Source organism: Furipterus horrens, unplaced genomic scaffold (genome assembly GCF_987537825.1).
Source record: "Furipterus horrens unplaced genomic scaffold, mFurHor1.1.pri manual_scaffold_11, whole genome shotgun sequence".
Lineage (NCBI taxonomy): Eukaryota > Metazoa > Chordata > Mammalia > Chiroptera > Furipteridae > Furipterus > Furipterus horrens.
Window position 1 is genome coordinate 24,375,178 of NW_028327181.1, and position 144,179 is coordinate 24,519,356.

A 144,179-nucleotide genomic window follows, 5' to 3' on the forward strand; every position below is an offset into this window, starting at 1 on the left:
GATTGTTCTCTTTACTAGTGATATGACCTGGGGCAAGTTGGTTTACTTCTCTGGGATTCAGGTCTTTATCTATAAAACTAGGAAAAATTAAATCTTGTTTCATGTCAGGGAGCTGGATTAGATTGAGATCCCCCTTGGTAAAGATTTATGACTCAATGACATGAGGCCCATCTGCTTGTACAAAGGCATAGCTGGACCCCCTGGATGTTTAAAAGAGGTCTACAGACTGTCTCCCAAATAGTTGGACAGAGCATCAATGATGTCCCTGAGGACAATGACCCTCTGCAACCTGGGAAAGAACCAGGAGCACCAACCCAGCTGCTCATTATGGAAAAAGGAATTCTCACTGTGTGGTATCCATGGTCTCTGAAGCAAAGCTCTCTATGCATCCTTCTTTGGGAAGAGGAAAACCTCTCAGGAATTCATTCCAAGGTCCTAGGAATGTCAGAGTATTACCTCTCCTTCCCTCCAGTATTTCCATTATCAAAGAAAATGAGAGAGAGAGAGAGAGAGAGAGAGAGAGAGAGAGAGAGAGAGAGAGAGAGAGAGAGAGAGAGAGAGAGAGAGTAATAAGCTGTGTGGTGCTGAACAAGCCACAGAATCTCTCTGGGCCCAGTGTCCTCACATGAAAAATTAGAATGTTTGGTTACATGAGCTCCAAGTTCTGGTTTTATGGATTCTCAAATGGTGATTTTCAGGCACCAACAGGGGGTTCTTTGGGGGCAGAGAGAATTCCTTTCTTCTTCAGATCACGAGCAGGCAACCGTGCAACCAACTGTTCCTCCCACTGCCCTTCTAAGGTGTCAGTGGGGTGGGGTTTCTGAGAGTCGGGTTTTGATGTTCATACCTTTATCCGTGTCTCCATCCATTGTATCTAATCCTAGCCCTGAGTTTGGTGCACAGTATATATCTCCTGGTAATTTAGATTTCTATTGAAAAAGAAAAGTAATAATGGGATGCTTTGTAAATATTCCAAGTTGATTCTTCATTGGTAAAGACAGGCTGTCGTCCGCAGTGTGCAGAATAGAAATCAGGTTGAAGAACTGGTTCCAGGAGGCGGCTGTACCAACCAGTCCCTGCACAAAGCAGCGAGAGCTGGGAGTGGCACCCGATCTACTAACCCGAACACGGGGGCTGAGTCCCGGTTCTTCTTTCTCCCTTATTCCTCACACCTCTTCCAACAACAGTCCCTGTGGAGTCCCCGTCCTGGATGGTTCTCAAATGTGGCCACTTGTCTGCACCTGCCTGCGTTCCATCGCGAAGGCTCCCCCAAGTGGCTCACCTGCGGCTGCCTCCTCACAGGTTCACTGCGTCAAGTCTGCCCCCTTCTGGTCCAAACAAAGACAGTTCTCGACAATTTTGAGCACAGAGAAAAGTTGACAGAACAGTATCAAAATGCTCAGGAAAGGTAGTAAGGATCACTTTGGAAATATTAAGAAAGAATCACTTTAGAAATAAACAATTTCAGCTCAAATCTTGGTGCTACCACTTTCTTGCCAGGTATCATTAGCAAGTGCCTTGATCTCTCTGAACCTCAGTTTCCTCATCTATAAAATGGGTGATGAGAGCAGTACACTGACTTTACAGGGTTGTGAGAATTAAATTAATTCTTTCATTTACGTGCTATATGTGTTAGCCTTAACCCCTATCTATCTCTGATGTTGTCAAACTTAACTCAATCTATATTGTGCTCTTTCTCTAGAGACAGCTCAGATCAACAGCACAGATCGAATCCCATCAGACACCTTCCTAAATCCTCTGGTGGTTCCCAGTTGCCGCCAGGACACAGTCCAAACTCCTTCACATAGTTTACTTAAGCCCGGAGGTCTGATCCAGTCTTCCCACACTCACATTGGAAGGAGGCAGGGGAGAGAGGACATGCCAGGCTGGGAGCACTTCATGCAAAAGTAGAAATGAGACAGACAGGCAGATTGCAGAGGCCGGCAGAGTGGTGGCTATGAGAACGTCTTGGTCAGCAGCTGGACTGCAGAAGCACATACCGTCAACAAAGGTTTGCTGCCACCATCTGATGTCAACAGAAACCCCAATTTGGAGTGCAGAAAGGGGAGAAACTTGATTCAGGTGAACAGTTTGCAAAATGGGGAAACGCAGTCTTTGGACTAAAAGTACGTTCTTTGGAAACAAAGTGTTGAATTGGGTAAGGGTCTCAAGGTCTGGGCAGTTCTTACTAAATGCTATTCTTGTTAAAATAGCACAGCATTTTGTAGGCGCAGCTGTAAACAGGATGAGCTTGACAGGGACCCAACAGATAAGTGTAGCCAACTGCAAACACAAAAAATCAACATGTAATTAACCAAATATTGTATACAAACAATGGCTAGGCCTCCCTTCAGGGAGACAGAGCTTTGGATGTGAATCACATCTCCTTTACTTGCTGCAGGTAAATAAAACAACCTAAAGACAACCACGGCTCTTCTTGGATAGAACACCTCTCTGCAAGCAGCAAACCTCTTGAGATCAATAACAAAAAGGGAGGCCCATTTCTATGCAAATGAGGAATGCAAATTTACACAGTCTGATTGGTTCAAATAGCATTGTCCTGATTGGCCAGAATCGCACATTCTGATTGCCCTTATGGAGTTGCTCTGATTGTTCAGCAAAGATGCAAATGAAGATATAGCTGTACTGTTCCAATTGGATGAGGCAGGTCTAAGCCCATTGGTTGAAAGATGATTCCAGGAAGTCCTTTATAAGGGTTGGCTCAGAGAGCAGCAACACAGTGCAGGAGGTGGGCTATTCAATCTGTGGCTTTTCCCTGAAATGCAGAGCCTGTGAGAAGTTTCTATTGGCAATGACTGCTAGACTCTGATTATGAATTTGAGCCCAATTAGCCACAAGGAGTCCTTTTGGCCAGGTATATTACTTCTCAGGGTCAATAATACTGTAGTCCCACTGCTTAGTAGCTATATTACCTTGGGCTAGTTACTAAACTTCTATCTTGGTTTACCCATTTGACAGATCTTAAAAGAATGCTCCTACTTCACAAGGTCATGGGAGGATTGAATGAGCTAATATATGAAGTTCTTTGAACTATTCTATGCACGTAATGAGAACTCAAGAAATGTTCATTCTTACTTGGGGTAAGAGTAACGGTGTATGGTGCAGATTGTGTAAGTTCTCAAAGGCTGATGGAGGAGTTAGACTGGCCTTGGTGAAGGTAAGGCAGTCAGTAGTGAACAGAATAGAACTCAGCTCGAAGAACCTGACCTGGGCAGCCCAGCCAGGAAGCTGCTGCTAGGTTTGGGGTAGTGGGGGTGGCAAGGGAAGGAATAGAAACATCTGAGAGATCTCAGGACTGAATGCCAGGTCAGATACATGGGTAAAATACTGCTTTTGAAAAGGTTTATGGCAGCAGTCTTTAGAACAGGAGGACCAGAAAGCACTCCACGAGTAGTATCTGTTCATCTAAATTTAAGAAATGCCACCGATTTCCCAGTTTGGAAAGTCCCAGTGTCCATTAGCAGCTTACAGCAGCCCAGAAATCCTGCAGGAAACCAACATTTAGAATATTGATAAATCCAGTGTTTCTGGAATAGTTTGATCACAGGACATCCCTTCCGCTTGTCCCCGGCAATAGCATAGATTAACATCTTGAAGAAGAACTAGCGGTTGGACCCCGTTTGGAACACACCACCCTGAGGCGAACTGGATAAACAGTGCTGGAGCGAGAACACACACAGTCACAGCAGCACAATGCCACTATTTTCCTCTGTTCTCTGGTGGGCTCACGTAGTGGGGAGCCCAGGAGGACAGTTTAAAATTAAATGCAGACTTCCCTTCCCTTGCCTGGTGTGAATGTTGTTGTCTCTCTCACCCTCCCTGCTACCCACTTCTTTGTCCAATAACGTTTGTCTGTCCTAGAGAGAGCCATCTGGATATTAATGTTGCAATATTGACTGATTCAAGGGACTCCTTTTGGCATTCATTCTGCTTGGCAGCGCTTTGCTTGAGCATCTCTGTGTCAGAAAATCATCTGACTTCTCTAAGTGGTTTCTTTGGGGGTGGAATCGTTATTACAATTTCGCCTTTTCTCCCAGAATTAAGGTTCTTTTTCTCCCTCAAGGACTTCTTGGCATTTCCGTGAGGTTTATTATTCTGCTGTGCATGAAGTCTGTGTCATCCTGTTTGCAGTGCAAACAGTAAAATAAAACCCCACCTCCAGATCACTAAGGAGCCTCAGGGTCACTTCTGCTGCAGGAATCCCATCTGTTCTGGGTCAGCATCTGGACCCAGGAGACATGCCGGGACTGGAAAGGGAAATCAGAGGCGATGCTGGCCTTTAGGCTCATGTTTGAGCTGTGAAAGTGAGTAAATGCCAGTAGGAAAAATGCAGACAGGGCCCAAGGCAGTGAGGTTGTGTTAATTAACCATTGAGTTTCATGAACTTGGGAAGGATAGCTTGTCCCACTTCTCATCAACTCATGTGACTCAGCAGCCAGGAGCAACCTCCAACAGCAGACTCTGGGACGTGGCCTCTGGTAGGGCGTTCTCTGGTGAGATTGGTTCTCATTAGCCTTGGACTTTCAGACATGGTCTTTCTCTTCATCTTCTCCTATAGCCACCCTTAGCAGGACGGCACCATCAACGCACTTCTGTTAAGAACTACACAAGCCCTGGAAGGCTGCTCAGTTGGTTAGGGTGTCATCACAACACCCCAAGATTGTGAGTTTGATCCCCGGTGAGGGCACATACAAGAATCAACAAATGAATGCATAAATAAATGGAACAATGAATTCATGTTTCTCTCTCTCTCTCTCTACCTTCATTTCTCTCTCTCCAAAATCAATAAATAGAAAAATTTTTAAGTACACGGAGAAAAAAATGAGAAGAATTTCAGGGTGTACAGAAAGATCGATGATTGTCCCTGGCTTTGGAGACAGTCTGCTATATACAGCTTACATCACACAGGTACCCTTCTCACTTCCAAACTCTTCTCCGGCAGTGCTGACAACATTCTTGGTCCATTTTGGGGGCAAATTGGGCCCTTTCCTGTTGGGATCCAGGTAACAAACCCAATTCCAGGTCAAAACTGCATCTACTCAGCCACTAATTTCTGAAATGTTTCGCCACCTTCCAAGTCTCCCAGTGAGCCTCACCCAGTAGCACCCAGTCTGTCCAATTTCACACCAAGTTCCAAAACAGGCTTCCCCTCCAGCTGGGATGGTAGGTGCTTCTAGAGCTTGCTCTGTAGTGATTGACTGGTTTTCTGTTTTTCAGCCTTTCCTTTCCCTTCTTGGCCAGATAAGAAGGCTTTACTCTAGGAGACTGAGAAATAACTGGAGAGACACTTTAAAGGAGGCTGTTTCTGGAATTTAGGTGGGTGAGGTGGGTGCTGAAATAATTTTGGTATATAAAAAATAAGTTAGGTTTTATTTTGTTATCACAGGCTGATGAAGCCAGTGACCTATGGGTTACGTGTAACGCTGTTCCTTGTTGATATCTTTTCCCTGTCCAATGGCGACAATACAGTGGTCCCACTCTATATTCGGTTCACTTATCATGGCCTCACTGTATTGCGGGATTTTAAAAAATATCATGGTAACTGATTAGCTTTACATCCCAAAAGCTAGCCCAGTGCTTGACAATAGATGGTGTTTGGTGTTTTGTGTTTTAAAAAAATCTTCACCCAAGTATATGTTTATTGATTTTGAAAGAGAGAGAGAGAGAGGGAGGGGTCTGGGAGAGAGAGAGAGAGAGAGAGATCAATGTGAGAGAAACACCATTTGGTTGCCTCCTGTACGCACCCCAAACAAGGATCGAACCTGCAACCTAAATATGTGCCCTGACTGGGGATTGAACCCACAACCTTTTGGTTCATGGAACAACAATCCAACCAACCAAGCCACCTGGTCATTGCAATAGATGGGGTTGGATGGATGGTTATTGAACAAAGTTCAAAAATTTCTCAGTGTGATTCATTAGTCTCTACTTGATTATCCACAGCAAAAGGCAAGCGTCTGCCCTCATAGATCAGCCCATTCCACCAACAGATGCTTCTAACTTTTTAAGAGATTTTTGTCCCATGAAGTTGAAATCTGCCTTTCTATAACTTCCAAGTATTTTTCCTATTTCACCCTCTGGGGTCACAACTACAAGTCCAATACCTCTTCCTCTATTGATATTTGGTTTCCTAAGTCTCTTCTTTCCCATGGTAAACATTTCTAACTCCTAGAATTTTCTTTTAGATGGTAAGTTTTTCTAATGCTCATTGCCCTGGTGACTCTCTTTAACTATTTCTTCATATTAACCAGTATATGTGAGAGATCTCTCCTCTGAAACCACCCCTGTTCATTAATAATCCCAACAAGGGGAGCTCCAGGAATTGCCCACCAGTCTCTGCAGGACAGAGTAGCCTGTGGATCCCCCTCCCTTGCCACCTGCTGTCTTTTTCTAGTGATGCACCCTCATGGCACGTGGATTTTTCAGATGCTGCCACAATAGACTGCAGATTTCCAAGAATGTAGCCCTGGGAAAGCAGAGGATGGGGCAGCCTAGGTTGATGTCAATGAAAGTACAAAGAGCAGCATCTGGAAAATGGGAGGTTTGGGGGAAAGGCCAAGCCATGTTGGGAGGTTTAATTAGGTAGAAAAATAGGGAAAGAGGAGGGATCCTGGAAAGCCCAAGGGCGCAATGAGAGCACAAGGGCCAGAGCAATCATTAAAGTGAGGTTGTTGAAGGACCGGCATGGGGCGGCAGGGGCAGGAGGGAAGAAGGCCTTCCCCACCCAGCTCACGATTCTTCCTCCATCGACCCAGAGTCCTGGGCTTAAAAATTCTTTGCTATGGCAGATCCTGAACTGAATCTAAGACTAATGTTATTGAGTTACTGTATTTCTTTTCCTAGTCAGTTGGTAGGATAATGTGTTGTGAATTGGGTCTCTTTCCTTCAAGAGAAAGTGGTTAAGCTGTAGTTCTCTCCATAAAATACACTTTCTCCTTCTTTCTCTGGAAAATGTCTCTTTCCTCAGTAAAACCTCCCTGGGATTGAGGAGCAGAATCAGCTTTCCATAACTGGATGCCCAACTTGGTCCTGTTAACTAACCTCTTTTTAACTCAGTTTCTTCATCTGTTAAATGAGGATAATAACAGTATCATTCCTGCTCATAGGGTAGGTGTGAGGATTGAATGCGCTGTTATACATAAAGTTTGTAGACCTCTGCCTGGCATAGAGTAAGTGCTGTACGCATGCTGGTAGCTATTATTATTAACACAGCTAAGGTCACCATGTGCTGTGTGGGCACAGAGGGAAGAGCAGGTAATGCCCCCTGAGAAGGCCTGGGAGGTTTTTGGAAGAGGTAACGTTTGAATCGAGTCTCGATGTAGTTGTTGGCCAGGAAGAAATAGGGCAGGGGTAGGTGCCCGAGAGAAGAACCCACACAGAGACAGTGTCATGTGCATGGGCCAGGACTCCTGGCAGAGAATGGGATGACTGAAAACCTACCAATGGACTGACTGCTTGTGGGATCTTTAAGTACTTTTTTTTTTCAAAGATGCAATAAAAGGGGAATTACCCATGTACATGGAGAAAATGCATTCTTATTGTGTTTTGTTCTGATATTGTCCTAAAAGCCCGAGAGCCTGTGTAGGTGTGGCAGGTGGCATCCATAAGCTGAAGAAGGCTGTTTTCATGTATACAAGAGTATAATAGAAACACCCATGTGGCACTGAGACAATTGTCCTTTGTGGCTGGTTTGTAAATCATCCTGCTCCTGGTCTTGCAAAATTCACACTTGTACTGATCATAGTGATCATAGACCTGTAGACCACAGAGATGACATAATCCAACAACCTTATTTTATAGCCAATAAGCCTGAGGTCCAGAGAATGACTTGCTTTGTTAGTCAGTGGGACAACCAGGATGAGAATTTGGGTGTTGTTACAGGCTGAGTGTGTATCCCCAAAACTCATATGTTGAAATCCTAATCCCCAGTACCTCAAATGTGACTATATTTGGAGATAAGGTCATTAAAGAGGTAATTAAGTTAAAATAAAGTCATTAGAATGAACCCTCGTCCAATTGGACTGATGCCTTTATAAGAAAAAGAGGTTGGACACAGAGACCTATAGAGGGAAGACCATGTAAAAACAAGGGAGAAGGTGGTCATCTGTGAACCATGCACAGATGTCCTGGAAGAAATCAACCTTCTGATACCTTAATCTTGAATAAATTTTTGTTGCTTAAGTCACCCAGCCTGTGGAAGGTTGCTATAGTAACCGTAGCCAACCTGCCAGTGCGATGAGCCAGGCAGGAGTTCTCTGCAAGTCCTCAGCTGCCGACGGAAGGCTGGGCCCTGTGCTTGGTGCAGGGCAAGGCCTCTAACACCACAGCCTGTCTCCACCTCTCGCTACTTCTGGAATGAATGTTATCCCAGGCTGCACCCACACAATTTACAGCTTCATCCAATGAATCAGGTTCCATCCAGAAGACTCAGGAGTTTCACCAAGGTCAACTCAATGAAAAGTCGATACCAATGGTATTTTGTAATTTCTGACGATGATGATGATTCAATTTGGGTGTGGTGACTGTCAATAAACATCACTATTTTATTTGCATGTCTTGACTGCAGTCTTATAGTAGGCAAAAACCATCATAATGCACTCAGTTTTGTATTCTTGGCTCTTGATTAAAAAAAGAAACCTCATTAAATAATGAGAGGAACAATTATCATCAATAATCCAAACAAACAGTGCTCTGTTCTGGAATCAGAACAGTCGTTAATTGTCAGCTCCCCGGGGACATACTGCCATCTGGTGGGTGAGGCCTGTGGCACCCCCATCACAGTCTGATGCTGCCTGGGCCTTGACATATGCCTGTTCTCGAGTCCTGCTGATTTTCCTGACGGCTGTCCAAGTCCGGGGGCAAGAACCACTCAAGTCCAGGTCTTCGTAAAATCTTGCAAGGAGCAAACATTGTCTTTGATTTTCTCTTGCTTTGCCTTTAAATGATGCCAGCGGGCTGGCATTTTCCCTCCTCTGGAGGAAAGTTTGAATGCCATTCCCCAAGTGAACATCTCCCTCCCCTCCCCAAAGCCATTGTATTAGTATAGAACTCACAGTTTAGAAATTGCTTCTGAAACTGCTCTCTCATTTGGTTCTCAAACAACATTTTGGAGTGGGCCAGTCTAGAATATTAATCTTATTCAACAAAAATGTATTGAGTATTGGTTGGGCTCATACTGGGAAGTAGAGACACAAAGACGAAAAGACCAAGGCTAACTTGATCCACTTGGTACAGAAGGCCCAGTGCTTAGAGTTCACGGTATTTTTAGGGACTATCCAAAGTTCAGAAATAACAGAAGTAAAACCAATGAATCACTAAGTAGTCATTAGTAAAACTTGGTGCACACATCAAAAAAAGACAGTTTGCAAACCAGAGCACCCAAATCAAAACATGGAATGAGGCTCTGGGGTACAGTGTTATAAAGTAGCTCACCTAGTGAGAAAGCAGTGACGGCTTATTCTTAAAGCAGTGATTGGTTACAGGATTATAATTTCCCTAAAAGACAGGGAATCGGCTGGTGCTTATCTCACGTCCACCGTGGGAAACAGTGTAAGTGTTGCTTCTGACTTTCAAAGGCATAAGCGAGAAAGGACCCAGGTCAGGCTGGCCTTGAAAAATTAGCTAAATTAAGCTTTGCTTGTGTGATTAAACTGGTTTTGTCTGCTCAGGGAATTTTCAAGGTTGGTCTCTGTTTTTTATTTTAACAGGGCTCAAGAAAGTACTTTATTTTAAAATCAGAAGACGACATGAGCTGTTCAGGGGAGGAAAATGTTTTACTCTGTCATAATTAATATATTCATTTTTATGCCAATGCATTTGTACAACACAGCAAAGGCAGTTCTAAGAAGGAAGTCCGTAGAAATAACTGCTTACCTCAGTAAACAAGAAAGCTCTAGAATAAACAATCTAACTTTATACCTCAAGGAACTAGAAACAGAACAACAAAGCCCAAAGTTTTCAGAAGGAAGGAAATAACAAAGATTAGAGCAGAAATAAATGAAATAGATACTATAAAGACAATAGAGGGCTGATTCTTTGAAAAGATAAATGATATTGACATTACAACTGATACCACAGAAATACCAAGTATCATAAAAGACTACAATGAACAATTATATGTCAATAAATTGGACAACCTAGAGGAAACGAGTAAATGTCTAGACAGATACAATCTGCAAAGACAGAATCATGATGAAATAAAAAATCTGAACAGACTGATCACTAGTGAAGAGATTACCTCTCAACACACAAAAATCCAGACCAGGCGGCTTTGCTGGTGAGTGCTACCAAACATCTGAGGAAGAACTAATACCAATCTTTCTCAAATTCTCCTGAAAAGTTAGAAGAGGAAGAAAAACTTCCAAATTCATTTTGCGAAGCTAGAATTACTAATACCAAAACCAGACAAAGATAGCACAAAAAAAGAACATTAGGCCAATACTCTTGCTGAACATAGATGCAAAAATCCTCAATAAAACATTAGCAAGCCTAAATGAAACAATCATACACCATGATCAAGGGGATTTATTCCAGGAATGAAAGGATGGTTCAATATTCACAAATCAGTCAATGTGATGCACTAAATTAACAAAATGAAGGATAAATATTATATAATAATCTTAATAGATGTAGAAAAAGCATTCAACAAAATTTATTATCAAATATGGGTATAGAGGGAACATACTCAACATAATAGAGGTCATGTATGACAAGCCCACAGCTAACATTATGCTCAATGGTGGCTCAGTTTTGACACTTATTTTCAACAAAATAATGGCAATCCTGGCCAGAGCAATTCGGCAGGAAAAAAGAAAAGGCACCCAGTTTGGAAAGGAAGAAGAAAAACTGTCACTGCTTGTAGATGGCATCATAATACACACACACATACACACACACACATTTTAATATATACATATATTTTGTAATATACATTTAAATTGTAGCAAATATATGTAATAATAAATTTGCCATTTAAACTATTGTAAGTGTACAATTCAGTGCCATTTCTACATTCATAATGTTGTGCAACCATTACCACTGTCTTTTTCCAAAATTTTCATCAACCCAGGTGGAAACTGCATTTGTGAAACTATAGCTTTCCATTTTTCCCTCCTCCCAACCTCTGGTAACCTTGAAACTACTTCCTGTCTGTTTGAGTTTGCCTATTCTAGACATTTTATATAAGTACTCATACAATATTTGGCCTTTTGTGTCTTGCTTATTTCACTTATATTTTCAAGGTTCATCCATGTTGTAGGTACATCAGAACTTCATTCAAATTTATGGCTGAATAATATTTGAATTATATGCATATACTATATTTTATTTATCCAGTTTTCTGTTGATGGACAGATATTTGGTTTGCTACCATTTTGCTATTGCATAGAATGTTGCAATGAACATTTTCATACAAATAACTGCTTTGATCCCTATTTTAAATTATTTTGGGTATATTCCCAAGAACTGTATTGCTGGACCATATGGTAACTCTATGTGAGCTCTTTAAAGGGCTGTTTCCCAGCAGCCGTACCGTTTTACATTCCCAACACATTGTCTTCCACGTTTTTCTTTGATTGTAGCCATTCTAGTAGTTAAGAAGTGATTTGTCATCATTGTTTTGATTTTCATTTTCCTCATGACTAAAGATATTGGGTATCTTTTTATGTGCCTATTAGCCATTTGTATAACTTCTTTGGAGAAATATCCCAAGTTCTTTGCCCATTTTTAATTGGGTCACTTGTATTTTTGTTATTGTAGGAGTTCTTTTCATGCTGGGTATTAAATAGATCATATCAAAATAATCCGAGTTTCATGGACTCTGTTTTCTTTTCTTTAAATTCAAGAATGTAAATCTCTTTTTAATTATAGTTAACACACAACTATTATATTATTTTCAGGTGTAAGGAATCATGATTTGACATTTATATAACTTACAATGTGATCACCCTGATAAGTCTAGTAACCATCTATCACCGTACAAAGTTACTGTGGTAATTTGACTATATTCCCCATGCTCTACTTTATATCCCTGTTACTTATTCATGTTATAAGTGTGTGTGTACCCTTAATCCCCTTCACCTTTGTGCCCATCCCCTCACTGCCCAACCCTCTAGCCACTATCAGGTTGTTTTCTATATCTATGAGTCTGTTTGTTTTGTTTGTTCATTAGTTTCATTTTTCAGATTCCACACATAAGTGAAATGATAGAGTATTTGTCTTTCTCTGACTTAGTTCACTTAGCATAATGTCCTCTAGGTCTATCCATGTTGTCACAAATGGAAGCTTTTACTATTTTTCATACTGAATAATATTCCACTGTGTGCATGCGTGTGTGTGTGTATAACTCCTTCTTTATCCATTCATCTACTGATGGACACCTAGGTTGCTTTTATAATGGCTATTATTAATAACGCTGCACTGAGTATAAGCATGCATGTATCTTTTTGTATTTGTGTTTTGTTTTCTTCAGATAACTGCTGGATCCTTCTGTGTCTCTTGTTATAGCCTTTGTTTTAAAGTCTATCTTGTCTGGTATAAATATTGCTTTCCCAGATTTTTTGTATGTTTGTTTTCATTTTCACAAAGTGTATTTTCCATCTCTTTTAGTCTGTGTCTTTTGATGTGAAGTGAGTCTCATGTAAGCAGCATATGTAAGGGTCTTGTTTTCCTTTTTTTTAAATTTTAAGGACACATTTACTCAGCATCATTAAACTATTACATTCAGCAATCAATAGCATGGGTCGTCGGCAGCCGTCCGTCTCGAGAGACGATGGCGTAGCTTCTTGAGAGTCTATCTGCACCGCCGAGAATGGCTGTGCAGTCCGATTCGGGAGTGACAATCCCTGCCGCACTTGGTACAGGTGAAGGCAGATGGCTGTTGTTGCTGCTGCTGACGCTGCTTCCGCCTCGATCTTTTCTGGGCCGCCTCCTCGTTGCGCGCAGCCTCTGCACGTGACGTACCTTGCCTGACCGCAAGCCTCCAGGCTAGGCGGTCGTCTGCTTGAACTTCCCATGTGTTGAGATTGATGGAGCATTGTGTCATGTCCTTTTTGCAGATGTCTTTGAACCGCAGTTTTGGGCGCCCTGTCATCCTCTTGCCTTCTGCTAGCTCGCCGTAGAGGAGGTCTTTGGGGATACGGCCTGCATCCATCCATTCTTTTGACATGGCCGAGCCACCTGAGGCGTCTCTCGCTAAGAACTGCATGCAAACTGCTCATATTGGCTCGCTTCAGCACCTCGGTGTTGGGGACCTTATCCTGCCAGGCGACATGCAGGACGCGTCGCAGGCACCTCATGTGGAAGCTGTTGAGTTTCCTTTCGTGCCTTGCGTAGGTGGTCCACGTCTCACTGCCATAGAGGAGAGTGCTGAGTACGCAGGCTTGGTAGATGCGCAGTCTGGTTTTCTCAGTGAGGCTGGAATTGTTCCATGCTCGCCGGTTCAGTCTGGCCATAACTGTGGCTGCCCTGGCGATTCTCCGGTTGACCTCCAAGTCGACTGACAGAGAGCTCGAGATGGTGGACCCGAGGTAAGTGAAGTCGTTGACAACCTCCAGGGTGTATCCGTCGATGGTGATGCATGGGGGAGTCCCCGTGCCTTGAGCCATAACATTCGTCTTCGTCAGGCTGATGGCTAGTCCAAACTCCTTGCATGCGTGGGAAAGGCAAGTGACTAGCTGCTGGAGTCCCTCTTCGGAGTGTGATGTCAAAGCTGCGTCGTCGGCGAAGAGCATCTCACGGATGAGCACCTCTTTGACTTTGGTCTTGGCTCGTAGACGGGCCAGGTTGTAGAGCTTGCCATCGGATCTGGTGTGAATGAAGACACCCTCGCTGCAGTCCTTAAAGGCATATTGGAGGAGCATGGAGAAGAAGATTCCGAACAGTGTAGGCGCGAGGACGCAGCCCTGCTTTACTCCGCTGCTGACTGGGAAGGCCTCAGAGGTTGCGCCGTTGTAGGACACCGTGCTGTGCATGTTGTCGTGAAAGGACATGACCACAGCAAGCAGATGTGGTGGACAGCCAATCTTCCGTAGCAAGCTGAAGAGTCCGCTTCGACTGACCAGATCAAACGCCTTCGTGAGGTCAATAAAGGCGAGGTAGAGTGGTTTATGCTGCTCGTGACACTTCTCCTGCAGCTGGCGTAGGGAGAAGATCATGTCCACTGTTGATCGGCCAGCTCTGAAGCCACACTGGGACTCTGGGTAGACGCGGGAAGCAAGGGTCTGCAGGCGGGCAAGAGCGACCCGGGCGAATACTTTGCCGATGACGCTGAGGAGAGAGATGCCCCGGTAGTTGTTGCAGTCGCTGCGGTCTCCTTTGTTCTTGTACATGGTGATAATGTTGGCGTCTCTCATATCCTGGGGGATGTAACCCTCCTTCCAGCAGAGACAGAGTAGATGGTGGAGCGGCTGTAGCAGGACTGGTTTCCCGCTCTTTAGGATTTCTGGAGGGATTCCGTCGCTTCCTGGTGCTTTCCCGCAAGCAAGGCGGTCGATGGCTTTGCCGAGCTCTGCCGCAGTAGGTGGGGTGTCTAGCTCCTCCATGACTGGTAGGTCTGGGATGGCTTTAAGAGCAGTGTCTGTTACGGTGTTCTTCGTTGCGTACAGCTCGAGGTAGTGCTCGGTCCACCGCCGCATTTGCTGTTCCTGGTCAGTGATGACCTCACCTGTCTTGGACTTAAGGGGGGCGATCTTGGAGGGGATTGGGCCTGTTGCCTTCTTGATACCCTCATACATTCCTCGTGCGTTGCCTATATCGGCGGCTTCCTGAATGGTTCTGCACAGGTTTAGCCAATAGGTGTTGGCACAGTGGCGGGCGGTCTTCTGGACTTTGTTCCTGGCAGCCTGTAGAGCTTGAAGTGTACTGGGAGTGGGCGTGACCTTGTAAGCCAGTAGGGCCTTCCTCTTAGCCTCGATCACGGGTTCCATTTCTTCCCAGTGAGCCTCGTACCAGTCAGCGTTCTTCCGCTCTTTCTTCCCGTAAGCAATAATGGTGGAGTTGTATATGGCGTCGCGGAGACGTGGCCAATTGGATTCGATAATGTCATCTGCCGCCACTCCCTCGCCGAGTGCATCTTCCATCTTGTTGATGAATTGCTGGGTCTTAACTGGGTTGCTGGCACAACTGGTGTTGATGCGTGGGCGACCCTTCATCTTGGAGTGGTGCAACCTCTTCGGCATTATGCGCACCTTGCTTACCACGAGGGCATGGTCCGTGTCGCAGTCTGCACTGTGGTAGCTGCGGGTGAGGAGGGTGCTGCCAATATCCGTTCTTCTGGTGATGACGAGGTCAAGCTGGTGCCAATGGCGGGAGCGGGGGTGCCTCCATGACACCTGGTGGATCTCTTTGCACTTGAAGAATGTGTTTGTCACGCACAGGCCGTGGTGACACAAAAGCTCAAGCAGTCGCTGACCATTCTCATTGATCTTTCCTCTCCCAAAGTTTCCAAGGCAGGTGGGCCAGGCCATGTGGTCGGCTCCTACTCTTGCGTTGAAGTCTCCAAGGAGATAGAGAGCGTTACTTCTGGGAATCTTGGATAACGCTTCGTCCAGTGCATGGTAGAACTGTTCTTTCTCTTCGGTGGTGGCGCAGAGGGTTGGGGCATACGCGCTAAGAATGCTGACTGGGCCGAAAGTTGTTGACAATCGGAGGGTAAGTAATCTCTCTGTGCCTCCTGTGGGTGGCTCTATGGAGTTAACAAGCGTGTTCTTCACAGCGAACCCAACACCGTGCTGTCTTGGTTGGTCCGGAGACTTCCCTTGCCAGTAGAAGGTGTAGTTGGTTTCTCTGATAGTTCCGTTGTCGGCCAACCGGGTCTCCTGTAGAGCCACAATGTCGATGTTTAGTCGTGCCAGTTCCCTATCGATGACAGCGGTTTTCCTGGCACCCTTGATCCACGGAAGGTCTGCAGTAAGTCCGGGGCACATGGTCCTGATGTTCCAGCTAGCGAGGCGAAGAGCCGGAGGCTTCTTTCTTGTTGTTTGCTTGGAATTAACTGGTGCGGGTGTTTTGTGGCCCACTTTTCGAGAGGCGCCTCTCTGATCCCCACGCACCCAGTGGGGCAGGCGAGCCATGGCGAGACGGTAGCTGTCCAGTGAGGTGCGATGACCTCTCCCACCGTTAGAGGAGACCCCTGGCGCTCGTTTCCTTCGCCAATCGGATGAGCTTATAACCGGTATCTGTCTCCTCCCGTGTTGAGTCGACATCTTGCGATGACGCTGGAGTGTCCTCTCAAGTGAAACTGAAGCTACAGAGCCTGGGCAGGTGATATGGAGGGTCTGCTGTTGCCCATGCAGCAGACCCCCCCTCTCTTCGCAGCTGAAGGGTCCAAGGGAAAGACAAAGTCAATACAGCTTGGCTTCAGGTGCGCCGCAGGAGTTGCCGGTGTTGACTACAATGTCAAACCGCCTTAGGGACTCCGGCTCCGGATTTTCTGTCGGGGTTTACTCCCTTAGCCTTTCCCCTGAAGAGGTATGCCGCAAGGCAGCGGAGGTTTTTTGGAGTCAGAGTTTTCCTTCTCTGATTTTAGAGATGTCCTTCCTCTTTCCTCCTTTACAGTCTTGAGGGCAGCATTTACAGGCTAAAATAGAAAACTGGCAGTGTAACCTTCTAAGCAGATACTACCAATACCCTGCTTGGGTATACTCACCCAACAATAAACATCTCTTAAATGTCCTCCAAGTGCCATGCCTCGAATTAGTAAATGGCAGTGCAATGGCAGCCAAACATTTGGATCAGTTTCACTAAGTAAACCACCAACACAAGTAGGTTTTTAAAACAATAGAATAGTGTCTCATTTTATTAAAAATAATAACTATTTTTAAGCAACTTACCAGCAACACTGAATAAAAACCTGGCTGTGTTTCCCACTGTTTCAACTGCTCCTCAGCTGGCTTTAACACAGCAGTATCCTGACTGGTGGCCTGAGTTAAGACTTGAAGAACAACAGTGCTGGCACTATTGAGATCCATGGAAACCAATTGGCTCAGTCCGAATAGCCCGGCTCTCCAGCTTCCACTGTCCAACACGAAGTGGCATCGGTTGGTCCCGTGCCCCACGCTTGTAAGTCCACGCGCCGCCGCCCACTGATGCCGAAAGCGGCTTCTAGGAACGCGCCATGTTCTGAGTCGCAGCTCTAAACGATGCGGACGCTAGAATATCGCGTCACAGACATCCACAGCAATAAAAAAGATCAAAATACTGATACACAAAACAACACAAATGAATCTCAAAAAGCATTACGCTAAGTGAAAGAAGCAAAGCATAAAAGTCTACATGAAGTTCTAGAAAATGCAAAATTATAGAGACAGAAAGTAGATCACTGGTTGCCTTGGGCTATGGGGCTAGAGGAAAGGATGATACAACAAGACACAGGATAATTTTTAGGGAGATGGAAATGCTTTAATCTTGATTCAATAGTAGTTATGCTACCAAAAAGCAATTTGGGGTCCTGCTGCCTGCCGCCACCCTCTAGGCAAAATTCCAGAAGCAAAGGTTTGGTGATAAAGAAAGTCTATCCAGTCACAGCTTCAATTACTTAAGCCTATCAATTAAGGCTAAACTCTAACACCTGGGCCCTGCTAACATTTCCCCCTGTTTTAATCACCTTATTTCTATAGGGCTAGTTACAAACTAAAACAGCATAAAATACAAAAACTACACAACTTTGGAAGAATGACAGGCTTCTGCCTCATAGCCTGTTCCCTCTAGAACACCCAAAGAATAAACCAGGGACCCTCTGGTCCAACTGATGGGGAGAAAAGTCACATAACAGGACCAGTTTCTCCCTTGGACAGGAAGACGGACCAAGGCTAGAGAGTTGGAAGAGCTAAGCGCGGCTCACAGATCGGTTTACCTAATGTCATTAGTCACTAGTGATCAACTGATGGTCATGCTTTGTTATTTTAATACCAATTTTAATTTTGTAGGAAAAAACAAGTGCTTCAAATCCCCCCTCTGTTCTGTGAGAATAAGCTTATTCTCACAATAGCATGGGTACAAAAAATCTAATTAAAACTCTGCTGGAATGCTTTCACTTTCCACAGAAGTGAAACTAAAATGACCTGTTACATGATTAGTCACAAATACAGTCTTCAAGCTTTTTTGCTCACTCACAACAGTATTGTTGAAAACATGCCTTCTTTGTAGCAGCTAAGCCCTGCCGCCACTGGGCTTGGCTGAGTCACAAATTTGCTGTAACCTGTAGCTTCCCTGTCATTTCTCAGGCTCTCCTCTCCTGCTAAGCTTTGTTCCCTGGCAGCAATTAAAACCTTCTGCCACAGCCATAGCTGCTGCCGTTGCTGGAAGTGCTGCAGCCACCGGGGTTCCGTGGTTTGGTGAAGTATTGGCCTCCACCACCACAGGGGCCAGAGCGTCTGCCTCCAAGGTCTCCTTTCATTGGTCCAAAATATGAAGATTGATTGTTGTAATTGTCAAAATCATTGTAGTTTCTGCCACCTCCAGAATTGCTTCCATCACTACCAAATCCATTCTAGGCACCCCCATTGCGACCATATCCACCATCACCATGGCTGCCACCAAAGCCACCTTGCCACTGAAGTTTCCTCCACGACCAGAGTTATCATTCCCACCAAAACCGCCTCCACGACCACCTCCAAAGTTTCCAGAACCACTTTGGCCTTTTTGGCTGGATGAAGCACTAGCCATCTCTTGCTTAGATAGGGCTTTCCTTACATCACAGTTGTGGCCATTTGCAGGACGGAGTTTCTGAATGACAGTCTTGTCTACAGAGTCATGGTCATCAGAAGTTACAAAAGCAAAGCCTCTCTTTCTGCCACTGCCTCGGTCAGTCATGATTTCAATCACTTCCATTTTCCCATACTGTTCAAAATAATCTCTTAGGTGATATTCTTCCAGTGTCTTCTTTAATACCACCGACAAAAATCTTTTTCACAGTGAAATTGGCAAAAGGTCTTTGAGAATTGTTTCTTGAGACAGCCTTCTTTGGTTCCATATCTCTTCTACCCACCTGTGTGGCCTTGCATTTGTGGCTGCATCTACATCCTCCACAGTGACATACGAGACAAACCCAAAGCCTCTGGAGCACTGGGTGTTTGGATGTCTCATCACCAAAGAGTCTGTGAGTGTTGTCCATTGTTCAAAATGGCTCCTCAGACTCTCACTGGTTGTTTCAAAGCTAAAACCTCCAATAAAGAGCTTCCACAGCTGTTCCGTCTCTTCGGGACTCTGACGTAGAGGTGACGACTATGGGACAGATTTCAAAGATGCTTACTTAGTGGTGTCCACTGGCGGAAAGACGTGATCTCACAAATATATCTCAAGGGTCTTGTCTTATCCATTCAGCCACCCTATGTTTTTTTGAAATGGAGCATTTAGTCCATTAATATTTAAAGTAATTATTGGTAGGTATGTACTTATTGTCATTTTAATTGTTTTCAAACCAGCTTTATGAGTGACTGGTCTACTACCTTTACTATGTTTGCCTTTACTAATGAGTAATTTTTCTTTCATATATCTTCTTATTTCTAGTTTTGACCTTTTCTTTTACACTTAAAGAATTCCCTTTAACATTTCTTGTCATGCTGGTTTGCTTAGTGGTGATGAACTCCTTTAGCTTTTGTTTGTCTGGGAAAATCTTGATCTCTCCAATTCTGAATAATAATGTTGCTGGGAAGAGTATTCTTAGTTGTAAGTTTTTGCCTTTCATCATATTAAATATATTGTGCCACTCCCTTCTGTCCTGCAAAGTTCCTATTGAAAAACCAACTGATAATCTTATTGGCATTCTCTTGTATGTAGTTAGTTGTTTTTCTCTTGCTGCTCTTACTATTCTCTCTTTAACTTTTAACATTTTAATTATTATGTGCCTCAGTGTGGGTCTTTTTGGGTTCCTCTTAATTGGAACTCTCTGTGCTTCCTGAACTTGGATGTCTGTTTCCTTCACCAGGTAAGGGAAGTTTTCAGCCCTTATTTCTTCAAATAGGTTTTCTCTTTCTCTCTCTCTTCTACTTCTAGGACCACTATGATGAGGATGTTGTTATGCTTCATGTTATCCCAAATGTCCTTTCAACTATCCTTATTCTTTTTAATTCTTTTTTCTTTGTGATCTTTCAATTGGGTAATGTCCCCTATCCTGTCTTTCTGATTGCTGAGCCATTCTTCTGCCTCTGATCTATTGTTGATTTCCTTTAGTGAATTACTTTTCATTTCAGTTGTTATATTCTTCAGTTCTGATAGGTTCTCTTTTATAATTTTTATCTCTTGGTTGAAGTTCTCACTGGGTTTATCCACTTGTCTGAAGAATTAGATGAGCATCTTAATGACTATTACTTTGAACTTTTAATCATGTATACAGCTTGTCTATATTTTGTTTAGTTCTTTTTCTGGGGTTTTATATTTTTTTGTTTTTTGTTTGTTTGGAGCATATTCTTTTGTCTCTTAATTTTTGCCTCTTTGCATCCATGTATTAGGTATGTCAACTATGTTTCCTGGTCTTGAAAAAGTGGCTTTATTTCTAAGGTGTCTGCTGGGCCCGGTGGTAGAATCCGGCTTGTTATCAGAGTCAGGTGCTCCAGAGGGATTCCCTGTGTAGACTAGTATGGCCTCCTGTTCTGATTTGGCCTCAACTTCTGCGGACACACTGGCAGGCTAGGCTGGTCCCTGACCCAGCTGGCTAAGGCCTGGCCACACTGTGTCAGGTGTGCCAGTGTGCAGGGCAGGCCTTCGGTGTGCCAGGCTGTGAAGCACCGTGTCTACTGTTGCAGACACACTGCTGTGTACTGGTGCCGACTGAGGTCACCCACCATGTTTCGCAGGACAAAAGCCACTTTGGAAGGGTGCCAGCCTGGGTGGATATTCAGGGAAATGCCAGGCTGAACAGTGTTAGCAATGTTAATGCAGAATGTCACAAATGGCTCCTGTGTCAGACCAGCGAGGTGGAAGAAGAATAAAGAAAGGGTAAAAAAAAAAAAAAAAAAAAAAAAGACACCCACAAACACTTCTGATTCTGGAGAAAATGCGAACAGGTCCCTGTCCCTCCAGCACACAGCCTAAAATTAGTCAATGTATCAGTTTCACTTACTACCCAGGTACTTTTCTAACTGTTGCTTCTATGTAGGCACTCAGAAAGAGTACGAGCTTGGTTTCCTACAGTCCGCTGGTTTTCAAATTCAAATGTTATGGGGGCTCCTCTTCCTGGTTCAGATCCCCTCGCCCTTCAAGGGGGCACCTCCGCAGCTGTGATATCCCTTCCACTTGTGGGTCACCACATGGGGAGTGGGGAGTAGAGTGGGTCCTGACTAGATTGAGTCTCTGCCCCTCTACCTGTCTCAATGTGGCTCTTTCTTCATATCTACAGGTATAGGAAATCTGTCCTGCTAGTCTTCAGGTCATTCTAAGAGATAGCTGTTCAATACGTAGTTATAGTTTTGCTGTGAACAAGATGAAGTAAGCTTAGAATCTTTCTACTTTGCCATTGTGAACCCAAAGCCAGGAAGCTTGCTCTTGAAGGCCAATTTAGCTTGTCTGTGAAATGCCGTTCTTTATGGTTGGCACACTGGCCCCACGCCAAATGTGTTTCCAGATCTCCCTGTCACTGCCCCCTCATGGGTTCTGTTTTCTTAAAAGCACTTCAGTGTCTCCTTAAAAAATATCCCCATGACTTCAGAAGACCACTGCCTCTCACTTGGGTTCATATATTAATATCTTCACTTGTTGCCCTGTGTTCGTGCCTGCTCTCCTCTAATCGGTGCCCTACAAACATGTGGCCAAGCCTTTCCTGAGCACAAATCTGATCGTCATTCACCTGCTATAAATCTTTCAGTGCCTCTCATTGTTCAGAATAAAATGTGAATTGATAACATAACTTGGGAAATGCTTTCTGATTTGACCCTGCTGACGTTCCCCTGACACTCTCCTCTTCCAACCCACGCTTCAGCCACACTCAACGCCCACAGGTCCCAGAACAGAAGATGCTTTCACTGGGCTCTAGGCCTTGGATGGTTTTCCCATCGGCCTTAAATGCTCTTCCTGTTTCTTTAATGCTTGCTAACTCATATCCTTCCTTAAGGTCTTAGCTTAGGTAACAGTTTCTTCTGAAATTCTTCCTGATCTCTCTTAAAACTGAGGCCCCCCCTTTTGTGCTCCCATTGTTCTCAGTACATGATCTTGGGTACAGCTGCCCGTTGACTTGTCTGTCTCCACTGCAGGTCTGTTCCTCCGAGGACTGGGAGTGTATATTGTGCACCAGTATATTTCTTTGAACCAGCACAGTTCCTGGGCAAAGTGGATGCTCAATAAATATTTGTAGTATTAATTATCTCTATATTCAATTTGTATGTATATTTCTATAACACAGAATTGCAATGCATGACCACAATCAAAGCAATGCAATGCAAAGCAATGCTTAGAAGAAAATGGTGCCTTTCAAGAACATGGTATGAAATGCCCAAAGCTTTAACACTATCCTATCCCCACACTCAGTTACCTGATTGGCTAAACCAGTGGTTCTCAACCTACCTAATGCCGCGACCCTTTAATACAGTTCCTCATGTTGTGGTGACCCCCAACCATAAAATTATTTTCGTTGCTACCTCATAACTGTAATTTTGCTACTATTATGAATCGTAATGTAAATATCTGATATGCAGGATGGATTTTCATTGTTACAAATTGAACATAATTAAAGCATAATGATTAATCACAAAAATAATATGTAATTATATATGTGTTTTCTGATGGTCTTAGGTGGCCCCTGTGAAAGGGTCGTTTGACCCCCAAAGGGGTCACGACCCACAGGTTGAGAACCGCTGGGCTAAACAGTCATTAGGAATGCAGTACCTCTGCCAGCTTCTCAATCATTGGCCATAGTTTTGTGGTAGTTGTAGCAACTCACATGAGTTCGAGTTTTGTTTTGGAAATTTCTTGGTGGGGGGGAGGGGTTGCTGTAGTCATATACAAACTTGTTTTTCATACCTGGCGAGACCGATTTGCTCTGGCTGATCCATTGCAAAAAAGAGGGAGAATGAGAAAATAAGTTATGGGACAGTAGCACTGTTGATAGTATTTAAAATTTTTAAATTTACTGTGTTAGGGCTTTCTCTCCTGGCAGGAAAAACCGTGTTCTTCCTATTTCACTTCTCTTATGTTCGTCCTGTTATTAATGTTTTACCTCGTACAGTTTCCTTTTTCAGTCAGACTCTCAACTCTCTGCTTTCAGACCCTCAACTTTAACCTAAGTTAGGGGAGACCAGGTGGCAGTTATAAATTCAGAGCACCATGAGTGCACCTAGTTCATAAAAACTGGATAGATTAAATTTGGTGTAAAGTAGACAAACATGTATAATGAAAATGTACATGTATGTACCTGGGGCCGAACACATGAGATATGTCGCACCAGACACTAATTAGCTCTCTGAGACAAACTACCTTGGGAAAGTAGGTCTTTCACTTGCGGCTGAGACCCCCCAACCTAGGATGCTCTAAAGCTGCATTCTCTCCAGCTGTGGAGTGGGGCACGGTCCTGGGTCTTGTAACAGCGGGGTGCAGACTTTCTACTTGTATTACGTGCTGTTTCCATGTCCTCCCTTGTTAAAGGCCCTTATTCCAGAGTTTTTCAGCCTTTTTCATCTCATGGCACACATAAACTAATTACTAAAGTTCTACGGCCCACCAAAAAATCTATTGTATTGTCTGCAATCTGACAAAGAAATAGATATAATTTTGATTCATTCACACTGGACAGCTGTTGTGTTGGTTGTTGTCACTGCTTTATTTGACAATTTAAGGGAAAATATAGGTCAGTTATCACATGTTTTAAAAATTCTTGTGCCCTGGCCAGGTGACTCAGCTGGTTGGAGTGTTTTCCTGTATACCAGAAGGTGCAGGTTTGATTCCCGGTCAGAGCACAGTCTTAGGTTGCGGGTTCGCTTCCTGGTTGGGCATATATGAAAGGCAATGTTTCTCTCTCTCTCTCCCCTTATCTCTCTCTCTAAAATTAATAAACATATCCTTGAGTGAGGATTAAAAAAGAAATTCTTGCAGAACACTGGTTGGAAATTGCTGCCTTATTCAATAGAAGTAGAATGAAGCTGTATAAATTATTTTAGATGGAGAATTTAAATCCGTGATAGTGAGGATATTAGGACTAAAACTAGAGTTTAGTACCAGCAAAGAGCCTTCTCTTTGAAATCTAAACAGTCTCCCTTAATCTGTTTCACTATTTTAGGAAAGAATAGCAACGAGTGACACCTCTGACACAGAATTGAGGGTAAGGAACCCCCAAGAGGAGACCCTGTTTGCTGCTGGTAGAATTACCTAAATGTCTGTGCTAAAAACCCATGCAATGATAACTGCTGCAGACCACAAGAGCTTGTCAGAGCCGAGATAACCTCTGCGACTAGCGGACAGGCAGGAACGCGGACGCAGCGCCTCACTAGACCGTTTTCCAGGATGTAATGTATTTTTGCCGCTAGAGGGCGTCATGATTCCACAGCACAGACAGCGAACGGCCTTTTCATCCGGCAGAGGGCAGTGACGGCCACACTCTCAACTCAGACTTTTGTTGCGCCCTTAGAATCCTCTCCTGCTTCCAGCCACGGTCAGACGCCACACCTGCTTGGTCCTAAAGCCACGTCAGACGCCCGGGCTGAGTTGCTAGAGCGAAAAAACTTGTGAGAACCCAGATTAGCCTCGTTGTCAGTCCGCGTTCTACATAATTATCAACTCATATTCTTTGCTCATGAAATTTGTTAACATTTAACAGGTGGTTGGGACTGTCTGTATTTAGATTGAATTCTAGTAACCAAAGCTGCAGGACAAAGTTTCTATCAGAGATATAACTTTGATATACCCTGACTTTAATATATTTTTATATCAATCTTCTTAATATTCAGTTATTTCACTTTTATCAAGTGCCTAGCATTTTTTTAAATGGGAGGATAGATAAGTAAAAAGTAGACATTTGTAAAAACTGTAATTATATGTATATAGGATTAGTGGGGAAACATTGTCCAGTAGAAGGTTTGGTGAATCGGGAGTCAAAAGACGGGTTTGAGACTAGTCTGCAAGCTCAGCCATGTGGGGGTGTTTTGGGGGTCCTCAAGTGAACCACTTATACTCAGATTCTTCAAATGTAAAACAGAAATGACAAGACACCTCTTTTTTCATTCACAAGACTGTGTGAGGCTCACATGAAGTAAGGTATTTGGAAATTTTCTGCAAAGTGTTCTCAAGTGTTATGCAAATGTAAGATATTATTGAAGTAGCCTTTATAGTTTTGACTTAAAAACAATATTTTGAGGGAATATGATGCATGTTAATTGTAAAACAATTCAAACAATACTCACAACTATAGAAAGGAAAGTAAGTCCCTCAAAATCCCACTATCAAGAAATTATCACTGTTAATATTTAAACATGCTTTTGGATAGTTTCATGCACGTATCTACATATGTATATAAACAATGTTTCCAAATTAAATTAAATTATATTAAATTGTACATTTATTCTATTATTTAAATTTGCTTTCCCCCGCACTCAGTATTTTAGTAATAATAACTAGCATTTATTGATCTTTAACAATGTGTCAGCTGTTGTCTAAACCATTTATGTGAATTCTCATTTAATCTCACAATTATGGTGTTGAGTATGTATATTTATTGCAAAGATAAAAGAACTGAGGTTCAGAGAGGTGAAATAACAGATTTTCCAGTTTTCTGCAATTATAAGGACTCCTCTTACAAGTAACATCCTTCCTTCTGTTTATAGCTTTCCCCACTTTTGTTTTTATCTTTTTAGCACCCTGTTTGTAAAAAAGTAGTCAAATCAAGAGGGCCACTTGTTTAAAAGTGTCAATTCTCACACCTAAAATACTCTGTTAGGAGAGGCTGAGAAATTGGGAGTTCTTAAACAAGCTCTGCTTGGAGATTGTTACACAGCCATGTTTGAGAACCACAGCTTGGTTTAAATTCCTTGATTGGGATTAGTTGGTTGATTTTGAATTTGAGACATAATGCTAAACTGCCCTCTAAAAATGTCACACAGCTTTACATGACTGCAGACAGTGGGTGACTAATGTAGGCTTTTTCGTTTGGGTCTTTGTATTCTACAATATTACCTTGTAAATCACTCTGTAGTTTGTCATCAGGACAGTAACCTGCTCGTAAGCCATTTAACATAGGCGTGTGTCCTCTGAAGGTTGTGTGTGAGGCTGTGCACTTTTCTTTAAGCTTGTTAATCAGCTGGCGGTTCTCAGAAACCCATCTGCATATTGTGTCCACGGTCACCTTCTTCATCATCTCTTCAGCACGTTCCCTGGTGCCCCGCTGCCTTTCTGTTCTCCAAGCCATTGTCTGCAGTGCTGTGAGAGCTACTTTTCTAAAATTATCCTGCATAAATGAAAACATAAACTTTGCGTAATTAGTCCTTACAGATGGAAAACAAAGTCTAGTTCTTTCCAGAAGAGGTCAACTATGATCTACCCTCCTCCTGCCTCCCACTGCTATTTGATATCACTAGTTTATCCTATTCTTAGTCCAGAGTCCTTCTGCTTAATCTCCAAAATGTCTTGGTCCTCTCAACTTCCCGTCTCAACACCAACATCATCAAAATGAAAATTCTCCTCCTTGACCACATAAACATCATGCTTTTGCTGGACCTCAGATTTTACTCTTAAACCTGTTTCAACTATTAGCTATAACTTCTAGTTTTTTATGAAGTCAGGTTCTCTTTATCCTGAGGTTCTAAATAAAACCCCTTTTCTCTTTCTCAAAAATTATCTTCCTTCTACCTAGAAAACTGGATTTCTTTTAATTTCTTCATCCTTGAGATAAAGAGCTACTTTTCTTCTTAAAGCAGAGAGAAGGACTTTAAAAAACTAACTAATTAACAATTAACCCAACAATTAAGCAATAGACATTTGACAAGTGAAAACAGACATCAACTTAAGAGATTGTGTACTCTGGAATATTCAGTGGGAGGGTGAGTCATCTCAGACTTAATATCATTATTAAATTACATTATTCAGTTATGACAACAATTATTTCTAATTGTCTATGGCTTTAAAAACCTTCAAATCTATGCACAGAGAACAAAGTCATATAAAAATTAGACATGGACAGGTTATAAGTACTTAATGTTACCCCCAAATGAATATGAAAATGTTTTCTTCTTCCAGTACATCTATTCAAGTGAGAGCTGTATTCTAATACATATTTCTAAACCAAGTCTTTTCTTAATCCTCACTTGAGGATTTTTTAAAAATTGATTTTAGAGAGGGAGAGAGAGAGAGAGAGAAAGAGAGAGTGAGAGAGAGAGAGGGAGAGAGAGGGAGAGAGAAAGAGAGAGGGAGAGAGAGGGAGAGAGAGGGAGAGAGAAAGAGAGAGGGAGAGAGAGGGAGAGAGAGAGGGAGAGAGAAAGAGAGAGAGAGAGAAAGAGAGAGAGGGAGGGAGAAAGACATTGATTGGTTGTCCCAACTGGGGATTGAACCTGCAACTTAGGTATGCGCCCTGACTGGGAATCCAACCTGCAACCTCTTGGTGTACCCGACAACATTCCAATCAACTGAGCCACTTGGCCAGGGCTAAACCAAATCATTTTTTAGAATATTTCAGATCAGAGGGTTTTTAGTTCATGAGTGAGAATGTTAATGCAAAAGGAAAATGAGGTAATACGAGCAGAATGTTGGGCTGAGATTCTAAAACTCTCCCTCCCCTTCTTTGTGCATTTGTTTCTCTTCAGGGCTGTCTCTGTGTGACCCATTAAGATAATTATTTGAAATTCCAAATATCTGTAGATGATATTTATATAAGGGACTAAATGAGCGAAATAATTGTATTATTTTGATTTTGTAGAGAATCATTTTGTGCAACAGTAGTTCAGATGAAAGCTGTATTCACTGATATTTGGTAATTCAAATCATTCAAAACATGGACACAGGAATGCCAATAAATTAGAGGGGGATAAACATTATTCTGTGATTCGAAGCACTGTGACTTTTATTTTTCAACGTTTAGCCAACACCAGTCCAGCTTAATTCTGACATAGCCCTAATTTTGAGAACATAAAATTCAAATGAATGCATAATTGTCTCAGAGATGTGGGTAAGTCGTATTCATATCCATGACATTTTGAACTGAGGATCTGTCAGAACACCTTCCAAGCATTAACTGCTAAAAATCACAACCACCTCCAGGAACTATGGACTGTGTTCTGGTTAGAGGAGAAAACCAAAACCTTTTGAGCTATGCTCACTGTCTACCCTGAGAAAACAACCCGTCGTTCTACAAATGACTAAGTTGACTAAATCCCCGCCCTGACTTGGCAGAATTGTTTATTGAACTGATTGAAATGACCAGATGTTTTGGCAGCTTATGTAGACATAATCTAATAGACTCAATAATTGACTTAAGTAAACGTATCAGAATGTGGACTGGCAATAGAACTGCAGATTCTCTGTCTGTGATGACTTCAAATCCCATTTAAAAGGGCAGGCGGCTCATGTAATTGAAATGCGTAGAGATTGGCACCAACTCATTCATTTACTTTGGTAATTTACAGCCTATTTAGATCTGAGCATCCCTGTAACTTGTGAAAGTAAGCGAGGAAAAGCTTCAGCTTTAGAGATCTATAAAAATTGTCTTTGAGGCTGTCTGCTCGAAGTGAAATAAAATATTGCTGTCCATAAAAATCCACAGATGAAAAAATTCAAGCAAAATTTCGTTTCACTCAGGTTATCTAGAAAATGGTACATTTCCAGTTTTCTCAAAATTTTGAGCATTTTATATAAGAATGTTTAATAACAGAATTTTCCATATTATTTTTTGAGTTTTCATTTTGCTCTGAGAATACTTGCTGTGTTATAATCTCTATTGGTGTTAAAAAATATTCATTATAAATAGCTTATGGAGATCAACTTTCTCTTAAAAGCCTATCATCACAAGAAACATTTCAAATTGTGGTTTATTTCTTAGAAAAAGAAATAGTCCCCATGCCTGAGAGTCTGCTAACCGAGGCTGAGAATTTGGGCCAGACAATTCACTCGGCTCCATTTTCTTTCTCCTTCCTCTAAGATTAAGGATTTCTCTTTAATTTGTGTAGTAAAGATTTTCAAGTATCTCTCCTTTCCCTCTTTTCTATTTCTATTTCCTTCTCCTCTCTTCGTTTCTAAAAACAAGCAAAAGCAAACAAACAAGCTACCCCCACCCCCCGCCACCTTACAGACTGTGGGCACAGGCATGAGTAAACTCACTCACCCTCACTCACTACACTTAGACCGAAGTAGGTTAGCACCTGTGGCCAGGAGTTTATACAAACATCCTCTTAGCAACCTGGAGAGCAGACACCATTACATTCTCTGATTGGCATACTACCCTCATAGTTCTCGGTAAAATAGTGTCCTGAATTAGCATACCAACAATCACACCAGCAAATTTCTTTAATCATTTAAAGCTTTCTGTGAGCGTTGTCTTCGCCTTTATGTGTTCTGAAGGCAGACAGGCTCGATGGGTCTCTCTCTGTGCTGGCTGCCTCAGGGCCGTTCTTGTCCTTGCTATCAGGCGACAGGGAATGACCAACCCACCAAGTGCTTGTACTCTTTGAAATCCTACCTCGTTTGGGTGGCTGACGGGCTCTGTGTCAGGAAAGGCAACAGAAAGCCACATGAAACCAGAACGAGGCCTACTTGAGGCAAAGGAAAGAAGAAGAAATGTTTTATGAAATAATTGGGCTGAGGTGTCACCCAGTGGGTGCAGGTTCATGGCATTTTTTTTTTTTTTTAATCCAGACAAAAAACATTGCAACTATAAATGAGTCAGTTTCTTGAGAAGTGCCGGTCAGAATGATTGACGTCTGCAGATGTGCTGAGTCTGTGGTTGTAGGTGCCAGATGTTAAGTAGCACTTAGGGACTCTTGGTGGCCAGGGCCATTTCCTTGACTTAAGGATAGTCGCCACTCTTGTGGCTGCTCCTCCCGCTCTTTATTTCTTGGTTGATCCTGGGTTTTGAACGTGGAGCAGAAACGAACCTCAAGCCCATCAGAAACAGCAGAGGCTCTGATGCTTTTTAAGATGCAGTTTTATTTTGTGAAGGTTTTTGATAACAAATTGCTTTTCTTTTGAACTCAAAGGAAAGGTCGGGGGAGACTGGCATTTCATGAGCTAGTGACATGCACACATCCGTGAAATCCTCCAGCAGACCTCTGAGTTGGCCCTCGTTACCCGCATGTTATGGTTGAAGACGGGTGATCAGGGAAATTACGAAGTGGGAATGGAACCAGATTTGTGTAACTTGAAAGTTCTTTCCACTTACCCACTGCATATTTGTGTCCTTTCCTATCTCGTTGCAGCTTTCTCATTAGTGAAGGGATAGCGTGTGGGGAAAAAAAAGTCACAACCAATGTTACTCCAAACTTCTACATCTATTTTCGCAATGTTATGACGAAGCTAGAAGAGACTGACTTTTATTTTCCTGGCTATATCTTTGGGGTAATTGAGGCACACTATTGGCAGAAACAGGGCTGTTGGATATTAGGAAGGCCCAATTAAAAAGAAAATTAATCAGCAAAAGAAACAATTTTCATCTGTACACCAAGCTTTACATTTTGGAACCATTTGGATGATTTACTGCATTTCATTCATCATATAAATGTTTGGTGCTCTGTGTATACAGCCTTTTTTTTTTTTTTTTTCCAGTTTAAACTTTCCCCCAGAAAGATGTGAAAAAGGATAGAAGGACTTGTTCAGACCTTTCCAAGGCCATTTGTCAAGCAGGCTGCACTTGTGCCCTTTCTTTAGAAAGATGCTTTACAATGTATGAGAGCAGTTTTTGTAAATTAATATCATCATTAAAAATAAGCTGGCCTCCTGTACTCCTCCTCTAACTTCTTGTTATGCAAGGCTGCCGTGCTGGGCTCTGCAGACAGCAGCTTTGGCATGGCCCTGGGGCCCCGGGGAATATTAACTTACAAGGCTTCCCCTATTTTGCTTTTACATGTCTGAAACTATTTCAAAATGTAGCAACTGAAATACAAGTTATTAAGTACCCTTTACTAGAATGTAAGAAATGCTTTTTCGGATCCTCCCTCCCCTGCTTTAGAGAAAAGGTGGTTGGGGATAAATTAGTGTATTTTAAAGACATGTCTTGGCTGCTTCTAAATATCTACATGGACAAATAGCCCAAGATTATAAAGGGACAGTTAAACTAAAAAATCAGGCTGAGTTCTTCTAGGGTTAGATCCTAACTGCAATTTAAATGCTACTCTATGATTTTTAAAAACCATTTTGCTCTACTACATTTCGTGTTCTAGTTGAGAGGGGATACTAGGTGGGGGCTGAAATGGGAAACAGGGATTCTTTGGTTTTTAGTCGTCAGAGCCCCCTAACTTTGCTAAGGTGTTCTTGCCCTCATCTTTCTGGTCTCCAGGAACCAGGTGCCAGTCTGGGGATGGGGGCTTGGTCTCCTGAAGCCTCCTGGACGGTGTGAATTTTTATCATTTTTATTGTCTTCCATGCCTGCCTAAGCAGCTGGGTGCAAATGGGACTGTTTCTGTCTGTGTGTTCCTCCCTGATACAGGGACAGACTCTGCCTGGGTATAGACAGGAGTCTGGGAAGTGTTTATGGGTCTCCAGCAGCTGGAAAGGTTTGAGTCTCTTTGGCAGATGTTTGCTGTTCCAGCCACTTCATTAATGTTGGAAACTAAACCCCTGACTCTTCCTGACCAAAGCCCCAAGTTGTGATTGACAACTGGGGTGTGCTTCCTCCCACAGAAGCCCTTCACAGTCTGAGAGGGGGAGAGAGGGAGTGAAACGAGGGGTGGGAGCAGAATGGGAACTGTGTTAGATGCTATTGCTGAAAACCCAAAAATATCAAGGAAGGGGAGAAGAGACTCATTTAAGGAGAAAGACAAATTAAATAAAGCTAGTTAAGATTTGAAGTCCATTGTGTACTTGGGTCTTTATAATTAAATAATTACCCCAGGTTTCATGCATTTATTAATTCACGACAGATTCCCTGACAACTGCTTTGTGCCAGGTGTGTGCTGGTATTGGTGATAAAAGATGAATAACAACACACAAGGAATTGGCCTGCCAGAAGTTCATTGTCCAGTGGGTGAAATAAACCTGCCAAAGACAGTAAGACAGTCAAGGGGCCACTAAGACAGAGGTGGGAATCGCAGCCTTGGGGAGAGGGGAAACGGTTCACAGCCGAGATGACATTTGAGATGGGTCTTGAACTAGTTTTTCAGGCCCAGAAGGAGGGAGGGGCGGAGGGCATTCCCAGAAAGGGAACTGCTCGTGTAGAGGCACAGATTATGAAAAGCCAGCCTTGTGAAGCATGTATTATGACTACCATTTACAAATGAGAACACTAAGGCTCGGCTTCGATTATAAACGACAGAGGTCGAGGCTCCAGACTCCAGGATCTGGTCTCTCCCCGCAGTACACCTGGGGACTGCCGTCCGCAGACCCCTCTGAGCTCTGTTGCCTCGGTAGTAGAAAATAGAAAAGATGGAAAATACAAGATTTGTTGAAATGAAATATTTTACTTCTTTAGCTATTTATAACACTGCAGATTTCAAATCAAAGGACCAGTCTGCAGGGAAATCTGGACGAATTTTGTCCCTGAGGTCGAGAGGAGGTGGAGGGGGGCGGGGGAGGCGGCTGGAGGGCACCGCCGGCCCTCCGAGGCAAGGCGGATTCCCGCGGGGCCAGGCGCCAAGGGCTTCCCTCCTGTGAGCGGCCTGCAGCCTTCCGTGTGCGCCGCCACGCACGGGCACAGGAGCGCGGCTCCAGATCTGAGTTTGACGGAAGTGAAGGAGGAGAAGGAGTAAGGAAAGGAAAAGAAGGAAAGAAAGAAAAAGAGGAACGGGCATGGAAGATGGGGAGAAGAGAAGCGAGGGCACAAGAGAGAAGAAACAGGGAGGGTTGGATAGAGGAGAGGAGGGCGAAGGTGCTGCAAACAGCGGGAGAAAGGAAGAAATTGGAGGAAAAACTGGAAAGGAGTTAGCGGCGGTGAAAGGAATGGGAAGGACCCGAGAGGGTAAAAAAAAGTCTGGCGTTGAGGAAAAGAGGGGCCATGGAAAGACCGGCCCCGGCCCCAGAGCGCGCGCATTCCGAGAGCGCAACGCAGGGCCCGACAAAAGAGCCCAAACGGGTAACGCTCAGTCCCTTGACGGAGTCGCCAGGTGGAATGAAAAGTCGCTCCGCAGTCTCCGCTGTCTGTGGGGTTGCCCCCGGGCACGCTGCGCGCAAATTCCTCCAGACATTTATTTCTCGGCGGCTGCATACAGCCCCGCACTTCCCAGGGGGCAAATGCACTTCCCCACCTAAGACTGCCCTCGGCGCCAACGCCGCGCCCTTGGGACCCCTCGTGTCCCTGCTCCTCCTGCGTCCAGGAGAGCACCTAAGTCTTGGCGCCAGACAGCGAGGCCAGGCTGATCGGTGAGCTGTCCTGGGCTCCGCGCAGTATGGTGGGCTCGCCGCGGGGACTGCCACCAGAGCCGGGAGCGCGCCCGGGCTCAGCGCGGTAACCTCCCGGCTTTGCTGTGGGAAGCGCTCCGCCGTCGCGACCCCTGGCCACTGTTCTGACGGGCCCCGGGACCTCCCTGCTTTGATTAGGAGAATAAAGTTAAGCGATTGTAAATGGAAAGGAGGGGACCGAGTGGCACATACAGGCACTTCAGGAATGAAGTTCCTCAAAGGAGCCTTGTCTGTTGTTCGGCTCTGATTCGTTTTATCACTATCTATTTGCTCCAAGTGGTTAATGGTTAATTCCCCATTTGTGTCTCATCCCTCAGAGTCAAACCACCCGCCCGCGCGCTAGGGTCGATTTGCTTCCGCGGAGACTTGCTCCCGGGCAAGCAGCTCCTGGGAGGGCCCTCTGAGACTCGGGCTGATCACAGGTTTCAAGGGAAGAAATGTCACCAGCCCCAAACTCGGCCTCGGAGAAGGCTGTCTGCGTCTGAACCCGGCGCTCCGGGGCGGTTCCCGGGGACCACCGGCGCAGTAGCTGGGCGGGGGACCCTTCGCCCAACGACTACAACTGAAGGCAAAAGTTCCTACAGCTATGGTTTGGGACTCACTCGGTTGATAGGCACCCAGGAGGGAGAAGGCCAACCGCAAAATAAGCAAGTGTCTTCGCGGCTCCCCAACCCTGCGCGTGGCCAGGGATGGAGAACCAAAGCCGCCTTGCGGGGAGAGTCCGGTGCTCCGAGATGCCGCGAACGCGCTGCCTGCGAAGGGCACGCCGGCGCTCTGGGATCGCGCGGCTCTGGTCCTTTCCGCGACGGAAAGTATATAAACAGAGTTTAAAAAGGAACACACGCTTTCGTTAGTTACTCTATTTTTACAGTTCATTATTGGGATAACGGACAGGGCAAGGGTCATCCCTGCTTTGGGCTGTCCGTGGGGCAGTCAAGTTTGCTTTCTGCACAAATGCCTGGTGCTTTGCACGCACCGACACCGAGTGTAGAGAGCGGAAGGGCCGCCGCAGTCCTCGGGAGAGGGCCTGCGGGGGTCCATGCAGGGAAGGGGAGAGGCACACTGGTCCCAGGAGGCATCGGCTCTGGGGCCGAAGCCCTCGGGAGACTCGGCGAGGACTCGACTTATTTCTAGTAAGATAACTAGACGCGCCCGTCCGCTCGGTTGCCGGCGGCGGGAGCGGGACCAGGCCGGTGGCAACACGTACTCGAAGGAGGTGCACGGGGACCAGCGTGGGGGCAGCGGCCAGCATAGGCCAGGCCTGCGGCTGGGGTGGTGCGCGCTCCCCGTACTGCGCGCACACTCGAGCGCGCACACAGTCTACACACGTACACACACGCACACACACATACACCTGGAGCACGTTCCTGGAGGGGGGCGGGGAGGAGAGCCCAAGCGAGTCTCTTAAAATAGAAAGGCAGACAGGGGAGCGTGAGACACCAACAGGCGGGAGGAGGCAAGGAGAGCGGCGTGCACGCGGCGCGCAGGCTCCCGCCCGGGTGGCACAGGCTGGCAGGGTGCCTACGCCCCTCGTCGTGTCGTGACTCCACGCCCGGCCCTGCAGGAAGCGCGCGCTGATTGACAGTTGCGGTGTCCCAAAAAGGCGCGGCGAAGATGCTGATCTGCGGGTGGGTCTAGACGCGCGGCCGGCGCGCCGGGTGCCCGCTCCCCTCCGCGCGCGTCCAGGGTTCCGTCACCTCCTGGCTGCCGAGGCGCGGGGCAGAGACCCCGCCGGAGCGTCTGCCCCCGCGGCCCCTGCTCACCATGCACTGCCACGCGGAGCTGAGGCTGAGCTCGCCCGGCCAACTCAAAGCAGCCAGGCGGCGCTACAAGACTTTCATGATCGACGAGATCCTCTCCAAGGAGACCTGCGACTACTTTGAGAAACTTTCCCTCTATTCCGTGTGCCCGTCGCTAGTCGTACGACCCAAGCCCCTGCATTCCTGTACCGGTAAGGCGCCCGCTGGGGGACTGGTGGGGTGCGGTAACTCTCAGGCCCGTGTCGGGCGCTTTACCGCCTCTGTCCTCCCGCCCGGGGGCGAGAGGAAGGGCCCTGGGGAGTCCTCTCTTGTGCCCCTGCGGAGGACTAGACTGTCAGCGGCGGGCATTGCAAAGGCAACTGCAGCCTGGGAAGGGCTTGTCAAGGTGTCGACCACTAGGCTGGAAATGAAGGGATGGCGAGCGCGCCCCAGAAGCGGGCCGCCAGAGCCGGAGGACTCTTCCTCCTTCCCAGCGCTGCCTTGGTTCTCAGTCAGAAAGTTCTAACTCTTGACCTGGTTCAGCGCCTAAATCATTGTTTCAGGAAGTGGTGTTGCTTCTCATCTTGAGTTAACTCCAACCCCCTGTCTTCACTGGGAATTCTACAAGTAAATCTGGAGGCTCTCAACAAAATCCTGTAGTCGCTGAACTTTACTTAAAAGGATCTCCTCTGGGGGAAATAGTTTTGGAATACGTCACAATGTGGTGCGCGCTGAGGAGTTAGTTCTAAGTGCCCGCTAAACTAAACTACACTGAACTAAACTAAAAAAACAACAATGATAACAATAAAAACATCCTCAAATCTGAGTTCCTTTCTCTATAAGAGCCAAGAGTAATAGTGACAATAAAGAACACTTAATAAATACACTAAAAACGGCGCAGCTTTATGTAAAAACAAATCCAAATGTTTCTATAATACACTTGGAGTTCATTAAGAGAGGAGTTAGACTATTTAAACGTAGGTATAGCAAAACAAAACAAAACAGCTAAAAAAGTTGAAGCAATTTTTATCAAAGAAGTTATTGACTCGAGGTAAAAATACGGTGTTTCCAAACCAAAAGGAGCTTTGAGGTTATGTTTGTTGCATGGGTGGCATGAAATTAATTTAATTACACTTACATTGAAGAAGTAAAGTGAAGAGCTAGCAGCATTTTTGAAAAACATTTTTGGAACCTTCAGGCCAAGAGCTACTAGTGCACAATGCTTGGAAGCCTGTGTTTGCTGCCGGTTCCACTGGCAGTCCCTGTAGGGCAATCAGTACATACGTGTGTAAATACATAAAGTTCTTTTCAAACCAAGTTGCTCTTACATGTATTTGGTTATTAAATGACTACCGTGTTCAATTATGCCTTTGTAAAATAAACTTTGCCTGTGAGGTGGAATTAGGCCTAACAGTCCATAACAAGACTTGTAATACTGGATTTAAAAACCAAGAAATACGCAAAAGAAGAAACAAGAAAGAAAATTTAGAAACAAGGTAGATATCCTTGATATTGATGCTTTTACATTTGTATGCCTACCACACGTAAACCCTTGGATGAATAGCCTGCATAGATATTTGGATATTTGGAGGGAGGCTGAATCTCATTTTGAGCATAAATAATCATTTGCTACAATAACTCAAATCCTTTTGAGGCAAAGGAGAGGATCTGTTTTCATCACAAATCTCGATGCACGCTGCTAAGATTGCATACCTGGAGGTTCCTAGGGCAAAACAGAGCAACTTCTGAATACCTAGGTAGAGCACAGTGCCAGCATTTTTTTTTTTTTTTTTTTTTTTTTAGTGACTTTGTGCCATGCATTGATTTGAAGGCAGCTTTTCCTGTCTTTTAGCAGTCACGGAATTGGATCACAGAAGAAAACATGCCAGAAAACGAGTAATAAATAGCCTCCCCAAACAGTGATTCAGTCATCAGTTGAGGCTAAGTTCCGTGTTTTACTGAACCTTGTCTGGGAAATAAATCAGAGGAAAATAAAATGATCCACGTAATGCTTTCTGAGCATTAAAAGTGAACTGCACGTGTATCATGAGCTAAAAGTTTTGCTCAGTTTTGGGCCTTTGATGTTCATGGACGGTCTGTGGGAGAAGGTGGTTTGGGCAGTGGTTTTCTTGCCCTGTCCTTCCAGCACTTGCTTTCTTTACGTTGTTCTTTTGAAAATGTGTTATGATTTTGCTCTAACTGAGATTTAAAAGACAGAAACTGAGATTTGCCGGTGGAATTAAACCCATAAAAACTGGCTACAATAGTTCATACTTTCAGATTCAAAGCTTTCAGCGGGTTTACGATTACAGTTAAAGCCTTACATGTATTAGATCATGGGAATCCCATTAGTGACTTTGCAAAAGTTTTGCAAATACCCTACTTACCCTACTTTCAAAGCATTTTTGTTGCTTTTAACAGTTATGTCAGGATCAAAATCTTAGATTGGATGAACTTAATCTTTTGCAAAAATTAATTTAAAAAAACAACAGCAATAAGTTCCTGGCATCCATCATCCATAATGAAACTACAATTTGTCTGCCCCCCCCACCCCATATATAGATAACTAACACTTTTGGTAGAACCAATGCATAAAAAGTTCAAATCAAATGGAAGACGTAAATTGGAATTAGAGTTACTAAACTTTCTCGTCCTTTGGTTTGCCGTCTTAAGATTTAATTAACTAACAGAAGTGAACTTCGTCAGTTAAAATAATGAAAACTAAGATAAACTAAGTTACCACACTGAACCATAAGTACATAAAGTTGGGGCGGAAAGAAAACCGTAGCATGTAAAAAGCCTCTGCATGGCTAAGCAGTCCATGTTGTTTAGATTTAGTAATTGAAACGTCAGTTTATGATACTGAGTCTCCTCAGGCAGAAGAGCATGAATTCAGGTAAACTGGGGAATGGAAACATTTTACATCAGGCAGCTAATCACATGACACTAATTTATTATCAGACACTAACCTTAATGGAACACTCATCTTTAAAAAAATTTTTTCTTTATTTTAACAGGCCCTTTCTTATTATAAATGCTGTAAGTTTAGTTTTACAAAGCTGTTTCTAAATCACAGTAATCTCCTAAATCACATTATAATCCTTGAGAAAGGGAATCCTTTCCTTCTAAGCCAAAGTAAAGGAACGTTTATTATTACATTTAAAATAAAATTTTAAAAAACTAAGCACAAAGAGAACCTCCTTTTGAACACAAGTTTGTTATTCAGGCCATTGTTGGGATGTGGAATATGTTTAGAATTAATTTAAGATATAACATATTGTTCTTATTTTTAAATTTGATAACAGTAATCCTCATTCAGAATGAAATACACTGCCATTTGGAAATCAGTAATGATCATTCAAACATCAGGACATGGGCAGTAATTGAAGGCCAAAAGCGAGGTGCAAGTTTATGATACCATAAACACTAATGAACTCTAGGGTGCAATATTGATGTTTCTGGTTGTGATTTCCATTCCTTTTCGGAAGAGTCACTTGAAGAAACCCAGCTTCCCAGGATGGAATGGCTTGCAGGAGTATCGGCACCATAGCTTTGGGAGGATTTCTCTTTCACTTTAATCTTTAGAAGCAGGCAGAGTTTCTAAATTTGAGGCGTGTTTGGAAAAAGTGAAGAACTTGCTTCACAGAGACAAGAATGTAAACTTTTGCCCTAAGAGTTTTCATATGAGGATACTGAGAAACCCACCTACTGTGCTAATTACTTACAATTTATTATAATTATTTATATTTTAACCTGGAATTACCGCAGGCTGGCACATACACATTTGGGGGAGGTGAATGGAGATATTTGGATATTTTACAACCCATGACTAGGACATGACTTTTCATTATTCCATTAAAACCATAGTCTAATCCCATTCCCTCCTGTGGCAGAATGGCTCTGTTGACTCTCTCGGTGACCTTCATTGGCCGGTCTGATTATATAGCTGACGAGGGTTATGGAACTGAAAAGGATCCTACACCAGTCTCCCCAAGTAGAAGACACTTTTTTGCAACATGCTAGAGTCACACCAGTGCTTAGACATAGTAGTTTCAGTCCACGCTATACACTCCTGTGCTCCGTGTCAGGAATGCTTTGCCAGCTTGGTTATACACCCGGGGTAAAGTGGTGCAGTCACACCCAGGGGACAGTCAGCCAGCTAATTAAAAGGGGGCATTTGGGGAAGGGTGTTTATCTTAGGAGGTGGCATTGAGAACATTTTATCCTTTGGTGGGTCCAAGAGAAACAAGTTATTTGGGGCGGTGTCCCTGGGTTCATTTTTAATCACAAAGATTGGGTGTCATCGCAGTGAAAAATGAAATGAGGTGCCATGTGTATAATGACACCTTTGGGAGGTAGGGAGCCAACTACTGCTTCATGGACTTGGCTCCAGTGATTCCCTCAACTCAGCTCTGTCTTTTAGTCAGAAACCAAACCCGCAGGATCTTGGGAACTGGGAGCTGAGCACTGGAATGTAAATGGAGAAATGTAAACTAGGGTTGGGGAAAATGATCATTATGAGCAAGCATTTGCATTTCTGCCAGAGGCAGATAGGCTTTTATTAGCAATTACTCATAACTGTTTCTCCTGTTCCCATTGTAAGGGTAAATAAATCGAGGGATAGAGAGGATACAGGACTCATTCCAGGGTCAGACTACATGTGGGGCTGAGTTTTTTTGAGATCGTCAGCTGTGGTTTCATTATTCCTTAAATTTTATAACTCCTTTGTAGAAAAGAGATGCTGAGGGGTTCTTTAAGGAGACATTTTTAACTAGTGAAGAGTTCATGAGCAGTTTCTTCTTGGGTTCTGATTTTTCTATTTAGCAAATAGGAAAATGATTAGAAATTTCATTTACAAGTTAAAATACCTCTCCAAATGCCTGTGATCTTCAGTTTCATTGACTTCAATCATTCAGAAATATTTATACTTGCTTGGTGATGGCACTGTTATGAGTCATTACTTTTGAGAGTATTTTAACTCTTGACTAACAGTTAGGATATTTTTTAAAGTTCTCAAAACTACTTGTGGAACCACTTCCAAGCCCTCCTTAGTTGTCCTCTTGAGTCTATGACGGGCAGTTTGGAACTGGGATAGGGGACCATTATGACAATTTACTACTGTCGGAATTTTCTCTTTGAACTCCACCTAAAGGGTGTTATCGCCAGCAAACTTGTTCACATTAACCTCGTTAAATGCAACTCAAATGAAATTGTATACGTAGCATAGTAACACTTTTGTGAAACCAGCTTCCTACAGATACGCTTGTTAGTGTTTTTTTCAGTTGTGTTCCTGGATTGAAAACAGAATTTGGGTCACAGCGTGGGCAGTACGAAGTTGCTAGTTTTAACATACCTCCGGGATCTAAATGAAAAGATCGTTAGGTTTGCTGCATCCTAGGAATCTATGTGAAAAGCAGTAAGGATTGTAAGCTGTTTACATTGTAAGAGAGATGAAAACAAAACAAAAACTACAAGGAAGAGGGAAAAAGAAAAAGTGATTTTTTATTTTTATTTTTTGAAACTTGAAGCTCCTCAGTTCCGCCTTGCGTGTGGCATGGTGTCCTTCAGAATGGCTGAAGGGGCAGGACAACCGTGGCTTCTGAAACTCTGCGTCTATGCAAAGGACTGGCGCTGGTTTCACTTAGACACATGCAGCCTTTAGCATTCACTGTAGCGCACTGGATCCATGTGCGCACAGGAGCAATTTTGCGTGTTATTGGCACTTTGTTTTGTGGTCAGGGAGGAAGAGGGACAGAGATAAAGCCAGGCTCCCTCCTTTGTATTAAGCCCGTGAACATCCGCTGGCGGCAGGAGGCTGATCCGCTACCCGGGCCGCCTGTCCTGCCCGAGTGCCGTGGATTCGGGTCCTGTAGCTAAGCCTGCTGATGAGCCCTTAACTGGCATACGACTGGAAGGCTGCAAGGATTTGGATGAGTTGCATAGACTGGAGCCTCACTTCACATTCTCTTTTGGGGAACACTGTTCCACGCCTGGACTCTGCGGAGTGGGCCTTTTTAGTGTGGGGAGACAGACCTCACGCTCACAGCCGGGTTAGCCTTCTTCTAAGCGAGAACTCCCACCGAATTGTCACAGAGAACTCTGCCGCAGGGGCCCACTTCCCTCGGAAGCAGTACGACAGAGAGAAAAGGGAGAGAAGGACTGAAAATACTCAGGCAACGACTTTTTACCTGTCGCGGAGCCCCTCTGTCCCCACGGCCGGTGTCTGCCTCTGTTTTAACTGATCCTGAGGTTGGAATGCTTCTGTCTTCCTCCACAGCTCGGGTGACAAGATTCGATTCGGCATTAGAATGTATCAACGACAGGGTTCAGGTCAGGACCTTGTATAAACTTGGTGGCATTAGCAAACTAAATACTCTGTTTAAAAAAAAATTTTTTTTTAAACCAGAAAAACCTTTGCAAACCCTCAGGATTTAAATCATTTTTATTGCAGCTTAATAACAATTAGAGAAAGAAATGTCTTGTTAAAATTAATGCTCTAAATAAAAACACAGTTAATTTTCCATTGCAGCGTCTAATTACTCATCTGCGCCAGGGCATTTTTATATGGCAATTTAACTTCTTGAAAGTGGAAACTTGGCACACATTTAAGGAACAAAGCCGTGCACCTAGATAGATATCAGAAGATGGTCTAATTATATTTGACTCTTACACATGACTGCTCTGGAGAAGACAGGCAGGCTGTGCGCCTCTCTCCTTAGCCTCTGAGGAAAGACTCTGCTTTCTTTAGTGCCAGTTGAGACTGAACATGAAGAGAGAGAATTCTGAACGTCAGATGACATGCAAGTGCATCTGAAAAGGGACCCTGCCAGTCACCAATTGGAGCTGATGTCAGGACTACTTGATAGGCCTGGATGACAGCTATATGTGCTTTCTGACGCCCCTGGCAGAGTTCATAAGGATGAATGAACACAGCCTTTCTCCAAGGAAAGGTCAAGTTGCCACCAAATAGGAGGCAATCTGAGAGGATCTCGACACCAAACCAAGTATGTTAAAAGTACAAGCAGAGAAGCTGACGTGATTCCTTTTTATTGCATCTCTGTAGCTTACCAACCTGTCCTCAGGAACATGTTCTTCTGGACGTTGGGGCTGGATGAATATTTTCACAGTGTGCATTCATAGAACAGGATTGGCTGCCACTGGGGTGATGTTGATGGACTTTTGGTCATTACAGAAAAACTTAATGTAGGTGATAAGTGATGGGATGATTGCCCTTCAGCTTTTCTTACATGAGGATCACGTATAGCTTGTGGGGAAATGGACTGGTCGTGGGCCTGGGGGAATCTCGTGCAGTCACGGCTCGACTTCCCTCTTTGGAGTATCTGGCAGGTGTCTAAAACCACCTGACCTGCCGGCCTCCATATCCCACCTCCCCTTTCCCAGAGTTATTTTCACTCTTGAACATAATGCGTTCAGTCTCATGTCATTTCACAGAGGAGGTCACGGCCACTTGGGGATGGAAGGAAGTGTAACTTCAATGTTTGGCTTAAGCAGTATCACGGGAACTTGACTCCACGTTTCCAGAATGGTAACTTACAAACAACCAAGTACTGGTATTACATCTCTGCATCATGGGGAAGCAGTCTGGACATGGAGAGTTGCTGAGACTGCTCTTCCCAAGCCCTGCAGTGCTTATTCCAAAGGGAGTCACAAAACTGGGAGAAATGCTAGAAATACTTTATATCCTGAACCTTATTCCTATTCATAGCAATAAAAGAAACAGTGACTTTTTTGGAGTCCATGTCATAGGCATGGACTAAGTGCTTTATGATCAGCTTCAAATCATCCCAAAGAGGTAGATATTATTATCTCCACTGCATTAATAGGAAGCTGCGGCGTTCAGCAACATTCTCAGAGTCACAGAATATGGAGAGATCTCTTACAAGCCATAAGAAAAAAGGCAAGTAGAAAAATGGGCAGTTCATAAAAACGAAGATCTAGATGGCCAGTGAATGCTAAAAGATGTCCTGCCTCACTGGCAATCTGGAAAACACAAATAAGATGAGATATCATTTCATACCCACTAAATAGGTGAAAAAGAAAGAATCGGACAGTGTGGATTGATGACAAGGATGTGGAGTGATAGACCTTCTCCTACACTGGGAGTATTATTTGGTACAATTACTTTGGAGAGGTGTGTGGTAACACCCCGTAAAACCACAGATGTACACGTGTGCTCAGCCCTCCCACTTCTGCGTGTATGCCTGGAGAAACGATGCTATGTGTGCCAAAGACATGTGTATAAGAACGCTCATTTCTACATTGCTTGTGATATAAAAAATCTAAAACAATTGAACTGTTTTTCAGAAGGAAAAAAGATAAATCCTGTGTGTTATAGTTTTCATGCAGTGATGAAAATGAATGAATCAGACCTACTTTTGTTAATATGAATAAATTTTAGAAATACAACACCGAGGGGGAAAAGTTGTAGATTAACGCAGTCTGACACCATTTCTATAATGCTTGAAAACATGCAAACTAATACCATATATTGTTAGGGAGGTAAGGGCATGGGATTAGAAAGGGCTACCCACAGGTTTTTATTTTCCTGTGTAAGTATTTATTAAGGAAAGGGCCTAATGTAAATACGGCCAAGCATTAAGATTTGATAGAGCTTGGTCATGGGTACACAGATGTTCATTAAATCATTCTTTGTACTTTTCTGTATGCTTGAAATTTTCTATAATGTAAACATTGAAAAATGATAGTATGGGAGACCCCCATATGCATGAAACCCTTGATCTTGTGGAACTTTTGATGGCTTTCTTAATAGCTTTTCTATCCCGAAACAGAAGCTTTTCGGTCTCACAGAGGGGAAATAAAAAAACTGTTAGACACATGTACAACTCACACTAAAACAGCCACTGTGGCTTCTGAAATTGGTGTTTAGATCTTACTTACGTCCTCTGGCTGCTGGGGACATTATTTATCACCAGGACAGCTACTGTTCCCCAGTAATGCTTTGGCATATGAGTTAATGGCTTCTGAGCTGGGCACTAGGGCTGGAAGGAATTTCTGGCAAAGTGCATGTTTGTTTTTTCCAACTATACATCAATAATTATGCAAGCAATAGTCACTGACACCCCCCCCACTTCTTAATGATGTTTGAAACCACAGTAAATTGCCTTTTATTGCATTTTGCTTCTATAAGTATTTGCTGGTATGCTATAGCACTCCTGAGTTTTGAGAATGATCCCTTGTTATTGGCAATTCAACTTTAAAAATTCATCTAGGAACAGCTGTGAACACCAAAGATCTAAACATGTTAAAATGTAGTTTCTTAACAGAGAAGAATTATATTGATATGAGTTGATGAACTAGCTGAGTTCTCTTTATATTTTGTAACCACGATGGGATTTTAAAACTTTGATGTGTGGTACCAGAGATTGTTAGGAATGGATGGGAACCGTCGCGATGGTAACCACACAGAGAGCTGTCTGTTTGGAATAATAAATGGTCGTCCTGTGGTTTGGACAAGTTAACCAAGACCACAAACAGTGACAACTGGGGTGGCAGATGCTTTGTTCAGCCTATCTTAACAGCCAAGACATTTTTCTCTTCTCTGCAAAACACATAGTGCCAATTTAGAAGTATTACTTGAAGACATTTGGACCAAAATGTGGCCCTTGAGGAGCTCGGCCTTTCTGTGTCACTTCCGAGGGAGAATACGCCTTAGTGTGGATGAAATAGTTTATAAGGTCAAGAATTCGCCAAAGTGTTTCCCCTTTCCAGAATGGCCCTCTTTGCCTCCGTACACTCAGAGCAGAGAAGGTCCTAAATCAAAGCCCTCATGGGCCCTCGTCAGGCCTTTTATAGCCAGTGTCACTGGACCTTGGACCTTGGCAGTGCACCGTGGCCAGCAGGAATTAATGACCACACCCAGAGGACTGTGGCCAAATTGGACGTGACTGAAGGGATGGTGGATCTATCAGATGGGTTGCCAGTGAACAGACTTTCCTGGGTGGCAGGAGCAAGTCCTCTAAGCAAGTCCAGTGGGCTGACACTTCCCTGGTGCCAGTCAGCCTCTTGCACCCCTTCAATGGAATCTTATTCTTCATAAAACAAGGAAGCCAGCCAGACTTGGAGCTGTGAACAGAGGAAGTCTTATAAAGAGAGGCATTCCAAAGGGTCGCTGTGCGGCCACAGAGGGAGGGTAAAATGCAGAAGGACTGCTCCTGCGACCCAGGAAAGTCTGTTCACTGGCAGCAAACCTGACAGACACACCTTGGAGCTTCTCTTTGAACTCCCTGGAGAATGACAAGGGAAGATTTAGGGTGCTTATGGTAGCTTTCAGCAAATTTCACCAAGAAAGCGAGGAATATTTTAATGAGGTTCCAGTCCAAGTCCTTTCTTTTTCACGAGTGAAAATTTTATTGAAATCGTTGATAAATCACCCCAGAGGAGATTTTTTGGGAGGCCGTTGTTAATTTTGTTATCCCTGAATATCATGGTAACTCACTCATGCTCTTAGCATGTTAGACAGTTGTGTATTTTGGAAGTGTGTTTTCAATCAGTTTAGAGTACAGCAGAAAGACACATCCTGTGGGCAGTTAGAACAATTCACTACATAAAGAGAATCTGCTTCAGTTTTTAGGAAACTCAAAAATAGAAATGACAGTAATTATAAACGGCGATGGCGTGTGCCAGGCACTAGGTGCTTGTCGACGTTAAGGTGTTTAGACTAAACAGAGACTCTACGTGAACTGGAGCTCTCCCTGCTCTTCAGGTGAGGAAAGTGAAACCCGGGAAATTAAGAAATAGAAAGCAGGTCACAGAGTAAGTGGCCCCGTTGAGACTGAAACTCAGGTCTGTCTCTTTCAATATAAAGTTCCACACAAACTAGAATCTCTTTGAAAGTATGTAAACTAGCACTCAAGTCCGTCCCTTTCCATGGAGGCTCCCTGCGATATATAGAGCAAGGTCCATAGGAGTTTATTTGAAACCTAGTAACTCCTTTATACATATTTACAATCACTTAATGGGTGCCAGTCAGTCTCTCATGTCCTGTGAAGACTTGGGTTTCTGAGTGATTCCACAAGAATTCGAAGAAGCTGTGCTGTCTTTGGAGAAGTGAGGTAGTTGGGAGATCACGGCCTTGACACTGTCTGGCTGAGTGACACGGAACTCATCTCATAGGCTCTGGATGTCAGTGTCCTTAACTGTGTGACATTCCCAGGGCTCCTTCAGTGATGGTGCTTCCGTGAACTGTGCTTCTCTGAATAAAGCTTTTCTAGCGTAGTCAAAGGTGGAATTTCCATTCATTCATTCATTTACAATTGTGAACCAGAGAGAAAATGCTTAACAACTAACTGCCAGACAAATGCCTTGATAATTAAGACTTAGAATATCTTAAATGAAATTCTAGTTATTAAGTTCAGTGGAAAAAAAACAACAACAAAAAACCATGTCCAAGTGGTTTGTCATCATTTAAACAAAAGAATAAGAGATTAACTTTTCACATTATATCTAGTTGGGCTGGGGTGCTTCTGGGAATCTTTATTTTTAAAAAGCTTTCTCTGTGATTATAATGAAAAGTCAAGTTTGGTCACTCCTATAGTGTAGATAACAGCTGAAAGATGAGATTGATAGAATTTACCTTCATGACTCAAATGTACGAAGCTATTATAGTGGAGCAATTCCTAGTGTATGGGTTTTTGAGTCAGATGGTCCTAGGTTTGTTTGCATATGATGTCTGTGTGACCTTAGGCAAGTCATTTAGTCTCTCTGACATGCAATTTCCTCATCTGTAAAAGGAAGGTAATAATAACTACCTAATAGGGTTAGTCATGTAGGTTAAATGAGATAATGTATATAAAGCTTTTAGTGTAGTTCCTGGCACATATGTGCTCAGTAATTGATGGTTTCCATTAAAAATAATTATCTTATAATAATAACCTCTTGGTTGACTGAAGCACAGCCCTTCAGGGAAAGATCACTATATTGGTGAAGTAAACTTTAGAAAAATGAAATTTCCTGAAAAAAAAAAAAAAAAACCCCGCTTCACTCCAGAGCATTCTTGTGGGTTATGTCATTGCACTAGCTAGCTGCCTTGCAAGGCCTCTTGCAACCTGGGTGGCCTGTGAGCTGTTTGAGTCCCAGTGTTCATGAATAGGTAGGTTCCATCCCCCCCATTTTCTATTTTAAAATGCAAATTCAGAACTTTGTAAATTTATAAATGAATGGCATACACAGGTCAACACTACAGCATCACAAAATGTGCCCAGTTACTTTATTTTTTTATAAGCGTTGCTTAGGATTAATTACCCTGGAGAAAGGTGTCATTGTGCAACTGTGCACCTCAAGAAGTTCTTTAGAGAAGTGGCAGAATTTCTCAACGCGTTTTATTTCTTCTTTGAAGAGGAGAGTTAGGGATAGTCTTTTCTTTTAGAAGAGAGAGTGGTGTGGAAAAGGTAGTAGTTTGGGGCCTCGTTGTTGTCCTAGGAGACTGTTGGGTCCGGGATTCCGAGGGAGCTGCAGATGAGGCCCGTATTTGACGGCTCTAAGGCTGCAGCTGAGGCTGGTTTAGGACCACGTGCTATGTGGTCGTGACAGACAAGGCTTCTGCAAGGACTTTTTCCTGGAATTGTGATTCTCAGGTAGCCGCCCCTGGTGTCTCGGGGAGTCGAGTATCTGCTGATGTATGATAATACTTCAATTGGTGAATCTGCTCTGTAGTGCGAGAAAAATTCTCTTGATGAGGCCTTCTCCCTTTTCAGGTGTGAAGGAAGCCCCAGAGAGTGGAGTGTTACCTGTGCCCAACCATTTGTCGCGAAGATTCCTCTCAGCAATTTCTGGTGACCTTATCCAGGTTCAGTGGTGGGAGGGGGCCAGGTGGAAGCAGGTGGGATAGGACATGTGGCTGTGTCCTCATAGCTGCCATGGAGCTGTATGGACTCGTCAAGGGAGGACTGACTCGGTCCCCAAGCTCCTCAGAACCATTGTTCAAATAGGACTCAGTTGGAGATATGGATCTTTGGCAGCCTGTTGAGAACATTCTGTCAAACCTATGCGTTCAGAGAAGCAGAGTGCACATGTTTGTGTTCCAGTAGGAGGGACGTGGTGGGAGGTGGGAGATGAGAGGAACGCTGGCAAATGGGGAGTGAAGAGTCGAAGTCAGGAAGCAGTTACCCTCCTCAAGCAGGGATCTTTAGATGCTTGTTCAGCATTTGTTGTCCCCAGTAGGAAATCACACTTTAACATGAGAATGGAATTTTTCATTTTGGACAATGCCCTGTGAGTACGTGCTTATTATCAGAGGCGTTCCTCATAACTGACAGCACTCAAGGACTTCTGATTGGGCAACAGCCCGCCCAGCCACACATGTAGCCTCATCACCATTTATATTAATGATACATTAAAGAATTTTGTCATCCCGGGTCACAAAGGATCATTATTATTACATTATAATACAGTAATGGTATTCACATGGCACCACGCAAGCAGTCACGTGTGCTTGATGTCAGGGGGCAGCACAGGAGCAGAGGTCAGAGTGTAGAGCTTGCAGGAAACCTCCCTGCTTGGGCCCCCCGCTGACGCATTCTGTGACATCCCAGTGCCTTGGTTTCTGCTATCGGTACAACAGACCTACTCCCCAGTGTGTTGGGGACGAGTGACTAAGGAGTATTCATTTGATGCTTTGAAAAGCTGAAAGTGTGGTGAACAAGGGCAATGATGTCATGTGAGGGAAGCTGGCAGTCTCAGGGGAGTGACATGTCACTGCGTTTTTCTAGATGGCTAGACCAGAGGGAGGCCCGATTTGGCCTACTGCCTCTTTTTCTCCTGCCATGAGCTAAGAACGGTATGTACATCTGTCAATGGTTGAAAGGAAATCAAAGGCAGAAGAATATTTTGTGAGACAAAAACTATATGAAACCAAACAGTGTCCGTAACATTTTACCGGAGACCAGCCACACCCATCTATTTATGGATCGTCCGAGGTGGCCTTGGTGCTACCACAGCAGGGGTGAGTAGTGTCAACAGAAACAGAGAAATGGGGTTGGGGGGGACCACAAGCCTAAAGCATTTACTACCTGGCCATGTGCAGGAAAAGTCTGCCCACCCTTGAACTAGACTATTGGAAGCAGGGTTCCTCCATTGTGCAATAATGCTATTACTGAGCCACAACAGATGATGTCATTGTAGGTCACAGAAATACCTCCTTTGATTCTTCCCAGACCAGGGTTCTGTTGTCATCCTGTGATGTGTGGAAGGCCTGAAAGTGGGAGTATAGTGGGGAGTGTTGCAACGGCTCTCTTACATTGAGATCAGGTCCTTAGCTCTGAGGATAGATTTCCAAACCTTTCTAGAAATAAACAACATGGCGTTTCTATGCAATGAGAGAGGGGACAACATAGTTACAATAGACTATTTGGGATTCAACTAAATTTTTTTTTTTGTTCCAACTGTCACTGGTTTTCCTATAAAATTTAAGGATGACGCTGGCAGTGTCAAAATTACTGATATTTTTCAGTTTGAAGTTTGGGTGACATTTTATATGCTTCTTATTTCCCTTCAATTTGTTGCCCATCCCTTGAAATAATAGTAGTCATAATAATGGAAGTTATACAATTAGCCCCGGCAGGGTTGGCATAGCTGGGTAAAGCGCTTCATTGAGAGTGTACATCCTGCTATGGAAATGCATGTCTCTATGTGCCGCTGGCATTTTCGGCCATTCAGGTCAGGGGCTACCAGACGTCTCGGGAGGGATGAGGCCTGCTTCTCTAGGGGTCTCGGTGCTGCTCTTATTTTCATTTAAGCACTGGAGTTAGGGGGAGGCTTCAAGCCTCTGAAGCAGCCTTTGAGCTAATGAAACACATTGGGGAGGGGAAGATGTGAAATAAATCTGATTCAGTTGTAATTCCTATCTGCTGCTGGGCTTGTCCAGACATTAGGCTGAGAATCCTTTAGATCAGTGGTTCTCAACCTTCCTATTGCCGCGACCCTTTAATACAGTTCCTCATGTTGTGGTGACCCCCAACCATAACTGAAGCATAGTGATTAATCACAAAAACAATATGTAATTATATATGTGTTTTCCGATGGTCTTAGGTGACCCCTGTGAAAGTGTCGTTTGACCCCCAAAGGGATCGCAACCCACAGGTTGAGAACTGCTGCTTTAGATTAAGCCCATACCCCTAAATGGGGTCGGGGGGAAGTATGCGTGGTACAGGCTACTGTGGATTTTCTTACACCAAATCAGAGATGAAGCTCACAAAATGGCCGTGATAACAATGATAAACAAAATAAATATAATAGCAAACCCTTAGAGTTACTATGCACCAGGAAATTTTCTGAATGCCTTATGTGAATTAACTTGTCTAAGAATCATATGAGGTACTATTACTCTTCTCATTTAATTGATGAGGAAAGAAATAGCAAGAGGTAGAGCTAGAGCTCTTCTTGGGTGAGATAGTGTGGAAGAGGAGAAGAGAAGTAAAGAACATTCCAGGTTGTATAGAGATGAACTACATTAAGGGATAATCTCTGATTTCTATAGTGCTAATTAAAAAAAAAAAAAAAAAAAAACTACTCAAAAAATATGGGTGGAGAAGCAGAAGAGAAATCCAAACTCGTCACACACAGGGGAGCTCAGTTACCTAAGCAGGAGCTTAGATGCCTGACTGTTTTATTTTTAAAAGTGTGGTGCTGAGTACAGGTTAGACCCTCAGTAATTTCTTTTTTCCATCTTCACCTGTGGACATGTTTATTGATTTTAGAGACAGGGGAAGGGAGGGAGAGAGAGAGGGAGAGAAACGTTGACTGGTTGCCTCTTATATGCGCCTCGATCGGGGACTGAACTCATTACCTAGGCCTGTGTCCTGACCGGGAATCGAACCCATGACCTTCTGGTTTACAGGACAATGTTCCAACCAACTGAGTCACACTGGCCAGGGTGTCTTCAGCAAGATTTTTTTTTAATTTCGGATTTTTTAAATTAACTCAATAGCTTTCCCTTACTTAGTGCTTTATTTCCAGGCTATCAAACTACCCCTAGAATGATTAGGACATTTTTTTCCCCAAGGAGCAGTAAACTTCTCACATAGGTGAAATCCTAGGAAATGTATTAGTGTCCAAATTTGCAAAGTGAGTTAATGATGGACACAGTTCAGTATTTTATCCATTATGCTTCACCGTCTTAGGTACTATTCCAGTATTCCAGAATGGATATGATTTAAGTAGTTTTATCTCATTATTAGTATTAAAACATTAAATGCCGAATGGCTAAAAACATTTATAACATCTATGTAGGATATAAAGAATAATAATACAATGAACACAGGTGTTTCTTCTGAGGCTGCCCTGTGCCCTTCTCTGACATGGCCTCCTTCATTTCCCCGTTAGAGGTAACCAGTGTCTCAGTTCTGGGTTCAGATCCTGCTTTTTCTCTATAGTTTTACCAGGTTTGTATTCCTGCCTCACATATTGTTGAGCTTTGCTGGTTTTTGAACTTTATCTAGATGTTTTCACACTGCATGTATTTTTTGTGACTTGTGTGTTCACATAGCACTGCATTTCCCAGAGTCCTCTGTGTTAGGTGTAGCTGCAGTTCATACATTCTCATTGCTGTAATAGTACCCTGTGTGTAAATCATACCATTGTATATTGACCCATTTCACTGATGAACTCTTGGGTTGTTTCCAGTTCTTATTATAGATATTGCTGCTTTGAAGATTCTTGAGAAATTCCTTTTGTAAAAACCAATGGTCAGACTTCTTTAATTAATTTTTCTATGGAAAAGACATTCTTACAGTTTAATGAAAATTATAACGTCTACTCCTTGCATAGATAAATGTAGTTTTTATTTTGGAACACATACTGCATATTAAATGGGCTTATTTTTAATTGCTTTATTAGCAAATTTTTTCCAGAACTGACAATAATTTGTGTATTTTGTTTTCTAAGTGAGTTAAGGCATTTATTGTAAAAATCCCTGGAAAACAAGCCTGCCCAATTTACATTAAATGTTTCATAAATATTTTAATAAAATAAACAAATTAGAAAATAATAAATAATTTTCATTAGAATGTGAAGTACTTTCTTTCCTAAGCTGAACATTAACTAAGTTTTTGTCATTTAGAGCAACAAAACAAAAAACGTTGCATTGTATAGTAAGATGGTCTTTGTCCCACTCTTGTTTATTTGCAGAGTAAGGAAGAAACTTAAAAAAATTTTTTTTTCAACTTAAATACCACTTCTCTAAAATAGCTATATGAATCCATAGTTTCATTTCTAAATTAGATGCCACAAGCTTCTTTTCATAATAATATATTTATTTGCTTCAGTCCCTCTGAAATGTAGTATCGTTTAAAAAAAATCATCAATAAAATCTATCCTGACAGTTCAAGGTTTGATTCTGAAGATTGCTTTTCTGCACCCTGCCAGTCGTACTGGTCCTGGGGAGATTTTATTGAGCTCCCACAGCCTGGTTTCTGACGTAGACAATATTTCCATTGTCTTACAAGTGAGCTGTCACCAGCGATGTTGGAGGACAAGCACTGAGAGCAGAGTGTCAATAAGAATAGCTCAGGCATCTCTTCCACAGCTTGTCTGCACACCGCCCTGGGGCTGCCCCGCTAAGGAAGCTGCAGCTTTGCGAGAGAGGTCTTAATGAGGCCATTTGGGTCAGACTGGGTTCGTGGGCAGTGGGTTCTGTGCATTTGGGGTTGGGTGTGAGCCTTTGAGTGTTCTTGGGCTCTCCCCTAGCCCTCCCCTCTCCGCTCTGCAGCCCACATCCAGCTCTCTCCCTCAGCCCCCATCCTGAAATAGCCACGGTTCAGCGTGGAAGAAATTCACTCCCCTAATCCTCAGGAGCTGGTGAGCTCTGCATTTGCCAGGCTGTGGGTCGGGACTTTCTTCCCCCAAAGGAGAATCTCTAAAAGCTTAAAAGTTGTTTTAAAAACCTGGTAGGAACGTGACAGGACTTACGTCACATCGTGTAGCTTGGTTTTCCAGCTCTGCCTCCCGCTTGGTGACGTCGGGTCAGCTGCTGCGCTTTCCTGGGCCTCTCTTTTTCAACCATGACACAGAGGCTGAGTGAGCTAACTCTCCTGAGTCTTATGTAGGCAAGGGTCTCACCTATGAAATAAATTGGAGAATAAATATATATCCTACATGTTCCCTTACGTTTCTGCATCAGAAAGCCAGGGGACACACTTGCAGGAAGCCAGAGTGATAAGGGCTGCTGGATTCACAGCCTGCTTCACACAGGCGGCCCCTCCCCTGGGCTTCCAGCATGCCAGGGTTCTCCCTCGCTCCTCTTTGTGCCTCAGCATCTAGCATATTTTTGGCATATAACAGTATAATATGTACTAACATCAGGATGGTTTTCAAACTTACTGTTGAGAATGGTCTCGTCCCAGTGTCTTTTTTTTTTTTTTTTTTTTTAGTGCTTCTCTTACTATAGTCAACATCTTTTTCTCTTGCTGAACCCTTTCCCGCTTTCTCCACACGGTTGACTTTTTCCTGTCTTCGGACCACCCTGATTCTACACCTACAGTTTTTCGATGTTGCTGGTCCCTCCGCAGCCCCCCTCCTTTTTTTCTTTTGTCTAAGGAGTTATAGTATGTGGCTCATTACACTTTGCTAATGGCTTTATTATCTGACATGGTCTGTTTCAGTGTTATAATCCTTCAATTTAAGTCCTTATTTATCTATAGGAAGCTGTCTGCTGTTTGTTTGTTGTTGTCATTTTAATTCCCTAAGTCATATTGATTGTACGGCACAAGTTAATGGTTCATTTCAAGTTCATCTGTGAGACTGAAGTGTATGTAGCCCATTAGGGCGGCGGATAGGAGTTCAATGGCAGCTGTTGGACAGTGCATAGCAGCTCCTCACAACGGCTTACACATGAAAAAGGAATGGGAGTAATAGAATATGCTGGAATTTGATGAGGACGCAGAGTGCTACAGGACATGGGATTTGAACTTGCAGTTGTAGACAGTGACTACACCTCCCAAGACCAGAGCCCTTGAACCTTTAACCCCACAATGTCCAGAAGAAAGACTGGTTCAATCACCAGCAAGGTTCCAGGGCAGCTTGTGAAACTTTATACTCCTTTGTCACACACCATTCAGTCCTTTCTTCCTTAAACTCCCATATAATAGACACACACAGTCGTGCCACTCTATGAACTGTAAAGTTGATGACCAGAATACTTGCAAGACCTTTAAAAACTTTCAGAGAGGAGAAGTGCTAACAAACTGAAAGAAGTGAGTCACCTAGTACATATAACTGGTGTTAAACATCTTTTCATGAAAGAATCCAGCCTAAGCTAGTGGATATTGAAAAATGTCCCCCAAATGTTTATAGCATCACTTAAGAGTACTGACCCATTGGAAATAAAATTATTAATGACCTCACTAGTCTCTTTTTGCATACAGGAAATTGAACAGATGACTGATATTTTTGATTTTCATACAAAATCAGATTCTGAACAAGTTTATCAAAAACTTACAATGTCTATATTAAAAGCCTTAGTGAATTAAATGTAATCCTACATGATGGAGGAATCCACATTAAACTTTCTGATTAAAACACAGAAGAGCTAACAGCCCTTATTGTTTCAACTAGAATCATTTCAATTAGAGTTCATTGATAAAATATTATCATGCATTTACCCCCCAGGTGTTGTGCTAACACTGGAGGTACAATGGTGGCAGAGGGTTCTGCCCTCATTGTGAGAGATGCAGATGAGTAAATACAAAGTCATCATTCCAGCACCAAGGTCGGTGTGCTGAGGGGTGCCTGACCCTGACTGGGACTGCAGGTGGCAGTTAGGGAAGGCAGCCTCTAACCTGAGACTGCAGCATGAACAGGCAGGCTGAGCAGAAGGTGCTAGCAGAGGCAGAACGTTGCTAAAACGAGTTTCTTTTCCTGAATACTCTAGTGAACATAATGGAACTTTTTTTTTTTTTGGTGATGGCTGAAGAACTCATGACCTTCAAGTAATTATTTTTATCACCAGTCTTTTTATAGTGTTGTAGGTATAGTTATGAAATTAGTAGAAGTTGTGTTTGAAAAGTAAACCTATATATGCTCTGGCTGGTGTGACTCAGTTGGTTGGAGCATCGTCCTGTAACCAAAGGGCTGCAGTTTGATTCCCTGTCAGGCCACATACCTCTGTTGCAGGTGCGATCCCCAGTCTGGTTGGTCATGTACAATTCTGGTCTGGGTGCATGGGAGAATCAACCAATCGATGTTTCTCTCGCATTGGTGGTTCTCTCTCTCCCTTCCTCTTTCTCTAAGAGCAATGAACAAAAAAGTAAATCTGCATACACTCAGCCTAATACTTTTGTAGCAGAAGGGCAATTCAAACCATTACAGTGAATTGTATGTTTTTGAATCATGACTTATTGTCACTTCATAAATCCGTTCCCTTTTCTCCTTCCTTTCATCATTGTTGCTTTGAAGGGTCAGAATAGTATCTACAGCTCTTGGTGAAAGTAGGGCTTTGTGTTTTACCAGGAGTGGAGGCTCACTGGGTATATGGAGTTTACTTTTAATTTTATAATGAGCCCCTAGAGTGACATGTATGAGTTGTTTAATTTCTTTTGAACTTTTTCTTTGAACAGAGATATCATGGTCATAAGTATGTGGAAATTCTTAAATATCAAATAGGAAACGTAGAAAATGCAAATATGATTATGTATGTACAAATGTTTGCCTGTTTCAAGCATATGTTCAATAAATGTTTGGTGACGTAAATTTAATCGAGAGTATAACCATTCACAGTTCATTGTAAAGTGTTAGAATCCTAGTTGCAACAGGAGAATTAAAAAAATACATTATTGCTGTTCCTATTGGAATTTCAGAGCTTCGTGTGTGAGTGTTTTTGATTTTGGTTCAATCCTCTTTTGTTAGTTAAGTTCCCCAGCATCTGCGTGGGAGGTCAGGAAGTGTGTTAGTTCAGAACACAGCACAACACCATTGGCAAAAGCTGAGTTCGATTTCAGTTCTGATAATTGGCTTAAGAAACCTCAAGACTTCTGCTCAAGATAGATGTGTGGATAGACACACTTCACCTCCTTGCACAACCATAGAAAAAATTACAACCAGAACCATCACAAAATTGAGCTATATGGAAGTTTGACAACCAAGGATTTAAAGAAGTCACATTCATTCAGATGAATAGGAGGAACAGAGTTGCATGATGGGGCAGAGAGGTGAAGTGGCTCACATGAGTGGTGGTGGCAGTGGAATGGACAGTCCCACATTCACACGTGGTGGGTAAAAAGTGGGAGGGATACCCTGGGAGCGAGTGATCCCAGCCCCAGGCCAGGCCACACAACCCAGGGTTCCAGCACCAGGAAGATAAACCTCCATTAACTCTGGCTGTAAAAACCAGTAGGGGTTGGGGTGACAGAAGAAACTGCTGTATTTGTACCACTTAAAGGACCTGTACAGGGTGGTGGAAAAAACTGCTGGATTTTTTGCTGCTTAATGGGCCTGCACGATCTTAGAACATTTGGAAACCCCAGGGCAGCACTGAAAGGGTGCCAATTGTGAGTGAAGTGACTGAAAATGGGGCAGGTGTTGGCCAATCGCCAAAATCCAGGCAGTAATATTGTCCCCTCTCTGATCCCCCCACCATAAACAAGGCCACAAAGTGGTGAAGCAGGTCACCCCACCCTGGCAATTACCTAAGGCTGGTCCACCCCACACAATTTACAGATGCCTTTGCTACATAGTCCACTCTACTAAGATAGGGAGTAAAAGCAACTCTACCTAATATACAGAAACAAACACGGGGAGGCTGTCAAATTGAGGAGGCAAAGAAATATGCCCAAAGGAAAGAAAAGGACAAAACACCAGAAAAAGAACTAAACAAAAAGGAGATAGCCAACCTATCAGAAGCAGAGTTCAAAACACTAATGATGCTCAGAGAACTCATAGAGTACGGCAAAAAAATAAAGGAAGGAATGAGAGTTACACAAAGTGAAATAAAGAAAAATCTACAGGGAACCAACAGTTAAGGGAAGGAAGTCAGGATTCAAATCAACAATTTGGAACAAAAGGAAGAAATAAACATTCAACCAGAACAGAAAAAAGAAACAAGAATGAAAACAAAAGAAATTAAGGAGAGGCATAGTAACCTCTGGGACAACTTTAAACATACCAACACCCGAATCATAGAGGTGCCAGAAGAGGAAGAGGAAGAGCAAGAAATTGAAAACTTATTTGAAAAAGTAATGAAAGAAAACCTCCCTAATTTGGTGAAGGAAATAGACATACAAGCCCAGGAAGCACAGAGAGTCCCAAACAAGCTAGACCCAAAGAAGATCACACCAAGACACATCATAATTAAAATGCCAGAGGTTAAAGATAAAGAGAGAATATTAAAATCAGCAAGAGAAAAGCAGATAGTTACCTACAAAGGAGTTCCCAGAAGACTACCAGCTGATTTCTCAAAAGAAACTTTGCAGCTGGAAGGGACTGGCAAGAAGTAGTCAAGGTGATGAAAAGCAAGGACCCACAACCTAGATTACTCTACCCAGCAAAGCTATCATTTAGAATGGAAAGGTAGATAAATTGCTTCCCAGACAAAGTAAAGCTAAAGGAATTCATCATCACCAAGCCATTATGACATGAGATGTTAAAGGGACTTATTTAAGAAAAAGAAGGTCAAAACTATGAACATTAAAATGACAACAAACTCACAACTATCAACAACAGAATCTAAAAAACAAAAACAAATTAAGCAAATAACCAGGACAGGAACAGAATCATAGGTATGGGATCATTTGGAGGATTATCAGCTAGGAAGAGGAAAGGAGAGAAAGGGGAAATACTGCAGGGGTTAAGAAGCATAACTGGTAGGAACAAAACAGACAAGGGGATGTTAAAAATAGTATAAGAAAGGGTGAAGCCAAAGAACTTACACACACACTGTGGACATGAACTAAGGGAGGGACTGCTGGAGTGAAGGAGGGGGGCAAAGGGGGAAGAATTGGGACAACTGTAATGGCATAGTAAAAAATGTATACTTTAAAAAAAGTTACCTCAGGGGAGGAGGGAGGGAAGAAGGACACATTATTTTTAAAAAAGGAAGAAGAGAGAAAAAGGGGAAAAAAGTAACCTCAATAGAGCTAAGTGCCATGACAGGGTTCATGAGAGAAGGTGCCTATGGGGCTATGAGTTTTCTTGTCCTCAAAAGGCTGGGGATTACTGTGTTTTGTGCCTTCCTAATACAGTGGCTCAGAGAAAATTATACCAGAAGGCTTTACCTCTTGATCCTACCATTCTGGGATTTCAGTTCAACTCTAAGGATATTTTGAGAAAAAGAAAAAGCATAACCAGTTTTGTCAATAGCTATTCAAGGAACATGCATGACAGGCTACCTCTATGATGGTCCATGGATCAGCCCATGTCCACCCAGTAGGTTAGCCCATAGTGTTGCATTTGTAGCATCCAGGGCCTCAACTCTGAAGGCTCTCCTAGAGTCTAGTTAGCTTATTATTCTGGTTACTGTTCTCCTGGAAAGACAGTCAGATTGACCTAGAGGGGCAAAGGACAAGTGGTTCTTAAGGACAATAGGACAAGTTCAATTTTAAGCCAGCTGTTGCCTCTCTCAAATCTAGAGAGCTGGTTCTTTAGAGCCATAGACCTGAATAGCACCTTCATTTGGCACAGGAGAAATAGATGGTCAAGTCAGGTTAGAAAACATTCATGGAACACCCACTCTTTGCCATGTTGAGGGAACAGTTACAAAGATGAATTGTCCAAGGGTTTACTGAGTAATAAAGGGATACGAACATAAATCAACTCAAATGCTCCATGGAGAGCACTGTGAAAGGTAAGTGGGGTGGCATTGTAGGGACACAAAGGAAGGGACTTAGCCCTGTCTGTGTGGGAGGTAGCAGGAAAAGGCTGGGGAAGCTTTTAAGGATGAGAAGACCTGAGCTGAATCTTAAAGTATGATGAAGAGTTAGCCATGGGAATGAGACTTGTGGAGGTGAGACGGGAAGAGGGGGAAATACGACCCAAGATAAAGTGTTTGGAGACAGCATAGTATGTGCTGTGAGCTGTGGGCAGGTCAATATTAATAGAACCTGAAGCAGAAGGAGGAAGTGCTGAGAGGTGAGGTTGGAAAGAGGGGCTCTGGGGCTTCTATTCTGTGAGATCTGGAGAATCACTGTGTGCGTTTAGGCAGGGGAATGACTACTGGTTTGGGGCTTGGGGAGAATCATTTTAAAAGATGACTTTGACCGGCACAAAGATGAAGGCTCTTGACATCATCCAGCCAAAAGCTGATGAACTAGAGCAGTGGGAGGAGTGACCAAGGATGGCACCTTAGGGAATCCCAGCGTTTAGTGGGCAGGAGAGAATTAGGACCCTAAGCAAAGCCCCAGTCAGAGAGAGAAAAGAGAAATCAGAAAAGAGTATCAAGAAGAGAATTAAAAAAAGAATAAGTGATCAGCGGTGTTGAAGGCAGCTGCAGGATGCAGCTGATTGAAGACTGAGAAGTGTCCAGAACAGCGCTCTCCAGCGTGGGCTCTGCGGCCAGCAGCAACGGCAGCGTTGGGGGGCCTGTCAGGAACGCAGACTCAGGACCCGCGTTTGGGTGTTTGGAAATAGTTGTGGATGACATGTATGTATTCTCACTGGAATGGTTGAGACAGAATCACAGTTGCAGTAAACTTGGGAGGAAATGAGAAGTGAGAAAGTAGAGATAATATAGTCTCGCCAGAAACTTGGCTAAGCTAGTAGGAAAGAGAGAAATTGTTAGAGATGGATGAAAGTCAAGAAAACATACTTTGAGCAGGGAAGAGACCTCAAGCACCTGTTTTTTTGGCTTAAAGGGAAGCAGAAAGATGGAGGTTTATGATAAGGGAGGTGAATAAAGAAAAAACAAATATGGAGAAGACATCCACGTCCTGACACAGAAGTGTACGAACAGATGTAAATTGTTGTGGTGGCGGATGGAGTGTGGTGATTGCTCTCCTGGAGTCGTGTGGCTTGGCTTTCTGTCCTGGCTCTGTTTTTCAAGGTTTCTTTGAGAGGCATCATTGTGTATTTATTTATAATAGCCTACAGCTTTTTTAAGGCACAGACCTGGTTTTATTCCTCAGTCCCTCACCTGTGTGTAAATTTGGAAAAATGATTTAGATACTCTGAGTATTCATTTCCTGATCTCTGAAAAGAGCATAATAATACCAGGACTATAAATGAGAAAATATGTGTATGTAAACTCTTGGGTGTCCCCCGTTAGTACAGTTGACCCTTGTCCAACGTGGGTTTGAACTGCATGGCTCCACTTATGAGGATTGTTTTCAACACATACCTGTACTATTTTCAATCCATGGTTGGGAGTCTGCGGACGTTGAGGGCTGACTGTATGCACTGATGTGAGCACTGACCTGAGCACCTGTGGATTTGGGTACCAGAGGGGGTCCTGAAACCAGTCCCCTGCAGACACCAACAGACAATTAAGTTTTTGGAAGTTGAAAGTTATAAGCAGATTTTTAACTGCATGAGTGGGAGGTGTTGGTGCTCCTAACCACATGTTCATTGTCCAAGGGTCTACTGTACTGCCACAATTAGCACTCAGCAAATGTTTGAGTGAATGATCGAGTGAGTTGATGTAAAAAGTAGTGCTTGACTGACTAGGTCGGCCAGTTAATATTGGAAAGTTACAATTTCCTCCTCTGTGAGAAGGGGCTATTAACAGTGCCTTTTAATGTTATAATTTTATAAAGACAAATGAGCTATTTATGAGACACTTTTATGAAATTTAATGTTTGAGAAATTAAAGGAGACATTTCAGTATGTTTGTAAATACTGAGACTTTAGCGGTCAGGAGATCAACCAATTGGCTAATGCTTTCTGTGACTTGTTCTTAGTTGATCCTCTAAAGGAGAAATCATCAATTAATTGATCAGTCAGTAGCTGCTAATTGAATGTTTCAAGTATGTAAGAAAACATTTTAGAAACCAAGGGAGATCCAAAACAAACAAACACCCATAAGGAGCTTAAAATCTACCAATAGATTAGATATTCCAGGAAGGAAATGATTCTGGCCAAGTGAGGAGCGCAGACCATATACAAGTTGTTCAGCAGATGAGGCCAGCATTTGCAAATCACTTCCTTATGCAAATGCACAATGTTTGGAGAAATCGGCTTATCCTAAGGCCAGTGGCGGGAGGCTGATGGTGTTCCTGGAATAAGGTATCGCAGTCCTGGAGCTGGAATGCCTCACCTGCGGCTCCACTGCTTTGCTGAGCTCTGTGCACCAGTGACTTTCTCGGCCTCTTCAGGTTTCTTAGTCAGGAGTTTGCTGTTGGGAACGGTAGTCACAGTTGGTTGATGGCTTTGAAGTCATCTCTTCCTCTCCTCTACTTCTTGCCCGTAGAATAGGTGGAAGAAATAGAAGTGGGTATAGCAGGGTAGTGTTGCAAACTTAATTTTTATCATGGAGATTGCAGAAGGAGCCCTGCATTGTCTTCTTGGAAGGAGCAGTAGTTAAAGGCTGTCTGAAACCTGGATCAGCCTCTGGATGCTACTCCTAGTTCATCCACGAGGGTTGCTACTGCTTTCTCAGCTTTCAGCTTTGCAGTGGCAGCCCCCATTCTTAGACCAGTGTTTCCCAGCATGCCCCACTGCCTTTGGCCTCAGTGCTCACTCAGCCTTTGGCCTCAGTGCTCACTCAGCCTCGTGTCCCCCAGGCCAGTGGTGGCTGTGCAAGGTGTATCCCCACTACCACTCGTGACCGTTCATTTTATGCTACCATATAACTGACCAGCATCTCCTGCTGTCATTTTGATGAGTAATTGTGCATGCCTATATGTGAAAGCTGAGACAGTTCTCCATTGCTTCCACTGCAACTGGATTTTGGACCAAATGGTAACTTATGCTTTTCTGAAGGCATGGAAAGGTCAGTAGAGGTAAGGACAGAACCAGAACGGGGGTTAGGGTGCTGACCCAAGAACCCAGTCTAAGTCACAATTTGATCAAAGCTTCCAGGAGAGATCATCTAGTATCCATTTCACCCTGAAATTCTCCAAAGGAGAACTACTGAAACTCATAGCTTCACATGCTGTCATTTTTGTTAGAGTTTTGAATGCTGTTGCCACATCCTTAAGTAAACCCCGGTGAGACTGGAGACACGGGAGGCTGCAGGCTGTGGAGGCGAACAATGCCCCATTCATAGGTTACAAGGGCAGGCCTGTCTCATGGGCCAACCAACATGGGGTTGGGGAGCGAAGTCACTTTTAAATCCTGCTTCAGGTGATTGGAACCAATTAAGAGAGTGACACATCATAGAGATGGGGAAAGAAAACACAGAGGGCGTCAATTTTTCCCACTTGTCCCAAGAAAGAAAGTGAGGGTTTGCCATCTGCTTCCCAAGTTCACTTATAAATTGCTGGGTAACCAGTTTCTCAGTTGACCTTTCCAGGCTCTTCTCCCCCTTGGTTCATAAAACAGCAGTGATGCTACCTGCTCTGTGAGAGGACTATTGCCTTAAGCCTGGTGAGAAATGCTTTTCTCTTTGCAGAGTCTAGCTGTTTCTTCATGTCTCAGTCCCAGGAAAACACAAAGCCTGTCCATTTGGTGTGAGCAGTGAAAGGAGGATTCCGACAGGTGCCGTTGCGAGCTTGCTGGTAGAGGAGCCAGGCGAGGGCACCAGGCTCGTTTTGATCTTTGCTCAGATGGAAGGCTTTAGTGGAATACCCTCTCAGGCTGGGAAGGGGATCCTTTGATCTTCCTTTGCCTAATAGGCAGAACCCTCTTCTCTGTTTCCTCTAAGGACAAAAATAAACAGAGAAGCTGAGTTTGTGAACAGCTGCATAAACAATGCAATTTGGAAGTATGCAAAAAAAAAAATGTGAGTTATATATACATTCATGCATATATATCCTCTTGATTCGTGTTTTGCATCCTTGTGACAGTCACTTGATCTGAGAGATTTCCATCGATGCGAAGAAATGCAGACGCTTAATGCTCTGAAGGGTTTGAGGCCTAAGATCATTTAGATAGAAGTGTTTCTTTCCCCTGCATGTGGAGCAATTCTGAGATGTCCCAACTACGGGATAATAAAACAGCACTTCCACCTCTTAATACGCCAAGAGTAGGCTACTCTCACTCCGAAGGGTATGTAACTCCAGTAGATAGTCTAGTAGAGGCTATCGGTTTACACTCAGATGATAGAGTCTGTTAGTCTGAAACCAAATCCATCTTCTTTCCTCTGCCCCTCTCTCCCATGGAGGTCTTTCTTTTGACATCTCTCATTTATTTAATGGGCTCATCATTTGCCTGCTCACAGGAGTGAAGCTCTGGAGTAGCCTTGATTCATCTTTTTATATTCTCCACCTCCGATCAATCTCCATAAACTGTGTAGTTTCTCTTTTTTGCCTGTCTCTTCATTGATACCCTTAGTGCAGGCCATTATTACCAGGACTAATGTAACAATTTTCTAATTGATAATATAGCTTTGCATTTAAAGATGATAAATAAAAATTGTTTTGGTAATACATATGATAAAGTGGAAAACTCAGACACACAATTTAGGCTCTTGGGAGAACATAGCGGGAACAGTGATTCTCAAAAAGCAACAGAAGTTGACCTTCAGTCTAATGCTCTCCCAAGTTAGCTCTATCGGCAGCTTCTGGCGAGGATGTGGAGAAAGGGGAATGCTTTTGCACTGTTGAGGGGGAAGGCAAATTGGTGCAGCCACTGTGGAAAGCAGTATGGAGATACCGCAAAAAATTCAAAATGGAACTGCCTTTTGACCCAGTGATCCGACTTCTGGGCATATAGCTGAAGAACCCAATACTCTAACTTGGAAGAACATAAGCACTTCTGTATTTATTGCAGCATTATTTACAATTGGCAAGATATGGGAACAGCCCAAGTGCCCATCAGTAGATGAGTGAATTAAACAACTGTGGGACATTTACCCAGTGGAACTTGGCTGTAAAAAAGAAGAAAATTTTACCCTTTACAACAGCATGGTGGGACCTGGAGAGCATTATGCTAAGCGAAATAAGCCAGTGAGAGAAAGGCAAGCACCATATGATTTCACTCATATGTGGAATCTAATGAGCAAACTGAACTAACAAGGAAAATAGAAACAGACTCATAGATAGAGAGCAGGCTGACAGCTCTGGGGGGAGGTGTTAGGGGGTAGAGGGACTGAGAAAAAAGGAAAAAGGACTCGGACACAGACAACGGTGTGGTGAGAGGACACGGAGAGGGATATAAGGGGGACAAATGGTAATGGAAAAAATACAAGAAAAAAAAAAGACAAAGGTTAAAAGTATAGAAAACTATTGTTCACATCTCAAGCTGGCCTGTCATTGTCTTCCATGATGTTTCCCCTCGCCTGTCTCACATGTTTGTCTTCATACCTCTGTCATGACGTTCCTGCTGCCTAGAACACTTGCATTCCTTCCTCCTGCCTCAAAATCTCTCTTACTCAGAGTGCATCTCACTGTCATCTCCTTCCCACCGCATTCCTGGCAGAAGTTCTCATACTTTTGACTGAATTTCTAGAACCCTTATATACTTACCTGTCTCCTTACTAGATTATGAATTCCTGAACAAAAGGGTTTTTAAAAAAATTTTTTTCACAGAGGATAGCATAATGTCTCACAGATGTTAACTCCTAAATAAATACTCAAAAAAAAAAAAAAAAAAAGAAAGGAACCCTGGCCACTGTGGTTCAGTTGGTTGGAGCAGTGCCCATAACTGAAAGGTTGCAGGTTTGATTCCTGGTCAGGGCACATGCCCAGGTTGCGGGTTCCGTCTGCCAACTGGGCACATACAATCCTCAGTCCTGACACATATGGGAGGTAACTATTGATGCTTAGCTCTCCCATTTATGTTTCTCTCTCTCTAAAAGCAATGAAAAAATGTCTTCAGGTGAGGACATATAAAATTTTTAAAAAATTAATGGATGGTACAAAACCACGATAATCATGCATTCATCTAATATCCCCTGTGCCATTATTTTTCCAGCTTTATTGAGGTATAATTGACAAAATTATAAAGTGTTTAAAGTGTAGAATGCAATGATCTTATATACGTATACTACACTGTGAAAGGATTTTCCCCATCGAGTTAATTAACACACTCATCACCTCGCATATTGACCTTTCTGCGCGTGTGAGAACACAAGTTCTGAGTGAGTTTCAATTACACAACACAACGTTATCAGCTAGAGTCACCATGTTTTCCTTTAGATCCTCAGGTCTTACGCATTTTAGCTGAAAGTTGCTCCCCTTTTACCAACCTCTCCCTATTTGCCCCCTTTCCACCAGTCCCTGGCAACCACTTTTCTACTCCCTGTTTCTATGAGTTCTACTTAAAAAAACAAAAACAAAAAATCTTAGATTCCACATATAAATAATACCACATAGTATTTTTCTTTCTCTGTTTTTGTGCTCATTATTTTAAACAACCATTTAAGGAGCTCTTTATTAATAAAAATCACAAAAAAATTCATTTAATCCTCACAATAATCCTACAGCATCGTTACTTTTGTCCTCGTTTCACAGTTTAGAAAAACAGGGCTCAAAGAAATTAAGTAATTCCTTCAGGACTATCCAACTTGTTAGTGGCAGAGTCTGAACTGAAATTCAGGTCCGACTAAAAAACTCACGTATATTGCATATTCCTGGGCTCTATTGTTTGTGAGGTGTCCTACCTGGAGACATGAGGTGAAGAAAGTGCAGTTCCTGCTTCCCAGGAGCTGTCAGGCTGCTGCAGCTATTTTGTGTAAAATGCTATTTGCTAGGATACAAAGGTGAAGAAGGAACAACTTCTTACCCCTCCTCAACCCCTGGGAGCTCATACGCTAGTTCTGTTAGCAATTCACGAGGCAGCATTGTTTCTGCGTACCCTGTTCTCGTCACCCTCTCCTGCAGACTCAAGTGTGACTTTAAGGAGGGTTTTAGTCATTGGACCCAATGCTCTCTGCACAGTCTGTGTTTGGTGCTTCTACTCATGAAGCCTCGGCATGGGTTGGCTCTCTGTGAACTATGATCAACTCAAATCCCACCTTTCTGCCATCCCCGCTCTGCAAACAGCTTTTAAAACAGATGTTTTCCATGCTACTTATTTCACTTATTCATTCAGTAAACTTTGAGTCTCTACTCAATCTTCAGCACTCTGCAGATACTGTTTCTAAGATACAGTTCTGGACTGAGAAGCAGTCCTGGAGCCAAGGTCAGTCTAGTGGGGAGGACATGAGTAAACAGAGATTACCAATATAGTGCGATAGATACAGTGGTAGCAATGTATGTAAGATGTTATCCAATCACAAAGGAAGGGCTTTTAACTCTCTTAGAATCGGGGGAAGGTCAGGAGAGGGTCAGAGAAGAATTCCTGGAGGATTTCTTATCTCCTTTAAAGCTTGGAGCACAAATAAAAATGAAATATGTGAAGAAGGAGAACCAGGCAGACAGACCAACTTGTATAAGAGTATTGGGGGGCCAGGGATGGTGACTAGAAAAGTAGGTTCCTGGATGAGAGAGGAAGGCAGGTGGGCAGAGCTTTGCATGCCACGCTATAGAGACTGGATTTTGTCCTGGAAGCCATCAAAGGATATGCAGTTGTTCCCCCTTATCCACAAGGATATGTTCTAAGACCTCCAGTGGATGCCTGAAACCACAAATACAGTAGACCCTCTATATTGCGGTTCACTTATCACGGCCTCACTGTATCGCGGAATTTTAAAAAATATTATATTTAATTATTTATCACAGATTTTTTGCTATATTGTGGGATTTTGTGGTACTGTATACATATGTTTTAAAGTTACATAGGTTTAAGAGTGTAGAATAAATGTAAGGTCCCCACTTCACGGGAGGGCCTAGAACGTAATACCTGCGATCAGTGAGGGACGACTGTACTCCCAAACCCTGTATATAAAGTTTTTCTTATACATACATACACACTTATGATAAATTTAGTAGGTAGATTAGGCACAGTAAGAGATTAACAACAATAGCTAATAATAAAATGAACAGTTATAACAACATACAATTGACCTTTGAACAACATGGGTTTGAACTGTGTGCATCCACTAAGAAGCAGATTTTTTTCAAAAAATATACAGTTGCCTCTCCATATCCCCAGGTTTCACACATCCATGGATCCAACTAACTGTGGATCAAAACAGTTGTTCTGATCCATGGTGGAGAGTCCAAGGGTGTGAGTGCCAACTGTATACATTGCCCTTCGCCATTTCATGAGCATCAGTGGGTTTTGGTAACCACCAGGGTCCTTGCACCCATTTCCCATGGACACCTAGGGATGGCTGAGTTTGGGGGGAGTCAAAAGCTATACATGGCTTTTTGACTGTGTGGGAGTTGGCACCCTTAACCCCGCATTGTTCAAGGATCAACTGTGTTGTATTAAAAACTCTGTGAATGTGTGTGTCTCTCTCAGCAAACTAGCTCGAATTTCTTTTTCTTCTTCACAATCATGGATAGAAAATTTGTTCTTACTGTAGCAACCTCAGCATACAATGATTTTTCTTTCCTTATTAAATCAAGAACTTTTTAAAAATATTTTTTAAATTTATTTATTTTGAGAGAGAAAGGAAGGAAAGGAGAAAGAGAGGGAGATAAACATCAATGCAAGAACGCTCCATCAATAGGTTGCCTCTCGCACGCCCCCTACTAGGAACCTGTCCCGCAGCCCAGGCATGAGCCCTGACTGGGAATCAAACCGGTGGCCTTTCTCTTTGCAAGATGATGCTCAACCAACTGAGCCACGCTGGCCGAGGCTTAGGTCAAGAACTTCTACTTTTCACTTAAAAGAAACACTTTCTGGCTTCTCTTCGGCATATCTGAATTGCCAGCATCGCTACTCGTGCACTTTGGGGAAGTAAAATAAGGGCGACTTGAACAGAAGCACAGCCATACCGAGAGACAGTCGAGCTGATAACCTGATAACTGAGAGGGCAGTTTGGTGACTAATGGGCAGGGACTGTACACTGCGTGGAGACGCTGAACAAAGACGATTCACATTTCGGTGGGACAGAGTGGAATAATGCAAGATTTCACCACGCTACTGAAAACAGCATGTAATTTAAAACTTACAAATTTTTTTATTTCTGCAATTTCCAATTTAATATAATCAGACCATGGTTCACTGTGAGTGACTGAAACCGTGGAAGGTGAAACTGGAATAGTGGGGGACTCTTGTACTTATAATATGTTGTTTTAGCCCATTCCAAGCTTTAAAGAAATCCTCTTTTATGTCATGCAACATATTACTTTTATGTAACGTAAGAGAATTTGATAAGAACACCTTTACTACTTTCTAGACAAATTTCAGATAACATTTTTGAAAAAGGAATAATAAGACATGGACTGAGGTCTGTAATATGTCCTGAAAGGTAGCCATTCAACAATACCGAACGCAGATGGTCTTTCAAGGCCCCCCCCACCCCTGCCTGACCTGGCCCTTGCCTGTCTCTCCAAACTCCTGCTGTGCTCCCTTCACATCCTCTTTGCTATTCTTGGAACATGTTAAGCCTTTCCCTGTCTCTGGTCCTTTACATATGCTGTTCCACTACCTGGAAAACACTTTCTATGGCTGGTTTTTTTTTTTTTTTTCCTCAACATTCAGATTTCTTCTAAAAAATATCTTCAGGGACTCTATGTATCTCAGCCTTCTCACTCCCCAAACCTCAACCTGTCTTTCATGGTACTTATCACAAGTTGTGATTATGTATTTGTTGACTTGTTTGTTGTATGATTTGTTTGTTATGTTATTTACATTCTCTGTCTCTCTCTAGATTGTAAACTCTCTGAGAGGAGAGACCATGTTGATTTTGTCTACCACAGGTGCTATTAAGGAAGAAGGTTTCTATGTAAATATCCATTGAATATGGTGGAACAGGAGCACTAAGAGATGGTCAATGGTCTCATGGTAATTGAAGGGGCGTCTAATCAGTATCCAGAATTCAGAATGATGGTTACGTTATTGACAAGCCTGCATTATAACAAAATTTTTTCCAAGTGCATTCGTGGATAGGCTTGAAATAGGTCTGTAATACATTTCACAGTCTCTCTGGTTGTGCTGTGGTGACACTCATGCTAAGCCAAGAATTCATAAAGAATAGCAGACGGTGGATATAAATGAGAGTAATATGGACACGATGTAGTTACGCTCAGCAAACAGGCCTTTAGATCACTCGGGGAGCTGTAATTATGTGGGAATTCTGCAACTGGGTTGGGAACTACTGGGCTCAGTGGGATCGGGAGAATAGTGAGGGTCACAATGAGGCTCCTACAGGGCCAAGCTCAGAGGAAATGGGTTTATTCACTTAGAGACAGGAAGACTGCAAGCTTCATTATGGCCCATAAGTGTGTCAATGAGCAAATCAGCAAATCAGCAAGAATTTGGTGACTTGGAGTCTGTACTTGGTTATGAGTTACGTGTCCACCCTGGCTGCACAGGAGAATCACCAGGCCCGCCTTAGGCCAGTCACATGAGAGCTTCAGGGTCTGGGGCTTGGGAATCCATCTATCTTAAGAGCTCCCAAGGTCATTTTATTTTATTTCATTTCATTTTACTTAAATCCTCACCTGAGGTTATACTTATTGATTTTAGAGAGGAAGAGAGAAGTGGGAATGTGAGAGAGAGAGAGAGAAAGAGAGAATGAATTAGTGTGAGAGGGAAACACCAATTCATTGCCTCCCATATGCACCTTGATCTGCAACCAAACCTGTAACCTTTCGGTGCATGGGATGATGCTCCAACCGACTGAGCCAGGGCCCAAAGTCATTTTAGTCTATACCTGGGATTGAGACTTATAGGGATGGAGTGTCTGTGGAAGATAATCAGATATAAAGCAGGACTTTTGTCCTTACGGTGCTTGATTGGAGCTTGAAATTTAATTCTGAAAACTTACGTGATGATATAAGGTAGGCCACATCATTATAAAGTATATGTAGGCGAGCTTGGCACAGGGAGGTGTTTTCATGCTTGAGGTAGTCAGGGACTATTAACTGAGTGCTAATTCTGTGCCCATCCCTGAAGGAGACTTTGAGGACAAAACAATGAACTTCTATTTTAGAGAGAGGGAAACAACATGGCAACCTTGGAAAAAACCCAGTTATTTGCTGCTAAATAATGTTTGGAAATTTAAGTTCACTAAGAGTCTGAAGAGATATTTTTAGATATATTTGGAAAAAGATTTCTAGTTGCAGATGGAATTTAAATTTTGCCTTAAAGAATTATTTTTATAATTTCAAAGGCAAACAGGACATACTTCTTCCAAGGCACCCTGCTAAGCGCTTCACATGGATAATCTCATGTAGTTCTTCCAGTGGATTTATGTATAAGCTATGTGTTATTATTATCTCTGCTTGGCAGGTGGAAACACCAAGGCTTATCGAGGTTAAAGAAATTTGTCAAAGGTCACGTAAATTATTAAGTGGTGGAGCTGAACTCAAAACCAGGGCTGTGTGGCTCTTGAGCTGGGCTTATAACCACCATCAATAGAACCAATGTGAGCAAAGGAGGGAGGCCAGGCAGTGGGGGAGGGGGCAAAGTGTATTCCTTGCACATTCAGTAAGTAGCAGGTTAGGTTGAGTAGGTATTTGACTGGAGAAGTGAGTTATGGCCCCGTTCAGTTTATCAGGGGTTGCGATGGCCGTTTTGTGGAGTTTAACTCTATCTTATAGACACTGAGGAGTCCTTGAAGGTTTTGGAGGCAGGGAGGACAGGACAAAAAGCATTTTTAAGGAAGGCCATAAAGTCTGAAAACATGGAGACCAGTGAAAAAGATGTCTCAGTGGTCAAGGCACGAAGGCTGAATTGCTGAACAAGGTCAGTGACAGCGGAATGGAAAAGATGGGACAGGTGTAGGGCACTGTGGAGGAGAAGGACTGGACTTCACGTCCAGAGATAGCAGGGGGTGTGGGAGTGGCCAGTATATACCTCAGGGGTATTTTGGTTTGACAGTAGTTTGAGTTTCCTTACATTACAGTAAGGTAGGGAGGTTTGGGAGTTGAGGAGGTATATTCTTCTTTTAGGAAAAAGGTAATTGGTGCCCTGGCCAGGTGGCTCAGTTGGTTGGAGTGTCATCCCATATACTTAAAAAAAAAAAAGTTGCGAGGTTGTGGGTTCAGTTCCTGGTCAGGGACATACCTAGTTTGCAGGTTCAATCCCCGTTTGCGGAGCCTACAGAGGGCATCCAATCAATGTTTCTCTCTCACATCAATGTTTCTCTCTCTTGCATTAAAATCAATAAATATATCCTTGGGCGAGGATTTTTTTTAAAAAAGAAAAGGCAATTGGTGATTTTTCTGAAATTAATTCTACATTAGACTTAGGCTTTTAAATATTCTCTGACCTTCAATTCCTTCAGTTCTGGATATTATTTAATTTAGGCCCTGTGACTAAGCCATTTTATATGGCTAATCTAAGTCGTCTGAGAGAAAGGAGTTACATAAGGACGATTTTTGGTTCTAATGTAGGACTCTGGTAGCGCCCGTATTCCTCAGCATACCAGTAAACCTTATTTCTCATAACCCTGCTTTCTTTTCTGTGGTATTGACTGCAGCTGCGAACCTGGGTACAGATCTTTGTTTCTTTAACAACCGGGGATCTTTCTCCGCTGAAGATCTTCTCTAAGTCTCGGACGGGAAACTTCCCCAGATCCTTTCCTAGGCTTCCATATGCTGTGCTGATACCCATGTCTTCCAGTCCCATGGGAGCCCATGGGGAGGACAGCAGTGGGCAGCAGCAGGGAGAGAATCAGCATCTGCTTTTAACTCTACTGTGACTATTGTCACAGGCTCAGTCAAGAGAGACCCTGCACCTGATTACCCTAGGTATGTGAAAATACTACTTGAGCTGAGTGTGAGAAATTCGAATGCATTATTACTAATGATTTGCACAATGGCTAAGGACTTTAGGCCAAAAATAATTAGAGTGAACAACAGAGCTGTCAACGCAGTCCCCAAATAATGACATAGTGATTAATGAATGGGCTTATTGTTTTGTTTTGTTTTTTTTGGCTCCAGGGCATTGAACATTTTTATTTAAGGCATAATAAGTAGGACAAAATTGCTCATTTATACCTTTATTTAACACTGTAATTTTAATTTAATATTAAGTATTTTAATTTTCTTAATTTAAAAATTAGATGATTTCCCCCTCCCCGCCCCCATATAAACCTTACAAATAAAGGTTGTTTTGGTGCCTTGTAACTTGCTCAGTTCACTCCCTGTGATAGGCCCCATAATTGGGCTCTTAATAAATGTTTAATGGTGTTAATGATGATAATGACAAGTTTCAAGTGTGCTAGTATTGCCTAACGAGGCAGACCCTGGTGCTTTCTGTGACTTCATTGTGTGGGGCCAGGCTGGCCATTTGTTCTCCTCACAGTCCCTTTCCTTCCCCTTTGAGACAAAAAAGCATCAGGAAAAGCCTCACCTTATTGATTGATAGACTGACTGATTGATAGCAAAACCTGCAGGATGTCATGGGAAACGCGCTCTCAGAACTATTCCAGGCAGCAAGCAGTCCTTCCCACGGCTGCCCCCAGGTTTCGGATAAACAACAGCGGTCGCTCCGCTGAGCCCATCTGTTGTAACTTGTATACGGAATGCGCCTCCCACCACCTCCATCATATCTTTGTTCTCCTCCGGGAAGACCCGGTGCTTGCAAAGCATCTCCCAGATCACAGAGCACTGGGGTCAGAAGTGTTTTGGCTCTTCCTTAAAATTAAATTGTTTAGAGTCATAAGCCGATGATTGAACATATGATTTATTGCCCAAGATAGGTAGACCAGGCATTCATCAAGACTTGGTTTAATGAACTCCTCTTCCCGTACCCCGACCTTCCTTTGCACCCCTCCTCCTGACCAAAAGAGATGCCAGCATGCCATTTGAAGTTCTCTCTCAACCCGTAGATGACCCTAGATGTTTTTAAAGTGAATGGGTCACTTAAGTCCCACTAATTTCCTTAAATCTTCCCATGATGCTTTTCTTGAGACTACTTATTATGGGGTCTGACGTCACCTGGGCTTTCAGCTCCCATATTAGGCTTCTTAGAATCCATACCCAGAAAGACCCATCCAGTTACCCAGCTTAGAGATGTGGACTTTTGTGGAACGTCCTGCTTCTTGTTTTATCTTTGTCTTTTATGGGTAGGGTGGCCTTAGATGGGCTGGCGGCTCCCCAGGTGAGCACTTAAAGTGCAAGGCTTTCCATTTGGTCTGGAGGAGGAGGCTGAGCGTGCTTTCTAAATCTTAGCACTGTGGTTCTCTGGAATCTGCCACTGCATCTCTGTGTTTGGGAATCATGCCGGTGTTTACCCAGGCCTGTCAGAGAGATGATGCTCAGGGGTGGCTGTGGAGAGAGCAGGGTGTGGTTGGTGGTGGAGGTGGGCATGCTGGTTAAGGAAAACTTTAGTGAGGGGAGAAGTGGGAGGAGTGGTGCTGAAGACAGAGAAGTTGGCTGGACAGCCTCCAACAGAGACTTTTTCAGAAATTACTTGGGAAAAATGAGTTGGCTGTGCTTCGGATTGATTATCTTGTTCTACAATATCCAAAGAATTGTGAAACTGATAATTGCGTAGATCCTTGGCAATCAAGATTAATGAGAGGGGTTGCAGTCAGGATGGTGACATAAGTAAACATAGCACTCAAATCCTCCCACAACCGCATCATAATTACAACTAAAGCACAGAACAACTGTCATTCCGAACGGCCTGAGATCTAGTTGAATGGAAGTCCTACAACTAAGGATTTAAAAACAAAGCCTCATAGGGGCAGGACATGAAACGGGAAGCTTCCTCACCCACGTGTGGCAGATAGAAGTTGGGAGGGATATCTCAGCTGTGACGGTCCCTCTGAGGAGCGAGGGGTCCCAACTCCACACCAAAACCCCCAGCCCAGGGTTCCAGTGCCTGGAAGAAATTTTCCCATAGGTTCTGGCTACAAAAACCAGTGGGGGTTGTGGCTGAATGAGACAGATGCTTCTGGAGGCCCAGGCATTCTTCTTAAAGGGCCTGTGCATGGACTTACTCAGACTCACTCCCTCTGAGGTCCAGCACTGGGGCAGCAGCTTTAAAGGCACCAGAAACATACAGGGAGGAACTGGATTGTCTGGCATCAGGGTGAGAGCTGGAGGGATGGACGGAGCTGGAAGGGGGGTGCCATATATGAGGCTTCATCAACCTGGTCCACACTGTTAGCCCTGTTCTGGTGATTCTCTGAGACTGCCTCACTGAGTGAGCCCACTGAGCCATTTCCAGGGGCTTTTCCATACACACAGCCTGCCTTGTCTCATGCTTCAGACTTTTCCAAAGTCTCTCAAACAAGCAACATCTGGCCTTGGCTTGCTCCATACCTCTCGCTAAGGAGCCCTAGGCCTGGCAATAGAAGCAGCTGACCTTTGTTCACAGCTTGGTCTCTCCTGGGCACCTTCAAGCCCAGCACAATTAGCAGCCATATGCAGATTGCTTTGTAGCTGATGCTGGGTAGCCCCAGGCAAGGCACAGGCAGTGGCTGATCCTGGCCTGCAACCTCCTGGGACAGGTTAAGATCACATCGAAGCACCACCCAACCACCTCCACAAGTGACACACTTAAGGGGTGAACTCAGTGGGCACCAGAGCCCTGCTGAAGTAAGCCCTGCTTCATGGGGCAGGCTCCTGTGTAGCTGATCCTCTATGGTGTTCACAGTCAGTCATCAAAGCCAGTTGGCCTCAGGGTAAATTTCTCCTGTTGAGGTGCCAATGGCAATCAAGGCTCAACTACAATAGAAAGGTGTACGCAGCCCATGTGGGGGGCACACCTGGAGTGCCCAGATTGGGTGATGAAGAGGCTGTGCCATTGGATGCTACAGGACACCTACTACATTAGGCCACCCTATCAAGCCTGGGAGACGTAGCAGCTCTAACTAATACATAGACTCAAACACAGGGGGCTGCCAAAATGAGGAGACAAGGAAACATGTCCCAAATGAAAGAACAGAGCAAGACTCCAGAAAAAGAACCAAACAAAATGGAGATAAACAATCTACCAGATACAGAGTTTGGAGCACTCATTATAAGGACGCTCAATGAACTTGGGAAAAGAGTAGATGAACTCAGTGAGAACTTCAACAAAGAAAGGAAACATAAAAACAAATATAGAAAACACAGAAAGAACTAGTCAGGCATGAAGAATACATTAATTGAAATGAAGACTACGCTACAGGGAATCACCAGTGGAAGAGATGAAGCAGAGGATCAAATTAGAGATTTGGAAGATAAGAAAGCAGAAAATACCCAATGAGAACAGCAAAGAGAAAAAGGAATTCAAGAACTGAGGATAGTATAAGGAGCCTCTGGGACTACTTCAGGCATACCAACATTCACATCATGAGGGTGCCAGAAGGAGAAGAGAGAACAAAACATTGAAAAACGACATGAAAAAAAATAATGATGGAAAACTTTCCTAACCTGGTGAAGGAAATACAAGTTCAGGAAACAAAGAAGGTTCCAAACAAGATGAACCCAAAGAGGACAACACCAAGACACATCATAATTAAAACACAAAGAGAGGATTAAAGACAAAGAGAGGATCTTTTTATTTTTAACATCTTTTTTTGTTTGTTTTTTTAAATAGTTTATTTATTTGTTTGCTTCTTTATTTATTTATTTTTTTATTTTTTGAGAGAGGGGAAAGGAGAAAGAGAGGGAGAGAAACATCACTGTGTGGTTGCCTCTCATTCATGCCCCCAACTGTGGACCTGAAGTGCAATCTAGTAATGTGCCCTGACTGGGAATTGAACTTTTACCATCTTTTTTTATTGTTGTTCTCAAAGAGAGGATCTTAAAAGCAGCAAGAAAAAAGTATTTAGTTACCTACAAAGGAGCTCCCATAATACTCTCAGCTGATTTCTTAACAGAAAGTTTGCAGGTCAGAAGGGATTGGCAGAACATATTTAAAGTGATAAAAAGCAAAGACCTACAACCAAGATTCCTCTAACCAGAGAAACTATCATTTAGAATCTAAGGGGAGACAAAGAGCTTCCCAGACAAGAAAAAACTGAAGTTCATTACCACCAAACAATTATTATAAGAAATGTTAAAGGGTCATCTTTAAGAAGAAGAAGAAAAACAAACCCAAACATACGAATAATAAAGTGACAATAAATACATACCTATAAACAACTACTTTAAATGATGAAATCTTACCATCTGCAACAATATGGATGGACCTATTGTGCTGAGTGAAGTAAGTCAGATAGAGGAAGACAAATGCCATAAGATTTCACTTGTATGTGGACTTTAAAAAACAAAACAAGCAAACAAGCAGAACAAAAACAGGCTCATAGATACAGAGAACATTTTGACAGTTGCCAGGTGCGAAGGAGGTTGGGGAAGTGGGTGAATGAGGTGAAGTGATTAAGAAGTACGAATTGGTAATTACAGAGTAGTCACTGGGATGTAAAGTGTAGCACAGGGAATACAGTCAATACAATTGTAATAACTATGTATGATGTCAGATGGGTACTAGATTTATCGAGTTGATCACTTAGTAAATAATATAATATCTAATCACTGGGTTGAACATTTGAAACTAATTTGATATTGTATGTCAACTGTAATTAAAAAGGAAAAAGTATTTACAGGTCAAAAAAGAGTAATAAGAAATTGTAGAGTCCATCAATTATACATGGAGTTGATATGTTGAGGCTGTTTATTTCCCCTTGAACTCTGACCAGGTAGAAGCCCTTATCAGTAAGTGAGTAGGTTAACAAGGTGTCACCTTTAGCTTATATTTGATTACTACCTTAGAAAAACAACGACCTGACCCTGACTCTAATAACTTCATTATAGGCCTAAAAATGTAAAAAGACCAATTGTGGTTCTTCCTCTGCCCTCTGAATGGATGGTTTCCACTGAGATTTTGATGTGGCTGTTGTTGAGGCTATTTTTGGAGGCTTTCGCAGTGTCCTAGGAGTATATTTATCCAATGCCTTTATTTGTACTTAAAAAGACATTGAACAGTTCCGCCTTCTGCTACTCCTTTGCTGAGCGTGGTGTAGTTACGTGGACAGAGTCTGATCAGAGAGGGACACTGCAGTGCCCTGACTCATTCTCAGCTCCATTCCCCAGGAGGGGGAAGGGGCTGTTCCTGGCAAAGCCTCTTCCCTCCACCTCACACACGTGATGAGAGGCCAGGCAGGATCTGGACTGAAAGGACCCAAGTGGGCAGCAGGGTGGAGAGCCTGCGGGGCTGGACCACGGGAACAGAGGCCTGGCCAGAATGAAGGAGCCCATGCCCACAGTGCAAGGCGCATGCTTAAGCTCTTCCGTTTGGGGATGTAGAAGCTCCTCTTGTCAAAACTCCTTCTTTTTTTTTTTCTCTTTCTGACTCTGAATAGTAGAGATGAATACATGTTGCAGTTGTCAGAGGGATTTGAGCCTATGGCAGAACCACTTTGAGTCTCTGCTGGTAGTTGTATGTGGTGTGGAGATTGGGTCCTGTAATGTTGATGGCAAGAAGGGAGATGTTTTGGGAAAGGCTGCTCTGGTCCAGGGGTCTCCTGTCAGATAATAACAACACCTGAATTTCCATGGCCCTTTTTCAGTTTATAATAGTACATGTAAAGTGAAATGTGTCAATTAATACATGGACAGTTTCGTAATTTTCCATTTTCTAATTAAATTTCAAAACCTTGTTTTGATATCCACCTCATTCAGTAGGCAACAGATCCTAAAATTTTTAAATAAATACTTATTTTAAAAATATGTGCTTTGCAGTAATCTTAGTGACATTTTACACTGCCATTTATTGACATTTTTTTCTGTTGATAGAATGACAATTTTTGAGCCTATAACCCTGAGCTCAGAATCTCATGAGAAGTATTTATTTTTGCAATTCTTTTTCTACAGCACTTGTTAACGTGTTATCAGCTGGGAAAATAAAATAACGAACTAGGGGAAACCCAGAGCAATATTGGTATACACCCCTAGGAATAATGGCTGCAAATTCTATTAAATGCCTCTCTACTTCTCACATGGTCAGTGGAGAAATGGCTCATGGAAAATGAGAAAACGCCTGGGCATCTGGCTACAAATCTAAGTTTTTGCCCATGTGTGTGGCTTGGCTCGGTTCTTAGTTTTTTGTAATAAGGTCATTATTTCTGTGTGAGATGGAGTTCTGCATGTCATATGTTGTTTCAACCCAAGCTGTTCCCCAGGAAACACAATTAGCTGTTCTCTTTTCTTGCTTGGATTAAAACTATAAGGCCATCATTCTTCCAGGCAGAGCAGAGCATCTCCTTCATCTTTCAGAAATCTGTGAAGTTCATTGGTTTTTCTGTGCGTGGGCATATACATACATTATTGGGTGTTTATAGTTCTATAGGTTTAAATTTTCTTCATTCAATCACTTTGCTTCCTACTGGAAAAAGTTATGCAGTTAATGTGATTTAAGAAGAAACATATAAGGCCCTGGCTGCTGTGGCTCAGTGGATTGAGCATCAGCCTGCGAGCCAAGTGTTGCTGGTTCGATTCCCAGTCAGGGCACATGACTGGGTTGCACATCAGGTCCCCAGTTGGGGGCACGGGTGAGAGGCAACCACACAGCAATGTTTCTCTCCTCTCTTTCTCCTTTCCCCTCTCTCTAAAAATAAATAAATAAACAAACAAATAAATTCTTTTTTAAAAAAAGAAAGAACATATATTCTTTACCTGCCTTTTTCTTTTGGGAATTGGATGCTGTGTCATGAATATTATAGGGGCTTTGAGATAAGTATTAACTCTTCTTGTACAATATGAGCCAATACCAGTGCATAACTCACTAGCACACCCTGGGTGAAGCAGAAAGTCCTAACAAGGCATGAATGTACCTCAACTGTCTGGGACACTGGAATATCAAAAAAGGAAGTCCCTGGTAAGGGTGTTTTAATATTGTGGAAGGCAGGATGATCTAAGTAAAAGAACATGTCCACGAATTATACAGAATTCTGTTCAGAATCCAGATACATGCTCTAGTCATTGGATAGTTTTCGTGAGGAGTCAAAAAGATGGTGTGTGTGTGCAAAGTCTAGACAGTGGTGGTGCTCAAAGGTTTTCTTCCTTTGTCCCCTCTGTCTATCCATTGTCTTGAGATTGTGGGTGGAATGTAAGAGACGTGAGATTGATTTAGTGGCTTGTTGAGCCTCTTTTCTTTTGGAGAGATGGATGCTTCCGAAGACCCTCACAACAGGGTGAGTTGTTATTGTTGATATTATTATTGTTATTATTATTTTAATGAGCAAATCAATGCCAATGTTGCAGACTGAGTTTTAATAGAATCAAAAGGTTGACCAATTGGGTCCCATGATCCATATAATTCATGTACAGTGTGTTGCAGAATCTTATTGTTATTATTTATACTATTTTCCCTCATTACCGTTATCCCTTATGACCTACAGGAGCAAGGCTCACACATGAATAAATATTAATGCCTGCTCTATAGTTTTCCCAATATAGTTTGGGGATACACTGTTGCCATTTGCTCTGAATGGCTTGAGCAAAAGAGTAAGGGAGAACTCTTTCATTCTATTTAACAGGATTCTTCCACCAAATACAGAGCTTCTCTTTTCTCCTCTTCGATGGGGCAGATTCCTCCAAAGTTTGAGACCTTCTGGCAGCATAGTTCTGTGTCCCTGATTGCATTAGCTGCATATCTTTTGAGGATAAAGTTTCATCAGAAAATAAGTGGATACCAGGAAGAGGATATTTAACCATAGAAATCATAGGATTGCCTGATACTGAGACATCCTGATAGAAATGCCTGTATTTGCCAATAATCACAGCAAAGGGACATGTTTGATCATTGTGTCTGGGGGCCTTACCAGACACTGGTTTGTTTGCAAGGGCTCCTGTTCAATGACTTGCCTTCCTATTCCAGAAGAGAACTCTCCCCACTGTTCCTGCCCCCACTCAGTGGAACCAGTTTCAGCAGCAGAAGTTCTTTAGGTAGTCTTCGGTAAAGCACAAATGCCTTTTTAAAATCTATTTTCTCTACTCCTATGGATTTTGATGCACTTAAACATATTTTTTAGATTTGGTATTTGACAAATTTGTATACCCTTACCTGTTCCTTATTATTCTCTGTTTCTGCTTGAAATCTCAGCTAAATTCATCCTTCAAAACTCTGCTTAAGTGACACTTTTTCAGGGGGATCCTGACCACCTATACTTGGTTAAGTCCTCTCGCCAAATGCTCTGTAGAACACCCTAAACTGCCTCCTTCTTAACTGTCTGCTATCCTGGTCAGACCGTAAGTCAGGCAAGGACCCAGTTTGTCATATGTATCCCCAGTTCTTGGCATAGTATCTACACTAGATATCCCATAATTTGTTAACTTGAATTGAATTTTTATTATCTTTTATCCCATTTCATTTCTAATTCTTTGCAATGAAAGACATGCTATAGAGACTATATTTCAGCCTGGAGAAGAAGGACATTATATTGGACTTAGAAAATCACATTTTGGCATAAGGTGTTCTGAGGTTGGCAGATGATTCTTCTGGTAGGTAACCAAGAGCTTGCCTGTGGATTCATAGGCCACTAGCAGAAAAGTAATCAAATCTCCTGTGATTTTCTTTCTGGAAACTTTGCCCAGTGCCCTGACGTTATGCACATTTTCCCAGCCTGCCAAGGAGAGAATCCTCTCCCGGGAGGATAGGTCTGGAATGTCAGAGAGGGGGGAAGAAGCTTCCAAAGTTCTGTCAAAGATTTGCTGGTGAGTAACCTTCTTGGAAGTTTACCATTCTTGGAATTCTTTTTGGCTGTTTTCATTGATCCTGTGCTCTTTGGCTTTTGCTACCATGTCTGTCTTGGTTGTAAGTTCTATTTCCTTTTCCATCCCCATGGATGAAGATGTACCCCAAGGCCCAGTCCTTCATCCTCTATTGTTCTTAAGTCTTTCTTCTTTGAACCCATCATCTCTGGTTCTGCGTAAATTGATATCCCCATTTCAGAGCCCTTCTGCTGGGGCACCAGCTTGTGACCCTTCCTGCCTGGGAGGTATCATTCCTTGGGGCTCTGATTGCAGTCTCAAACTAAATATGCCTCTGTAAGCCTTGTCTTTTCCCCTCAACATTCTCTCATGGCAGAGGTGCTCTGATTTCAGCACCGCTAGTCTTAGCATTTTCCTCCGCCTTCTGTATGCCTGCCCCTCCTCTCCTGCCCCAATCTAGTTGTCTGTCACACGCGGGTGGCTCTTGATAATGCCTCTGGAATCCATTCGTTTCTTTCCCCTAATAACCCAGCTCTTCCTCTTTCACAACTGGACTCTCCAGAGCAGCAATTTTCAACCAGTGTGCCACAAGGGTTTTTAAAACATGCAATACCTGACTAGTCAGGGCACTGATCTCTTTTCCCTTAGATGGTCAAATAAAAAAATGACAGTAGTCAGTACAATAGCCATCCAGAGTGAATGAGTCAAAATCATAGCCATTGTTTGTCAGATCAGCAAAACGTATATTTTTTGATGAGCTGCGGAGTTTTAGTAATTAGTTTCCATGTGCTATGAGATGAGGAAGTTGAAAATCACTGCTCTGGAGCACAGCTCTCTGTCCTGGATTCCTCTGGTTTGTATGCTGCTCAGCATTGGCCACATGCTTCTTTGTTTTTCATTTTTACCTTTTATCTTCATATCTCACTTCCCCAATTAGATAATGAGCTTCTTGTGGGCAGAGATGAGGAACTGTTTCACTTCCTGGATCTGGCAGTTAGCACAGAGCTCAGTAGCTGTCTGATGATGATGACCTTGAACCAGGGAATCCCTCCTGGTCAGCCTGGTGCAGACTCTCTCCCTGGGATACCAGGGCCTTCACTCGAAGTTGTAAAGCACAAGATATGAGGCAAAGGGGGGCATTAGGTCAGCGCAAGTGTTTGTGACTTCTCAGTAAATAGAGGCATCTCTAAAATTTGGAAAACTAGTGCTTTTTGAGTGCTTAAAAAAATTCATGCCTATTTGGTCTAGTTCTTCTTGTTTAAAACTATTTTTTCTCGTAATTATTATCCTTTGTTATCCTATAACAAGCTTGTGGAGAAGCTTTATTATTACCATTTTAGAGACGATAAAACAAAGCTGGGAAGCATAGTTTGACCAAAGCCATAGAGCTCAAAGGTGTCCTAACCGTGACTCCAGCCCCCTTCCGATTCCGGGTCAAATCAGTCCAAGTAAGGCATGCAGTTAAACACCAGAAAGATGCCCTTTTTGATTTTTGTCCTAAAGAAGTCTGAAATCCAGTGAGAAGTAGTAAACAAATTAACTCTTGCTACAAGATTCTAGTTAAGCAAAGTTGAGTAAGGACACCGACGAAATGCCGTGGGGACCTGCAGGTAGGAGTGAGTCATCCATTCGGCCTTTGTGCTGGGCAACAGCAGCTGTTCTGGGAAGCTTTCCGTCAGCGAGTGATTACGGGGCGCGGATGAAAGCAGGTGTGGGCGTCTATTCAGCAGCCTGCGCAGGAGGAAGACAATGCCATTTGCGGCGTGTTCTCGGCGGAGGGAGACGTGCGGCGGTGAGGGCTATGGGTGGGTGATGACCGCATTGGGGTGGTATGGCACGCTGGGCAGGACGGGAGAGGCCACAGCTCTCTCATGCCAGGCTGGCTTATTTGATTTCACTCTGCTGCTGGTGTAGCCTGGCGGTTTTGTGGGCGTCTGCTGGTTTGATGACATAGCAGGTTGAACATGATAAGACGGAGCTTGTCTCTTTGCAAAATCAAGACTGAAAAGATAAGGTGATGATGCAATCAGTGTACTGGGTTGCTCTGAGGGCCTCTGCTTATTTTCCAGGCTTTTTTTTTTTTTTTTTTTTTAACTCCCATTTTTCCAAATCCCCCAAATGTTATCTCCCGGCTTCATCTCTTTATTTTTCAACCTTTGTGAACCTTCTTAAGATTTTTATGTAATTAGATGCTTATTCCAGACTCTACATTATGGCAGTCTTGTGGATTTAGGAATAACTTGATTCCATATGTTTCTAATTCATTTATACTGAACTCAACAAAATGTTCACCCCACCTCCTTTGATGAGGCAGTTAATGGCTAAGATGTTTTGTAAGCCTTAGAGTTGGCCTCTTAAAACATTTTTCTTTTTTCTTCAGTCCTACAAAGCCATAAGCTGTGAAGACTGCATCTATTTCATGAACTCTTACTGGGATAGAAACAAGTGTATTGCAAAGTTAATGGCCTGCTCAGGGCACCTTTATATTTCCTTTCTTCCCTCTGTCCCCTTCCTTCCCATGCTTACAAGTTATCCATATAGACAAACAATGACTAGACATTCATGTCTGGTTACCACTTACCCACAGCTCAGCCTTTCTTTAGTCTACTTTTCGCATAAAGCAGGGCAAGATCATTTTAACCCCCCATATCTGATTTCCCTGCAATTTCAAAAAAATCCTCACCTGAGGATTTATGTATTGTTTTTAGAGAGAAAAGAAGGGAGAGGGAGAGAGACAGACGTCGATTGGTTGCCTCCCATATGCATCCCAACAGGGAATCAAACCCGCAACCTAGATATGTGTCCCGACCAAGAATTGAACCCGCAACTTTTTGGTGTATGGGACAATGCTCCAGACAGCCGAGTCACGCTGCCAGGCCTTCCCTGCAGTTTTTAAAAATTGGCTTGGGTCCATCTTGTGTCCCACCAACTTCATCCCTGTTTGCTAATGCCTAATCTTAGGGACGACGGTGCTTCAGGACTCATAAGCTGTTCTGCGAATTTTTATACAAGTCTGCACACCACAGCAGTTGTTTCTAGAGTCCTGATTGATAGTTCTAGGGGGATGTCTGGCCAGGCTGGCCCTTCCAGAGAGTTCCTTCAGCTCTCCTGTTACTGTCAGTCTTGGTACACAGCTGTAAGGGCAACTGAAGGACTCTGTTCGGCAAAGAAAAACTGGCAAATTCTGGTGTTCTGGATCTTGCTTTGCACATGAATGCACAGATGATAAGAAGATACAAACGTGTAGTTCACAAGTGGGTCTGCTCTCTTGATAAGACAATTTATCCACTTTAATTTGGCACTCACAGGCAGGCAACAAAAGTGAAAGGAGGAAAGGGAAGGAAACCAAGAGCAATTTAAGGCTCAATGGGCACTTGGAATATGTTAATGCATTTAATCCTCACAATAACCTACAAGGGAGAACTATTACTGGCCCTACTTTTAGAAGAGAAAATTGAAACTAAGAAAGTTTTGGTAACTTGCTTAAGAACACCCCACAAATCACTGGTAGAAGTCCTATTCTTTCCACTACTCAAAATTACCAGCCAGTTTGCAGAGATGTGAGCCTATGGGAATAATTCTGTGTGTGTGGTTTTATGACTTTTCCCAGGAAACAGCCAGAGCTACCCAGTTGTTCCACCGAGTCGGTCTTTCAGGTTAGCAGAGTGCATCTGTAGCCATGGCTGTATGTGCTGGATGTCCCTCTGAAGCCTTCTGCCAGTATGAGGGGGTCCCACCAAAACAGAATTCATTTATTAAAAATTGTGTATTTATTCTCACATTTTTAAACTTCAGTCACCTTCAAAGTACTCTCCATTTGATGCAATACACCTATCAAGACATTTTTTCTACTGCTCAAAACAGTTTTTGAACTTGTTGATTTTGATGCTTTTCAGTGCTTCTGCTGTTTTTTTGTTTCACTTCTTCCATATCAGCAAAACACTTCCCTTTGAGGAATTTTTTTCACCCAGGGAAGCAAAGAGAAGTCACTAGGGGAGAGATTGGGTGAATAGGGAGAGTGGGGCATGGGGGTCATGTCATTTTTGCTCAAGAACTGCTGAACACTCACCACGGCATGGACAGGTGCACTTGTAAATCACCCATCATGAAATGGGCAAACACATTGAAAGAATCTTAAAAAAAAAAAAAAAAATTCACTGAAGCCAAACACAGCCTCTCACAACAACACCAGCTGGTGCACTGAGACAGATGGGTTCCTAGAAAGCTCACCTAGTGGGGGAAGCCTCTACTGCAGGGGCCCACCCTCCAGAGATAATTCCACATTTTGGAGGTCCCCCCTCATATATCAATCACACATTCCTGGAACATAAATCAATCAAGCAGGTGGCTTGGAGATCCTTATGCACTCAGACCTTTGGCCTCTCTCTGTGGAGAGTCCATTTGGAGCCCAGTATGTTGAAAGACTGGGAGAGAAGCCCACAGAAGATGTGTAGGAGCAAAAACTACTTTTGAGGAGTCTGGTCTGGCTGTAGCCAGAGGGAACTGGCTTCTGCCGGGAAGGACTTACAGTGAGATGTGCTTGTGTTTGGCCCACGTTTATATCCATGAGCTCACAGTCAGTCTCAGAATAATCGTGATGGAAAATACGCTTTTTGGCTTCCTGAATGTCCCACGTCTCCCCAAGGTCCCTGGCATGTTTGTCGCTTGGCATCAGCCTACCGCTAATGTACTCAGGTTTTCTGATCCAAAACAGGTTCTCAAAATGGCCAAACACTTGGTGAGGAACTATTTCTGAGGGTAGGAGATGCATGGTTATGTGATAGCCATCTTATAGCAAAGCATTGGTCAGGGGGATTGGTGGAAGAAAAACAACATTAGAAAATGCATTCATTGCGGTCATGTTTACACTCCTTTAGTCAACCAAAAATATGTTTGCTTAAACAATGTCTTGGTTTATTACAATCATTACTCCCTCTCAGTAGCAGATAATGTGCTTGAATTTCACAAGTGTATGTACAGGATCCAAGGGTAGCAGGCAGCTGTCTTCGGTCAACATTTTCACATAGCGAGAATTCTCATGAAAAGAGAGAGACATACTTAATGCATAGTGTTATACATTATCTGCCTTCTCAGTAACTGAATTAAAGTGCCTCCTAATGCATGCACTGACATAAATTTTTCCCTGTTTTTAAAACTTAAATTTCACTTTTAGTCAAAATATAAGTATGTGGCTGGACTATCTCATAGTACTTCTGTACAAATATGAAATGGGGGTGTGCCAGTGCTTTGTGAAATTGAAGCTCTGGGCCAATACTGTTTTGTTGGAAATCAGGTCCTATATTAATACAAGAGAAGACAGCAGGCAGCTGGCTAATGTATATTTTGTCTCACTTTTCTGCACTCCATTGGTTTGCCTTTAGGGAGACTCAATGCTTTGCGGACACACGTGGCCCACCCTGACTCCTACTCTAGCCATACTTGTTCCTTCTGAACCCCAGAGACACGTATCACATACCCCAAACTCACACAGTACCTCAGCGCAGTCCTGTGTGTTTATAGTGGTGGTCCTCCTAAAACCCCCAAACATTGATGAGCATCACAGTGGCCTTGTGTGTGTGCTCCAGCATCAGAGGGTACTCTCAGCTGGTGGGAGAGAGTGCAATTTTGTCACAATTTGCATCAGAACATTGGGTCAAGAGTCCTGGGACTATACACTTTGGTGAAGGGTGTTGACTTACATCACTGTCATTCATCAGAATTCTTTTGTTTCTTTAAGTGAAGGTTTTTATTAAAGTTAAGCTTCATGGACTCAAATTGCATAAATATCCAAATAATCATCTTCCCTTGAATTAATCTATAAGGTGAGAGAAGGAAAACTCTGACTCCAAAAAACCTCCGCTGCCTTGCGGCATACCTCTTCAGGGGAAAGGCTAAGGGAGTAAACCCCGACAGAAAATCCGGAGCCGGAGTCCCTAAGGCGGTTCGACGTTGTAGTCAACACCGGCAACTCCTGCGGCGCACCTGAAGCCAAGCTGTATTGACTCCGTCTTTCCCTTGGACCCTTCAGCTGCGAAGAGAGGGGGGGTCTGCTGCATGGGCAACAGCAGACCCTCCATATCACCCTGCCCAGGCTCTGTAGCTTCAGCTTCACTGGAGAGGACACTCCAGCGTCATCACAAGATGTCGATTCAACACGGGAGGAGACAGATACCGTGTCACTCCCGAGTTGGACTGCACAGCCATTCTCGGCAGTGCAGATAGACTCTTAAGAAGCTACACCATCGTCTCTCAAGACGGACGGCTGCCGACGAATTACATTTGAAGTGGGAATTGCTTTTTGAGAGACTAGTAAGTTGATTCTAAAATGTAACTGGAAAAACAAATTAATGACAATAGTCAAGAATTATTTTTTGTGAAAGGTATAAAGAGGGAAGACTTGTTCTACCCTATAACAAAACTCCTTGAAATTCACAATAATAAGTTCATATATGAACTCTGTAGAACAGAGTTCAGAAAAAGACACATATATACATAACATAACCCACCTATTTTTAGGGTCCCATATGGCCCAGTGTATGTACAGAATTATATTCAAAGACAACAGAAATCTGACCACAAAAGCTTTAAACATGAAGATTTTTAGCTTTTCTCAAAGAAGCATGTTCATGAGTTCTACACAGCATACCCCTTAAAATGCATTCCAGAAATTCTCTTAAGTGGCCTTCGTTCTCCCCAGGGCTGCAGACTCATGGCAGCCTCTAAAAACCATGCCCTCTCTCTGATCCACACGTTATCCCAGCTCTCGCCTCCCCCTGCCTCTCCTGCCCTGTCACCCACGCCTGCATCCTGCAGCGTCACAGTAGCCTTTCTGTTATGACCACCTCCCCAGGGGACAGCCCCGGACAAGGGTCATTCTTTTCCTAGTTTGTCTGCGTTTCTGGAGAGTAGGAGATTTTCAGAATTCTGGTGACCAAAATTCCCCAGCAGACCCCCAGAATTCTGATGAACAAAAATTCCCAGCCTCATTTCTTCGGGCACTTACTATATCTTAAACCTGACAATTGAAGTAATTGGACTAGTCCTCATGTGGTTTTGGGATTGTTTGCTATGCATTGAGAAAAAAAGAAAGTGGTGTTTACATTTTACAAAAAAACAAAACAAAACATTTTGTAACTATGAGTGCCAATAGATTAGCATACACATTACTATATGTATGTTTTTATATACATCAGAACAATTTTGAAGTTTATTTCTACCATTTTGGTGAAAGCTGGGATGGGAGACTTCTACTTTATGTATTTCTGAATTGTTTTACATTTCTTTATTAATAAACTGTGTTACTTTGGTAATAAAACAAAATAGTGTTTAAAATATTTGACTATTGTTTTAACTTACATTCAGTAAAAATTCACTATTTTAGTGTATGGTCATGAGTTCTGACAGATACATAAAGCTGTATAACCTCTACCAGAATCCAGATACAAGAAAGTCTCACCAGTTCACTGCCCCCCTGCCCCCAGTTCTTTTATAGTCAAAATTTTTCTTTGTCCTTAACCTCTGGCAACCACTGATCTCTTCTCCATCCCTAATTTTGCCTTTTCCTGAATGTCATACAAACGGAATTATATAGCCTTTTGAGTCTGGCTTCTTTCACTGCATAGTGCCTTAGAAATTCATCCATGCTATTACATGGATCAATAATTCGTTCCTATTTCTTCCTGAATAGTAGTTCAATGCATGTATGTACCACAGTTTATTTATTTATCCCCAGCTGACAGATGTCTGAATTGTCTCCAGTGTCTGTTAATTACTAATAACACCACTGTAAACATTTTCATATATGTTGTGTTTCCTTTTCTCTTGGATTAATACCTAAGAGAAGAGATTGCTAGGTAATATAGTGACATACAGTTGAACTTTATTAGAAACTGCCAAACTGCTTTCCAAAGAGGCTACACCCTTATACATTCCCCAGCAATGTATGAGAGTTCCAGTTGCTATTCGTCCTCATCAGCACTTGGTGATATCAGTTGATAAAATATGTTCCCATCTAATCTTGCTCTGGGGCCTAGTCTTCCCATCCTCCCTCTAGTTGCTAAGGCCCAAAGCCCAGGCATCACAAGGCATTCTCTCCCAGACTGGACAGTCAGTCCTTCAGCAAATTGTTTCGACCCTAACTGTAAAGCACACCCCGAATCTGGCTGTCTCTCCCTACCACACCTGCTACCTCTCTGGCCCGTGCCATAATCGCCTCTGGGCCAGAATATTGCCTTGCCTCCTAGGTTCTCTCCTTCCACAGATTAGCCATAGGGATCTTAAAGTCAAATATTAGACCATATTCTTCCCCAGCTCAAATCTCATCAATGGTTTTGTTACATTCTGAATAAAATCCAAATTATTTGCTGCAGCCTAAAAGACCCTCTATGGTCTGACTCTAGCAGATTTCTCCACATTTTTGTGTCCTGTGATTTTCCCCATTGCTCACTCTGCCTTTTTGCTCTACTTAGAACACAAGCTTGCTCCCACTGCAGATCTTTGCAAGAGCTGCTTCTGTGCCTGGAGTATCCTTCCCTGTGTGTCCTTGAGTCTCGCCTCTCCACTGAGCTGCTTACCTGCTGAGATGTCGCCTTTTCCACAGAGGCCTTCCCTTGATCCCTCTGTCTAAATTACCTGCCCGATCTTCACAGTCTGCTACATTTTTTCTTCGTAAAGTTTATCACTCCTTGGCATTATATATTTATTTCCTTACCCTCTACCTCCCTACTGACATGTAAGTTTCATGCAGGTGGGACTTTATAGCAGTCACTGCTGTGTCCCCAGCCTTTAGAACAGAGTAGATCCCACAGTAGATGCTCCATAAACATTCCTGGCAAGATTGACTCCAGGCTTAGATTCACACCTGTAGATTCCTTCCCCCCTGTTTCGCACCCACTGCTTCTCTGGGGGTAGTCACTATGAGTAGTTTGGTGACTAACTTCCTGGACTTCTAAAAATGCATTTGTAAAGGCAGGTGCACAGCTTTTTTTATGATAATGCAAATTGTTTTATTTTTAAATTTTCTCCCAATAATATATTTTAGAAATGTTCTAATGTTAGTGTACATGTAGTTTATCTATCAGTGTATACACATGTGGATAGTTCTTTTTAACAGTTACATTGTAGTCCATACTATAGATGTACCACAGTTTATTTAACCATTTTCCTATTGATGGGTATACGGGTTATTTCCCTATTTTCATTAATATAAACAAGGCTGTGGTGAATATGCTTGTTGCTTGTACATAAAATCTTTGTGCCCGTAGCAAATAGGTCTCAAATTGTGGAATCACCTGGACAGTAACTTGATAGGCATTGCTTCATTTGTCCTTCTCAAAGATTATACTCTTACACACTCACTGACAGTATATGAGCGTCCATTTCCTCATATCCTTGCCAGCACTAAATATTACCACACTTCCAAAATACTTTTCAATGTTAGGCAAAAAAAAACCCAAAAAAACAAAAAAACTCTTCTACAAAAGAGAAAGCTGAAACTCTAGTGATTAAAAGCCACACTTAAAAGTAGGTAACTAGCCACTCCCTGTACTGATACGCTCTTAGGTTTCCAGATTATACATTAGCCTGCTTAGTAAAGAAAGACAGTTTCGGCCTGGCTTAGTTGCTCAGTTGGTTGGAACACTGTCCCATATACCAAAAGGTTGTGAGTTTGATCCCTGGTCAGGACACATACCTAGGTTGTAGGTTCGATCACCAATTGGGGAGTGTATGGAAGGCCACTGATCAACGTTTCTCTCTCGCATCGATGTTTCTCTCTCTCTCTCCCCCTTCCTCTCTCTAAAATCAATAAACATCCTCAGGTGAGGATTAAAAAAGAAAGTTGGCTTCTTTGGAAGAAGTGACAGAATTAAAGGAGTAAAGTGATGATTTGAGATAAGAAACATCTTTTGCCTGTGTCAGAAAGTTTCAGAATCTTCTTTCAAGTAGCAATAATTTCATAACGTACAATGGGAGATCCTAAACCACTGTCCAGGTGTCCTCATTTGCTTGCTATAAAATGTCATTCCCAGATCCTTTTTTTCTTTCTTTCTCAAAAAGAATCTACAACACAAAACCTCAAGTGTTAGCGTTGGCTGGAGAGTTACTGGAAGTCGTAGCCCTTGGTGATTTATTATATAAGAATGTTGTGGTTTTGACTGAGTCTTACTAGAAGTATGGTCAAAGAACAAGAAAAGTCTTCTGTTTTGATAACTATGACCGGGTCCAAAACAGAAGCATAAAGATGAATAAGAAGAGAAATGCCAACCCAGAGCAGAGAGAGAACATAAGTAGCACCTGGTGCTTCATGATGTTCATCGGTTTGACCCAGAGCCAGTATGAGTGTTGTTGGCTGAGGTCCTTGCCTTGTCCTCATGGGTGTGGTGAGGGCTGGACTGAGTCCGGAGGGGCAGCCCCTGAGTCTTCTTGATTGTCATCAGGCAGCAAGATGGGCTTGGGATGAGAGATCCTTTTGTGGCATCAGTGTGTTAAAGTTCGAAGGATTCTTTGAAATGCTCTACTTTTACTTACTATATGAATGACAAAACTTAGTTCCAGAGAGATAAAATGGTTTACGTAGGTAATGGTCAGGACACTTTAAACCTGATACTGTTGAATCATGAAAACGAAGAGCTTTTTTACTTGAACTTTAAAAACATACATATTCTTGGACAGAAAAATACTCTTGCCTTGACATTCCTCAAGTGGGAGTGTCACATAACTAGCATGTCTGCCACCATGCTATCCTCCCCCTGCATGGCAGGTGGCACTCATCAACTTCAGCGATCTTTCCTCAGCCAAGCTCTGGCCCAGCCTGAGAATCCTCCTTAACACAGTCCTGTAGGTGACTAGTCATGATGTGTCTGAGTTTTCATGTGAATTAGAATTGTTTTGCCTCCCCACTTCTAAATGATTTATCCATGTGACTCAAGCTGTGGTGATAAGAGCATGGACTTCAAGCCAGAAGAACTTGGTTTCACCCGAGTCTGCTTGTTCTGAACTCTGTGATCTCAGGCAAGTCCCTCAGCCTTTGTGGGACAGTGTCCTTGTCCCTGAAATGAGGGAGTTGAAGTAAAGAACCTTTAAGCATCCTTCCAGATGTGAAAAATGTTATGATTCAAGGTATATAGACTTCTCAGGAGGCATTCTTAGTTACAGATCTATTTTGGCTATCTTAAGTATGTGTTCCTAGTGTTTTCTGACTACTACTTCTCATCTGCTCAGTCCCATTGACCCATATCTCTGAAACCATGATTCAGTGATTCAATAAAGAGAGAGTGTAGGGGAAAGAGTCATTTAAAACTGCAGGAGCTGCAGGAACCTCTTCTTGGTGGTGGGGGACTTGAATGTTCTCACACACCAGGCTGAGCACATCTGCGGGTTTCCAGCCATTAGAGGTCTTGACTTGCTTCTTTTTCCCTTACCTCCTTATGATCTGGAGTCCCTGCCAGTCAGACAGTCTCAGCATGTGGTCCTCCAAGGGCCCCTGGCCTCCTTCCACCCCTGCTCCTTGGGTGACCTGCATTCCTGTTTGTCTTCCAGGCCCCGCTTCCCTTCGGGCATATCCTGTCCTCTCGGTGATCACCCGACAACCTTCAGTCATCTCTCCCCTGGTCCCCACCACCCCAGGAATCACCCAGGCGCTGTCCCGCCACCCCGCTGCCAAGGCTGCCTCTGCTGAAGCCCCGGGCGGCGAGGCCCCAGGTAGCAGCGAGTCCGAGACGGAGCAGCTCACTCACCGGCAGAAGAAACCACGCCGGAGTCGGACCATCTTCACCGAGCTGCAGCTCATGGGCCTGGAGAAGAAGTTCCAGAAGCAGAAGTACTTGTCCACCCCAGACAGGTGAGGATGTGAGGAGGGAATTGTCCACAGTTAAGACCCCTGAGAAGGGGAGACTTCTTTTGCTCTCTCAGTGGGACACCTGGGCACAAGGACTGTTAGAGAACTGTAGGGCATTCGATCAGGATTCTAGTCCTTGGCTCTCAACATCTCAGCCTTTGTTCAACAGAGTCCAGCCCGCATGAAATCATCACACTTCGTCCCACAGGAACCGTCTTGTTGCTGAATTTGCACTCCTCGCCTCTCTCCATATTTTCATTTAACTACTCCAGTGTAACCAGCAGGATAGAGTTCAGCAGATGGTTGCCCAGGCTCTTAGCTGGGGAGCAGGGTTGGTGTTTAGCGTGGCTCACACCTTGGATCAGATTCAGCGGGACTAGATATGGAATTGGAATCCAGGATCTCAGTCTTTGCCTCGCTCTCCAGCTCCCAGCTAGTCCAGTCTGCTGCCTGGCTCTTGACGGACAGGCTGGGTTGATGGTTTGGGAAGCTGTCTGATATCCTGGTGAATTTGATGAGTAAAACTCAGAACCACTTGGCTGAGGCCAGGGAGGACCTGGACAACATCCCCTTCTTTGAACCCTTTCGAGATCCAGATGAGGGTGGCTGGGACTCCTGTTTTACTCAGAGGCTTTAGTACCTCACCCCTTTTCTTTAAATAAGTACTTTAACTGAGACATATCCAACAGCTTGTGTCTTATCGGGTCCCCCAGAATCACTCTGAAGAAAGCTGAGCTCATTGTGATCCTATTTTTATTGGGAGTGTTTTCCAGGAGAAATGGAAGGAAATGCAAATGCATCTCTTAAGCTCTTTAGTAACTGTTTGATAAAATTTAAGTGAGCTTTGCAAACCACTGACTAAAGAGAATTTATTAACGGATTCACTTAGTTGAGCGCCATCCATTGTTTGCTGAGAGGTTTCTATACCGGGCAGTGTGGGAGGGATTAGGGGTCCAGAAAGTAGTAGACGGGAGTCCTGCTCCTTGGGAGATCTCGGGGAAGAGAGTGGCTGCGACACCACAACACAGTGAGCGGGGGTCCCAGTGCTGGTGTGTGACTGAGGGTGGTAGGAGCACAGAGAGTTTGCTAAATGTGTCGGGGGTTAGGGAAGGCTTCTCAGAGCAGGTGCCATTTAAGAAGAGCTGAGGGAGAGCCACCGAGGGAATGACATAGCAAAAGCACAGAAGTATGCTCGCTGGCCATGCTGAGGGAACTACAGGTGGGCGGGACATCTCCAGTAAAAGGTGTCAGTGGGCACGTGATGAGAGACAAGGCTGCAGAAGTGAGAAGAATTCATTTGCCTAGCCAAAAGATGTATGCTTTGTTGTTTAGGCCACCCATCAGCAGTTATTAAGATCTGGGAGTGACATGGCCACATTGGTGGCACCGTAAAGGACTGATTAGAGAGGGACGACATAGAGCAGGGATACCAGGGAGTCTAGAGACAGCCATTGACGTCCTGAATGACAGTGGCCACAGTGGGGATAGAGATGTGAAGATGGGTTGGAGAACAATTTTGAAGATGGAAGGGACAGAAGAGGCATTCCCATGAGTAAGAAAAACGAGAGTTGAGGAGTCTGTGGTTCCTGGGTTGGGCCAGCAGGTACTTAGGGATACCGCCGGCTGACGCTGGAAGGCTGACTAAAGAGTGGGCTTTGTGGAGAAAGACTGAGTCCTGTTTGGACATGAGCGTTTGGGATGCCTTTGGGTGGACTGTGGAGACAGGTCTGCAAGACTGGGATGAAGAGCTGGGATCCAGGTATTAAGGGGCTATTTTGATGCCCCAGCATATCATGAAGAGCCTCACGCACCTGAAATAGGTAGCATGGGCACCGTATTTCCTGAATTGCATACTGGTATATTCAAAGGCCTTCAGTGTGCATGGGTAAAATTTTAGGCTTATTTTCAAAAGATCAAGAATTTTTTAAACAGAAATGTTAGTTCCTAGTAAACGTCCTGGGGCTTCCTGTTACCTGCCCAGGGACCTCTCAGGTCACCTGCATGGGACTGATTGCCTTGCCTGGGGAGGAGGACAGCACTTGGCTGGCATTGAAGCTGCCGCCTTAACCTGCCCTCGCCTCTGTACGTGACCACGACCAGGGCCAGGAGCACGCCCTCCTCCACAGCTCTCTCCCTCGTCCTCATTGTTTGTTTCTGCAGTTTCCTAGGTGACCCCATTTAAGCGAATATGCAGGGAAGCTAGAATTTGTAACAGAGGCAGGTAATGAGAGGAAGCCGGTGACAGTGAAGTGTGTTTCTGTAGCCTGCGTGAGTCAAGGGCGCATTTTTCCCAAGTGAGCCAACACCGTTTGCTAACGCAGCGGCAGCGCTGTGAACAGACCCTTCTGCAGAGGAACGCACCTGACCGGCTCCGAGGGCGCAGTGGGAGCCTGGGGAGGACCCTGGAGACCAGATTCTGTGGGGCTGGCCCCTGGGGTCTTGGTTCTTAATGAATGACTTGCTTCCTTCAAGGGGAGAGCTGAGTGCCATTGGCACTGGGAGTTTGTTAGCTTCAGTCTTGGTCACTTTCCATAAAACCGTCAGTTTGCGGTAGACCTTTCACTGAAACAACCAGATATATGTGAACGCAGATTTAAGACAGGGTCTGAAGGCCTTTGAAGGAAGACTTGTTATTATTTAAAGTGTGCACTCTGGTCAAAGCAGGGAGCTGCTGCACCTGCGAGGGCCGAGAGTCAGCACCTGGAACCTTCATCGCGTGTACCCACCGCTCTTCCTGATGGTTGGATGTTGCTCATTGCCCCACTGGTGGAGAAAGTTGCAGCTGAGAACTCACACCTGAGAGTCCCCATGGCTCAGGCGTTTGGCTGTGCAGGCCTGTGTGAGAAGAGACCTTTGATCCGCAAATCACAATCCTCAGAAACTGGGGATCTTCAAAAATGGTGGTCATTGCTTAAGCTGTATCAAGGGTGCTCGGCCCAGTGGCTGTTTTAGAAGTCCACACTGCCTCAGTGACCACGACAGGAACCACAGGGAGGCAGCCAAGGTTGGCTCTGGAGATGGTCCTTCCAGTTGTTTCCCAGGTAGACCAGGGGTTCTTAGAAACATAGGTCAACAGGTACATTCTTGAGGACTGAAGTTGGAAGCCGGGTTCCCTTTCTCATTTCTATGCTTCACTCAGGTCGTTTGCCGCTCTGTGTGACAAAGCACCCTTGCATTTTCTTCACAAAAGCCTGAGCAAGAGCTTCCCTTTGAAAGATCTAACTTACATGAAAAAATGGTTGGTGAGGCAAGTCCCTATACAGCAGGAGGCGTGCAAGTCAGATGTAAGTAGATTTGAATCCCGGCTCCACCTCTTACTCTAGGATCATCTACCAGGGGTCAGCAAGTTTCTTTCTGTACAGGGCCAGAGAGAAACACTAATTCAAAAGAACATTAGCACCCTATGTTTATTGCAGCATTATTTCCAATCACCAAGATTTGGAAGCAGCCCAAGTGCCCATTAGTAGATGAGCAGATAAAACAATTATGGAACATTTACACAATGGACTACTACTCGGTTGTGAAAAAGAAGAAAACTTTACCCATTGTGACAGCATGGATGGACCTGGAAAGCATTATGCTGAGTGAAATAAGCCAGTCAGAGAAAGACAAGTACCATGTGATTTCATTCATATGTGGAGTCTAATGAACAAACTGAACTAACAAACAAACTAGAGACAGACTCATTGAGAGAGAGCAGGCTGACAGCTCTGGGTGGGGGTGGGATGGAGGGATGCAGCAAAAAAGAAAAAGAACTCATGGACACAAAAAACAGGGTTGTGATTGCGGGCAGAGAGGGTGGGTGGAGGTGGAAAAGGGTTATAAGGGGGATAAATGGTAATAAAACATACAATTAATATAAACTATTTAAAAAAACAGAGAGTAAATATTTTAGGCTTTGTGGGCCATACAATCTCTGTCAAAATTACTCAACTCAGGGGTTATAGCATGAAAGTAGCCATAAACAATATGTGAACGAATGAGGGTGTCTGTTCCAATAAAACTTTATTTACAAAAACAGGCCCCTGAGAGGATTTGGGCATGGTTTCCAAGAGATTCTAATCTCTTTGAGCCTCAGATTGCCCATCTGTAAAATGGGAATAATGATACCTATTTCACAGAACTGTGAAAGGAAAGAGTAAGATTGAACATTGTCGGGGGCTTAGACAGAGCCTGGGACACTGTGGTCCTCTGGAAGGGGCTGCTGTGTTGTCGGAATTTGCTCCAACTGCACACTTCCCAGAAGCGGCTTTGACAGTCAAGACTTTTCAGCAGGCTGTGGAGAAATGCACAACCATTGGAACTGGAATGGGACAGAGGAGGGGCTGCAGATGTAATGTTTCTTTGGGAACCCGTCATTATGACAACTTAGGGACCCTACAGTGAGTCAATTCATCAGAAAGCATTTTTGAGCCCTAGTTCTGGGTTTAGAATGTGATAAGCTTTTGAGGGATTACAAAAAAAGCAGAAAATGTATTCTGCTCTTGCAATTGAGTTAGGGAGGCAGAAATAACCGACGTGAAGCAGTTAGAGACCAGCGGAGAACGTGGAGCCACCTGGGCGGTGGCTGATCTATGGGTGGGTGTAGAGGAGGCAACCTGCCTGAGCTGGGGGTGTCCAGGCAGCTCACCTGTCAGAGGTGGGACTTGAGCTGGATCTGGAGTGAGGAAAATACGGCTTTACCATTCCTCCTCAAGTATAGGTTCTGGGTCCGAATCTTCATTTTGTTTAGAACTGGAGTAAAGACGGTTAGGAAGGACTTTGCAATGAAGACTCAGAAATTCTTTTCAGATCCAGTGTAGACAGTCCTTGGTCATGGGTATTTGTTTCTAGCTTCCCAGAATTTCATCCATAGGGTGTTTGGAAAGAGAGCAAAGCCCTTTGAGGAAAGATTGGTTTAATGGGGGAAAATTTGAATTTTGATAGCAGTGCCTGGAACCAGTGAACAGGACCCTGTCTCCACTGCCCTTTCTCTCCTTCCTCATCTTTCTTTTGTGTCTCATGCCTTCTAGGTTGGACTTGGCCCAGTCTCTGGGACTCACTCAACTTCAGGTGAAGACTTGGTATCAGAATCGCAGGATGAAATGGAAGAAAATGGTAAGAAAGAAGAGAGTGAGTCCAGCCACATACCTATCGTGGCAGGACAAATTTTTCCTGCAGGGCTGGGAAGAAGGCCTGAAGGACGGTTTGGTGGCTTGGGCTCCAGAGACCGGAAGGCCTTTTATGGTGCTGGCTGGGAGGGAGGCCCTGTGAACAGAAGGACAAGCCATTCCTCCTGACCTGGATTTCCTGACCAGAAGGATATTCTTTTCCACAGTTTCCTTAGAAATAACAGAAAATGAAAGCCCACAAGCTTCTCAGTTGCTAGATTTAACCCCACCTGCTAGCCTTGGCAAAGAACTTCCTTCCCCCTCCCACTAGTAGCTAAGAATAGAAGTCATTACCCTTTGTTAGCGGTGACATTAGGAGCACATCTGTTCTCATAGCTGGGTGTCCTCTAATGCAGCGATTCTCAAACTTCAGTGGGCATCCCAGTAACCTGGGCACCACGTAAAAATGTGAAACTCCAGGCTCCTCCCAGGATTCTGATTCCACGTCCCAGGATAGCGGTGGGAATGTGTGTGTTAGCTTCCTCTGATGCACACAGTAGAGTGAGTACAGTTTCCCAAATACTGGTCTAGTGCCTAGCTAGTGAATCGTTCCATCTTTGTTTTTAAATGAGCTTATTAGAATAAATATCACTTAAATAAAGAATAAACGTCTACATTTTGAGGAACTGAGTTTCATTGTAGTTTACCCTCCCTTCTTTTTAGAGACATGTTAAATCAAAACTTTCCAAAGTAGTTGAGTGTTTCATTTCCAGTTTTGTAAACCACAGGGGACAAGGTCAAAGCCCAGAGAAAAGAGGCAGAGAGGACGAGGGTGGGAAGAAGCTCTGCTCTGTTCTTTAGAGACCAAGTACACCAGGGCCTCTGAGCTGGGCCTTTCTCGTGTCCTCGCCAGATCTTACTGGCCCTTTTTCCTCTCACACGGGCCAGGCCTGCCTGCGTGATGTTCTGATTTGCTCACCCACCTGATCGCAAGCCATATTTTCTGGTGTTCTAAGGACTGATTGGAATACGAAGTTTTTCACCTTTACCAAATAACTAAGGTCCTCACAACCTAGTCCCCCCCCCAAAAGTTAATAAATATTTTAAAATAGGTAATAGATATTAAGACATTTTCTCAATTTTGTGTTTTTGTCTAATAATATTTTTTCTTAAAATTTTAGTTCTTGCTTTGCCTGCTAACCATGAGAAAAATAAATAAGTTACACATGAATACTAATGGAAAAAGTAGAAAAAAGCCAACAAGGCAGCACTTATTACAGATTCTGAAAGGAATTTGGGGGCAGATCTCATCATTTCCTCTGGAGGGGTCCTGCCCTTGAAAATGGAAGGATTTTCATGTGGAGGTGGCATGGCTCACAAAGTGCTCTCGAAGTTGGGTGGAGATGCCAGTTGCGTGTACAAACCCATATTACATGAATCAACAAATATGCAATTAGCGTCTCCTGTGAGCCATGCTTTGTCCTAAGCACTATAGGAAGTAATGAAATAAAATAAAACACTTCATAGGATTTATGAGCTAGTTGAAGAGTTAAGGTCCAGGAAGCAGCTAGAGAATGGCATTATAATTAAGTACTGGTTGCTTATTTAAAGATTTAGTCCCCCCTAAGCATTCAGAAGAGAGGTATTGGGGACAGCTGCAGGGAGAAGTTGAAATTGAAGGATGAATGGGATTCCATTAAAAAGGTAGTTACTCCGAAACTTCTAGAATGCTAAGACACCCTGAGGCACATGGCGGAAACCTTCTGGGGGATTGATCTCTAGAAGAATCAGTTTGGGAGTTAGAAACACTGGGCTGTGTTCCATGTTCCCATGCTTGCCCCTCCCTGGCTGATTTTGGGCAAGTCCCTTCACTGCTTTCTGCACAAGTTCCACCACCCACCTCCTTCCTTGTCAATCATCGTCCCTGAAATCAATGCCTCCCGAGTGGCAGAGGCATTGTTTAAATTGGTTATCAGCAATCTCCCCATGAGTCAGACAATTAAAGCACTGACAGCCTGCCCTCTCTGCCAGCACCGCCCGGTGCCCGTGGGACGACGTGTGTGCCTTGGCCCCTGACGTCACTTGTTTTCCACCAGCCACGGTGCTGCCGGCACAGTTGAGGGCCGGTTATTGATGGTTATTGATGTTGTACAGAACAAGATGGAAGGGACGTAGCAGACTTAACCGTGGGGAGCATTCCACGGGCCAGCCAATTCAGGTCACTTGAGGGAACCAGAGTGCCAAGGTTCCAGTTAACTTCAGCAGTCATTTATTGGGCACGGGCAATGGCTGTGCAAAGATAAGACACGAACCCATCCATTAAAACAAATGAAATTAGGAAAGGTATTCAGTCAAGTGGGGGGGACAGACCTGTAAACTCGTAATTATACGGGGTAATGAGGGCAATAACAGAACCCATAGGGTTCAGAAGCACCATAGAGAAGGGAGGGCTTTACAGAAGAGGTGCCGTCTAAAATGGTTTTAGTGGTTGAATAGAAACGTGCCAAGGGAAGGTGGGAAGAGTGTCACAGGCAGAAGAAAGGCACGGAGGTAGCTGGGGGCACTTGAAGTACTTCAGCGTGAGGGATATTGTTCTGTTGCGGATCTGAGTTCTGACTCCCCCAGAACAGCAAGGCATTGTGGGGAGTCCTGGTTGCTTCACCTATTTTCCTGGTGAAACGATTTCAAGGCTATCTCTTCAGGTACTGGGAAGGAAAAAGAGAAAGATAATTGGGTAATAAAGATGTCTCAAGGCTAGTAACCTAATTGGAACTGGAAAAAGATTAGCACTTGATTCTCAGAGTTACTCACACGGCTGCCAAGCACAGTGCTGCCAAAACCAAGATAGTATCTCTGACTAGTTTTTACCGGTCAGCATTTGTAACCTATAGCGGGTTGGGTAAATCTCGTTCGCACAGGAGATGGGACACTCTTATTTCATTTCTGTTTGGCTTTCGTTCCAGCACAACTCGATGTTTTGCAACAGACTGAAAGGGCCTCATTATCAGTGATCTTTTCCAGCTCTGACATATAATGCAAACAGATTCTGCTCTGTGAGGGGATCCAGACAGACACAACCTTCCTCTTCCAGCGTGGCAGAGCTGGGTGGGTCCCAGGCTATGTGTTGTCATCATCCTTTACACTGAAAGCCTCCAGATAATGAACAATTCTGTGAAATTGCTACCAGTTGCTATCTGTGTAATCTTGGGCAGGTTACTTAACCCCTGCATACCTGTTTCCTCATCAGTAACTGCTTAGCATGCTACCTTATAAGGTGGTATACTCACTGAGCTAATCCCTGTAAAACTTAGGACAGCGCCCGCCTCATAGTATATAACCAAGAAATATTAGCCGTTACTCTTCTTCTTGTTATGGTTATTTAAAAAATTATTTAGCTGTCAACAAAATCACATCTCCAGAGAATCTGGACTTTGGGAGGTGGGAAAAAGTAAGTCGGGTTCCTGGGACTCTAGTTAAGAGCAGACCCGCATGTTTGTCCTTTCTCACGCCCCAGGCCTTGCCCTGGCCAGTGCCTCAGCATCTGGGCTTGTGGGATAGTGGACTATCTCACCCTCAGGTGGACAAAGTCTGCTAAACAGTGTCCTGGGAAGAGATTCAGGCCAGAGAATCTGAACTTGCTTCTCAGCTCCTTGGAGAGAGCTGTCAGTTACATGGCTCTCGGTTTTCCTTGGAGCTGCAGATAAAGGTCCAGAAAAAGGAGCACACAGCACTCTAGGTAACGAGTCTATGGCCTGGGTCTGCTGGGAGGTGGGGTCATTGCAGATGAATATTGAAAAGTCAGAAATAACAGCGGCCCATGTTACACAGTCCCCGCATATTACCCGCAATGAAATACTGGTAAGCGTGTTAGATTCAAGGGGTCAGGGTTTTTTAGTTCAAATGTTGGGCCTGCCCTCTGTTTGCTCTCTGACTGTGAGGAACCACTTCTGCCTGCTCTGCTCACGGTCCTGTCTGAATAATGAGGGAGGTGCAACAACCCTCCCCTAATGGACGTTTTGGGCTCTCTAGTCAAACTGTCCGTCCCCACCTAAGCAGCTTGGAAAGGAAGCACAGGCCTTGTCCCGACATCCGTAGCGATAGGTCACTGGGATACCTAGTTTTAGAGGTCAGAGGAGGGCTGTCAGCAGCCACGGCTAATAGAAGTAGACGATGTGCTAGGTGTTTTTCCGAGAGACATGGGAACTTGTGTGCAATGGGCTGTCTGGCCTCTCAACACCAAGGAGACTAAATTGGCTCTAGGAATAACTGGGGAGTGGGGGCTCCTGGGAGAAGGGCCACGGGGTGCATGAGAATGTGCCACTCCTGGTGTGGGGCGGTTGTGAGCTAATTGCATGTGTCAGGTGTGCTGGAAGGCAGGAGGCCAGAGGTCGAGTGTGGAAAGCAGCCAAGAGTTTTGTTATCCCCTAATTATTGCTTGCACTGGAATGTCTTATTCCATTTAGAAAATGGTGTGATTGTTTTGAAATGTGTGTGTGTGTGCTGCAGGGGAACAGCCAGGTGGGGCCGGGCCAGGCTGTGCGGGCGGCGTCCCCTAATTGCTGGGCTGGACTTTCCTTTGCCAATTAGGTGGCTTCCTTAGACCAGCCCTTTTCTAACATGATAACTACGTGGGGCAACTTAATTCTGTATTACCTCTTTCATACCCAGTGGGTCTGCTTTCAACACGTCAGTTCCAGCTTGGCACATACAGGTGCTTTCAACAGCCTGCAATGAAATCAGAATCAGATACTGACTTAGGCAAAAAAAAAAAAATACAGGGATGTTTTCTCCCCGAAGGTGGAGTCTGTCAGCATCAATACCTTGTTGGAGGTTCCCTTCAGATCTGTGTGTTTCAGCGGAGAGTACAGTGGTTAAGCAGATTCCCAGCTAAAAGGAGGTGATTCTTGAGGACTTACGGTTTTCCTCACAGTGTCCACAGAAATTAGCTGAAGATGAATCACAGACCTAAATGATAAGCTAAAAGCTATCAGACTCTTAGAAGAAAATATGAGTAAATATCCATGACCTTGGATTAGGAAAAACCATCTTAGATATAACACCAAAAGCACATATAACAGAAGAAAAATAAATTGGACATCAGCAACATCAAATGCTTCTGTGTCGCAAACAAAGGGCATCACTTGGAGAGTGACAGACAGCACACAAAACCGGAGAACATAGTTGCAAATCTTGCATCTGGTAAGCGACTTGTGTTCAGAACATATAGAGAATGTATAACTCAATAATAAAAAGAGAATAAAGGATTTGAATAAAGTAGACATATCTCCAAAGAAGGTATACAACTGGCAAGTGAGATAAGATATTTTTATCCCCATTTTACCAGTGAGGAAACTGAGGCTCAGAGTCTTTAAACGATTCTCCCAAAGACAAAGCCAATAAGAAGCAGAGTAAGAATTTAATCGAGTTATTTCATTGTCAAAGCTAGAACACTTTCCTATACTCTACCACTGCTTTCAACAATATATGACTATGTTTTATGATGCTCTTTAAAAATTTTTTTCAATTACAGTTGACATGCAGTTTTATTTTATGTTAGTTTCAGGTGTATAGTATAGTGGTTAGACATTTATGTAATTTACTGAGCGATCTCTCCAATAAGTTTAAGAGCCACCTGGCAGCATACATAATTATAACAATATTTTTTACTCTATTTCCTACGCTGTACTTTACATCTCCATGGCTATTTTGTAACTACCAATTTGTAGTTTTAATCCGTGTACCTTTTCCACCCAGTTCCCATCTGGCAAACATCACTTTGTTCTCTGCATCTATGAGTTTCTTTCTGTTTTGTTTGTTCACTTATTTTGTGAACACACATAGGAGTGAAATCATATGGTATTTCCTTTCCCTGTCTCATTTATTTCACTTATCATAATATCCTCCAGCTCCAGCCATGTTGTCACAAATGGTAATCTTTTATTGGGTTTTATGGCTGGGTAATATTCCATCGTACATACGTACCACATCTTTATCCAGTCATCTATTCATGGCACTTAGGTTGATCTGGTATCTTGGGTATTGTAAACAGTGTTACAATGAACCATATAACTTTCCAAATTAGTGCTTTGGATTTCTTTGGATAAATACCCAGAAGTGGAATTGCCGGGTCCTGTCTTTAATTTTTTGAGGACACTCCACACTGTTTTTTGAGCAGCTACACCAGTCTGCATTCCCACTGACAATGCATGAGAGTTCCCTTTTCTCCACATCTTCACCAACACTTGTTTGTTGATTTATTGATGATGGCCATTCTCACAACTATGAGGTGATATTTACTTGTGGTTTTAAGTTGCATTTCTCTGATGATTAGTGACATTTAGCATCTTTTCATACGTCTCTTGGCCATTCTCTTTGGTTAAATGCCTATTCAGGTCTGCCCATTTTTTAATTTTATTTTTTTGTGTTGAGTTATATGAGTTTTTTATAAATTTTGGATGTTTACCCCTTATCAGATGTATCATTGGCAAATATCTTCTATTCAGTAGGTTGCTTTTCATTTTGTTGATTATTTCCTTTACTGTACAAAAATGTTTTAGTCTGATGTAGTTCCATTTGTCTATTTTTTCCTTTTGTTTCCCTTGCCTGAAGGGATATATCAGAAAAAATATCACTAAGAACAATGTCAGAGAGTTTACTTACTATGTTTCCTTCTGGGACTTCTATGGTTTTAGAGCTTACATCTTTAATTCACTTTGAGTTTATTCTTGTATATGGTGTAAGAAGATGATTTAATTTAATTTTAATTTATTTTTTGTATATATCTGTCCAGTTTTTCCATTACCATTTATTCAAGAGACTGTCTTTACCCCATTGTATGTTTTTGCCTTCTTTGTTATAGATTAATTAACCATAGAGGCATGGGTTTATTTCTGGGCTCTCTAGTCTGTTTCATTAATCTATGTTTCTGATTCCCATTAGTATGCTACCTTCAACTTTGTTTTTCTTTCTCAAGATTGCTGTGGCTATTTGGGGTCTCTTGTGGTTTTGTATAAATTTTTGGATTATTTGTTTTAGTTCTGTGAAAAATGTCGTATTTTGATATGGATTGCCCTGAATCTATAGATTGTTTTGGGTGCTATAGACATTTTAACGATGTTCATTCTTCTTATTCATGAACAAGTTATGTGCTTTCATTTATTTGTGTCTTCTCCAAATTTTCCTTCCATGTCTTACAACTTTTTGAGTACATTCATTGTTTAGTGGCATGTTACTTAGCCTCCATATGTTTGTGTGTTTTTCAGTTTTGTTTTTTCTTTGTAATTGACATCTAGTTTCATACCATTGTGGTCAGAGAAGATGTTTGATATGATTACAGTCCTTTTCAATCCATTGAGGCTTGTTTTATGTCCTAACACGTGATCTATCCTGAAAAGTATTTTATGTGCACTTGAAAGAATATAGGTTCTGCTCCTTTCTTATGAAATGCTCTAAAAGTATCAATTAAATCCATCTTGTCTGATGTATCATTTAATGTCATGATTTCCTTTGTTAATTTTCTGTCTGGAAGATCTATCCATTGATGTTAAAGTACCCTACTGTGATTGTAGTAATGTTAATCTCCCTTTAAGTCCATCAATATTTGCTTTATGTATTTAAGTGCCCCTATGTTGGATGCATAAATGTTTACAAGGGTTATATTCTCTTGTTGGATTGATCCCTTTATCATTATGTAATGTCCTTTGTCTCTTATTATATCCTTAGTTTTAAAGTCTCCTTTGTCTGATACAAGTATTGCTACTCCAGCTTTTTTGTTTGTTTGTTTCTGTTGGCATGAAATCTTTTCCATTACCTCACTTCCAGTCTATTTGTGTCTTTCAGTCTGAAGTGTGTCTCCTGTAGACTGTATATGTATGGGTCTTGCTTTCTTATCCATTTAGCTACCCTATATATTTTGATTGGAGCATTTAATTCATTTACATTCAAAGTGATTATTAATAGATATATTGTTACCGACATTTGTTTTTTATATTTATGGGTTTTTTTCCTTCTTTCTTTAAAGAAATCCCTTTAACATTTCTTGTAATACTGGTTTGGTGGTGATGAACTTTTAAAGCTTTTTCTTGTCTGGAAAGTTCTTTATTTCTCCTTCAGTTGTAAATGATAGCCTTGCTGGGTAAAGCAATCTTGGTTGTAGTTCCTTGCTTTTCATCACTTTGAGTATTTTGTGCCAGTCCCTTTTGGCCTGCACAGTTTCTGTTGAGAAATCAGCTGGCAGCCTTATGGGAATTCCCTTGTAGGTACATAACTGCCTTTCTCTTGCTGCTTTTGAAATTCTGAATTTGTCCTTAAGCTTTGCCATTTACTTATGAAGTGTCTTTCTGTGGACCTCTTTGGTTTCATCTTATTCGGGACTCTGCACTTCCTGGACTTGTATGTATATTTTCTTCACCAGGTTAGGGAAGTTTTCAGTCATTATTTCTTCACATAGGTTCTCGATTTCTTGTTCTCTCTTTCCCTTATGGTTACGTCTATGATGGAAATGTTATTACACTTCATGCTGTCACAGAGGTCCCTTAAACTATCCTCATTAAAAACGTTTTTTTCTTTTTGCTGTTCTGAATGGGTGATTTTTGCTACCTTGTCCTCTAAATTGCTGCTTTTATCCCTCTACTTCATCTAATCTGCTGTTGATTCCTTCTTGTGTATTCTTCATTTCTGGCTGGTTTTTTTAATGATTTTCATATCTTTTTTATGCATACTAGATCTTTGTTGAAGTTCTCATTAAGTTCCATAAACGTCTTATAACCATTGTTTTGAACTGTGTATCTGGTAATTTGCTTGCCTTCACTGTGTTTAGTTTTTTTGTTTTTTGTTTTATGGAGTTTTCCCCTTTTCTTCCATTTGGGACATGTTTCTTTGTCTCCTCATTTTGGCTACCTGTGTGTGTTTGTTACTGTGTATTTGGTAGAGCTGCTACATTTCTAAGTTTTGGCAAGGTGGCCTTATGCAGTAGGTCCTGTAAGGGCTAATGGCAGTCTCTCTGGTCACCTGAGCCAGGTTTTCCTGGGGTGTCCCTTGTGCAGGCGGTGTGTGACCTCTTGGTGTAGTAGATCCTTGATTGTTGTTGACATGTTAGTGGCTGGGATGGGCCCTCAGGCTGACAAGCTGTGAGGATTGGCCATCACCACAGTGTTCAAGCTGCTGTGCAGGAGCTTACCCCATGGAGGGGGATATGTCCCAGTGGGCTCTGGTACCTGCCAAGATCACCCTTCGGGCATGCCACTTGTGCAGCTAATCAGGTGTGCTCTGTTGTGGTCTGGAGCCAACCACTGGGTGTATTGGTTCTGGAGCCTCTTAGGAGAGGCTCCAATGCAGGCCAAGTTCAGCTACTGTCTGTGACTGGCCTGGGACCACCTGGTAAGGGCTACAAAGCAATCCACGATTGGTAGGTGCCTGTGTCAGACCTGGAAGTTCCAGTGAGAGCCCATGCTGCAAACTGAGTTCTATTGCCACCAGGCCCTCAGCCTGGGACAGGTCAGCAAAAGGCATAAAGCACCCTGAGGTCTGCTGCCACCTGCCATCTGCCTGTAAGTCTCGGCTGCAGTAAGAGCCTTGGGTGGTACATGAGTTTGGTGAGGTGGAGTCTCAGGAATCACTAAGTGAATGTGAATTCAGATTTGGCACCAGTGTTGAGCATGGGGCCACTAAGCAAAAGGCACAGGGCACACCAAGTCCCAGTGCCACCTGCCTAGGGGCTGTGAACCTCTGATATTTTTCTTTTTAAAGATTGCAGCATGGGCCACGGCTGGCTGCCTGCTGCTGGGGCAGCCCCTGGCATTGCATGATTTGGGTGAATTGAGGTCTCAGGGGGTCATGAGGGTGGAGCAAGTGGAGTTCAGCAGGTTAATGCAGATACAAATTTGGTTGTATGGTAGGAGGGCTCAACACAAGAAAGATGGAGCCCATCTGCCAGCCGTGTAGGAGGATGGCTTCACACAGGGACAATAGCAGCTGCCCTAGCCCTTGCTCTGTAGCCTCACAAATCAGTTTCTCTCTGTATGTTTCTGGTGCCTCCCAAGCCAGTGCCCTTCTGCTAGAGCTCTTGGTGAGTGCCCACAGTGAGCAAGTATGTGTACAGGCCCTTTAAGAAGATGCCTGGATTGACCTGGACGGGTAGCTCAGTTGGTTAGAGCGCCGTCCTGATAATCCAAGGTTGCGGGTTTGATCTCCAGTCAGGGCACATACAAAAATAACCAATAAATGCATAAATAAGTGGGACAATAAACCGATCTCTCTCTCTCTCTCTCTCCTTCCCTCTCCCTTCCTCTCTTTGTCTTTCTGTCTAAAATTCAATAAATAAGAGGATAGCACCTGGGTTTTCAGCAACCTTTCATCTCACCCAGATGGACAGAATCCCTGCTGGTTTTCACAGCCAGGTGCTGTGGGATCTCCCCTCACCGGCACTGGTCCACCTGGATGCGGAGCCCAGTTTGGGCCTGGGACCCGTTGTTCTTCCGGGGGAGCCTCTGAAGCTGAGATATCTCCTGATTCTCGACTGCTGCACGTGGGTGTGGGGCCAGCCCATTTCACATCTCTGCCCATCCTAGCAGTCTTCTTAGTTATAGAACTTCTGTTCAGCTTGTCTTCAAATGGTTCTCTAGGTTGCATGTTCTATAATCTAATTGTAATTTTGATGTGATCACGGGAGGAGGTGAGAACAGCATTTAGATACTCTGCCACCCTGACTGGAAATCTCAACATCTTTGTTCTTTTTAAAAAGTATTTTATTTACTTATTTTTAGAGAGAGGAAAGGGTGGGGGGAGAGGGAGAGAAACACTGAACAGTTACCTCTCACACGTCCCCAACCAGGGACCTGGCCCACAACGTAGGCATGTGCCCTGACCAGGAATTGAACCAGAGGCCTTTAGGTTTGCAGACTGGCGCTCAACCCACTGAGCCACACCAGTCAGGGAAGTAGCTTGTTCTGATTACAGAACTACTTATGCATGATCATTGTTGAAAAATTAGAAAATACAGAGAAAGATATATTAAACATTTTTTAAATTATTCATGATCCTGACACTATAAACAGGGTGGTGTATAGTCATCAAGCCTCCAAACTGAAATATGCTGGTTTCTAACCTGTTTTTCACACACAGGAAATCAATATTTTCCATGTTATTAAGCATTCTCCTATATAATAATTGTAATGTCATCGAATATTCTCTCTTTGGAATATACTATAATTATCTACCCAATCATGGCGGAAATTTTAGGGTAATTTTATTCCAATTTTGTGATGAATATTTTTGTAGATCAAATTTTGTCTTTGATGACTTCCTTAGGCTCAGTCATTAGAAGTGGAATTTTTGTGTCAGATCAGGCACATTTAAAAATTTTTTATTTGAAAGCTCATGTTGCCCTTTGAAGAGGTTGCACCAATTATGCGTAGACACCAGAATAGGAGTGTTTATTTTCCTGTTTGCTACAAATGTTGTCTTTTTCTTTTAACTTGTCAACTTCATTGGTACCACATTAATATTTTGAATTTTAATTTCTTTCCTGTTTTTTGAACTTGGACATTTTTATGTGTTTGTGGTCCTTTCATTTAATGCCAAAATATGTGATGGTGACTAAAAGTGCATTGAGCATTTCAAGGATGAAGATGTCTTTGTAGCCTGGAGTGACGGGTGGAAGGTATTTTCCGCCAAACTCTGTCCTTGCTGGGAAGGAATGACAGAGATGCTTTGGAGGGGTAAAGTGGAGGGAAGGAGTTATTTCTTGAATTAATGACCACCTTTTTCTCCATATAGGTTCTTAAAGGTGGACAGGAAGCACCCACAAAACCCAAAGGTCGTCCCAAGAAGAATTCCATCCCCACCTCAGAAGAGATTGAAGCTGAAGAGAAGATGAACAGCCAGGCCCAGAGCCGGGAGTGTCTCACACCCTCGCAGGGACGGGAGGAGATCTGTGACATGCAGGAACCTAAAGCCCGCCATGTCCCCTTAGACGTGGCAGAGCCCCCAGGCCCGCCACAGGAGTTGCCAGCAGCATCTTCTGAACCCCCACCGTCAAGCTAAAATAAAATCCTTTGAGGGGAGGGGGAGACTGGGAGGAAGGGAAAGAGAGAAGAAGGCAGGAGACTAGGGGGATAAAAACTTCCTAAAGCCTGGCAAACTGAGCGAGAAGGGATCCCCCTGTCTCCCTCCCTCCCACAGGTCTTGGTGGTGTGGTCCTTGCAAAGCACTTGAGGAGGACTTGCTTGCCTTAGGCCTTTCCCTTCCTGAAAGGATGCTTTAGCCACAGGGTGCCCTTCACTAAGGGAGACAGTGCCTTGGAACTGCCTGCCCCAGCTGGGGTGACGGCTGGGGGCTGGGCACGCGCCCCACCTGGCGCGGTGGAGGTGGGCTCAGGCTCTCTCCCGGCCAGCCTCTGCGCAGCCGGTCCTCTCAGCGGAATGGGATGGAGGACGCGGGCAGCTTGCCCAGGCTCCTTGCTGACTCAGCACTTATTTCTGTAGTTTTAAAAGAGAATTTAATGTTTTGGTTGTTGTTGTGGGGGGTGGGTTGGTGAGGGCCAGCTGGGAGAGTTGGGGGAAGGGAGTTCCGAGTTATTACCATTGTTTCTTAATAAAGTTTGTTTGTTTGAAGACCCGTGTGCCTTGGGGCCCATTCTGCGATGGGCAGGTGACTTACGAATTGATACGCCTTGTTCTTCTTGCTTCATTAAGTTGCCATCCTTGAAGCTGACATGCAGATATGTTAAAATGACTTTTATTTTTTAATGAAAAATAAATCTTTCAAAAGGGTTGGATTGATTGTTTCTTCTGGGGAGTGCATTTAACTCGTGCTGAAAGTGTCTGCTGGAAACAGAGACCCAGAGAGAGAGCCCAGCTCCCTGGGCTTCGGTTTGCATTGAGAAAAGAAAAGATTGTGCCCAGCCCATGGTGTCACCATGGAGAGAGTAATGGCAGACACACCAAGACGCCTTTGGGTGAGGAAGGAGCAGCGTGGCCTGGCTCCACTCACCACCCCTCCCACTGCCTTCTGCCAGAGCTGCTCCGTCGGCAGGTACTGTACATTTGGGGCTTCCGACCTCAAAAAGTGTTTTACTTGTTTTTGAAGAGATAATCAATGTATTTGCTTCAAAAATCAAACTATATAAAAAGAAGTCTTGCTTTCCTTCCTGCCCCCTCTACCCTATGCCCTCCATCGCCTATAGGTAAGCGTTTTATTGGTTTCTTGTTATTTTTCCTTACTGGGGACGTGCTGGGGTGGTGCCAGGCTCTGCAACTTTTAACAAAAGATTTGAGGATCACTTGGCTAGATGCGCTGTGTGATTTTAAATTTAAAATGATGTCCCACTTTTCAGAAGACCCGGAAAGAGGCGGGCTCCAGACAACATGAAGTGAGGCCGCTGACTCTGCCTCTAATTGTCATGTAGACTGTCCCATGCAGTCATGCAGCCTGTCATGATCATCGTCCCTGGTGTGCACTTGTGATGTCCTACAGGGCAGAGCGCCCGCCTGTGGACTATCCGTTATTGCAATAATGACATGGTCATTCTGCCCAGTGGGGGCTCAGGAAGTAAGAAATGACTTGAATAATGGCCTCCACTGGGAAGCAGAACCTGTCACTAGGTCTGTAAAGCAAAACAGTCGATTCTTTTCAAAGTGATATAAGAATGATCTGCTTGTTTTCAATACTCTGGCCACCTGGTTGCCTCTATGAGTGGGACAATCTGAAAGTAACTGCCACATAGACTTTGCTAAGGCAGTACCTTCATTGCTTTTGCAGTTGAGATCGACGAAGAGAAAGGAGGTATATTTCTTAACTATTGTGAACAGACAAAGGAGGGAAGGATCTGGCCTCTGAGAACCAGTTGGTGTGGCCACACCCAGCCGCCTATGAGGTTTCTCGGGTGGTGCGTGCAGAAAGCTGTCTTCTTCATCTCTAGCCCACCCCCTGTACAGTTTTATGACCCGCCTACCAGGTGCTGTCACAATGGGCCAAAGAGTGCACACAGTGGCCAAAGTAAGCAGGTGGATTGGTGCCAACTGAGTCTCACTCCTGAGGAATTGTTCTGTCCTGTTCACCCCCTCCTCCTGGCCCCGACAGGCCTTCCGTTCAGATTCTGTTTTTCTGTGATGGTTTTTGGTCTCTTGTCCTGGACTCTCATATTATCCTTGTCTGAGCTATTCCATAGTAACTGTCACTGCACAGATATATGTGTACACACACAGTTTCCTGAGTCTGGATTCCGGGCACTGTTTTGACTCCCAGCCCTGAGTCCTTGGCCTGTCATCTGTGGTATTGTTTGCTGTCCCTAGGGTTTGAAAGGATTTCAGTGGCAGGTTTAAGACCTTGGATTGTCTTTTCTTCTGTTTTGGAAGCCCTGAGCCCAAGGTCAAGTGCACTTATAAGCCTTGGGCCTCAGCTCCATATAGCTTTGCCCTGTGACTCAGGATGGGTCAGGCCAGGCCTTTCAAAGGCAGGTGGGCATTGATTCTGCCTTTCCCTTTTGCCTCCAGTTGCCAGGACTCAAGGCAGGCATCCAGAGAAAGGTTATGGGTTGTAGTAAATAGACAGTTCTGTGCAGAGCCTTGAGCAGGGTTACCCAGCGGCCCCCAACACCCAGGAGTTCCCTCCATGGAGCATAGGGTCCCCACTTTCTCAGCCCCTCAGACTCATCTCTATCTTTTCAGGCCTTGCCAAACAAAAGCATTCTCTCCTTTTTCTCTGACATCCAGAGTGGTGACCCCTGTGGGCTCAGAGTCTTATCTGAGAGTCTGGTCAGTTGCTGCTTTTTAAAGTTTTCCAGAGGAAAGGAGAGAGCTGAGGCGAACTGGTTGCTCCGTGAGGACTGGAGAGCACTTTTCACAAGCCCTGTTAGCCGGTGCTGCCCCCTTGGCTTGTGAAATCGGCTGTTTCTTCTGGTTTTACAGGAAGCCCATGAGTCAGAGAGAGGTTGTCTTTCCCAGGATCGGAGCTAGAGCCAAGCCCAGGGCCAGGTGCCTGCCGAGGGCCTTCGTCATTCACGACCTTCTCTCCTCCCAGGCCAACAAGTCTGTGCCCTTTCAGGGGCTGCTGCTGCTGCTGCTGCTGCTGCTGCTGGGGGTGGAAAAGCTTTCAGCAGGGGTCTACTCCCTGCAGTTCAACTTTGACCTAATGCGGGAATGGGGGTGCCGCCTGGGGCTTGCTTCCCAGGCAACACATGGTGAGGCAGCAAGGAGCAGCGCCTCTGCTCCTGTCTCTCAGGGTAGAAAGGAAAGGACTCCCGGAGCAGGTGCTGGCCTCTCAGAAGGTGTCCAGGCACTTGCGTATCAACAAACTCGTGTTCCCGGCCCCTGCGCGCTCTGATTTGCCTCTCTGCAGTCCACAGCGGTTTGCTGAGCCTCAGACCATGAGACCCAATGGGTCTCATGCTACGTATGTGCCCTGTGCCCTCAAAATAGTCTGAACAAATCTATCAGAAACTGACCTTAAACAGACTGGTTTTAAATTTTTCTCAGATGCTGTTCAGTTCTGGAATGGTCTCAGAGGGGACCTGGGGACCTGTGTGACTGTCCCTTCCCCTCCACAGGTGTGCAGAACTCCCCTGTCCTTCTCACCACCTGGGAACCTCATTCTACCCGGCATGACCCGGCTGTGCTTTGTCAGCCTGCTTGGGTGGTGTCCATCAGCCGAAAATTAGCACGGACTTCACAGAACTGGGTTGAAGGCCATCCCAATGAGTTCTCCCTACCATCTCTCCCACCCGTGTCTGCGCTTAGGTGATTGCCCAGTTCTCTGGCCATTTTCTGCAGGTGCCACCTAAGGCTTCCCCCTCATCACACCCGAAAGCTCCTTTGAAGGGTGGGAGGTACTGGGGTGAGAGAGCTGAACTGTGCCTTGCACAGAATTTCTGTGCACTGAATCGCCTTTTCACCGCACGCTTGGAGGGGTTGCTGCTGCTCTGTGTGTGTGTGTCCATCAGTACTCGCTCCTGCTCTTCTCAGCTGGCCCCGCCGAGGACGGCACCTTCCAGGCACATGGCTGCTCCCTCCTCCGGGCAGGCTCTCAGTCCCGCTCTGCGGGGCCATGCCCGCGCCTGCTCTGTGCTCAGCAGGCCCTGTCCTTGTTCCTACCTGCCTCAGCTCCCTGTCCCTTCCCCTGCCCCACGTAAGCATTTGAAGCCACCTCTTCTGTAGTCGACCTTGCCTCTTCTCCAATCTAATCTCACTGATCCTTCTCAACATACCCTTTGTCCTTGTCACTGCAGTCCTGCCGGCCCCATTTGTTTTCATTAGAACATAAACTGAGGCAGCTTCTATGCTCTGATTCCTTTTTCTGTGCTGCAGATTCTACAGGCCTGTAGATGGGCAGTTAGAGGCTCCGGATGCTCCCGGTCTCCTGCTGAGACCTCTCTTGGATGTCCAAGGTTTTGTGCTCCCGGGAGTACGGTGGTGCCACCCACTGCCATGAAACCTTGAGGCCACATATCATGAAGCAACTTTCCTGGTCATTGATCACTGTTAGGACCACACTCATTGGCTCTGGGGCTGGGGGTTGCCAGCACCTTTCAGAGGCAAGAGGGAAGGCAGAGCAAAATCTCTTTGTTGCCTGCAGAAACATTCCCGTCACTCAAGGGCAGCAATGCTGGGCCCGTTTCCCCAGGGACAGGAGGGTGAGGGAGATGGAGGAGCCCATACTTGAAGGCCCCCATGACCAAAGGTCAGTTTGCCCCCATTTCGCTAACTCCTTTTGGGGAAAGGTACTGCCAGGGCTCTGAACAAGAGACCCTCAGGAGAGGGAAGACAAACAATCACCGGGGCATTTGTCTAAAACAAAAATCAAAATCCTGTCCTGGCCAAGGTCACCCCTGGGGGCTGGCTGCTTGACCTGGCTCATGAGACAATGCTAGGAGGTGGCTGAAGGGAGGCGAGTGCATCCTGGAGAAGGGCGTGAAGGTCACAGCTGGTGTCAAATCTACAACCCCGGGGTGGGCAGTGACCAGAGGCACCCTCCCCACCTGCTGCGAAGGAAACTTCGAGAAACCGCAGTGACTGGAGAGAGGCCCCAAGTCATCTGGGGTCCCCAGCTTCTGCCCTTAGAAGGCAGCCATAGGCAGTGTTAGCCACAATTCCAGTTAACAGGTATTTCTGCAACACCTGTCTGTGAGGTGCTCGGTGCTAGTGCTAATGGGGGTGAAGGCAGTAATGTGTCCCCACCTTCAACAGGCTTGAATCTTCTTGAAGAAACTAGGTGTTTGCAGTGTTTACAGCTGCCCTCCCATGTGAGAAGGTGATTCGTAGACTAGGCATCCCTAAGCATGTCCTCACCGGGCCAGGCCGGCCAAGAGAGGGTTAATGTCTTAGGTCCCTCATGCACCTGGAAGGGTGATTAACACTGGAACAACAGGTGTTTGCTACATTCACCTGAATATGCCTCTAATCCCAGATTGCCACCCAAATCCGGGGTGGAGGGTGGTTTGGGGAGGGCAGAGAGATCCTGATAATACCACTTGTCATCTGGGGCTGGGTCCTCAAGGGAAGGCAGTTGGGCACCAGCCTGTTTCTGCTCCTCTGCGTATCGTGTCTGCCTCACCAGTGGGCAGCGGCTGCGGTGGCCTTCCCTGCCGCCTGTCCTGCCACCCGTCTGTGTCCATGCAGCTCTGTATGGAAGCAGCCTCTGCCTGGCTACTTTGCTGTGGGCCCCTGGTAAGTCCAGGTCAGCAGTGGCCAGGAGGGGACGGGCTGGACGCTGCTTGCTGAGGGGTGTGGTAAATCACCGTGACAGGCTCCTTTCATGCCCGACCTCCTTTCTCTCCCAAACTGTCTTCTCTCATGTTTATTTTTGTTGCAGATTTATTAGACACACAGTTAAGTGCCCATTTAGCGCTGCAAACTGCATCATGCCTGCTTTATGAATAAGGTCATTCACTGACAAAAGCCTCTAAACATTTTTTAGTGAGAAGGTGGGGAGGAACGAGGGAGGGGAGAGGAGGAGGAAATAGAGCCTGAGGTCGGTGAGGAGGCCAAGAACAACCGAAACCCAAGCGCTGGCCTCTCCTATAGCTCAAGAATGTAACAAGGGCCCTCAGAGTTGCCTTGAATCACCCTGTTCATCAAGACGTGTGTCATCTCTCCTGCAGGACTCCGGGGTCTAGAGTTCATTCTTTTGTCTCTGCAGCCCGAGGGCGCACCGCTGGGGCACGCTGAGCCGCAGCATGCACCTGCTCCCGGTGGTTGCCAAGAACCTCAAGGCCTGTCAGGCTGAGTCCTTGCCCCTTGGGAACTCTCCGCCTGCTTCTGCGCAGGCTGCCCTCCTTCAGGTGGTGTTTCTTCTCCAGCACACACGTGGCCCTGCCACAAGTTACAAGACCCCAGTACCATGTCTTTTCCGCACCCTGATGTCTTGCCAGCCCGGTGACGGGGACTGTTTGCATCACTGTTTCATCATTAGGGCAGCCCTCTGCAGTACGCACAGTTATTACCTCCCCTGGAGTGGGGGGGGGGGCCGAGACAGCGTGCTGGCACAACCCGCATGGTCACCTAATGCAGGGGGGGAATGTACTTCCCACCCCCGAGCCAGGCCTGTGCCTACGTGTAAGGAGGCTGAGCTGACCAAGCCTGATCGCAGGGCAGAGCACTGAGGTAGACACACCTTGTGTCCCTCAGCTTCCCCTGCAATACTTTGGCCCCTGCTCCCACACCGCTGTCACTGCAGGATGCCTCACAATGTGGGGTGCAGACAACGGACTGCAGTGTCCCCCAGGTGTGAGCCATCAAGCCCTCCATCCACCCACGTGGACCTGCAACAGTGCAGGTCCCGTCACCTCCTTTACTGTGTGAGGTCCGGGGTGTGGGAATGCACTGTCATCTTTTTGTGTGGTGACCTTGGAACGGGGTGCAAGCATCTGGAGGAAACATGGAGGGAGGGGCGTATCTGAAGCACAGTAACAGACGCTTGTCCTCATTGTGGAGGCCAAGCAGTGCCAGAGGGCACTGGCTTTTGCCCCAGAGTGGGAGGGGCACACGTAGGAGCTTGGAGAACCTAGGTAGGAGCTGCCTGAGTTGCCGAGTCCTCTGACCTAGCTCTGGATGCAGGTCTGCTTTCTCGGCAGTTCTCAGAGTGACCTCTGAGGTCTAAGCCAGCCTTGGAGCCCTGGCTCTGCACCCAGAGCCTCATGCTTCTGCCCCTCAGAGGCCCTGGAGCTAGTTTTTCTTTTCCTGCTTCTTCCCCTCCTCTTCTTCTTCTCCTTGGTTTCTCTTTCTGCCATTGTTTAAATTTGAACTTTGTGTGCAGTTCAAATAAATGCCATAATATGAGAAAGTCGCTATGAATCAAAGCACAGTTACAAGATACAATGTACAATTAAAGCCCAGGCCCTGGCCAGGTAGGTCATTTGGTTAGTGTTGTCCTCTTACACCAAAGTTGTGGGTTCAATCCCCGGTCAGGGCACATATGAAAATCAAGTAATGAATGCATAAATAAATGGAACACATCAATGTTCCTCTCTCTCTCTTAAATCAATCAATAAAATTTTTTTTAAACCTCAGATGTTCAGCTTGCAAGTATGAAGCAAGAAGATGTGTTCATTCACGTATCAAAAGCTTGAGATGTGTTAGAGCTGGGTGTTTTGTGTTTCTTTCTAAGGATGGCAAATATTTGCTTTTGTTATCAAGGCTACTGTGCTTATCTGGACCCTGGAACACCAGTGTGGTCATGGCAACCAAAGAATTCAATGAGTGAGTGTTTCTAAAAAGGACTTCTGCACACAGAGGCAGCTGTACAGACCTCATTTCTAGAATCAACCAAGTTACATACTGTCATAGTCTAATGAGTTAAAACACTGGCTGACACAGAGTGTGCTCCCAAGGCAGCTAGTTTTATTCATAAAAGTGAAAAAAAAGTATTTACAGAAATAACGTAAGAGATTGTTGTGAATTCAACTCAGGTAAAATTCTAATGTTTAATAGACCTTATTTTGGCTTCTTTCCAGATTTACAAATAAACATTCAGAATGTATCTTTTAAACTTTTACGTATTACTCTATATATGCTGAAATAAAAGGCACTGACTTAACGTTACTTGGAGACAGTCTTGGAGCCAAGAGAATCTGACTCTCTTTTGGTGAATGGGAATATGTGAAGGGAAAGGCCCAGCTTTTAACCTTTTCGGCATATAAGCAAGATTTAATAATTACCCTTGGATTTGGGGTAGTTTCCAACCCATCGTTACCTGCCCTAGCTCATGTCAATTACTTTCAGCAAGTCAAATGCAAAACCTTAAAGAAAACAATTTAGATCCCAAGAGAGCAGTGAGGGCTTAGCGATGGAAAACTTTATCTAGAATCCATCAGCGCTAGATTAGTGCAGATGACGGAATGTGCAGGGGATTTTCAATAGAACTGGGAGGTTCCTTCCACTGTACTCAGAAATAGTTAATGATTTTATAATCTTATACATTTGATGAGCCAAAGAGAAATAGGAGTCTCCATCCCACATTCTATTCTTTTCTTCGAGATCAGCAATTTTCAACCAGTGTGTGGCAAGAGGCACACGGTTGCGTCACAAGCATTTTTAAAACATGCAGTACCTGACTATTTAGTCAGAGACACTGACCTCTTTTCTCTTAGACTGTCAAATAAAAAATAGCAACAGTCAGTACAATAGCCTTCTGGTGTGGATGAATCAAAACTACACCTACTTTTTGTAAGAGTGGCAAAAAATCTAATATACTTTTTGGTGTGCTGCAAACTTTTAGTGATTTGTTTATGTATATCGTGAGATGAAAAATGTTGAAAATCACGGCTCTAGGTGATTTTTTTTCTGTTTTTATTTTCTTTTTTTATCTTTATCCAAGGTCATGCTTATTGATTTTTAGAGAGAGGGGAAAGGAAGGAGAGAGGGAGAGAAACATCTGTTGGGTGCCTCTCCTAACATGCCTTGACCGAGCTGACAACCTTTCGGTTTACAAGATGACATTCCAACCAACTGATCCACTCTGGCCAGGGCTAAAATCTTCTCTTTTTATTTCCAATGTGGAATTGTAGGTGTCCCCATTTCCTAAGCCATATTTAATAAATTTGTCTTGTATGAGAAATTACATTCACCATATTTAGCATCAGCATCCACTACCCAGTTAAATCTTTCGGATGTTCTTCAAACCAGTCCCATTTAGGATTCTCAATATTTTCTCAATCATATTTGTGTCAATAAAATTAAAGAGTAAAATTTAGTAGATTTTGTATGGATATTTTGATTTTTTAATTTCTTACAGCTATTCTGGGCTTTAAAAAACAGCTGTCTCAATTCTGGAAGATGGGAAAGTGTAGCTATTTTTCAACCAGAGCCAAGGCCTTACTTACATCTGAAGTTGAGAGCTGGTATGTCCCTGAAGTCTCTTTTTATTTATAGGTTTCCTTTCCATCTCTTTTCTTCTCACTTGCAATTTATTTGTAAATTGAATGTATTGTTTCCATGAGTATTAAAGTGATTGAAATCAGTATGAACTCATGATGTACTTTTATCTTTTTTTTAAAGTGTTTCCTAGCTCTGCCTTTTGAAAATATATAAAAACAGTGGTTAACCAAGCCAAAGGCGATGAGAACTCCCAACACTTGGATGATGGTCTCTAAATTCTACTTCCCACTGGAAGGAACCAGGACTCCTTGGAAATGGCTCATTCCAGGTCTGGGGCAGGAATCACAAATGTTTGGCTTGGAATGCCTTGTCGTCCTAGACAGCAGTGATGCTATCAAGCAATTTGGTCATGTCAAAAGGACACAGGGGACATAGGAGCCAACCTGAAGATGCTTCCAAAAGCATCAGTAGGAGTAACAACAGCAACAGGCTGAAGTACATCAAATATTTTTAAGTCCATGTGTTCAGAATTTAAAAAATAAAAGTAATTCATCACCTTTGGACAGGTGCTAGGAAACCAGTTCATGATTTTAGGAACTGGTAAATAAAGGGAAAAAAACAAGCATTTACTCTCTATGAACTGTGCCTCTGGGTAACTAAGCAGTCATAGAAGAGAGTCAGTGAACAAGGACTGGTTGATTTAGAATGTCACCTTTCAGAACCTTATTGAGTTAATGAATGTGGGCGACAATTGCCAATGTAGGCTAACATTGCAGAAAGAGGCACAGCCAGACATTGTGTGTGTCCTTATGAAAGTGCACACCTCTACCTGTGAAGGGGTCTTGCAAAAAAAAAAAAAAATCAAACTTAAACCAGATCAAGCTTCTACATCAAAATGTCCATTTACAGGAAATAAAGGGACAGAGAACATGTGCAATAACGCTCCTGTGATGCACTGAGCAACACCCAAACAACTTTCCCAGTAACACTTCTGTGTGGACTTTCTTCCTTGGACCCCAGTTCACCCCAAGGGTCCTACCTCAACAGTCACACTGTGCGAATCTTGTCACCATCCAAAACTTCTCGACCTTGAAAATGACTGATTCAAGCATTTCCTCTCTGCTCTCTGATCACAGCTTTCGATTCTTCCCGTTCTTATTTCAACTATTACCTCAACAACTGTTCCGAGATGCCTCGGGACCTCCATTTCATAGGTTTATTTTCTCACAAAATATTAGCCTTCTTCTCCTTTCTTCTTTTCACTCCTTATTCACCTTAGATTTCATGCTCCATTAATAATTTGAGCTTCCTTTCTATTGTTCTTTTTATCACTGCTTTCTAGCAAAATCTCCAACCCCGTGTGAATTGAACTAATTCCTTCCTGCCTGTGTGCACAAGGGCCCTGACTGGCTGCAGGAGGAAATCCTGTGGGAAACAAGAGGGGTGCCGTTACCTTTTCCCACGGAGCCACCTCACTGGTTCCTGCCGCACTTCCTGGAAACCATCCTTCCTTTTTCTAGACACCTTATATTCTGTCTGCAATGAAGATTGCAGACCTTCTTCCCATCGCTCACAGCAGATAATTTGACCTCCACATTTCCTTAAAAGAAAAAAAAAAAAAAAGTCATTTACCCTGGCCAGGCAGTTCAGTTGGTTGAAGTATCGCCCCATACACCAAAAGGTTATGGGTTCGATTCCTGGTCAGGGCACATTTTTTTGTAATATTTACCCAGCGCAGCCAATAGTAGCCAACGCACACTGACCCCTGGACTCTTTCCAAGCCTTATCCCTACAGCCATACATTCAGTCAGTATCTGTGGGACTCTCTTTCAAGTTATCACAAGCACCATTTTTGTCAAATATTTTTCCATTGCAAATACATTTCTTTCCCTTCATTGTCACTTTTCGACCTGCCTATTATCTCACCGCTTAGCCAATGTCACATTTTTTGGTGTTCGTTTGTTTGAGATGGCAGGACTCTATTTCAAGGTATCAAGTTTTGTACAAGTCAAAGCATACTAACTGGTCTAAGAGACAACCCCCATATTTTTGTTATTTAACACAATTAAATTTATGGTTTGTTTATGCAATAGTCCGATGTGTATATTTCTAGTCAGGTAGTTCTCCTCTGTGGCTTTCCTGAAAGCTGAGCCTCCGGGACCTCATTTTAGGGGCTCTCCTATTTCTTTTTTCTTTGTAAGATTTTTATTTCTTTATTTTTAGAGAGAGGAGAAGGAAGGAAAAAAGAGAGGGAGGGAAACATCGATGTGAGAGAGACGCATTGATTGGTTGCCTCTCATATGTGCCCTTACAGGGACAGAACCCATAACCCAAGCATGTGCCCTGATCGGGCATTGAACCTGCAACCCTTAACTTTGGCAGTGATGCCCAAGCAACTGAGCCACATGGGTCAGGGTGGCTCTGCTCTTTCTTAATGCCTCCGCAACCCCTCTGCATCCAGCTAGCCGATGATGGACAGAGAACACAGTAGGGGTTCCAAAGCTAGAGAAGGGATACATCCCTCTGTCTAGAATGGCTAGAACTAAGTCACATGCCATACCTAATGGAAGGAAACCCAGAAAATGAAGTCTAGTTGTACTCCCAGGAAGAAGAAGAAATAGGTCTGCTGAGCATCTAATCAGTCTCTGCCAAATCAAGGGTGATTTTTGTAATAGTTATAGCTATCAGAAAGTAAGACTGCACTGTCACTGACATTTTAGTTCTGAGGGGCCAGGAAACCATCCATCTGATAGAGCAGAGGTGATTCTGTATTGGGTTGAGAGTTGAACTAGGTTATCTTTGAGGCTTCTTTCCGCTTCATGATCAGAGAAGACTAAAAGTCAATTAATAAGCAACAGCCAAAAAGATAATTAGCATGGTCACAAATCATGGTCTCATTTGCCCTTCTGTTCTTAAGGCCAATTAGTTGTGTAAGGCAGGCTTTCACTGTGATTAGAGGTGATAACAAACGTTTGGTGAGCCTGGCTAGGTTTGGGAATCTCAGACGTACTTGAGGAATTGTGAATATACTTTCATTCATTATCATCTGTAATCAGGCCAAAATATATACTTAACTGAATAATTGCCTCTGGGAATGAAAATATAAACTAAAGCTCAGTAATTACATTCGCTAATTACCAGCCTTTGTCAAACCCTTAGCCGTGGCAGTAACATCACCCTCTGCGTGAGAGCTGCTGCCTTTATACTAACCTATAATTATGAAACATCAGGGGGTTTCCCAAAAGATTATCTTTCCCTGCTCCAAGGATTCAATGGGCTGTTCTTCTTTAAGGGGAGGCTTTAGGGTTCCAGTCCTCGCCTTGAATTCCCTTTAGCAAACTTCCTTTGCCATTGAAAACATGGTCATTTTACACTCAATCATTAGGAGTGCAAGAAAATACTACAAAGGGGGAAGTTCACAGAAGGAATAGAAGTAGTTACTACCATTTTTATAGCATGTTACACTATATATATGTATATATAAAATGTTATATATATTATAAAGCATGTTTATTTTCTGTTGCTCAACAGAGATTTATTGAGTTTTTAATTGTACCAGGCAGTGCATTAGGCACTCAAATTGAACATGAGGACAATATAGGTCTTTTCTTGAGGAGCTCTTAGTCTAGCTAGAAGGATATAAGCATGTAAAATCTGCGCTAGAAATCTCTACGAAGTACAATAGGGCACAAAGGATAAAATGGTTATTTCCAGCTAGCAGATCAAGAGGCTGAGAACAGATGTCTCGTAGAAAGGGTAATGGGTGAGCTGAGTCATTCATCTTATTTAATTTTGACACCACCTCTGGGAGGCAGAAAATATTCCTATCGCTCAGATGAAGAAACTGAGGCTCAGCAAGGTCACGTGACTTTTCTAAACATTGTTGGACCTTGAATTTGGGCTGCCTGCTCTCTCTGCTACACTTACACAAACTATATACTGCTTGCTAAGTTACACATGCACAGCAGAGTTTCGGAGCTCGATTTTATAGTTCAGCTGGGTCACACTGATACCCACCTTCAGTTACTGGCCTCACTCTCTCTTGAGGAGACAAGGCTCTTTGGGGTTGGCAATGCTCACCCAGGCCACCTCCTCGCTGTCATGTGGGCTCCCTCTCCTCCCCTCCTTTGGGTTCCCATTCATGAGACTCAGCTAGGGTTCCACCTTCTCTGTGAAGTCCTCCCCCATGTCCCTGGCCCTGCATGCGACCTACGTTAGCATTGATTGAAATTGACTTAAATTGCTTTCCAGTTGATGATGCGTTCCCCCTCTCCCAGGCTGAATGCCCCTCAGGCAGGGACTGACTGCCCTGCAGTGTCCCCCACCTCCCAGAACCTGGGCCAGGGCTGAGCCCATGTTTAGCCTCCCCCAAGTGATGCTTATGGGGTGAAGGTTTTATCCGGGAGATATAAAGGGCAATGTTCTCTTCTCCTGGTGTTTTACAATATCCTTACTGGGAAAAATATAAAGTAGGTGGCCTACAATGAGTCCTTCAGCTGTGTGTATGAGCACACCTGCATATATAAATCTTGTTGGTCTGTGAACTCCAAAAGTCTAGGATCCATAGCTCTAGTGAGTGGTTCCCAAGTCTGAGGGATATAAGAATAATTTGGGGCAAAAAAAAAAAAAAGATTCCTGGGCTCTCTCTCTCAGAACTGAGAACTAGAGAATGAGGGCCTAGGGAATTGTGGGCCTGCAGATCCCTCTGATCATGGGTGGCATTTCAATTATGCCTCAAACAATTGAGAGAGTTTGGGGAGATAATGATGGCAGGAGAAGAGACCGAAAAAGGCCTTCAGAGCAATAAAAATGTGAGAAAAGTCGTGGCAGTTGAGAAGCAAGCTTTGGGAATGGCAGGTGGACCATAAGAGAGGGGAGCAGCGGAGCTTCTGGTCAGACAGGTGGGCGGTGGTTGAAGAGTGACAGATTTGAACCTTATACCAAAAATAGTAGAACCTCCAAGGGTGAGTGGAGTTAGGAAAGGAGAATTACTGAAAGCCTAATATGCAACAATCAGTGTCTTTGGGTGAACAAATAATGTCCCACTTAAGTATGCATTCTTTCTTTCTTTTTTCAAATTCTCACCCAAGGACATGCTTATTGATTTTAGAGAGAGGGGAAGGGAAGGAGGGAGAGAGGGAACGAAGCATTGACATGAGAGAGAAACATTGATTGGTTGACTCTCCACACCCCAACCAGAGATCAAATCCACAACCTAGGTATGTGCTCTGACCAGGGAATCAAACCTGCAAACTTTTGGTGAATAGAACGATTCTCCAACCAACCGAGTCCCTTAGCCAGGGCTTAAGTATGTATTATTTTAGTGGATGTAGATGCTGTCTGGATTAATAAAATATAACTTAATATAAAATATTCCCTGATTATTAAGTAGCTTTTGGTTGTATTTACCATGATGTGGGAAGCCATGAATTTTTTTTTTAAATTTTTAAAATTTATTTTCAGAGAGAGGGGAAGGGAAGGAGAGAAAGAAACATCCATGTGTGGTTGCCTGTTGAGCTCCTGCAACTGGGGACCTGGCCTGCAACACAGGCATGTGCCTTTGGTTCGCAGGCTGGTGCTCAATCCACTGAGCCACACCAGCCAGGGTGCTATGACTATTTTTAACCAAAAGATTTAGAAGAGGGAATGTCTAGAGGTGTTTGAGAAAAGTAATGGGCACTCGGGTTGGACAGAGGAAGTGAGCTCTTGAACGTGGAGACACCAGAGAGGAGGCTGCTCCAATAGCTCTGGGATGAGGCAATGAGGACTTGCACGGAGCTGAACAGCAGTGGGTTTGATGTCAGCACCGGTTTGCGGTCTGGCTGTGAGTCAGCTGCTCCCTGATCTCCATCATGCCTGTCCTTTACGGACCCATCCAAGGCCCTGTGTCTGCGTTCAGCTATATCCTCAGAGTCTGGGGATATGTCTCCTGCTTCTCTTCATGCAGAGTCCTGGCAGAGCAGCTGGTAATAAGGTTTTTGATAAATGTGTCTCACTAATGATGCTCTTCCATCATAGCCCTTCTGGCTTAAAAAGGTCCTCCTGAACACAGATATCTATTTATCTGGATCAAATCATAGTCCTGAATGAACAATGGTGAGAACAATGAGCCAAAGAATAGCCTACTAGCTCTGAGAGAGATCAGATTTAGAGGAGGCAATCCTTTAATCCCAGGTGGTATTGCTTCTGCTGCAAAGCCTGGAGTCCTCATCACCATACAGAAGAGCTCTAGCTTAAGTCCCCAGCTACCTGATCCCCAGAAGAAGCAGGGAACATTAGCTGTTCCCAGAGTGGGCATGATGGGTGGCCTACCGGGGGTCAGGTAGGGCTGGACACGCTGTAATTTTAGCCACAGCTAGCCTACCTCTTGCTTTTCTGGGAACAATTGGTGTGATCAAGATGTAGAGAATCTAATCCTATCTTGGCACAGATATAGCTTGACATTTGCCAAGAATTTCTACCCAGCAATTCTGCTTTATAAATAGAGGAATCAGTATGCAAGATCGTAGCAAGGGTCACTGAGCATTTTGCATGATGACAGAATGACAGAATTTCCAGGAGGAAGGGACATTCCTGGCACCAGATCTAGCCTTCCTGTCTCAGGCAAAACCGTATTGTGTTGTGGGCTAATGTGGCTTCTTTCTCTATCACCTGTGCTTCCATTTTAGTGGAAGAAAGTAGTATAGGGATATAAAATCTAAACTGAGGTTCTTACTGATCCCTCATGCTCCAAGACCTTTAAGCAATTGTGATTTTGTGTCTGCGTGTTTTAACTCATAAGTGTGCATTGTGGGTAACAGGAGTTATAAATGGATATTTAAATCAATTATGATGTTATGTGATGGATGTTAATTCTTTTTGGTCATCCTACTCCAACTCCTCACATTTTGGTCAGTTACCATATTATAAATTCTTTCATCTCAAAGGAGAAGCCAGAAACTTCCCAACTGCAGACCTCTCCCAGCTATGGGGCACTCAAATGTTTTAGATCCTGGCAATTGGCCACATCTTCACGACACTGGGATTCAGAATTAAGAAACGTGGAGAGACGGCCACACATGAGTGATCAGTCTTGCAGCAGGTACGGTGGCAGAAGTCTCCAGATCTTAGGGAGTAGCAGCAGTGAAGTTTCTGGCTGTCAACCACTACGAGACCAAGGGGCTGGACGTTGTTTCCAGCAGCTGACCTCCCAGATCTGGCTCTCTTGGCCTCCGGGAGGCACAGTAAGCCACTTAACATCCTTAACCCATTCTTTTTAGCTTCAAGAGCCAGAACGGCTTCTGCTGTTTGCGTCTGAAGGTCTTCATAGATCACTGATTGGTACTCAGAATGGTTACCAGCAATAGACACTCAAGGAGATGGTGACATGGCGGTTGGTTATTGGAAGAGGCAATGGTTATTTAGTTAGTGTTAAAGGATGGGATTCCTGGTAGCCCATGAGGGACAGTGATGAAACAATTAAATTCTTGCCTGACCCACCTACTCGAAACTTTGGTGGGCCCCGTGGGGGAGGGCCTGAGGAACACAAGCACCATGAGCTGAGCTTACTGCTGCTTATTGCTCTGTTAGACGGTTCAAAGAAAGAGAACATTTTTAGCTCATGAGAGTATCCTGCAGTCATGTGGCTTCCACGCTGTATCTTGCAGCCATGGAGCTGATGTAGATGAAAATCACACTCACAGTGGGAAGCTGGATTAGAAACCAAGCTGAGTTCACAGCTTTCAGCAGGTTCTCATGAGGAAGTGAGAGCACCGGCTGGGGGACAGTGAGACACGGAGAACTGGTGTGGGGACGTCTGAGCGCATCTCAGTTCCCAAAGTCTCAGCAGAAGAGCTCTTTCCCTTCTTCATGGAGCTCGTTCCTGTCTGGGTTAAATACCTGTAGTGACCTTGTTCAAGGATGTGGCCGTAGAGGTAACAGGCTGTCCTCAGGCACCACGTCAGCCATCGCTCACAGCCACCAGACCTGTAACTGAAGTCAGATCCTGAGATATGCCAGGGGGGGGACAATTACAAAGTCAATCTGGGGAACTGAAGTCCTACAGGACAAAAATAATGAGATTTGGCTCATTTATATGTTTAAAAATTGGAAATATGCATGGTAATGGATGATAAGGGGCTGGATGAGGGTGGGGATAGTAATAGAATTTTGGATGGGGGCAAATTCATTAATATGAATTCACTTAGTGAAGATTTTGGGTTGAAATTCACATTGATGTTTCTCTCCCTCTCTTTCTCTCTCCTTTCCTCTTTCTCTAAAAATAAATAAACAAAATCTTTTTTAAAAAAGCCACTGATAAGAAAAATTTTTTTAATGTGAATCTATACATATGATTAAAGAGGACTGAAAATGTTAATTATATAAATAAATACAAAAGACATTTTTCTTATTTTAAAAACATTTTAAAAAAGTAACTGACATCGTAAGCAAAATAATAGCAATGTATTGTGAAATTTACAACATAAGTAGAGGAAAAAGTGTGACAACATTAGCAGAAAAACCAAGAAAAGAGCAATGTAAGTATGTTGTTGTAGGGTTCTTATATTTTATGTAAAACAGTATGATAATATTTGAAGGTAGACTGTAGTAAGTTAAAAATGTATACAATAAACCTTAAAGCAACTTCTAAAATAGCTAATAAATCATTTTATATCTATAAAGGTATGCTAATTATAAGTTATATAGATATATACATATATCTATATCTATGTTATAGTTAAAAATCATTATATATCTATATATAACTACAATATATTATACTTAATAAATTATTATATATATACATATAAGCTATAGATACCAACATATATCTATATCCAGCTATCTGCATATGCTATATATATAGCATTTTTCATAGAACTAAAAAAAAAATCCAAAATTTGCATGGAACCACAAAAGACCTTGACCAGCCACAGCAATCTTGAAAAAGAAGAACAAAGTTAAAGGTATCAGACTACCTGAAGGTCACAGTAATTAAAACAGCATGGTTCCAGCATAGAAACAGACACAGAAGTCAATGGAACAGAACAGAGAGGCCAGCAATAAACCTATGATTATATGGTCAGTTAATCTATGACAAAGGAAACAAGAATATACAATAGGGTAGAGACAGTCTATTCAATAAGTGGCGTACAGAATAGTGATTAGATAATCATATACTTCATTTACAAAGCAAACTCCTTGGTATTTCAAGTATCCACCTGGTACCACACATAGTTATTAAAGTATTAATGACTGTACTCCTTATGCTGCACTTTATACCCCCATGACTATTTTATAACCACCAATTTGTAGTTCTTAATCCTTTCACCTTTTACACCCGGTTCCCGCCCCTCCTCCCCTCTGGCAATAGCCATCTGTCTGTTCTCTGTATCTATGAGGCTGCTTCTATTTTGTTGTTTATTTATTTTGTTCTTTATATTTCACACATAAGTGAAATCATATGGTATTTGTCTTCCTCTAAATGACTTATTTCACGTAGCATCATAATACCCTCTAGTCCCACGCTGTCACGAATGGTAATATTTCATTCTTTTTATGGCTGAGTAATAATCCATTGTATATATGTACCATGTCTTCTTTATCCAATTGTCTACTGATGGACACTGGGGTTCCCTCTGTATCTTGACTATTGTAAATCAAGCTGCAATAAACCTAGGGGTGCATATTTTCTTTAGACTTAGTAGTTTGCGTTTCTTTGTGTATATATATATATATATATATATATATATATATATATATATATACCCAAAAGTGGAATTGCTGGGTCATAAGGTAGTTTTATGTTTAATTTTTTGAGGAACCCCCATACTGTTTTCCATAGTGGCTGTACCAATCTGCATTCCCACCAACAGTGCACAAGAAGATCTACTTTTCTAAGAGAGAAGCCAACTAAGGCACTGGAGTGTGATCTAGGATCTCTGAATCAGATCTTCTCAGAGGGGATTTGAATTCAGAAGTAAGACATGAAAGGGATTGTTATCTAGAAAACATGATTGGTGGCAGAATTCTGGAATCTGGTTTCAGGAATTATAAGGCAGCATTTGGAGAGATGTTTTCACTAGAGAAGCCTTGAGTGTGGTTGCTCCCCAGCCTCAGATTCTGCCTCTGGTTTTCTTGGAAATTCAGTGAGCTCATAATAGCCTTTAACAGTTGCACAAATTATTTATTTATTTATTTTAAAAAATAAACCAGCAAGATGGATCCTGTTGTTTGCAAACAGAAAGTCTCACTGATACAACAAATCCTCTGGTCTGCATTTCAAACAGGCCCTTCAGTGGAACTAGTTTTATGCCTTCCACTGTAAGGAAACAAGAGGGAAACATTTTCAGGAAACAAACACACAGCAGGGTTTCAGAGTTCCATAGATAGTTCACACAAATTCTCTAGCCATCTCTATAAATTGGGCATACAGGGAGAACAGACGTTCACCGAGACTCTCCACCAATGAAGATAGATACTGGATTTAATAATTCTTTAGTCACATATACGTGTCTTGCAAACATTTTCTCCTAGCCTGTGGCTTGCTTATTCATTCTCTAGAAGGTATCTTCTGTTGAGAAGACGTTTTAAATCTTAATGAAGTCTAAATTTCAAATATTTCTTGTATGATTATTGCTTTCTGAATCTTGGTAAAAAAAAAAAAAAAATTTTACCCACCTCTCGGTTACAAAGATAGTCTCTTAGGTTTTCCTCTATCACATTTGCAGGTTTAGCTTTTATGTTTAGGTTTATGATCTATTCTGAATTAACCATTGTGTGTAATAAGCAGTAAGAGTGCATTATTTTCCATATAGATATAGAATTGTTCCAGCATTGTTTGTTGAAAAGACTTTCTTTTCTCTTGGGTTGCTATAGCATCTTTTTGAAAATCAAGTTACCATATAAATTTGGGTCTCCATCAGGGCTCTCTATATTGTTCTATTTATCTATTTGTTTATCCTTGTGCCAGTAGCACACAGTCTTGATTATTGCAACTTATAATAAGTTGGGAAGTCAGAGAGTTTGTCTTTTGACTTTGTTCCTCTTTTTAAAATGTGATTTTAAAATTAATGTATAGTAAAAGGGACTTTTAATATTGTCTGGTTTTATTAATTTTAACATATACGTAAGTATATTTAATCATCACATGCAGAATATGAACAGTTTCACCCTTTTCCTACTCCTAATCCCTGGCAACCACTAATCTGTTCTTTGTTATTATAGCTTAATTTTTTAGAAAATACATAAATGGAATCATACAGTATGTAAACTCTTGAGACTGGCTTTTTCGCCCAGTAAAGTGCCTTTGATGTTTAACCAAGTTGTTGCATGTATCGATGTCATTCCTTTTGTTCGTTAGCTACTATTTCATCTTAAGAATGTATTGCAGTTTGTTTACACATTGACTCGTTGAAGAATATTTGGATTGTTTCCATTCTTTGGCAATTATAGAGCTGCTACAGACATTCATGTAGGGTTTTAGTATAAACACATTTTCATTTTTCTAGGGTTGTTCTTTAAGATGATTGTTTTGGATGTTCTAGGTCTGTTGCATTATCACATTAATTTGAGAAACAGCTTGTCAGTTTATATAAAGTCATGTGCAGACTTTGGTTAAGACTGCAGTGAATCTCAGATGGAAGAATCTGCATCCTGAAGGGAACCTTAGCATCAATCACTCTAGCACTAGACAGGAAAATTCCGAGCAGGAGCCTCTTAACTAGAAAACTTATGCCCCACTGTTTCCAAGTCGCCTGGCAAGAATTTGCCTAACATGGGTGTGAAATTCCTCCTCAACTGCCTACAATTGCTTACACTTCAGAATGCAGTTTAGTTTCCTCCACTAATTATTTTATTTTATTTTTTTAGGGAACAGAAGGCTTTGTTTCCTACTAAAGAAATTTTGTGTTGGAAGAAAATAAAAATATGTACCATTTAATGAGCTCCAGCCGTCTGCCAGATGCTTTGTATACATTATTATACTGAAACAACCCTATGAGGAATACTAGCATTCCCATTTTACAGATGAAGAAAGTAAAGCTTAGTTAAATTACATAACTTGAGAAAATCACATCGGCATACTGGATACAGTTAAGATTTGCACTCAGGTATGGCTACCTTAAAATTCCATGGTCTTTCCGCTACACTACATCTTCTCTATTCTGTTCCCCACCAAAGACGATGACAGAGTAGATGGAAAATCATTCTGGACTCCGCAAGTTTTCTGAAGAATACTTGACTTCTGACGGTCAAGATGGCAGCCTAGGTAAATACAGTACTTGCTTCCTCCCACAAACACATCAAAATTACAACTAAACTACACAACAACCATAATTCAGAACTACTTGAAATCTAGCTGAACATAAGGCCTACAACTAAGAATATAAAGACAAGGCCACATCAAGACTAGTAGAAGGGGCAGAGATGCAGAAGGGCTCTTCCCATACTCATGTGTGGTAAATAAAAATTGGGAGGGATATCTCGGTTGTGAAGGTCCCCCCTGGAAACCACCATTCTACTCTCTATTTTTATGAGTCTGGCATTTTTAGGTCTTTGCATATATAAGTGAGAACATACACCGTCTTTCTCTGTGGGGCTTATTTCATGTAGCGTAATGTCTCAAAGTTTATCAGTGTTATCCCCAAAGCCAGAATTTCCTTTTTTGGCTGAGTAAGACTCCATTACACACACAAGTATGTATATTCTTTAGCTATTCATCCATCGATGGATGTTTAGGTTGTTTCTGTCTCTTGGCTGTTGTATTAATGCTGCAATGAACAAGACGGTACAGGTATTTCTTCAAGATCTCATTTCCTTCACATATATACATAGAAGTGGGCTGACTAGATCATATGGTCATTCTAATTTTAATTCTTTAATACTGTTTTCCATAGTAGCTGCACCAATATACATTCCCACCAACAGTGCACTAGGGTTCCCTTTTCTCCACATCCTCGTAACACTTGTCTCTCAAGGGAACAGCAATAGTCTAATTAAAGCACCAATGTCTTGAAAAGTTAGACAGAAGAAAGAATTAAGAGTTAAATACATGTAAATTTGGAAGCTTCCATGTTTTATTTGTTTGTTTTGAGAAGAATTGAAGAGAGGACGTGAATAAGTATTCGGGTATTGCATGCCACCTAGATGATAAAGTAACTTTGTTCTAAGACGAGTCATGCTTGGGCTATTGGGAAAGAAAAGAAAGGAGGTAGCAGAATTTTATGCCCCTCGGCATAACATGGGCTGATATTCCTTCATTCTGTCTGGATTCAAGTCCAGTGAGATGAGAAGATGAGAATGGGTTTTCAGACATTAAATCACCAGCCCTCAGTCAGCCTTTCTCTAGCATGTTCGATGATTTGACCTTGCTGGGATGTCTCCGTGGCATTAAGGTCAGTGCAGCAGATGAAGCTACCTCAGCTGTGCCAAGTGTACATTGTAAGTCCCCAAGGGACCAAGAAAGATAATCCCAGATGTCCAAACTTGGGTTTTTTCTACTTGTCCTAAGTAGCTATTAAGCCCTGTTGGCTCCGGGGTTATAAGAAAAATGACCCCTGCCCTTGAGAGGCTTATGAGTGGTTAGGGGTCAGATATGGAGATGAGGCAGGAGGACACAGGCCGGATTTCATACCTGGGAGAGAACGTGTTGTTCATCAGTCTAACCCCTCACTAGAGAAGAGAAACTTAAACCCAAAGAGGTTAAGTTACTCACTTGCTCAAAGGCACGGAGCCAAGAGACAGAATTCAGACTTAAACCTGGGCTAGTCAGTACAGAATTCTTTCATTACACCAGTTACCACTTATTGAAGAAGTACCATGTGGTAAGTCTAATTATATTACTTCATTTAATCCTCATGACAGCTTCCTTATGTGGTTATTATAAATCCTATTTTACAGACAAAGAAATATAATTTTGAGGGAGGCAAGTGAACTTTTCTATGACTGCGCTCAATGAATAAATAATAGTCCCTTGAATGGAACCCACTGGTGCAAACTGACTTCAAAGTTCATGTTCTGAAATGCTCCCCTGTGCAGTCATGGCTATTCTAGCTGCCTCTTGACACTGACAACTCATAAATGACGGAGCACATAGCCCAAGCATGTGAAAGCTTTATGTTCCATATCTTTTCCTAGCGTTGGTTGTTCTGTACCCTCAGCTGAATGTCACCATGTCAGAAGTCCTTGACAGTGCCTGCTCAGAGGAAGGGAATGTTATGGCCTAGAGCAGTGAAGAGCTTCATTAAAACACTCCCAACACACCTCAGGCTTCCAGAAAGACAGAGTTCACTGTGTTTGAGCAACTTATGGCCATGAGTGTTCTTTCATTCTGAGCATTGCAAAGGAGCCAGACAAGGTCTGCAAAGGGATTTGACCTCTCCTCTGGGCATCTGGAATGAAAGTAATAGATTCCAGAGTATTGTCTGAACCAAACAACTTGGTGTAGTAGAAAGAGCACAGGATTTAAATCAAGACTTGTTACATCTTGATTTAAATTTGTCTTTGACCCCAGCATATGCCCTTTTCTGGTACTTTCAATGGTTTATGAAATGCTTCAGGAAGAGACATAATGGCATGCCAGCATGAGAGAATGTTCAATGAAGACACAATCAGAGCAGAGATGGGAATAATCAGGAAGACTTCCTGTAGGAGGTGAGTTTTATAAAAGATTTTAAAGTACTAGTCCTCTCTTGTCTTGGAAAATTCACAGATGCCAATGTTATCCCAGAGGCCACCAGCAAGTCCTCATCCATCCGGCGCCCCTCACGGAAGCCTCCACCCCATCTGGGCTCAGCCTCGTTGGCTCCCACTGTAGGCCTTTGGGGAGAGGTTGACATTAACTAACAAAGAGAGTCTTTGAGAGCCCAGAAAGAAAAGCACAGGCTGGACTCTCCATCTGCCTGCCTGCCTGTTGTGTAAGAGCTGGAGGGGAAGAGGCGTGGCAGGGGCAGGGAGGCTCACAGTGGCCACAGTCAGTCGTTGGCTGTAGAAGAGCCAACCGTGCTGACAGGCTGGGCCTCACCCACAGGTTTTCCCTGGGACCAGACAAAAGAGGAACAGAGACCAGGAAAAAGGTGGAGGCCTCAAGTAAAAATTAATTAACACTATCTATTTTTCTTTCTTTTTCTAAAGGTAATCTCTTAATCCTAGGAAGTAGGATTCATGTGTGCCCTTTCGTCTATACCAAAAACAGAAGAGTCAGAAGGAATCTGTCATGTTCAAGGTCTCACCTAGTAGATTTCCTTTTCTCAATGGCTCTTTGTGTGGCAGTCTGCTGTGACATGAAATGGGCCTTCTAGTCTCTGACTTAGATGAGGTGAACGTGGCCGATGTGAGCCATCACCAGGACAGCTTTGATGTGGAGAGATGGGGAATGGCAAGGAAATTGGCATGTTGGGACCTGAGTTACCAAGGGAAGGGGGGACTGTCATTGTTTCTCAACTGCTATTGAAGCCTCTCTATCCCAGCAATAGATTTTTCTTTGTATCCCATTACCCTCCCCCGCTTCTCTCTGCCTCCATCCAGTCACCATGTCAGGGACTAAGAAATTCCAGGCCTTGAAATTAGAAGGTTCTTCTCGAGGTGTTTTAGTCTAGACTCCTACACAAAGAAGATGGGCAAGTCTTTGCTACCCTGGGCTCCATTCTCTGGAACTTGGGAGAGGAAGGAAAGGGATGATGGGAAAGGAAATATAAAGAGTAATTTAGAACCAGTTGGAAACTGCAAAGTTACTCTCATTATTCAGTACCTAAGTCAATGGCACCCCCATCCATGAAGTTGCTCAAACTAGACCTTTGGGAGAGCATCTGGATTCCTCTCCCTCCTCCCCAATATGCCCACAGTCAGTGATTCAGGCCATTATGATCTCTTGCCTAGGTTAGTATAATGTTTTTCATTGATCTCCTGCTCTGAGATACTGCGCTTCTTCAAGCTAAGTTACAAATCACAATCAGAATTTTCCTTTTACTACACAACTTAATCATGTCTCTTCCTTGCTTCAATGGCTCACTATTGCTTTTAGAATAATTTCTAAACTCCCTAGCACAACATTCAAAGCTCTCTGTAATCACTGGGTTCCTGCCTCTCCTGCCATATATCAGCCCACATTCAAAGCCCATCCTGAACTAGCATGATGCGCTGCCCCTTGCCTCCTGAAATTTGCGCATTTCTTCCTGGATCACCCTTTTCTCCACTCTAACTAACTCATAGCTGTCCTTCAGGTCTCAGGTCGGTTGCCCAGTCACACGGGCACTTTCCCTGACCTCTCCTATCCCGGATTAGGCACCTCTTCAATGATCTGTGGACATGCTTCTGTTGTGGCTCCTATCCCCATCCCTCACTGCCAGTCTGTTTTCCAAGTGAAGCTGTAAGGTCTTTGAAGAGGTTTGTGGAAGTAGAATGGAATGGCTTTCTTCATGTTTTAATTTGCATGAATTCAATTAGGTGGTCCTATTAAAAAGAGAGAGAGAGAAAGAACAAGGAAGGGAGAGATTGTTAGGTCAGTGGTACAAGCAAGGCTGAGCAATGCTCCACTCAGCATCAATCAGCCCACACGTGTCCCCACATAGCCTCTTAGTGAGATGATTGTAAATCTCTGCTTAACAATTTTTGTTTGTTTGTTTTTATTTTGTTTTTGATCACAGGGCCACTAATTATAATCTGCAAACATCGTCTAGTGAGGAAGCAACAGTATGTCCCAACACTGGAAAAAAACACCAGTGACTTTCAAGACACTGGACTTCATTCTCTAATACAGTGTACCCTTAATGAAGTTTCAAGGGTAATCTGTGCTTATATTTGAGTTTTGCTTTTCTGTATGGTTTTAGAGTAAACATCTCGGTAAAATATAACTATCAGCCCAGCTTGCCCCTTTCTCCTGGAAACTGCATCCTCACATGGCAATGACAGGAGCTGTCATGTTCTCACCTGACGCAAGACAGGCCAACACATATCTCTAAGACTATTAAATTTGAGATCCAAATAATTGAAGCCATGTCTTCTCTCATGGGCAAAGCTGTTAGATGCAAAACTAAAGGGGTATATTTTCCAGCACATGGCAAATACTAGTTTGCTGGGAGAAATAGACAAGACAGAGAGAGAGGTGACCTGAGATGGCAAAGGCTGACTTAGCAGGTGTGTGGTTCTTATCTCTAGAGAGTCATAAAAAAGGGTTGGGTGGTGGTCCAGGGGAGGAGACTAAGAACTGGGTGTCTGCTTCCGTGGTGCAGACCTCAGGCACAAGAGGAAGGTGGCTATCCTAGTGAACTTCAAGCCTCAGTCTGCATGATTCCAAGGAGTGTGAGGATATGTAGAGACAAGTGTGAAGCCTAAGGATGGCCTCTGGAGGGTGAAGAGGTAAACAGGAAGAAAGGTGGGCGAGGATGGGAGGGAACTGAGTTAGCCAGCACAGGAGAGAAAGTAGAGTGAATGAAAATCTAAACATTTAGCCTAAGAGCTGGACAGTTAGAAAACGGAGGAAATTGTGCCTCAGAAAAAGTTAATGACTCCAAAGTTATGGAGCTGCTAAATTAGCAGAGTCCCAATTTGAATTGCAATCTATGTGATTCTAAGGTCCATGCTTACCGAGCACCTGGTCTAATCCCACCTTATAACAGATGAGGACAATGAGGCTTTCAGAGGTGAAGTGACTTGCCCATGAACATCAAGATATCCCAGTAAAACCAATCCTAGAATGACCAAAACCCAGTCAAATACTCTTTTCAGGCCATTCATTGCTTCCAATCATACTCACAGAGGAAGGGGGATAGCTGCTGATGTTTTCTGAGGCCCTGAAAGAGCCTCCTCACTCATCTGTGCCTGTCATCTCCCTGGGAAACTAGGGAGGATATTGACAAAGTGTCACTGGAGTGTGAGACACTTGGAAAATACAAATTCTGCTATTAGGAGAGTCCAAGCAATTATTTACTTGTCAACTTGAGAGGGTAGGGAAAGATTAATTTGAGCTCAAAGGATCAGGGTAAAAGTACAAGGGTAATTATTATTATAATAGTGATAATCATTTATTAATCTGCAGACTCTATATAGATATTACACCACCCTTAAGTAGCTTACCTGTTATAATAGAGACTAAGCCAGTGGTGAAGGTGGGGATGGGAAGGAGAGAGGTAACTGGCACAGTGAGGGACAGAAGGTAGAAAGCCAAACTAGAGGAAGAAAACATGCTGATTTGTTAATGATGAAAGGTTAAAGATAGTCTGACAGGGAAGAAATTTATAGTAAGTCATAGCTATTTGTATTAGGAAATCTCTTTCAATAGAGCCCAAATCTCTCATTTTCCTTATTAGGAAATAAAGAAAAGAATGTTAAGTGAACAGTCTAAGATCACATAGCTTTTCAGTGACAGGACTTGGACTAGAACTTGGGTCTATTTACACTTAGTTCTGTGCTAGTCCAATAAAAGCTCACAGGGGTGCTGGAGAATGCCCCAAATAGGAGAAGAGAAAGACCAGAAAAAAAAAAAAGATGTTGAGATATAGGTCAAAGGCATTAGTCCAGTAGGTACAAATGCCTATCTTTGTTTTCCATTCATACACTCTCCCCAACACATTTCAAAAAATGCAAGAGTACCTAGGTATAAGGAACAGTCTTTAACCCTTCATGTCTGGGGTTGCCCCAAATCACACTGGCTTATGAGAGTGGTAGAGAAATTGTTGGCTCATGAAAAGGTCATGTGGAACTTTTTCATTTTTCCAGAAGCAAGAATCCATAAAAATGGAGAAAAAAGTAAAATACGTCATAAACAAATGCCTTTTAGTAATTGTACATATAACATATGCTAATTTCATACCATTTTGAATCTAAATCTCACAACACCTTCATCTATTCCACAAGCATTTATTTGTCACCTATTATATATCAGGCAGTATGAGCAAAATAGATATGGTTCTTGCCCTTAGGGAGCTTCTGATCCAGTGGGTAATATAAACAATAAATTAAAATTATGTAATTAATTATTCTCAATAGAGTTGGAACTACTGAAGAGAAATACTCAAGGAAGTAGCGCAAATATCCTTTTAAATGCATAGTTATCTTGCATAGGTTTAGTGAACTCTCCAGGTCCTCAAAGCAAAGAATAAAGTATAAACAAGGTTGGAAAGTAATAACTGACACTGCCTGGGGCTTGTGGGTGGGGGGTAGAGTACACAGGTTAGCAAGAACACAGGTCATCATCTCAGTAACCATGGAGCTTAAATTAAAATGTAATGCAGGACACTCACTGGGTTACATTATTAGTGAAAGGATAAGCTAAAAAACATCTGCCAGAAGATAAATGGAGATGTGAACAATTATTTGTTTCAGCCTGGGTTCTGGTGGAAGGGCATAAGCACCTCTGAAACTTTGTTATTACAGAGCTTCAGATAATTTGGGGTCTAAAAATACACAACCTTTGGGGAGAAATGAACAAAAAGGGAGTCTCAGTCTGATATCTTTGGCAAAAGTCAAAGCAGAAATTCTCTAGAAGGACACAGACTCTTCCTTTCATAGCTACATAAATATAGATGTAATGAAGACTTCCATAAATTTTCACAAATAAAGCCACAAATGAACCATAACTGAGATGAACTCACAATCCAAAATTATCAAATACACAACCAAGTCATTGAAAGCATTACAGAAAAAAAATCAGACCTAATCAACAAGATTAGACCCTTAAAAATGTCAGTAATAGAACAAGCTGAAAAACTCCATAAGATAAACATATTTTAAATTATTGAAGATATGAAATGAGGATTTAAAAACATGGGATAAAAGAGATGCTTCTAAAAAACTAGGTAATTTGAAAAAAGAACTAAATAAAATATTTAGAAGTAAAAAATATAGTCATTGAGATTTAAATGAATTAAGTAAATTAGAAGCAGCTGAAGAATGAGTTCATGAACTGGAAGATAGACTCAAGAAAACTAAAGAAAATTAAGTTCACAAAGATAAAGAAACGGAAAACAAGAAAATGGGAGTAACATATGGAGAACAGACTAAAGATGTCAAGTTATGTCTACTGTGGGTTTTAGAATGAGAGATTTGAGAAAATAAGGAACAGAGAATGTTAAAGGATAATTTCCTAGACTAGCTAAAGATATGAATTCTCAGATGTAGGAAGTATAATGAGTACATAGCATAATAAAGAAAATTCACACAGAAACACTGAGTAATAAAACTATGGAAGACAAAACAGAGAATATTTTAAGACACAAGTAATTTGAACCAGAGAAGCACACAAAGAAATGTTTCAAACAGAGAGAAAGATAGGGTACCTTCAGAGGAATGGCATGTGGACTGACTTACACAACATTAACCATTGGCAATGGAATAGTATCTTCAAAATGATAAGAGAAAATCATCATAATCCTAAAACCCTATACTCAGTTAAGGCATCATGCAACAATGAGTGAAATTAAGACATTTTCAGGTAAATGAAAACTGAGAATATATCATGAACAGAAACTCACTGGAAGAACTATTAAATTGTGTATATTTTAAAAAGAAACTAAAACAAAAATGTAACAGAAGGAATATTGAGCAAAGAAATTGTTAAGTTTTATTTATACCTTACAATGACTACATAAAAGGAAAAATAATAATGGTCCATTGGGTGGGGTATAAAAACAGTGAAACTAAAATATTGGACAATAATGACATAATGTGAGAAGGTGCTGATGGTGGCCAAACATTACATTCATATAAAATATTAATAGGGTTAGGTCATGCAATTTATAAATCAGTAGAGTGATAGGAAGGGAATAAATAAAACTGACTCAATCCAATGGATGGCAGAAACTGAGGAAGCAAATCTGAAGGATAAGTAGGAGTCAGTTTAGGGTGTGGGGACAAAGGGGAGAGAGAGAGAGATGAGGAGAGGCTGGAGAAACAAGCCTGGACCTGATCATGTAAAATAGATTAAGAATTTTGATTTTGATTTTAAAAGGTAGATTTTTTTTTTTTTTAATATGTGGAAATTGAGTCTCGGAAGTTAGCTAACTCCTTCCAGTTTGTGCTGCTCTGTCAGAGGCAGCGCTCTAAGGCATGCACGGCTCCACACCTTCCCTCATTCCACGGAGCTGCGCTGAAATTGCTGTGGAGACACCGAAGACCAGAGCATCTGACTCAGCACTGGTGGAGCTGTAACAAAACAATGATACTACCCAGTAACGTTTACTAAGCACTTAGTATGTGCCACCGACCATGAGGTCATACTTCATCCCATTTAATTCTCACAATTATATAGGAACAATTATTGTTATCCCCATTTTACATATTGGGGAAAACCGAGGCTTAGATGCTTAAATGACTAACTAGACAAGTGGCAAAGCAATCTGTGAACTCAAATTCATCTGTCTTCATATTATATGGTTAGAATTTCTGGCCCTAGGCAAAAAAAAATAAAAGAGCAGAGTGAACTCATTCATCTTTTCTACAAGGAATTTTTTATTATTGAATATTTTTACAGTAATAACCCAAATTTAAAAAGAAAATAGTCAGCCTTAATTGTGCACCATTGACATAAGAACTTTCTATTTTTCTCTCTTCCTTGTAAACTTTATGCATATGGACACATTGTTTACGTGGCTATAACCAATCATACAGTAGAGAAATTTTGTGTGTCTGTCTGCATGTGTGCATTATCCCAAAGAGTCGGGGTCCACTGCTGCTTTCTTACTCCTCTTTTGCTGGACATTCTGTTGCAATCATCCCTCCCTTTCCTATAACTTCAATCTCTCCCTCTTAACCGGTCCTTTCTTCTCAGCCTCTAGCACACGCTCATCTCTCCTATCCCACAATTAAAATAACTAGACCCTCATATGCTGTACCTACTAGCCTTTCTCCTTCCCTTTGCTGTTAGGCTTTCTGAATAACTATTTTCTGCTTAGAGGTTGCACTTCGCTAGTCGTTCATGCCTCAGTCTGCCACAACCGAGTCTCCTCCCTCCTGCCCCCTGCTCTATCTGAGCAACCTCACTCCTGTGCATATCACAGTGACCATGTTTGCTGGTGAGCTGCACACAGACTCCTCTAGAGAGCAGTCCAGGGGCTGAGGGCAAGGCTGAAGGTGAAGACCATTCTACACAACCTGACAACGTTCTCAGCAGTGTGCAGCAGCCTGGGAGAAGTCAGAGGGAAGGCGTAATTAGGATTAATCCTGATTTGGCCTTTGCCTAACATAATGCTGGTCAAAGTTGGAGAGGAAGTGAGAGCATTGGTAGACACAGACTAAAAGACAAAATTCAAGGTTATGCTGAGACAAGTCTGCGCAATGTGGGAATACCGAACTCCATGGAATCTGGAAAGGTAAATGGTGAGGCGAGTAGTGGGCTGATTGGGAGCAAATGAAGTGACCAAGAGCAGGACTTATGGGAGTAAAATTATGATCAAGCTAGAAGGATAGAATATTATATTCAGAGAGGGGGATATGAGGTTTAAGATCTGACATGGTACATTTTGGGGACTGAAAAAAATGAGGTTGTATCCACAGAGATGAGCAGCTGAGATGAAGTAGAGTCAGGGAGATCCAAGCATCCACATAAACATAGAAAGACTGGACCACAAGCCAAAATCCTCAGCAAATGTGGGGAGGGACCAAGAAGTGAGTCAGTATCTTTCAGTGATAAGTCAGGGCAATGATATAACATAAACAGGAAGGATAAACGTCAAAGGGGAAGATTTGTGCATGAAAAGCGGTAATGCTTTGCATTCAGCAGTGGGGAGAGAGGCAGGAGAATATTCTCCTCCCCAGGCATCCTGTGGTCTCCTCTTAGACCACACATGGAACAACTCTCTCGGGCTTCTTGAACATTTGCTGCTTACTCATGACTGGTCTTTCTAATGTTCTCTCTTTCTCTTTAATATTTTAAATTCTTTTAATTTTTCTTTATTTTTAAAAGCGAGTTGATGTACAATAGTATATTAGTTTCAGGTGTACAACCCTGTGATTAGACATCTATATAACTTACAACGTGATCAGCCCAATAAATCTAGTACCCATCTGACACCATACATGGTTATTACAATATTATTGACTCTATTCCCCATGCTGTACTTTACGTCCCCATGACTATTCATAACTACCAATTTGTACTCCTTGATCCCTCCACCTTTTTTACTCAGTCCCCCAACCCCTCTTCAATCTGCCAAGCATCAGCATGTTTTCTATATCTATGAATCTGTTTCTGTTCTGCTTCTTTGTTTAGTTTTTAGATTCCACATATAAGTGAAATCATTTGGAATCTGCCTCTCTCTGTCTGACTTATTTCACTTAGCATAATAACTTCCAGGTCCATCCATATTGTTGCAGATGGCAAGATTTCACTTTTTATGGCTCAGTCATATTCCATTGTATATATGCACCACTTTTTCTTGTCCGTTCATCTATTGCTGGACACATAGGTTGCTTCCATATCTCGGCTATTGTAAATAAGGCTGCAATAAGTATATGGATGTCTGTGTCTTTTTGATTTAGTGTTTTCGGTTTCTTCAGAGAAATACTGAGAAGTGGAGTTGCTGGTCCTTCTTTGTCTCTTGTTTTGGCCTTCCTTCTACAGTCTGTTTTGTCTGGTATAAGTGTTGCTACCCCAGGTTTTCTTTTGTTTTGTTTTGTTTCCACTTTAACCCCTTTAACTTCGGCCTGTGTGTGTCTTTCAATCTGAGGTGAGTTCCTTGTAGACAGCATACCACAAGTCACAAAATGTCTGGAGCCCCCAGAAAATGAAAGAAGCAGGGAAGGCTCCTCCTCAAGGGACTTTGGAGGGAGCATGGCTGTGCTGACACCTTGATGTCAGGCTTCTGGCCTCCAGAACTGGAATTCATTATGTCGTCCCCGGGAAACTAACATACAGGGGCATGAAGGATGACAACTGGGCCAGTGTGTCATGACTCTGATGAGCTACTCCTGCTCCAGAGTAAACTGCTAGGTCCTGAAGTTCTGAGGCCTGAATCATGTTCAACATATTTTCTCCCCAATTGCACTTCTTCCTCCCTCCTTTAACAAATTTTGACGTCTAATAAATATCGCACACCCCAAACTCTGTTTTACTGTTTCCAGAGAATCCAGCATGACATGCTATATTTGTTAAACAAACAAATTAAACAGGGAGTTCCTTGAAGGCGAGAATTATGTATTATTCATGTTTACAACCTTAAAGCTTAGCACAGTGTCTCAGACATAATATATGTTCAATAACAATTTGTTAAATGGAAGAAAGAATGCATGAAGATAGGCTTGAATCAATAGATTGAAATAAATTTTGTAAGATACTTTGTGTAATTCCTGTGAGCCCACAGGGAGGAAGGCAGGGAAGGAGGGAGGAAGTGAGAGAGGAAGAGAGGAAAGGAAGGAAGATTGATTGATTATTGCTCGATGTGTCATGAACTCAGCTAAGCGTTGCCACCAGGCTTTTGTGAGGGCGGGAGTGGAGAGAGCCTCCACGAAGGATAGCTTTGCCCCTTGAGGGCAACAGTTTTGTTCTTGCAGAGTTCAGTCTCTCCCTGTAAACATGCAGAAATTATTTCACTACCCAGCCCCCAGCCATGTTGACATAAATCCTTATGGATGAACATTTTTAGCATAAAGAGCAAAAATAAAACAGAAGGGGCATGTTCCAACAAGGCAGCGGAATGTGGGTAAAGGAGAAAGAATTGTCATTATTTCCAACAATTGAAAGTCTTTGTGAAGGAGAGGGGACTTCAGAGCCACTTTACACTGCAGAATGTCTCAGGGGAACAAGACCATAGAGGTCATCTAGCACAGTGCCTTCTTTTATAGATAAAGAAACAAGCTCAGAGAGAACAAACTGACTCGCTCAAAGTCTTGCTACTAAGTCAGTGGCAAAGTTGAGGCTATAACCTTCAAGTTCTTTTCAATAAATTTAAATTGGGTAGTAGAAAGGAAGGAATGAAATAAGGGGAAGAAGAAGGGTGGGAGGGCTCACTGGCATAACGAATAGGATTTTCATGTACGTAGGGGGAAAAAATAACCAGTTTCTGACCTAGAGCTTTGGGAAGATTGTACCAATTTTTCCCTGCAACAACTCTGTGAGGTAA

At 43.2% G+C, this 144,179-nt stretch overlaps 1 protein-coding gene and 1 pseudogene across 2 annotated transcripts; one reads left to right on the forward strand and one right to left on the reverse strand.

The window, feature by feature from the left end:
• Positions 1 to 18,280: 18,280 nt before the first annotated feature.
• Positions 18,281 to 19,104, reverse strand: LOC149997270 (heterogeneous nuclear ribonucleoprotein A1-like; annotated as a pseudogene).
• Positions 19,105 to 34,899: 15,795 nt separating this feature from the next.
• BARX2 (BARX homeobox 2) lies at positions 34,900 to 110,610 on the forward strand. 2 transcript variants are annotated; one of them, XM_090290909.1, is made up of 4 exons: positions 34,900 to 35,422; positions 92,453 to 92,753; positions 97,763 to 97,847; positions 109,616 to 110,610. In XM_090290909.1, exons 1-4 carry the CDS (start codon positions 35,236 to 35,238, stop codon positions 109,880 to 109,882), a joined length of 840 nt encoding a protein of 279 aa, XP_090147035.1. In that variant the 5' UTR covers positions 34,900 to 35,235; the 3' UTR covers positions 109,883 to 110,610. The 2 variants fall into 2 exon arrangements, with proteins under 2 accessions (XP_090147035.1, XP_090147036.1); XM_090290910.1 differs by lacking the exon at positions 34,900 to 35,422 and adding an exon at positions 67,940 to 68,253.
• Positions 110,611 to 144,179: the final 33,569 nt, after the last annotated feature.

Coding starts and splice junctions, on each gene's coding strand:
- BARX2 (XM_090290909.1), top strand. CDS start 35,236: ATGCACTGCCACGCGGAGCTGAGGCTGAGCTCGCCCGGCCAACTCAAA. Junction 35,423..92,452: donor GCCCCTGCATTCCTGTACCG/GTAAGGCGCCCG, acceptor TTTGTCTTCCAG/GCCCCGCTTCCCTTCGGGCA. Junction 92,754..97,762: donor TACTTGTCCACCCCAGACAG/GTGAGGATGTGA, acceptor CATGCCTTCTAG/GTTGGACTTGGCCCAGTCTC.